The following is a 144179-nucleotide window of genomic DNA, read 5'->3' as shown; positions in this document are numbered from 1 at the left end:
AAGGTTTCAACGAACTCTGCCGCTCATAGCAAAAATCTGTGAAGAAATGATGCCTCCCCTAAAAGGGATTTGTAATTGTGTATAGTTGCCATAAAATGGTGACAATGTACTTAAAATGAAGATGATCATAAAGCATCAACACCATGCTTTCAGCATATACACAATCATGAGCCCATGTTACATAAACCACGGTATTAAGCAGTTAAATTATGCAACACAAACGGACCACCTTCACATGAGCCTCATCAATAGTATTAGCTAGCGTGCTAGTTTAAATAGCACAAACTGATATGGCATCACACATGGACAAACAAATATGCACACTAGTACTTTACACAAATGGTATTAAGACATTAAACGCAACTTTTGACATTTACTGTATTGACAATAATACATTTTAGGAAATATAGCCAAATTATAACAGCAAAGGAGACTACATGGGATATTGGTCACTGCATCAGGAGGGAAGCAAAAACATACTTTCCCTTTTGACAGTGCACTACAAAACCAACATAGCATGAAATCTCGAACACAGGCGAAATACCTCAATGAATTAAACCTAACAGCAATAGCGCCAAAGTAATACTTAAATTTTTTTGGCTTGAGCATATAAACAGAAAATGGGTTTTCTGCGAATAACATAGGATATGTTCCCCCCAAAACTTGCTAATGCAGAACCATTAATATGTAGGGTTCACTGTGTTATGTTTTTATACACTAAATTGCTATTTTCTTTCTTGCAAATGCATACAAAAACATTTTGAGGGTGATTTTTGTGTGGCTGGAACAGATTAATAGCATTTCAATTAATTTCAATGGGGAAAATTGATTTGTTACGCAAGTACACTGCGTTATGAGCTTGGTCATGGAAATAATTCTTTTTATTATTTTCTTCAAATGTATAAAAAAAAAAATTACTATACTAAGAAAAGTATAATACAGTAATTTACAAAACAGTGGTTAAAGAATAGAAATGATAAACGCAAACAGGTAATGAATTAGTCGCTTATACATACCTGATTATTTACGTTTGAAAAGAAGTAGGGCGATAAAGAACAGGAAGTGGTGGTGCGCAGGTGGAGGTACTGATGGAGTAAGATGATCCAGTAGCAGGAGGAGGAGAAGATTGATAAGGAGTCATCAAATAGATGGAGCAGAAGGAGGGGTGAAGATGAGATGGCGGCGGGAGAGGCTTTGTCTGATTGTAAATGTCAGCCGGGTGTTTTTTCACTTTTGATCAGAATAATGGCATTCGCATGCCGCACAAATCACATGGTGGCGGCGGAGATGTCCTCTTTCCCGGGTGCTGACATGGGAGCAAATGAAGAAAAGGGCAGGAAGGATGAGGTGCTGGCGCTAATGGAAAAACGTCAAGATGAACGTTGTTGTTGTGCTTTTATTCTCAGGGACGCCTCAACCTCCACCATAGACTTTCCATTACTTGTAATGACGTTCTTATGCGCAAATGCAGTCGCGCGCCTCACCTACAGATGGCGCTGTTGTCGCTGCCATCCAAATACAAGTGGAAATGGTATAAATGTGTGAAAACAGTGTAGTGTGCATTCCAGGCCTGTAGTTGGCACTGCTACTCTGTGTGTTATGTTTGTGTAATACGTGTGTGTGTGATGTGTGTTTTGATTTTTGTTTGTTGTGTGACTTGTTTGTATGTGTTGTGTGTTATCTATTGTGTCGGTGTTGTTTCTGTGTATGAGTATGTTCGTATGTGTTTGTGTTACATGTATGTATGATTTGTTACATGTGCATTATGTGTGTGTTTGTTCTGTGGATGTGTTTTTCTGAATCCCTATTAGTGTTGGTTGTGCATGTTTTGCATGTGTTTTGTATAATGTGTGTGTGTCTATTGTGTCTAATATTTGTGTTCTGTTTGTGTTGTGCGTGTGTTATGTTTGTATGTTACGTATTTGTTTTGCATTTGTGTTTTGTGTGTGTGTGTTTTATGCATTTGTGGGTGTGTTTGTGTATTGTGTGTGTGTGCATGTTACATATATATGTTTTTGTTGTGTGCGCTTAGTTGTGTGTTGTTTGTGTTTGTGTGGGTATGTTTCTTTATGTGTCTGTTAGGGTGTGTTGTTTGTTTTGTGCTTGTGTGTGTGTGTTTTATGCAATTGTGTGTAATGTCTGTGTGTATGTTTGTGTTCAGTATTTTGATGTGTTTGTGTGTTGGACGTGTGCTTTGTGTTTAGTTGTGTGGTGGTGGGGTTTAACGATTCATTCACTACAGCAATGTTTCGATTTTCTATTTCTGTGAACCAACTACATCAGTCTGCTTGGAAAGTTGACATCCCAGACCACATATATTGAGCTAAAATCGTTTTGAAAGGTAATCAGTCGATTGTATCTATCTAGCAAATAACACATTGGATTTAAGCATGGCATACTTTATATGAGTGTGTATGGGTGTGTGTTTTTAGTGGTGTGTCTGTTTTTTTAAAAACGTAAAGAGCTACTCAATTAAGTCTGCGGAAGTCTCTAGAAATGTGTTCAGTTACAAATAGCGCTTTTAAGGTAAAAAAAATACAAAAAATATATATCCGTATCATCTTTTGTAGACTACAATGTGCCACTTTTACTGCCGCCGTCATATGACGTTGAAATGTGTGTAGGGGGAAACTGGAGTTGCATTCCATTGAACTTCACCCTGGGGGAGGTGTGAAAGATGTCGCACAGATTTCTGCAAAATCAATCGCCTTTAATGAGGAAAAAGGATAGTTGAGAGACACTTTTTTTTTTTTTTTACATAACACTCTTTATTTCTTTTTAGCACATCTGATGTGAGGATTAGTGTGAATATTTAATTATAGGGTGCTAGGCTGTGAAAAGGTATTAAGTTGACGGGAATAAATTCAAAATGGATGAAAGACATTCTTTCGGCATTCCAAGGTTGTACATTTCAGTTTGTCAACAAGACGCGCTATTTGCATGCCTTTTTGTGAATGAATGTGAATGAAAATGAAAATGAATAATGTTTCTGTGTCTGTCCCTGTGTCTGTGTGCTCGTCTTTTCCTGCAGGACGTGGATGCATCAGACATCAAAGTCCAAGTATGCGTGTACGCCTTTGATCTCCTCTACCTCAATGGAGAGGTAATAATTACAATATGTTCAAAGAAATCACATAGGTATTCCTCAAACCAAACAACATTAACCACATGACTGAAGTACATCCTAAAGTAAGCTAAGGTAGCTAATCTGGCTTCTGACATTTTGACTCTTCGGCTCTGACTGTGCTGTCAAAGTGTCCTTGGGCAAGACACTGAACCGGCACAGTGTCCTTGGGCAAGACATTGAACCGGCACGGTGGATGACTGGTTAGCACATCTGCCTCACAGTTCTGGGGACCCGGGTTCAAATCCCAGCCCCGCCTGTGTGGAGTTTGCATGTTCTCCCCGTGCCTGGGTGGGTTTTCTCTGGGCCCCCTGGTTTCCTCCCACATCCCAAAAACATGCGTGGTAGGTGGATTGAAGACTCTAAATTGCCTGTAGGTGTGAATGTGAGTGCGAATGGTTGTTTGTTTCTATGTACCCTGCGATTGGCTGGCGACCGGTTCAGGGTGTACCCCGCCTCCTGGCCGAAGACAGCTGGGATAGGCTCCAGCATCCCGTGACCCTAGTGAGGATAAGTGGTAAAGAAAATGGATGGATGGATGGGGCCTGGCAGCGCCTTGCATGGCAGCAATCGCCCATTGCTGTATGAATGTGTGACCATCTGTAAAGCATGTTGGGCACCGTGATGGTGTAGTTAAAGTGCCATCTAAGTTTAATCCATTTACCATTTCAAAATAAGTGCTCATACCTGGTGAGCAGGTCACGACTGTTGGGACTTGAAAGCACAGTGACACTTTGTGCGTGTGTGTGTGAGTGTGAGGAGGTTACATGTGTGGTTATGTCTGTTATTTGTGTTGTTGGTTTGCACGTGCATTGTGTACGGTTTGTGTGTGTTTCTGTAGTTCAATGGGTGTGTGTGTTTTTGTGCATGGTTTTGTTTATTTGTGTCTTTTGTGAGCCCATCGCTCCTCCACAGTGTTGTTGTTGTCCCTGAATGACAATGACGATGCTGCTGGGGGCCGTAAGCAGATAATGATGCTCGTGCTCATTGTAATTCCAGCACTGTGTGTGTGTGTGTGTCAGCAAATAAGATTGTGTCACATGACCTGTGTGTTTGTGTTTGTGTGTGTGTGCACGTGCCTCCCTCCAAATAAGACACAATAGGCCAGCAGATTCCCTAAAGTTGCAGCCGGCAAAATGCAAATCAGCACAATTGTTTTCCCCAGGCCCCCCAACTGGACCGAAACAAATTAGCTAATTAAAACAATGACGCTTAATTTGTGCCATTACGTGGCCTAACACAGCTATAACTTGTCTGACGCTACATTATTTAGTCGGTGTTATTACGCTCTTTTCGCCATCGCCGCTGCTTTGTTTGCATCCGGCACGCTACAGTCGGCCCTCTATTTAAAACGTATGCCATTGAGTTTATTTGTTTATTCAACTTGCTTAACTTGTGTCTCTGGTCCCTTACAACCGGAGATAACATGTTTAGGTCTGTCGCTATCAAATCTTTTTAGAATCGATTATCGTTTAAAATATTTTGTTGACCACTTGAGTAGATTTATTTTTTATTTTTTTTAAACTACTAAATTGCATTTTATTCTCATTTATGAGAGCTGCACTTCTATCCTTAAGCTGCATATGTTGGTACTGAGTGTATGGTATAAACACTACAGAATTTGAGACAACAAAATCAGCTTTTGCTAAAAGCTTAGCATTCACAATTAGCATTAGTGCGCTAACGATGACCATTTTAGGTAAGAAAAAAAACCCACTAACTACCATTCAGTGCACTCATACATCATGTTATACAGTATGTACGTTACACATCTAATAGTGACTTAAAAATCACTTACATATGCTCTTTTGTCGTTTTTGGCAATGTTTTTCACTGGCCCAACAGTGCGTCCGTCTGCAACAAGTATCCGTGCAGTAAACATGGACAGTGGCCAAATTGTTCCAGGTGACGCAAATATGCTTTTATTAATACCTTTTATTGCCTTGAGGCAGAAATTTTCGTGTTGACCATTTGTGTGGTCAACTTAGTTGGGTTAGCCATATCCCCCCCTAAACATCAGTCCTAAACATGTTATGAAAAAGATACTAGCATTTCTCAGTTCATGGCCTCATCTTGAGCCCCTTCAACGCTGTGTCTTGAAAAATACTACTTTTCTTCCAAGCATAGGATACACTTTTACCAGTTTGTAATGATGTGTGTGTGTGTGTCCGCGTGTCTGTGTAGTCTCTGGTGCGACAGCCGCTTTGTCGGCGTCGGGCGCTACTGCGAGAGTCCTTTGCCGAAGTGGAGGGGGAGTTTTTATTCGCCCGATATATCGACTCGGACAACACGGACACCATTGCAGAATTCTTGGAGCAGTCTGTCCGAGGTGTGTATTTGTTTGTGTGTGTTTGTGTGATGTCTCAAAAACACTGACAACTGTGTGTGTGTGTGTTTGTTTGTGTATGTATGTATGTATGCTTGCGTGTGTATGTGCGTGCGTGCGTGCAGACTCATGCGAAGGCCTAATGGTGAAGACTCTGGAGAAGGATGCCACCTATGAAATCGCCAAGCGCTCCCATAACTGGCTCAAGGTGAGCACACCCTCCGTCCACAAGGCTTAACGGTCCAGAACGTGACGGGCTTTATATTGGACCTATAATAGCCAGCAATGATAAAAGGAGTCCTCCATTACTTTTATCCCTTTAAAAAGTGGAACCAAAGTTCTACTCAAGTTTCGCCAGTAATCCCAAAATTTAGCAGCCTTGTCTGCAATAACACTTGCAAATAAGCCTCAAGAAACTATATCTGAAAATGAACAGGCAGTCAGCCATTTTTCTTCAAAACAGCAATTTTCCGGTTATTTTTGCTGATTTTCAAGAATTCTGCGTGCGGGAATAATATGATCATAATTGAATTTTTACTAGGTTTAGGGGTGTAACAATACACCAAGGTCACAATTCGATACATATTACAATTTCTGACCCATGGTTTTCCTACACGATTCGATTTTTGAAAGAAAAAAAAAAAGAAATTATAGCAAAAAATTTACTATTTGTTCAGAATACTTAATTGTACTTCAAATAATAATAATACAAATAGTCACTGAGGTAAGAGTCTTCCAGGATGTGCTGCAAACCAGGAAGTGGATAACAAAATATGTAAAAACAAAGAAAATTTTCTCTAACAAAATAGCTCCTGTTTAAAAAGTACTCAGAACTGAACTACACTGTGGAGTTTAGGAAACTGTTTGAGCCTTAAACTGCAAAAATGTAAACATTGAGGTAACAAACTTCTTATCTGTCCTGCAATCCAGAATTTATAGGAAAAACAAAAAACTTCTCTTCTGTTTCACTCTCTGCCCAGGAGTCGTGACACGTGCTACACACCCAGCGCGCTCCGTGCAGCCTCACATGCGGTTATGCTTTTAGGATTGTCCGTAGTCACGAACGAACTCTTCCACAGCCGCTTCCATGTATTTCGGCTCACGTTCACAATGTTCGGAGGACGGGGTTCGCTATTCGCCAATTCTTCGTGATATAATGCGCGGTTACAGTCATGTACCTTTGTGTAGCACGGGATGTCCATTCAACCGCTGTGATTGCGTCGGATTCAGCAGCATTTAATTCTACTTGAGCCTTGTGGGAGAAATGCATCATTAACATGCATTACTAACATTAACTTCCATCCATCCATTTTCCGTGCCGCTTAACCCAGGATCGCGGGCGTACTGGCGCCTATCCTAGCTGACTCTGGGCGAGAGGGAGGGTACACCCTGAACTAGTTGCCAGCCCATCGCAGGGCACATATAGACAAACAACCATTCACTTTCACACCTACGGGCAATTTAGAGTCTTTAATTAACCTACCATCCATGTTTTTTGGGATATGGGAGGAAACCGGAGTGCCCGGAGAAAACCCATGCAGGGGGTGGGGGGTGGGGTGGGGTGGGGGGGGATGCAAACGCCACACAGGTGAGCCTGGATTTGAACCCGGGTCCTCAGAACTGTGAGGCAGATGTGCTAACCAGTCGTCCACCGTACTGCCTTACACTAACTTAAATATAATAATAATAATAATAATTATTATTATAAGATTGCACATATGTGTGTATCCACATATGCTGTATGTGGAGTGGAGGCACACCGTTAAAATGGCGTGTCCCAGTACTGCCATTTCAAAGCCGAAACAGGATCGTGTATTTGAAAACTGCAATTTCCGCTTTCGATACAAAATCGTTACCGCCCTAACTTAGATTAGTGAACAGCTTGGCAATAGTAAATTGAGAAACCTTTGAGGTTTTGCCAATGAATGTGGGCAAAAATGAGCAGCAAGTCATCCATTTTGCTTCGAAAACCATTTTCTTGGGATTTTTGCTAGTTTTCAGTGGTCTGTAATGAATTTTGCGTGGAAGAATGAGCCGATCATTACTGAATTCTAAATGGATATAGTAGACAGATGGGGCAACAGTAAGTTGTGACTTTTGAGATTTCATCATTAAACGTGGGCAAAAACAGATGAGCCACCGCTCAGCCCATCCCCCTCTACGGTGGAGGATGCTTTGATTCTTAAAGGAGACATGCATGTCTGACATGCTTTTGCCAAAATTCCCCCAAAATCACACAAATTTTTGAGCTAGCCTGTCCATGCAGTTTTCAATGAAAGGAATCCTACATTGCTTTTTTTCATCCTTGACCATTCGTTAATGTGTCATCACTCCGCAGTTAAAGAAGGATTACCTGGAGGGCGTTGGTGACACGGTGGACCTGTGCGTTATCGGCGCCTACCTGGGTAAAGGCAAGAGGACGGGGACGTACGGCGGCTTCCTGCTGGCCTGCTACGACGAAGACAATGAAGAGTTCCAGTCGGTCTGCAAGGTGTGGGACTAACGATTTGTTATTTTCTATAATGGTCCGTGTAATGGTAATTAGCTAAACCATTACAGGTACACAACTTTTACCTCCTTTTTCGGATATCTTATGAAGCCCGTTGAGGCAGCAAACTAGTTGGGCCTGCACTAATAGCGCCCTGGTAAGTATTTGAAATCTACGTTGCCTTTTTACATTCTTCAAGATTTAGCAACATCAAACTTGCAATTTTTTCTGCATCCCGTTTAGGCAGCAAACTATTTGGGGCCTGATTACACTTTTATAATATGGTAGCGCATCATCACCTCAAGTTTTTTTTTCTATTTAGCGAGTCAAGTCATTCTGCAGCTCATTTTGGCAGCACACGAGTTAGGCCAGAATTAATACCGCCATTGGCTGGTATAGCTTAATTTTTTGTTTTCAATCTACTATGCGTTTTTATATTCATAAAGACTGCAAATTCAAACTTTTGATTTCTTCTGCAGCCTGTTTTGGCAGGAAACTAGTTGGGCCTCAATTAATACCACCGACTCATGAAGTGCAAGTTTTGAAACTTTACGACTTTAGCGAAACATTACACTCCAAAAATGTTACAATTTCTTCTGTAGCCTGTTTAGGCAGAAACCTAATTTGACCTGAATATTATTAATACCACACTCATTGTTTCAAAATGTATCATGTCCTCAAAATCACCTTGTAAGACCTACATATCACATTGTCTGAATGATTTCATGATAAATTTTTAATTTATTTATTTCTTTTATTTTTTTACTGCATCCTGTCTTGGCGTAGCAATCACAAATTGATCATTGACAATTTGGTCGATTGCCTCTGTCAACTGTTGAATACATGCTGCTCTCAGCTTCACTTCTGTGGGTTTACTGTTTGTTTGGATTGCATCAGCTGCATGGTGTTTGTGTGTGTATTTTTTTTCTTTACATTTTGTTTTCTTTAGCTTTGTTTGTGAACTGTCACTTGTATATGTGTGTGCATGTGTTTGCGTGTGTTGTTGTAAAGTATTTAAACAAGGACCATGCAGTGTAAATTCCTGTCTCCAACGCTGGCAACAAAACACACACGCACACTACCTGCTTAACCAGTGATCTCTTCTACTTGTTCCAGTCTAAGTAACACTGCAGTGACCGAAATATAATTTGACGTTTTTATCAGAGCGTTAGAGTCGTGACATCTTCTCTGTGTCTCACCCAGATTGGGACTGGCTTCAAGGATGAAGATCTGGAGCAGCACCACAAATTCTTGAAGGTAAAGTGTAAGCATAGGCACACTGTTCAGTTCACATTGACTACATTAAGGGAACAAAATGCAAACTGTAGCAACAGATATAATGGCGGGAACTTCAAACTCTTTGCACTAAATTCGATTTAAGATGCTCAAATGAACAAGATAATGTAGGCAATAAAATAAGTGTTTATATATATATATATATATATATATATATATACACACACTTTAAGGTTTAAGATCATCCAGCAAATGTAAATATAAAACTCCCCAAGTGAACTTAAAATGCTGTTTTTAAATGATGGTTTCATTTATGATGGAAACAAAAATATTCAAAGTTACCTAGCCCTGTGTGAAAAAGTAATGCCCTCCTAAACCTAATAATTTGTTGGGCCATCCTCAGCAGCGACAACTGAAATCAAGCATTTTGTGTAACTGGCAATGAGTCTTTCACATCTCTATGGAGATGTTTTGACCCACTCCATTCTGCCTTGTTTGAATTCAGCAAAAATGGAGGGTTTTCAAGCATAAACTGCCTTTTTAAGGTCATTCCGCTCCATTTCAGTCGTGCAAAAAATATTGGCACCCCTAGGGTGCCCTTACTTCTAGCTATGACTGTATAAACAGACATGCTTTTGACATAGCGTCACATCAACCCAGTAGCCACTCTCTTTTTCTGTCGTACAGCTGCTACTTGGCTGCTCGTCGTTGTCACCGTCAGGTTCCGACCTCCTGATCGGCCCCAAACACGTACGCTTTGACGATGTCAAGTTCAGTTGGGTGCTCCTGTACGTCGAAATCCTCCTCCTCATATTCCAGCACGTTGCTCGCTATTGCGTATAGAGAGTAGCGCGCTGTGTTTGGCAATTGCAACGTCACTTCTGGTAGTCCTTGCGGTGGGTAGAGTAACCACACCCCGGTGTCTTGAGTGCTCAATACGCGTCATAAAAAACTCATTTTTAGCTAAACTATAGTTGACAACTTGCTGGAAGTGACCTATATTACATAACATACAGTATAGACAATGCAAATATGAATTTTAACTGACCCCATAACATCTGTGTCCTCTGACCTTTAATGTTCTTTTTGGTCAGCAGTGTTTTTTGCCTTGAAACTCTGCCATGGATACAGTTTTTGCCCAGTCTCTTCCTTATTTTTGTGTCATGAACACTGACCTTAACTGAGGCCTGCAGTTCTTTAGAAGTTGTCCTGAGTTCATTTGTGGCCTCCTGGATGATTCTCTTGGGGTAATCTTCGTAGGCCGACCACAACGAGGAAGGTTCACCACTGTTCCATGTTTTCTCCATGTTAAGATAATGGCTGTCCCTATGGTTCGATCCCTATGGATCCTAAAGCTTTAGAAATGGCTTTTGTAACCCTTCTCGACAGTTACTTTATTTCTCAACTTTTTGGGAATTTCTTTGGATTGCGTCATTTTGTTGCAGCTTTTTTTTTTTAGATCTTTTGTCCGACTTGAGTTTGTCGGGACCGATTCTGTTGATTTCTTGATTGAACAGGTCTGGATGTAATCACGCTAAAGTGTGATCAGTGAAAATTAACCAGAAATTGTGATTAGCCACAATGAATTCAAGATTTAACAAGGGGGGTAATTATTTTTTCACACAGGGCCAGGTAACTTTGAATATATATATATATATATATATTTTAGTTAATAAATAAAATAACCAATTAAAAACAGCATTTTATGTTCACTTGGGTTATATTTGTCTGATATTTACATTTGTTTTATGATCTTAAAGTGGGGATACTATGCAAAAATATAATAATTTGAGAAGCGTCCAATACTTTTTCGTGTGTGTGTTTTCTGTGGGTGTGTAAAATCCATTGACACTGTATTTCCAACTTTTCAGCTTTGTCACCATATTCAGACTTCCGAGTGACTCTTTTCCAAAAAGTGACTATCGACGTATAGTGTAGCTTTCTGTTATTGTTGAAGACATTTTGTGGACTCCGAGACTCACTCCCAGCTACAGTTGGAGCAGCAAGACTCTGTGTCACACATCTAAATTTCAGTTTAGTTGATTCAAACACAAATACCTCAGCAAACCTAGAGACTTTGTCTGGTGGTGTTACGGACTTTTTCAGACTCTGGAGACAGCTGCAGTCAGAGCAGCAAGCCTTGATTTTTACATTCCAGTAACTGTTGCCAACTTTCCGGATTTTTCGCCATATTCAAACGACTCTTTTTGAGAAAGAGACTATTGACATCTTGTTTTCTGGTGATATGGAAGACTTTTGTTGACTCTGAGACTCTCTTCCAGTTGAAGTTAGAGCAGCAAGTTATACATTTTTCTGATAGATGAGGTTTGATTGACCCTGCTCCACGTGGAAGGTGGCAGTGCTTAAAGTCCAATGAATTGATATTTTGCCAGACCGGACCAACCGCTGAAAAACGCATTGAAACAAACTCATATTTGTCGTTGAAGACTTCAAGGAAATAATGCCGTGTGAAAAACGCCGCTTCCAAAGTATTGACGTTACGCAATCACACTGATTTGGGGGGGAACAGTCCTCGCCCCCGTCCTCACCCGGCTCGATCAGATCCCAGCGTGCTGCTCCGTAATCAAGCGCTCTTTGTGAGTATGATGGATGGCGGATTAAAGAAGGCTGATGGGAGCCCGGCTGTGACTTGATTGGCCAACAGCTTGCAGCCAATACTGTAACTTATTTTTATTATTATTATTACATGTATTTATTTTTCATACAATAATGACGTAATTAAAAATACATAGTGTTTTACAGGGTGAGTGTTTTTTATTTTTTTATTTTTGACCTCTCTCTCAGCCTTTTTGGTGCAAAATCGTTTCGCCCTGGAAACATTGAATAGCCACTTCTACGATGATAAAGCCCTCAAAGCCTCAAGAGCCCATGCCAGAAAAGCAAACGGAAGTCAGCCATTTTACATAGAAGCAGAATTTATGACCGATTCCTCAGCAGCCCAATACTGTAAAATAATGTATTTTTGAACAGATCAATTTCATGATTAAAGATATATACATTGCTGTGAATAAGTATTTCTCAAATTCATTTTTTTTTGGCATAGTTTCCCCACTTTAATGTTTAAGATCATCAACCAAATGTAAATGATCAGACACAGATAACCCAAGTAAACATAAAATGCAGTTTTTAAATGATTTTATTTATTAAGGAAAAAGATATATTCAAAGCTACCTGGCTCTGTGTGAAATGATTACCTACAGAACTGTTCAGTCAAGAAATCACTGAAATACAAAATTAAGTCGGACAAAAGATCTCAAAAAGCCACGATCCAAAGAAGTTCCAGAAAAGTCGAGAAATAAAGTAATTGACATCTATCAGTCCGGAAAGAGTTACAAAGCCATTTCTATAGCTTTAGAATGCCAACGAACCACGGTGAGTGCCATTATCCACAAATGGAGAAAACATGGAACAGTGGAATCACTGAATGGTTCCCAAGACTTTTGGGAGAATATTGTATGGACTGATGAGACGAAAGTGGAACTTTTTTTGAAGGTGTGCGTCTCGTTACATTTCAGAAAAAGAGCAGCATAGCAACAGTCAATCATGGTGGTGGTAGTGTGATGGTCTTGGGCTGCTCGCTACTGTAGGACCTGGATGACTTGCTGTGATTGATGGAGCACTGAATTATGCGCTTTACCAGAAAATCCTGAAGGAGAAGGGTTAGGACATCAATCCAAAACACACTAGCAAGTCAACTTCTGAATGGCTTAAAAAACAAAACAAAAACAGAAAATGGTTTTGGAGTGGCTGAGTCGAAGTCGGACTTGAATCTGATTGAAATGCAGTGGCATGACCTTAAAAAGGCTGTTCATGCTCGAAAACACTCCAGTGTTGCTTTAATTAAAACAATTGGGCAAGGAAGAGTGGGCCAAAAGATCTCCACAGAGATGTGAAAGACTCATTGCTAATTAATGAAAATGCTTGATTTCAGTTGTTGCTGCTGAGGGTGGCCCACAGTTATTAGGTTTAGGGCGGCATTACTTTTTCACACACGACCAGGTAGCTTTGAATAGATAAATAAAATCACCTTTAAAAACAGCATTTTATGTTTACTAGGGATTTCTTTGTCTGATGTTTACATTTGTTTATGTTTAAAATTAAAGTGGAGAAACTATGCAAAAAAATACAAATTTGAGAAGTGGGCAAATACTTATTCACAGTGCTGTTTACATTTATATTTGTAAAAATAGATGTTTTAGAGTTTTTACATTTAGTCGGAAATGTATTTGTCTCATTTCATATATAACATTAAATGAAAATAAATATTTTAGCGAATCCACAATTGTCTCACTTTTAGTGCCCCTTGGAAATATATAAAAAAAGAAAGTACAAAATTTGCCTATAGTCACAAAAATGAATCTGCCATGATAACATGCACAAATAAAAAAACTCATGCCTGAAAATGAACAGAAAATGAGCCAGTTTGCATTAAAGTAGAAACTGTTTAAATGTTTCCTCAACAGCCCTATACGGTGTTTTTTTTGTTTTTTTAACAAATAAATCTCGTTTAAAAAAATAAATTCATATTTGTAAAACATTTTTGGTTTTCCTGTGAGGTCATCGATATTTGTGTCCATATTTAAAAGGTAAAATTTGAATAAAGACAAAATATTTTCAACAATCCACAAGGATCCCTGGGAATTTGGAAAAAGTTCCACCCATAGTCCAGCCATCCAATCCATCCATTTCCAAACCACTTCTCCTCACTCGGGTCGCGGGCGTGCTGGCGCCTACCCCAGCTATCTTTGGGTGAGAGGCAGGGTACACCCCGAACTGGACGCCAGCCAATCGTAGGGCACATATAAACAAACAACAATTTGCACTTGCATTCACACCTACGGGCAATTTAGAGCCTTCAATCAACCTACCATGCGTGTTTTTGGGATGTGGGAGGAAATTGTTGTGCCCGGAGAAAACCCACGCAGGCACGCGGAGAACATGCAAACTTCACACAGGCGAGGCTGGATTTGAACCCGGGTCCTCTCAACTGTGAGGCAGATGTGCTAACCAGTCGCCCATCTTGCCGCCCTCGCCCATCGTCATGAAATTTAATAGCCATGTCTGTGACGATAAAATGCGCACAAAAGCATCACCACTTGCGTGTTAGAGGACTCTGCACCATTTGCACAGTATTGTATCAGCATTACCACGTTACTGGTACACTACATTGCTCAATGATTCGCCGCACTTAAGTTTTTTTTTTTTATTATTATTTTTTTTAATCCTAAATGTATATTTTGTCAATGTTGCTTGTTTGCTGTAGTACGAGAGTGGCTCCATCTCCCAGCGACAAATTCCTTGTGTGTTTTAACGTACTTGGCCAATAAAGATGATTCTGAATCTGATCAGGAACCCATGCTCGAAATCCAACAGAAGTCCGCCATTTTGGCTCGAAGCGCAAAATCTTCAACATTTGTGTGTCCTTAGCCAGCCTCCTTTATTGTGTGTTTTCCCCCAGGAACACATCCTGCCCAAGCCCCGCCCCTACTACCACGTGGCCCAATCGGCCGAGCCCGACGTGTGGCTGGATGCCGTGCAGGTTTGGGAGGTGAAGTGTGCCGACCTGTCACTGTCGCCCGTGTACAAGGCCGCAATGGGAATGGTCAGTTCGCATGCTGTTCCTCACCATCATCATCCTCCCTCCACACTCCTCTTCCCTCACGCTCCTCCCTCCTTCCTATTCTCCCTCACGGTCCTCCTCTTTCTCATCTTCCTCCTCCTCTTTCCCATTCCTCATCTGCTCTTCCTTCTCCCTCCTCTTCCTCATTCCTGCCTGTCTCATCTTTCTTCCTGTTCTTCCTTAATGCCTCTCTTTCATCTTCCTCCCTCCCTCCTTCCTTCTCTACCTCATTTACTCTCCTTCCTCTCTCAACTTCATTCCTCTTCCCCGCCTTCTCTCATTTCTTTCCTTATTCCTCCCACCTTTCTCTTCATTTCCTCATCATTCCTTATTTTCCTTCCTCTCTTCCTCCTTCTGCCTCGTCCTCCTTTCCGCTCCTTCCTTGTCCTCGTTCCTCCTCCCTCTTCCTTTCTCCTCCCACATCTTCCTCATTGCTCTCTTCCTCTCTCCTCTTTCCTGCCTCTTCTTCCTCACGTCTTCCTTAGTTCTCCAACATGTTGTCTTCCTGGTCTACCTTTTCCTCCCTGCATTATCCTTCCTCACCTTTTCCGTCTTTCTCATTGCTCCCTCATCTTCCTCTTCCTCTTTCCTACCTCCTCTTCCGCATCCTCCCTCATTTTCATCCTTTTGGTACACTCCTCATTCTTCCTCCTTTCCTCCAACATCTTTATCCTCCCTCCTTCCTAATTTCCCCCCATTCCTCCTTTTCCTCCACCCTCGTCTTTCATTGTTATACTACCTCTTCATTCTCGCTCCTTTCTTCCTCCTTTCCTCATCATCATTCCTCCCCTTTCCCCTACCTCATTTTCTATTCTTTTCATTTCTTTTTCCTCCTCTACATCATTCATCCTCTTTCTTTGTCCTCCTCCTTTCTCTTCCTCCTTGTCCTCCACTTCCTGCTTTTCATTTTACTCCTCCCTCCTAGTTCCTCATTCTTCTTCCTCCTCTTCATTTCACTGCCCTTGATCTTATTCCCCCCTCTGTGTTTTTCAGGTGGATCCAGAGAAGGGAATCTCCCTGCGTTTTCCTCGCTTCCTTCGCATCCGTGATGACAAGAAGCCCGAAGACGCCACCAGCGGAGCTCAGGTGATTCGCACGACGGCCGGTCGTTTTTGATAATACGACAAACCTTCTTTGCAGCGTTTTGTTTGTGGCCTCCCCCAAAGATCTGACCTGTTAAGTTTCTTTCAACTTCAAGGTTGAATGCAAGTACAACGGCAAGGCTGCTTTACTACAGGCTGTATAACAGCAGCTTTACTGCTGCCTTCTGCCTAATAAAGTGTGCACCAGAAGCACAGTATAATGTACAGCACAACACAGCACCCTTGCATATATTCATTGATAAAGTGTGTACTAGACATACAGTATAATGTACAGCACACTTACACGGATTCATTAATAAAGTGTGTACCAGAAACACAGTAATGTATAGCGCACTCACATATACTCAGTGGACGTGTTAATCCTCCAGCCATCTGAGGGTAGCTGTCATAGAAGGGCACCTTCTACACCTCGCCGATATTAATGAGAAGTGATTATAAGAGAGAGATTTACTGTGGGAGGAAAACTACGTGAACCTTTTGAAATTTCTTAAATGTCTGCATAAATTAGTCGTAAAATGTGGTCTGATCTTCATCTAAATCACAAGAATAAACAGTCCGCTTAAACTAATACCACACGGATATTTGATTGTTTTCATATTTTTACTGAAAATATTGTAAACATTCACAGGACAGGGAGGAAAAAGTATCTCCCAAAGTATTTATTTTCATCAGGCCACCGTTAGACAAATTGTCTATAAATGGAGAAAGTTCACTACTGTTGTTCAGTAATCAGTACTGAGTGGCTATCTTCTAAAGACGACTGTAAGAGCCAAGCGCAGAATGCTCAGTGAAGTAAAAGAGAAGCCTCGAGTGTCAGCTGAAGACTTACAGAAATTTCTGGCACATGCCATCCATCTCTGTTGTCAAATCTAACGTACGTAAAACGTGAAACAAGAATTAGGTTTGTGGGAGAACACCGAGGAGGAAGCTGTTGCTGTCTTAAAATAAAACATCGCTGCAGGTTTGAAGTTTGCTGAAGAGCACTTGGATGTTCCAAAGCACTACTGGCAGAATATTCTGTGGACTGAGAAAACCAAAGTTAAATTGTTTGGGAGGAACACACCATGCCATGTGTGGAGGGAAAATGGCACAGCACACCAATATCAAAACCTTATCCCAACTGTGAAGCATGGTGGAGGGAGCATCATGGTAGGGATATGCTTTCTCCCTCAAGGCCTGGAGGGCTCGCTATCATCAATGGAAAAAATGAATTCACAAGTTTATCAAAATATTTTGCAGAAGAACTTGAGCCCATCTGTTGCAACCGTTGAAACTCAAACGAGGATGGATGTTGCGACAGGACAATGATCCATAACACAGAAACAATTCAACAACAGACTGACTGCAGAAGATGAAACTACAGTGGAATTCCTGACCTCAATTTGATTGAGGTGATGTGGCATGACCTCAAGAGACCTATTCAGACCAGACATCCCAGGAATCTTGTTGAACTCAAACAGTTTTATAAAGATCGATGGTCCAAAATTGCTGCTGAATGTTGTGCACGTCTGATCTGCAACTACAGGTAATGTTTGGTAGATGTTATTGCTGCAAAAGGCGGGTCAACCATTTATTAAATCCAAGGGTTACATTTTTCCTCTGTCCTGTGAATGTTTACATTATGCTCTGTTTAAAATATGAAAACATACTTACAGTTCTGTGAAATAGTATTGGTCCCCTTCTCAAATTTTTATATGTTTGCATAGTTTCGCCACTTTAATGTTTGCGATCATGAAAAACAAATGTAAAATCAGACAAAGATAACCCAAGTAAACATAAAAGACAGTTTTTAAAGGGTGATTTTATTTAGGAAAGGGAAAGAAACTATTCAAAGCTGCCTGGCCCTGTACGAACAAACAATGCCTCCCCATTTATTTATTTTTTTTTGTTTCATTTTCACCCAAGCCTGATTACTTCAAAACAAAATGAAGTCAGCCAAAAGATCTGAAACAGCTGCAAGAAAATGCCGCGATCCAATGAAATTCAAGAATAGATGTGAAATAAATTGGCATCGATCACATTTTTGGGTCCATTTTCACTGACTACACCCAAGCCTGATTACTTACAGACAAAATGAAGTCAGCCAAAAAATATGAAACAGCTGCAGCAAAATGCCACGATCCAAAGAAATTCAAGAAGAGATGAGAAATAAATTGACTTCTATCAGTCTGGAAAGGGCTACAAAGCCATTTCTAAAGCTTTAGGAGAAAAAACAGTGGTCAACCTTCCCAGGAGTGGCCGGCCTACAAAAGAGAATCGAGAACCCATTGAAACCGGGACTAACATTCCGGTTCTCCCGGAATCGTTAAAATTTCAAATGTTTGATTTCCCAGTTTTGATGCCTACAGTCTGCCGACCCCGAAGAAGAAAGTCTCGGAAACTAATGAAGAAGAACGCGGGCGAAGGCGTGTTTGTTCCCAATGGCGGCGGCGACCAAAAGTGTGTCTTAACGTTGTTAAAATAGATGAGCAATCGCCCCAGTGCAACACTTGGAATAAGATTATATTGTGCAAAGGAGGCCTCCACGATGTGTAGAAGTCTGACGTGCACTCTCCCGCTCCGAGCCTCAGCCTACACCACACGGAACTCAGTGAAGTCAATTGGGTGAGTGTGAAACAATAAAATATGTCCACACAAACATTGAGGAAGCTGACAAGTTAAACAGTGGGTTGCATTCTTGCACTGATGGTTTTTAGCATTTAGTCTTCAAACCAACATAAGAGCTGATGACAGACACAAAAATTCAATGTAAATATTTTACCATACTGGAAAGAAAGTAGAACCAGTCGGATGGATGACAAGCTTAACATTGTGCTAAAACTTCACCAAAGGTCAAACTAGCAACTTTACATCGCAATGAATTGGGACAAACGTCACCTAAATGTCTCACAGTATCACAAACACTAACCTTGTGCCTCATCGGTGGGTAGGTAAAGGAATCAACCAAAACATTTGGTTCCATTCATTACTCTTTTTCTTGCAGTCTCGTTTTACTTTTGTTTTCACCGGTGTCGTGTGAAGTTACCTATGCTGCTGGCTGCTAAGAGAATGGATGTCCATAATTTGGACACCCCTTATTTAAACCATGCAAGCTTTTATTGACTCAGCCTCCTAAAAGAATTGGAATTGAGAATTATTTGGAACCGGAATCGAAATGAGTAACCGGAATCGCTCCAATTCAAACGATGTCCAACCGTACTTTTGGGGGAATATTTTATGCACTGACAAGGCAAAAGTTGAACTTCTACAAAGGTGTGTTTCATTACGTCTGATGTAAATGTAAAACAGCATTTCAGAAAAAGTACATCATACCAACAGTCAAACATGGTGGTGGTAGTGTGATGGTGTGGGGCTGCTTGTTGCTTCAGGACCTGGACAACTTGCTGTGATTGATGGAACCATGAGTTCTGCTCTTCAACAGAAAATCCTGAAAGAGCATGGTCGGCCATCATGTTTACTTTGGTTATATTTGTCTATTTACATTTTGTTTGATGAGCTTAAACATTAAAGAGGGCAAACTATGCAAAAAAAAAGAATTTGAGAAGGGGGCAATAATTCTTTTCACGGCAGTGTTATTAATGCCACTTATCCTGCTTTTCAAGGCACAAACATCAATTGCAAACATTCATTCACTCCACAGCTACAGCTGCCCTGGGGCAGTCTGATGGAAGTGTGGCTGCCATTCTGCGACTACAGACCCTCTGACCACCAACAAACTTTCAGCCACATTCATTCATAAGCAATGTGGGTTAAGTGTCTTGACCAGGACACAACAAAGACATATGCTCGGGCAGGGATACGAACCATCGACCCTCTGGTTGCAGAGCGTACACTTGTCCTCTTTTCCACATCGCCACAAATGTATTAGTTTAAGCAGACTCTGATTTTTCATGTGATGATAAAGTTTATGACCAATTTATGCAAATTTAAGACATTCCGAAGGGTTCACCTGCTTTTTCTTCCCACTGTAGTGCGATAAAAGAATAATACTGTGATTTCAGACCATCTCTGAAGGCAACATAAGACTTGATCAGGATAGATAGACAATGTAACTAACCATTTAAATACATTTGGAACAATCATTCAGTTGTGGTCATAAATGTGATTTCAAACTGTCCCTGAAGGCAACAATAGAACTGATTAGGATGGATAGAGTGATGTATAGACGACGCATTTAATGACATTTTTGAAGAATCCCTCGGTTGTTTTGTGATAACAGCTATGATTTCACATTGTCCCTGAAGGCAACCCCAGACTCAATTAGCTTTTCTTTCAGTGCTTATGTGTTATGTCAGGAAGGATGTTATTGATTTTAAAGGATATTGGATTCAATCCCTCCTCTTTCTCCCTCAAGATTGCCGACCTGTACAAGAAGCAGCAGCAGATCCAGAATCAAGGAGACAAAGCCGACATGGAGGACTACTATTGACCTGAATATAGTATCAATAATAATCCCGTCATCAATAATAGATATCATTGATATCAGTGAATGTAAATACATGTATTTTTTCAACTTGAATGGAAATAAAGGCACCTTTTCCACATCCCTGCTGTCGTGTGTCTTCTTGCTGATGCTAGTCAATGTGTGTTAATTCGTGTGTGTGTGTCAGAGTATTGGTTTGAGAGAGAGCGTGAGTGTGTGTGTGTGTGTGTGTGTGAGTGAGACTGTGACTTACTACGTGTGTGTCTGTGAGTGGTGGCGAGTGCATTTGTGTTTGCAAGTCTGTGTTTCTGTGTGTATGTGTCACTCAGGATGTGTGAAGGTGTCAGAGAGTATTTGTGTGTGTGTGTATGCGTGTGAAAGGGTGTCTGTGTGTCATGTTCATGTGAGACTGTTTTAGCCTGTTTGTGTGTGTGTGTGTGTGTGTGTTGTAGTCTGTGTGCATGTGTTTGTAGTGCCTACATCAGGGATAAGAGCGACTGTGTGTTTTGTTCCGTGGATGTTACTCCATTTGTGTGTGTCAGTGTGCATGTGTCTGAATTTCCAAAACGTCCTCCTCCTCCTTATTGCCGCTGTTGCTTCTGAATGGAAATCAAGCAGCCAGCAGAGCAGAAAATATTGAAAATGCAAATATGTAATGAGGTGTTCTCAAAGCCTGTGTGTTGTTACACTACACTGTGCACTTTCCGTGACGGGTCTAGAGCATTCCAGGGTGCTCAAAATTGGTCTCTGGAAGTATTTCCTTACCTTTACTGAGACAAGGCACTGATTTTACATGAGAGAAGTCTTTCCATCCATCCATCCATCCATCCATTTTCTGTTCCGTTTTATCCTCACTAGGGTCGCGGGCGTTCCGGAGCCTATCGAAGCTATCTTCGGGCGAGAGGCGGTGTACACCCTGAACTGGTCACCAGTCAATCGCAGGGCACATACAAACAAAACAACCATCCGTGCGCACATTCACACCTAAGGGCAATTTAAAGTCTTCAATCAACCCACCATGCATGTTTTCGGGATGTGGGAGGAATGTGTGTATTATCAGATTTAAAGATGAAATAAGTCAGAAATTGGAGTTTGATTGTCCGTGTCTATATGTGCCCTGTGACTGACTGGCGACCAGTTCAGGGTGTAGTCCGCCTTTCGCCCGAAGTCCGCTGGGATAGGCTCCAGCGTCCCGCGACCCTAACCAGGATAAGCGGTGTTGAAAATGGATGGATGGATTGGAGTTTGATTTGTAAGTTACAACAAGCAAATGGCAGCAATTTAGTGGAATGGCCCACACAATAGTAATCAAATGGAGGGGCAATTGTGTATACATGATCATGAATGATGAGTCAATAACATCATTTTCACTGTCATAACTCCCCTCAGACGGAAACGGTCACTGCCATGTGGCCCCTGGTCTAGGGTGTTTGAGGTAGTTAGGATCCTCATGGTCCAGGTTTGTCTAGAGTGGGCCAAATTGGTCAGGGTGGTCTGAGTTGGTCGGGATGGTACTGCCAGGCTGGTCTAGAGTGGTTCAAAGTATTCTAGAGGGGTTCCTGGGTGGGCAAGAGTGGTCCTAAGTGGTCTACGGTGGTCCAGTTTGGGCCCCCTGACATCTGGATTTTGACCGGTTTTACTGTCGCTTCTCTTCTTTAGATTTTAGTTTTTCCTTCCCAGCATGTGGGGTCTAGACCAGGTGATGTTGATATTTGGAAACTTTGGGCCTTTGAGACTATTTTGTGATGAAGGGCTACATAAATAAACTTAACTTGAATTCAAGGTGTGTAAAGGCTCATTTGGATGAGTTAGAGAACCAGATGCTCAGATTGTACAGGTCAGCTCTGTTCTGGTTGACTTCCTGTAGGTGGATGTCGTCCCAACACTTTTGTCCATCATGGTGTCTCTGTCTTGCCCTCCCAATGGCCTCTTTGTCCACTCTGGCAACAAAGGCTTTGTTCTCCTCCACCTCCTCATCCATCTGTCTATCCCTCCTCATCACTGCTAACAAAGACTTTGTTCTCCTCCTCCTCATTCGTCCATCCCTCCTCATCCCTCCATCTTGGCGCTGACTGTGACATCGCTGCCATTCCAGGCCGTGAGGGAGAGAGCGGGAGGCACATATGCCGGCATTGTCCTAAGCCGAGGCCCTCGAAATATCAATAGTGTTTTTCTTCACGGCGTTGGCTACTAACCTTTAGGATCTCATCATGTCAGGGACTTTTTTTTTTTTTTTTTTTTTACTGTCGGGCCTGCTCTGCTTGCCAAAGCCAGGAAGCCTCCCTCACTTCAAACCGTTCTTAACACATAAAAAAGAAAAATAGCCCTAGACTGTCAATGTGAGCCCGCTGCCAGTTTGTAGTTGCCTGGCGCATATTCTAATAATCCTCCATCAAAAGGTTATAAGAAAAAGTAAAAATGTTGAAAGAGAGGATGTTCTCAGAGGGACGTGACCACAGAGTTGAGAGTGTCACAGAGTGTCATCAGTAGGTTACAACAGAGAGACTGGAAGAGTCACAGAAAGCCATGGAAGTGAGTGGCCTTGGAAATGTTTATGGCTCAAACTGCTTTTGTAAATTTTTATGTTCAGCTCCTTGTTAGACAACAGCAGGTTGTGTAGGATGACCAGGCTGCAATGGATGCCAGTTCAGGGTGTACCCCGCCTCCTGCCCGATGATAGCTGGGATAGGCTCCAGCACGCCCGCGACCCTAGTGAGGAGAAGCGGTTCAGAAAATGGATGGATATATATATATATATATATATATATATATACACAACCCCAATTCCAATGAAGCTGGGACGTTGTGTTAAACACAAATAAAAACAGAATACAATGATTTGCAAATCATGTTCGACCAATATTTAATTGAATACACTACAAAGATAAGATATTTAATGTTCAAACTGATAAACTTTATTGTTTTTAGCTGCAACACGTTCCAAAAAAGCTGGGACAGGTGGCAAAAAAGACTGAGAAAGTTGAGGAATGCTCATCAAACACCTGTTTGGAACATCCCACAAGTGAACAGGCTAATTGGGAACAGGTGGGTGACATGATTGGGTATAAAAGGAGCTTCCCTGAATTGGTCAGTCATTCACAAGCAAAGATGGGGCGAGGTTCACCTCTTTGTGAACAAGTGCGTGAGAAAATAGTCGAACAATTTAAGGACAATGTTCCTCAATGTACAATTACAAGGAATTTAGGGATGTCATCATCTACGGTCCATAATATCATCAAAAGGTTCAGAAAATCTGGAGAAATCACTGCATGTAAGCGGCAAGCCCGAAAACCAACATTGAATGCCCGTGACCTTCGATCCCCCAGGCGGCACTGCATCAAAAAACGACATCAATGTGTAAATGATATCACCACATGGGCTCAGGAACACTTCAGAAAACCAATGTCAGTAAATACAGTTTGGTGCTAGATCCGTAAGTGCAACTTGAAACTCTACTATGCAAAGCAAAAGCCATTTATCAACAACACCCAGAAACGCCACCGGCTTCTCTGGGCCAGAGCTCATCTTAGATGGACTGACACAAAGTGGAAAAGTGTTCTGTGGTCCGATGAGTCCACATTTCTAATTGTTTTTGGAAATTGTGGACGTCGTGTCCTCGGGGCCAAAGAGGAAAAGAACCATCCGGACTGTTATGGATGTAAAGTTCAAAAGCCAGCATCTGTGATGGTATGGGGCTCTGTTAGTGCCAATTAAATGGGTAACTTACACATCTTTGAAGGCACCATTAATGCTGAAAGGTACATACAGGTTTTGGAGAAACATATGCTGCCATCCAAGCGATGTCTTTTTCGTGGACGCCCCTGCTTATTTCAGCAAGACAATGCCAAACCACATTCTGCATGTGTTACAACAGCGTGGCTTCGTAGTAAATAGACTGGCCTGCCTGCAGTCCGGACCTGTCTCCCATTGAAAATGTGTGGCGCATTATGAAGCATAAAATACAACAACAGAGACCCCGGACTGTTGAACACCTGAAGCTGTACATCAAGCAAGAACGGGGAAGAATTCCACCGACAAAGCTTCAACAATTCGTGTCCTCAGTTCCCAAACATTTTTTGAATGTTGTTAAAAGAAAAGGTGATGTAACTCAGTGGTAAACATGACCCTGTCCCAGCTTTTTTGGAACGGGTTGCAGCCATAAAATTCTAAGCTAATGATTTTTTGTTAAAAACAATAGTTTATCAGTTTGAACATTAAATATCTTGTTTTTGTAGTGTATTCAATTAAATATAGGTGGAACATGATTTGCAAATCATTGTGTTCTGTTTTTATTTTTAACACAACGTCCCAACTTCATTGGAATTGGGGTTGTATATATATATATATATATATATATATATATATATATATATATAATACACACACATCGATATGACATCGGTACATCCTCTGCAGTTATAACAGCTTAAACTCTTCTGGGATGGTTTTCCGCAAGGTTAAGGAGTGTGTTTACGGGAATTTATGACCATTTTTCCAAAAGCACATTTGTGAGGTCACACACTGATGAACTTTCAATGAACTCACTCCTAAACCTCGTTGAAAGCCCTTCCACAAGAGTTGAAGCTTTTCCACCTGCAAAGGGTCAACCAACATCATATGGATTTAGAATGGGCTATCACTTAAATTCACATGTGAGATGTGAGTCAAGGCAGGTGAGTGAATACTTTTGGCAATATTGTGTGTGTGTGTATAGTATATATACCGCACTGCACAACCAAACCATCTGCCACCTCACTGGTAAAATAGCGGCAAAAAACGTGGCAGATTGGTCGAGGTCTGTTGGAGTATATACATCCATCCATTTTCCGAACCGCTTTTTCTCACTAGGGTCGCGGGCGTGCTGGAGCCTATCCCAGCTATCTTCGGGTGAAAGGCGGGGTACACCGTGAACCAGCCAATCGCAGGGCACATAGAAACAAACAACCATTCACACTCACATTCACACGGGCAATTTAGAGTCTTCAATTAACCTACCATGGATGTTTTTGAGATGTGGGAGGAAACCGGAGTACCCGGAGAAAACCCACACAGGCACTGGGAGAACAAGCAAACTGCACACAGGCGAGACCGGATTTGAACCCGGGTGCTCAGAACTGTGAGGCAGATGTGCTAACCAGTCGATCACCATGCCGCGTATGTGTGTGTGTCTGTGCATATATACACACACGGCGGACAACTGGTTAGCACATCTGCCTCACATCTGCCTGCGATTGGCTGGCGACCAGTTCAGGGTGAACCCCGCCTCTCGCCCGAAGATTGCTGGGATAGGCTCCAGTACGCCGACGACCCTAGTGAGGATAAGCAGAACGGTAGATGAATGAATATACACACACCCACAGTATATACCAAGTTTATAGGAAAAGAGTAGAACGCTTCGAATATTGTAACATGCACTCTTGTTGTGACTCAGCTGTTACCAATATGCAAAAATTACACTTTATAACAAGTTTATTTATTTATCATTCTCCTTTATTTATATTATGTATTTATACAATACAGTGCCATTTTTCTCTAAAAAAACCCAACAAAACAACAAAAACAATGTTTTGGGAGTTAGGGGCTGAAACAGATTTGTGGCAATTCAATTCATTTCAATGGAGAAATTTGATCAAATTGAGTTGCAAGCTTGGTCATAGATTGAAATTAAACTCCCAAGTCAAGATACCACTGTACATGTGTATATTTATGAAGTCAAAAGTGTTCTGAGGTGTTCTTGTTGTTCTGGGTAGCAGTGTTGGGAAGATGACTTTGGAAATTAAGTTAGTTATACTGTAATTACAGTACTGTAGTTACCCTGTTGAAAATAGGAGTGTAACTATTTCTGTTACGTTCTGAAAGTAATAGTTACATTTTATGACATTTTGACTACTTTTCATAATTTTGAATGATTGCATCAACAGGACCCTTTATTTTTTCCTCTAGAAAAAGTGGATTTAAACTATAGATCATTATTTTGGAGTTAATCACATATTTGTTCTTAAAGCTATATTCCACAACTTTTGATGCTTAAAAAAATCATTTTCACCCAAGCCACTGCTCAAGGAGATGACACAGTGCTGCGTAAGCCATTCAGCTCCTCTAACATCTTGCTGTTTTTTGTCAGTATCTTATTTTTTATATTTAGTGAATGCCCTATTCATTTCCCGCGCTGGCCCAGTTGGTGGTGCACTGAAAATGATGGCATGTAAATGATGGCATTAAAATGACGCATGTCCTTCAAAATGTAAAAAAATTTGTAGAATCGCATATAAAGGGCATAACATGCATTACCTACATCATATTGAAGCAACTGCTCTGTTCCTTTGTTCTAATGCAGAATTTGAGCTTCGGGGGATGCCAAAAGTTGCATACTATAGCTTTAACTCAAATAATACACTGATAAAAAAACATGATGAAATATAAATCCATAATAAAAACGTGGAGCATTATATGTGTACGGCATGTGAAAAAGATGATACGCCCTGCAAACGGAGGGTCGCCAATTCGTATCCCCACCCGAGCGTATGTCGACAAGACCTTTAACCCACATTTCCCATGAATGAAGGTGGTTGGATGTTTGGTGGTGGTCAGAGGGACTGTCGGCACAGAATGGCAGCCAGAATTCGGTCAGACTGCTCCAGGGCAGCTGTGGCTACACACGTAGCTTACCACCACTCAGTGTGACTGTGGAGTGAATGAATAATGTATGCAATTGTAAAGCATCTTTGAGTGTCTACAAAAGCGGTATATAAGTCTAATTTATTTTGTATTTATTATACCATGTTGACCTAACGACAAAGGCGCACAATTTAGACAATATTACTTCATATGACAAACCAGATCAGTGAATGTGCCATAAAAAAGTCAAACATTATAAGATGATACTGTTCAAAAGTCAGTGTTCTTTTATGTGTTCAAAAGTGTAACCATGAGTCTAACTTTTTCACTTCACTTTGAGGTCATATTTAGAAAAATATGTCATCTTTAAGACTACAGCAGAATGGCACACGTCCAGAGAGCCAATCACAAGCGATGGCTTCAGATGCAGGAAATGATCTGAAAAAAAAAACATCAGAACCTTTGCGGGTGTTTTTCAAAAGTAACTAAAATTGTAATCATGGAAATTTCCAAAAGCAAGTGTAATTTAACTACACATTTTCTCCCAGTAATGTAATGGATTAAAATTACATACATTTTGTAACTAAATTAGCTCATTACATGTAGTTAGTTACAGATCAACATTGCCGGTTAGGGTGGCCTAGGAGTCCATGTTGTTTAAGAGAGGTGGTCTAGGTTTGTCCTGGATCAAAGCTCATGTTCTATGATGTCAATGTCATGAAGGGAACAATGAGGGCTTGGTTCTGCATGTAATGCAGCTTCTGTAGCGCTGGCACAAAATTCTGCACAGTCCCCCTCAGACTACAACAGACCACCACCAATCTGCCACGTTTTTTTGCCGCTATTTTGACCAATGAGGTGGCAGATGGTCCGTTTGGTTGTGCGGTGACATCGGCGGACTCTATTAGGAGAGGTGGTGATTTGTCACCAGTGGACAAAATGTCTGCCGCCAGGACCCCCAGGACCCCCGAGCATGAAAGAGACGCCAGGATGAGCATGATGATCAAGACCCTGTCGTCTTCCTCGTCCTCCACCATCGTCACTCATATGTCCCTCAGGTGTTTACATCATGACTAATGACTGCCTCTAACTTTGCAGAGCCTTTTTTTCTGAACGCTACTCCTTCCAAACCGTCATTAGCAGCCATGGGAAAATTTCGTGCCTCCAATCGCTGCAAGATGTGCTGTTACTTTTCCAAGCAGTGCTCCACATGGTGGCACTGTTTTTAAACCTCAATAACACATTAGGACAGGCCACATCCTTTGTTAGAAATGGGAGAAATATCAGGTGAAGATGGTCTAGTGAGCCAGGCTAGGGTGGTCTACTAGACCATCTCAGACTTTCCTGGACGGCCCTACACCGTATTGCGTTAAACTAGACCACTTTGGATAACCTTAAACCAATGTAGACCGCACTACACTACGCCACTTTGGGTAACTAGAGCACCTTAGGCCCGCCGCACACCGAGCAATACAGCCAAACGCAACTAAACTGGACAATCGCAAGCAAATTACAGTCGACAACTCACACCCACACACTTGGCAATTGACCCTTGTACACATAACCTACTCGCTGCAACGGAAAAAACTGCAACCCGTGGTGATTTTATTGGGACACAGTGTTTTGATGTGACACATAATGTACGGCATTATTTTTTTTTATTGAACCACAACATGGCGTGATTGTCAGGGAAGAAGCGGATTGCCTTGGCTGTTGTAGCTACTGTATATTGTAATAATATAAAGAAAGGAAATGGGCGAGAACTAAAGAAGACTGGATATTTCTGAGGCTGTTGGATCTATTAGTACGTACATTAGTGTACGTGGTTTGGGACTTATGAACAAGATGTTCTAAGTACTCGTCCCTCTCCCTGTTGGCCTTCATTTGTCTCTGTTCCTGTTGTCCTGGCCTCAACTTTCTGGGCTGGTGGCGGCGACACGTTCCGGCGTGGGGGCACTCAATGCGTGCCTTTGTGCATCCCAGCAGGGTGAGTGAAAGCGCCATTGAGGTCCCGGGCCTGGGCCCCGTCCCCCCCGCGCTCCATTGTGCCAGCAGGAATCTGGCGGGAGGGACTCCAAAGACTTTACAGCCTTTGTTCTGACTTCAGAGCATACTGGACCGCCCTGACCCAGATCTAAATGCCGTAGCACCAAACTTAGCGCCCATACATATTCCAACACAACTCTTAAGTCAGTTGAGCCCCCCCCCCCCCCCCCCCCCCCCCAAGAACTACAGTTGGCTAACTGCATTTTGTTCATTTTCAAGTTAAGTTCAGAAATTAACTGAGAAAAAGCACATCTTTCAGATTAATTCTGCTCTAAATGAAGGTTTATTTTCAATTTTGACATATGGGGACAGTCCATTGTTGCACTCAGCACTTTTCCTGATTCATCAGTGCAAAACCAGGCCAACACCCCAGAAAGTGAGGTAGAGAGATTGATAGAGGATTCAAAAAGTAAGTAGTCCTTTAGCTTGCGTGCAAGTGCATCTGCATGTTAGCATGAGTGCAAGTTATTCATCATCTTCATGAAATATTGATAGATTTGTCGCACACATGGATTTTAGACCACTGTTGCACTTTCTAATCCCAGTTTTTCTCTTCTCTTATGGGCAACCCAGATGGTACTGACTGGGATCCAACCTATGAAAATTAAGATGATAACATACCTGAGCTGTGGATACAAGTGCAAGCAATATGATCTAATATGGTTCTGTTCTTAGTCAAGGGTTCTCCAATATTGATCTAGGGTGGGCTAGATGGGTCTTGAGTGGTCTAAAGTGGTCCAGTGTGGTTTTGAGTTGTTGAAGGTGGACTAGAATGGTCTAGAGTGCACTAAGGTGAGTCCAAGGTAGTATTGAGTTGTCCAGGCTGATCTAAAGTTGGTCCAGGTTGTCTAGAGTGGTCAAAGTTGGTCCACGGTTAGTCCAATGTGGTAAAGGGTGGTTGAGCGTTTGTCAAAATGGAGGCCAGGAGGGTCTACAGTGATCCAAGTTGGTGGAAGTTTGGTCTATATTGGTCCGAAGTAATCTAAGGTTTGTCAAAGGTAGCCTAGAGCCATGCAAGTTGAACTGGGGTGGTCCAAGGTGGTATAGAGTGATCCAGAGTGTTCTAAGGTTGGTCCAAGGTTGTCCATGTTGGTCTAGGGCGGTCTCAGTTTGGTCCATAGCAGTACTAAGTTGTCCAGGGTGGTTCAGGGAGGGTCCAGTGTGGTGAGTTTTTCTAAGGTGGTCTAGATTGGCCCAAGTTGGTCAAGGGCTGTGTAAGTTTGGTCCAAGGTGGTTCAGGGTGGCCAAAGGTGGTCCAGGATGGTCTAAGGTGGTCTATAGTGGTCCAATGAATGTCGCTAGAGTGTTGCTGAGTAGTTTAAGCTTTGTCCAAGGTGTCCTAGAGTTGTCCAAAATGATATAGGGTGGTCCAAGGGGGTTTAAAAATCGATACAGTCTTCTAAGGTTGGTTCAATGTGCTCTAAAGTAGTTCAAGGTGGTCAAAATGGTCCATGTTGGTGAAGTTTGTCCAAGGTTGTCCAGGGTGGTGTAGGTTTCTCTAAGCTTGGCTTGTGTACTTAAAAGAAATATTTCCTCAAAGTTGAGCCCTCTTAAAGTTAATATTACTTCCTGTCTTCCGCTTGAGGGGTTGACGTCAGCGTCTCCATCCCAGGAGGGTGGGGCTGTGTCAGGGATAGCCATCCTGCTTGGCCCCTCTGGAGGGGGAGGAGGGTCCGTGGGGCCAGCGGCCGAGCAAGGGGTGTGTCCCCCTATAAAGACTCTGCACACCGTCAGGCCTTCTGTTGCTGTGCCGTGCCTCTTGGCTCTATCATTCATCTTCTTCTTCTTCTTTGCACACTCGCCTGCAGAGTGGGACTCTTACGTCACCTAGACCGCTGTCTCTGTGTGTGTTTTTGTGTGTTTGTCACCGCTGTTGATTCCGCCTTGTCGGTGAGAAGTCCACACTCACCGAAGACCATCATGCTGATCTTTGTGGCGCTGGCGTCCCTCCTCTTCCTGGCCACAGGTAAATAGCAATATATTCATAGAATATCATACACCTTCATCAAGTTTTGAAAACCAAGTATGTGCATCCATAATTTTCAACATTGCATTTCCAATGTACCTCAATTTTTTCGATGTGGAAAAAGCATCCAAATTGTTTTTTGTTTTCATATGAAGAAAAAAAATGTTTTTTTTTGGACAGTGGCGAAATTGACCGTGTGTGTGGATATCTCCAAATCTAGTGAGTTATGTTATTATTATAGAGAAAAATTGGCCAGAAAATATTTTAGTTTTCTTCATAAAATTGGAGATACTGGTTTTTCATTGGACAGTGGAAATATTGAGCGTGTTTGTTTCTGTGTGTGTGTGTGTGTGTGTGTGTGTGCGTGCGTGCCTGCATGTGCGTGTTTCTGTGTGTGTGTGTATGTATTTCCAAATTCACTTTTCAGATTTCTGACTTTGCATGACAAAAACAACAAAGAATTTGTTTTAAACATTTGGAGATAAATGTTTTCCATCGGATAGAAAGTGGATGGATTGAAAGTCGTTTATTCAAATTTAGTGAGATGTTGTCTCGTAAAAATCTTTCTTTCATGTTTTGGCTGAAAAACAAATAATTTGGAGATACATGTTTTTATTGAACAGAGCTGATATGGCGTGTGTGTGCATGTATCACCAACATTATAGTTGTCGTTTATTTTAGTCAAAAAACAATGCAATGGATTCTTTTCTTGTTTCAAATGAATTCTTTTAGGTGTATTTTTTAATTAAAATTGTTTATTTTTTTATTGGACAGCGATTATATGTAGTGTGTGTGCATGTATCTCCAATTTTTCTGTTTTTAATTTTAATACAGTTACAATGCAATGTTTTCGTTTTGTTGAAAATAAATAAAAAACCCGTTTTTATTTGTTTTTTTTTACACATTTAGACGTGCTTTTTTTTGTTTTTATGTTGAAAAAAAACCTAACAAAATGTTTTATTTTATGTGTTTTGGGTAAAAAAAACCAACAACAAAAATGGAAATACAAGCTTTTAAATTGGACAGTGATGATATGAGGTTTGTGTGTGTAAATTGCACGTTGTGTAGTTATTTTACATTTTATTGGATGCCAATGATACCAAAATGTTAATTAGATATCAGTTTTCAACAGAAATTGACGTGTTTATGCTAAATTGATGACAGCAGAGTTAAACACTACAGTATGTCATATCAACAAGTGAAAACATAAAAATATATTGTTAATAGATTTCCTTTTTTATTATAAAATGTATGTTGTTAATTTGACAAGTTAGCTTTTCATCTGAAATATTTTTAGATTGTTAAAAAAATATATATTTTGAGAGAAAAGGGCTTTTTATAGTCTGGCTTTCCTTCTGAATGCAATGAATGAAAGCACATTTTAGTTTAATTTCTGAAAAAGTGTATAAAAATATTTTTAATACATTTTAAAATATTTGAAAATTACAAGTTAATTCAAGATGTCACCTTTTCATCATATATATTTATAGATTTGTAAATAATATTTCTAAAGAAAAGGCTAAGTAGTATTTGATGTTTCTCAAGATGAGCATTTTCCTTCAGAATGAATGAAGTATCGCTCACCAAAAATGTAAAAAATATTTGTAATAAATTTGAGAAATATATATAAATTATTATTATTATATTATTATTATTATATTATTATTATATATCCATTATTATTAAGTGTTTTTTGTAGTCAGTGTTTTCCTTCTGAATGAAAATGGACGAGGTGGCACGGCGGACTACTGGTTAGCACATCTGCCTCACATTTCTGAGGATCTGGGTTCAAATCCGGCCTGTGTGGAGTTTGCATGTTCTCCCCGTGCCTGCGGGGGTTTTCTCCAGGTACTCCGGTTTCCTCCCACATTCCAAAAACATGCATGGTAGGTTAATTGAAGACACTAAATTGCCCGTAGGTGTGAATGTGAGTGCAAATGGTTGTTTGTTTGTATGTGCCCTGCGATTGACTGGCGACCAGTTCAGGGTGTACCCTGCCTCTCGCCCGAAGATAGCTGGGATAGGCTCCAGCACACCCGTGACCCTTGTGAGGATAAGCGGTACGGAAAATGAATGAATGAAAATGAATGAAAGCACAAATTTTTTGCTTTTGAATTTTTTTAATATATTTTTTAAAGTACATTTTAAAAAATAGAATTAGCTAATTCAACATTTTTGCTTTTCATTTGAAATATTTCAAAATTTGTAAATATTGTTTCTTGTGAGGTAAAAGCCTATTTTGGAAGTTTTTAATGTTTTTCCAATACAAGCCTTTTCCTTCTGAATTAAAATAAATGAAAGTGCATTTTAGTTTCGCTTCTGAAAAAAAATTATAAAATATTTTTAATACATTTAAAAAGATATACAAAATACATTAAGTTAATTTGACAAGTTAGCTTTTCATTGGAAATATATTTTTAATGTTTTGAAAATTATTTTCTTGAAATCGAGAACGGCTTTTTTGGAGTCTTAAATGTTTTGCAAGACAAACATTGTCCTGAATGAAAACGAAAGAAAGAATATTTGCTTTGCCTCTGAAATTAAAAAAATATATATTTTAAATAAATAACAAAGATAGATAAATTATTATAAATAAATTCAACTTGCTAGCTTTTCATTGGATACATTTTTCGATGTTTGAATATTTTTGCTTAAGAAAAAAGTATTTTTTGTTTTGAAAGATGAGCCCTTTCCTTCTGAATAAAAGAATATTTTTAATAGCTTTGCCTCTGAAAACATTTATAAAAAATAATTTGAATAAATTAAAGAAAATGTATAAAATTTTAGAAATTTAATTTGACGTTATCTTTTTATCAGATATACTTTTAGATGTTTCAATATTTTTCATTGTGAGAGAAAAGTCCATTGTTTTGGGATGTTTTGTACAAATTTTTAAGAAGGCAGTTCCATACTATCTATTTTGATGTAATATATATATATATATATATATATATATATATATATATATATATATATATATATATATATATAGCTATTAATGCTTGAATAGCTATATCATGATATTAAGATTCTATGTTAAAATATCTTATGTGACTTCCATGACTCGTAGGCAAGCATTGATGACTCTGATTGGTCCTCAGCATCTCCTCCTTAACGACCACTAAGCAGCTTAGCGGGGGATTAATTGACTGTACTTTAATTAACTCCACTATCATCTTTCTTAATTGACACATCGCTCTAGTTCCTTTCGGCTGCTATTCGCCTTGCGACAATAGAACTTTAGGTGTTTTCCTTTTTCCGCTACATTATTAAGATGTTACTCTGTGAGGTCCGACTTTTTTGACAGCGTCATATTTTCCCGGCCGCTGAAATATTGATTTAGTGCCCGAAAGCCAATTAGCATCAATCATCATCCATGCGCTGCTAGTGACACATTCAATATTTTCTCACTACATTTTGCTTTGATTGGGATGATAATGTATACGCTCACTACATATATTTCCATCTTTTTAGCGTATTACTTCCTCCACTAGGGTCTGTAGTCTAAACACACAATGGTCATCTAAAGATGCTTTTTCACCTAAAGTTCCAGGAACTTTACATAAAGTTACACGAACTGTTACGTCGTAGTACATGTTTAGCTTCTGGAAAGTGCCTGGCCCTCTCAAAAGTACTACCCCCAAAACAAGGTCATCTTTTGTCCATGAAAAAATCTCCCAGGAAGTAAATTTAGACAATAGTTAAAATGATCTGAACAAAATATGATCATCTAAAGCCGCATTTTTACCAAAGGTTCCAGGAACTTCACCTGAACTTCCAGGAACTGTTAATTTGTGGTACTAGTATCTTATGGAAGGTTCCTGCACCTCTCCAAAGTACTACACCCGTAACAGGGTCTTCTTTGGTCCACGTAATAATCTCCCACCAACTAAATTTAGACAATAGTTAGGTGGTCTAAACACACAACTGTAATCTAAAGCCACATTTACACCTAAAGGTCTAGGAACTTTTAGTTTGTGGTACTAGTTGCTCCCCCAAGTAAGGTCTTTAATGTCTAAAAAAAAAAATCTCCCTGGAACTAAATTTAGACAATATTGTAGTTACTGTGGTCCAAACACACGACGGTCATCTAAGGCTCCATTTTCACCTGAAGTTCCAGGAACTTTTATTTCTTTGCAAATATAGTTCCTGGAACTAAAAGGTTTCTGTCCCATGTATGCACGCAGCAGTAGACGTCATAGAAAATGTAGCAAGTAGTTATCCAATCAGATTTGTTCAATGCTGTCGACCCCTGCCGAAATCCAGTTCATTTTTCAGGGTCGAACGACCCTGTTAGGCTAACCTTTTAGTTCCAGGTACCAAGTCCAAAGATTTCCTGGAAATTAAGGTGAAAATGCAGCTTTAGGCGATCAAGTGTGTTTGGACCACAGTCATTTCAGTATTGTCTCAATTTTGTTTCAAGGAGATTTTATTTTTTTTTTTTCATGGACAAAAAGAATAGGTAGTACTTCTTTTGAGAGATCCAATAACCTTTCAGGCGGGATCTGACTGGGTGACAAGTGGCCACAGGAACCTTTAGTTCAAGAAATACCACAAACAAATAATTCTACGGAATCTCTGTATTTGCTTGATGAAACAAAACATTTCTGGACTTGAAAATGTGGCTTTGAAGGGCCATTTTGTTTTTGGACTACAGGAACTGTTTTCTATATTTAGCATCAGGTGAAAATAAAGAATTTAGGTGAAAAAAAACTGTAATGTTTTGACCACGGTAACTATTGTCTGAATGTAGTTTATATTTTGGACTCCTGTAGGGTCTTCTTTTGGCTATAATAGTAAAACATTTATTTCTTGGCACTTGAAGTTCCTGTGAATCAATACCTGACTTGTCCACTAAAAACTTTCCCCCAGGAACTGGGAACTTTTGGAGGACTATTGTGTATTTTTAGAAAATGTGAACGATTGTCTAAGTTGAGTTCTAGGGACCTTGTTACTGGGGCATTAGCTTTTCGTGTGAGGGTCTACTGCCCTGAACATATCTGATTGGAACTTTTAAGTTTAGGAGCTGCAAGTAACAAGAACGTAAAGGTCCTTGTACTTTAGGTGGAAATGTGGTTTAGTTATTTTCGGCACTAAAACAACTTTAACCTGGACCTAGGGACTTTTGGAGGACCACTCTTTTTTGGACCGCATGAACTATAGTCTAAATTTAGTAGTGCTGTAATTTATCATGGGCAAACAAAGACCGTGCTGGAGGGTCAGTACATTGGAGAGATCCAGGAACATATCTGTCTGGAACCTTTTAATTCCAGAAACTGCAAGTACCAAAAACGTAGTTCCTTGGACATTAGTTCAAAATGTGGCCTTGGATATTTTAGCCCCTTTTGCAATCCAGGAAGTTTACCCTGGAACTGTAGTGACTTTTGGAGTTGTGGGTGTTTGGAACAGGAGCTAGTGTCTAAATGTAATTCCGGGATAATATACTGGGGCTAAAAGCAGACCCTGCTTGGGAGGGTAGTACTATGGAGAGGTCCGGAAACCTTCAGGGGACCTGGAACCTTTTAGTTTGAGGAACTTCAAATAGCTGGAAGTGACTTTTGCTATTTCCCGGTTGGCAGTGCCCGAGCCGTCCCAGTCCATCGTGATTTACACGGGCTGGGAGCGCCACGCCCTGGTGGGCACCGAGGTGCGGCTCTCCTGCTCCTTCTTCTCCTGGCGCTGGACCTCCGAGGACGTCACCTTCTCCTGGACCTACAGACCTGACGGGTCCAGGGACAGCCTTTCCGTAAGATGCACGCGCGCACACACGCCATTACATCATACCACACAAGTCACTAAACGATTACAATTACATTTGGATCCGCGGCACATTTGACACAAGGGAGACATTTTAAATATATAAATACAGTATAGTACAGTGGTGTTTGAGATGCGAGTTTAATTCATTCCGTGACCATGCTCTTATCTCAAACACTCGTATTTCAAAACATACAAAAACTGCCGTTATTGTATTTTATTTTTGTGTTATGTTAATTGTTAGCACGTGTGGCTGTGGTGATTTCCATCATATGCTTGAAGGAGGATGTGGTTGTTTCAAATTCACAATGTGTCATTATCTCCGTGTTCTAGATAGTTTTCAAGTAAACTCCAACTGGTAGTGGCAATGTACAGCTCGAAGCCTCTTTTTTTTTTTTTTTTTTTTTTTTTTTTTGGGAAGAATATTTACTAATTATATCAGCCAAAGTGCCGCTTGTTGTCAAGTTAGTGGAGCCACCTGCCGCCATACAGTTTGGGCTCGTAAGTCAATGCAAAAACAACAACTCGTAAGTCGGGTTGCTCGTGTCTCGAGGTGCCACTGTATATCGGTTTACAGTGTTAGCAAAAAAGATTCTTTTTTTTCTATTTTTTATCCAAGTCATCACCAATAATTAGTACAATATTTATTAGGAAGGCTATCCCACAACATGCCCTTAATTGACTATGGGGAAAGATGAATGATCAATTAATATTTTTTCTTTTTATATTTATTCTATGATCAAATTATATTTTAAACAAACCAATCAAATAAAAGTAATTTTATTTCTATTTAATCCCAAAATATGGTTGGTTAATTGAGGACTCTAAATTGCCCGTAGGTGTCAATGTGAGTGCGAATGGTTGTTTGTTTATGTGACCTGCGATTGGCTAAAATGAAAAACTCCGAAGTGAACTTTTTTCCTTATTGATTACATAATTTTAAGAACTGTATCAACAAAAAAAATACATATAAAATTTAACCTTAACGAGGACAAGTGCTGTAGAAAATGGATGAACGCTACCATATTTGGTAACAAAGTGGGGAAGGCAAAGGAAATCATATGATTTCTCCCAGCCAATCAGTGAAGAGCAGACGTGCTAATAAGGGATGACCGCTAATAGAACTTGAATGTCACTTATTTATTCATTCGCATCAAGACGTTTGCACGTTTGCATGCATTAGCTTGTAATCTTCGTCCAGCACCTTTTTCATTTCATCGTCCTCCTATCGTCCTCTCCGGTCTCTCCTCTAATCTCACTTTTCATCTCCCTCCATCCTGTCCTCTTCCTCCTCCTCCTCTTCTTCCTCTTCTCTCATTATCTCTTAAATTGTCCCGGTGTGGCCTCTTTCATGTTTCTCCTCCTTCGGCGGACATTTTAGCAGCTGCTTTGTATTTCCTTCCTGCTCTTCTACTACTGTAATATTTCAAAGAATCATTAAAGTACGTTTTAGTAGAAATTCTTTACTACAAAAATTGCATTTTGATTAGTAGGAAAACAAAATGTTTTAAGTTACTTCTTAAATTTATTTTTTTTTTTAAAGATTACCCAACACTTTACACTTCGATGAAAAAAAGCAGTCATAGCGAATGTATGATACTTTTATGATACTTTACTTGCGTTTGTTATTTTTCATAAACTAAGGAATGCAAACTTACCGCTTTATAATCAATACATACAGATAAAATACAAACATAAACAAAAAATACATCATTACATTTTTTTAAATTACATTTCTATTCCATTTTTAGTCTGAATTTAATGTAGTATTATTTCTAATTTGAAGGTTATTGATGATGAATGATAAAGAAGATATGTAGCGCTTACAGTGACTAAGAAAATACAAAAAATAAAAATTCAAACAAAAATAAATAATTAAAATTAAATGAATTGAAATTTTAAGGGTACTAATTATGAATTATAAACATGAACAAACATTTAAAATGAATAAATACAAAACTTGAATGAAAAGAAAACAAAATCTAAAGCTTTACATAGGTTTTAAAAAAAAAAGGACAAATATTTATTTAATTTAAAATGTTATAAATTTAATGCATGACTATATACAATTTCAACTGACTTCATTATGAATAATAAACATGGATGGTACTTAGAAATCTCAAAACAACCTATTAAATCATCATATTGAGCCAACAACAGGAAATGGCCACAAATGAGGGAGTGTGTGTGCGTGTGCATTTTCAGATCTTCCACTACACGGGCGGCATGGCCTACGTGGACAACAAGGGTCCCTTCAGGGACCGGCTGGAGTTCGTGGGGGACCCGAGCCGCCGTGACGGCTCTATTATGCTCAAGAACTTGGAGTTCAGCGACAACGGAACGTTCACCTGCGACGCCAAGAACCCGCCCGACATCGTCGGACGGCCCTCCTCCGTGCGCCTGCTCGTCTTTGAGAAAGGTGAGACCGCCGCTTTGTCGTCACGCTAGATAACGTCCACTTGTGTGTCGATAGCACAGGACGGACCCAGCAGGCTGCCGTTGCCATTCAGATGTAGATTCTGATAAAGGTGCACTTTTTTTTTCAACACATTTTTTCATTGTGATTTCTTATTTTGAGCCGTTAGAGGAGCCTCATTGCAACAATTTTGTGTATTTATAATCGGTACAAATAAACTATATTATCTTTAAACCATTATTCAGTTTTCTTTACATTAAAAAAATTTGCAATACTTTTTTCAAATTGCAAAATTTTGTATGTCGTTTTTACATTTTGTAGCATTTTTGGACAATTTGTAAATTTTGTAAAAAACATTTCAAACTGACTCAACTGTAAAAAACTTTGTACAGTTTTGTTCAATTTTGTGCAAAATTTCATGTGATTTGATACATAGAAAAACAGTTTTTGCTCATACATTTTAAAACTTTTTTTTTTTTTACAATTTTATTCATTATGCACAACTGTGTACAATTTTGTTTATTTTTCTTATCCAGTTTAATTCAATGAAAAATCTATTTTTCCTGTTTTGTTTTCAATTTTTTTTTACACTTTTACCGTTTTATTTTGCACAATTGTATATAATTACATTTTCTGCAAAAATACTGCACAATTTGTAAAACTTTTTTGTTGTTTTGTTTGTATATTTTGAACCTTGTTTTACACATTTTCAACAAATTTCTTTATTTTGTACAATTGTGTAAAGTTGTGTACACTTTTTCAGACTTCTGTACAATTGGTACAAAAAGTAAGTCACTTAAATTTGTAGAAACAAAGTGTTTTGTTGTTTTCTCACTTTTAGCGCTTGATGAAAGAATTTATCACTTTTGTAGAATTGTGCACTTTTCTTATTTTGAAGAATTTGCGGCTGTTTGACAGGAGCCTCGTCTCGCAACAATTTTGTAAAATATATAAAATTGTAAAAATTTGTTTTAGAATTGCAAAACAAAGTAAAAGGTACAAAAGAATTGCAAAAATAAAAATATATTCAGCTTAAAAAATGCAATTGTTTTTTCCAATTTTGACAATACGAAGATTGATTCGAACCCCGGAACTATGAGGCAGACGTGACGACCTCTACTACACCGAGCGGCCATCATTGATTGTTTCAGTGGCAGAGCAGTAATGCAGGATTTCTCTCATTGGGAGGCTTATCTTTACAATTGTTATCGTTTGCTTTAGCTGGCGACCTTCCTTCACTCTCCTCCACAACTTCAGCGCTCTCCCGTCACTTTTTCACCTTCACCTTTTTAGTGTCATTTTCATTTTTTTACCGTTACTTTTTTGTCATTGCATTGTTTTTACCGTTAGATATTTAGTGTTACATTTTTTTAAAAGTGTTATTTTATTTTATTTTTTTACGATAATGTTTTTACTTTATTTTATTATTATTTTTTTTTAACTTTCACTTTTTTTCTTGGCATTTACTTCTTGGGAATATTTTTACATTCACTTTTACTGTCACTCTTTTACCGACTGTTTTTCAACTATCATTTTTTATCATTACTTTTGACTTAAAATTTTTTTGGCACCTATTTATCATCACTTTTGTAGTCAGTTTTTACCATCACTTTTTAACTGCCAGTTTTTTTACCGTCAGTTTTTACTTTCACTTATTCATTGGCACTTTCCATGTCACATTTTTAACGTCTCAATTGTTAGTTTCAGTTTTTTCTCACCACTCATTTATCATCACTTTTTTGCTGTCACTTTTTTTTTTTTTTTTTTAGTGTCAATTTTTACTTTCGCTGATTTGTTGGCACTTATCGTCACTTTATTCACTGTCATGTTTTTGTCATCACTTTTTTTACAGTCATTTCTTTGTAGTCATTTTTTTTACCATATGATATTTACCGTAACTATTTTTACCATAACCTTTTTAGTCACTTTTCCCATCTTTTTTAACCTTCATTCATTTTGCTGTCACTTTTTTTTGTTTTTTTGCCAGAACCTTTTTTTCTCACCATTTCTTTTTATTTTCACGACAACTTTTGGCTTCCCTTTTTGTTCCCATCATCTTTTTTTTTTTGGTGTCCCTTTTTCAACATCACTTTGGTATCAAAGTGACCATCACTTTTTTTGACTGCCGCATTTTTAAAATTACTTTTTTTTTTTTTAACCGTCACTTATTTTTACCGTCTCTCTTAATCCTTCCGCCCTCCCCCTTCCTTGTGTCGCAGTGCCGATCCAGGCGGGCGTGATCACGGGTTCCATTGTGGGCGCGGTGCTGGGCCTGCTGCTGCTCATCGTGGTCATCTACTACCTGATGCGCTTCCTGGTAGCACGCCGCGTCTTCAGCCTCAGCGTCAGGTCAGTGCGGGGCCCCCAGGGATCGCTCCGGTTGCCCGGCGGCCGCCTCGGCCTGCGGCTGCGGCCGGAGCCCCTCCCGGGCACTGACACCTGCGTCGCCAAGTACTAGCCTAGCTCAGGTCTGGTCGGATCAACTGCCCATGTTATGGGACGTTTAGGTGGGATGGGCGAGAACCCTATTGGTTTTGGGTGACATGACACCATGAAAAGAACCCTATTGTTTTTGAGTGACATGCCACACAATGTGGCCGATTCAGATTGGTTATTTAAGTTACTAACATCCCTATAAAACCTGCAGATTTTGAGTGTTGTGATGTTATGACGAGAAGCCTGTTGGTTTTGAGTCTGGTGACAGTATGACAAGAACCCTATTGGTTTTGAGGGGCCTAAATTGGTAAAAGATAAAAAAAAAAAAAAAAAAATGTTTTTTTTCCTGATTTTCCACTGATGAGGTTGGGGTTGTTGTTGTAACGTCATGGCAACACTCCTGTTGGTTTTGAGTGTTGTGTCATGGTAAGAACCCTATTGGTTTTAGGGCCCCTAAATTAGTTAAAGATCAAGGGAATCCATGTTTTTTTTTTTTTGAACTCGATGTTTAACTGATTATCTCGCTTGTGTTTATTTAATTTAGTAACGTCATGACAAGAGACTAACTGATTTTGATTGCTGTGACAGTAAGACAGGAAACCTCTTGGTTTTGAGGAACCTAAATTGGTAAAAGATGAAAAAGAACTACTCGATATTTTTTTCGATTTAACCCCCGGAAGAGCTTTACGAGGGGTTGTTGACGTAACGTCACGGCAAGAAGCCCATTTGTTTTGAGTGTTTTGAGAATAGTCGGCAACCCCTTAGCGCCGCCTCTGGATGCGCGGGAAGTGATTTAGCCTGTTTCTTATCTTCATCTCCGTGTAATCCGGTGGCTAATCCAGCGCATGCAGTAGATTAGCGTGGCGACGCTAAGTAACGCCAGAAAGACATCTTGACTTCTATTTGTTTTGTTTTGTTTTGTCCTCCAGCAAACACGGCAAGAAAAAGAAGGAGGGATCACAGCAGAGACAGGCAAGTTGACACCACACATCGGTTTTTCTCACTCCTCTTCCCGCTCCTCGCCCAATCACACTCCAACATCACGCAAAACAAGCAAACAAGCAACTCTATTGATTTCAAGTATCGTAACATTATAAAAGCAATGGATTTTGAGTGTCGCAACACAAAAAGAGCCCTATTGTTTTTGAGTGTTCTGGCATTTTTGACTGTGCTGATGCTGAGAAACCCATTGATTTTAAGCGTCACGTCATTAGGAAAAGAACCCTATTGATTTTGAGCGCCGTGACATAAAAATCGAACTCTATTAGATTATGGACTTTCACACCACTACGAAAAGAACCCTATTGATTTTCAGTGTTGTGACATTATGAAAAGAATCCTGTTGCTTTTGAGGAGTCACAATTATTATGAAAAGACCCCGGTACTAAACTCAGGATTGCTTTCACAGCAAGAATCCTATCTATTTGGCATGATATCTGTATCGTGTGTATTTTGAGCAATATGTCGTCACACAAGGTCAGTCAGTGAAGGCCTCAAAATGCCAAGCAAAACCAAGCCACTCTTGTTATTACACTGCTGACCTACAGGGGGCGCCAAACTGCCTCTTACACTCATTGCCGTCATTCCAGACCCCCCACACCTCACCCCCCCAAACCTCCAACTCCACTGTCTTCTTCTTTTTTTGCTCTTCTTTTAACTGTCAGATGGTTGTCAGGTTACTCTCCAGTGCCACAGAGCGCTGTGTGTGTGTGTGTGTGTATGTGTGTGTGTGTGTGTGTGTGTGTGTGTGTGTGTGCAGGGCAATGTGGTCGTTGCTTGGTTGCCTTGACGACGCTGTCATGCATGCATCCTCCCTGTTTTTTTAAAGTTATTTATTCATATATGCGAATACAAAGACACAGACCGACAGCCACACACACACAATCGCACGCACACACACACACACACACACACACACACAGGGTTGCGGAATGATAATTGCGGCGAGCGCTCTGTATCGATTTGCGCTCCTCTTCCTCCCCCTTCTTCCCTCATCACCTTTGACTCCCCCGCAGGCCTGGAGGAGCATCTGCCCCTTCCTCCCCCCCTCCTTCTCCTCCTCTCCTTCAGGTCATGTGATGCACTCAGACAGGAAATCACTAGCACTCACTCTTCATCTTCCTCCTCTTCACCTCCCTCCCGCTGTCCTCCATTTTAGCCTCGAGGGCCAGAAGCTCTGGACCACCGCGGTTCCGGATGCGTCCGTATCCGCATCCTCCTCCTCTTCTTTTTATTCTTCCTCTTCTTCTTTGTCTTTGTCTTCATTACATAAAAAAATTATGTAAAACGAGACGCGAGAAAAAGAGAAATGGATTGGAACCAAAATGTTTATTCCTTTCCCTACCTACCGATGAGACACAAGGTTAATGTTTGTGATACTGTGTGATACAGTGTGTGATACTGTGTTTGTGAATTTTGGCTGATGATCAGAGTCCAATTAGAGGTGTTCAGCAGGGGGTTGATTAGAGACCACAGCCGTGCTCATCAAGCTGAGGCTTGTGTTTTAAATTCTCCTTGCCGCCAGCAGTCAACGCTTTTAAATTTCTCATACTGAGCAGGCTTCATAAAGGTTGCCTTTAAATGTTCCAATTCCACTTCAGTGCTGCTATTTTGGGGAGATTTTGTCGATTTATGTATAAGGTTGGGCATCGTTTGAATTTGAGCCATTCCCGTCCCGATTCCGTTTCCTCATTTCGATTCTGGTTCCAAATGATTCTTGATTCCGATTATTTTAGGGGTCTGGGTCAAAAAAAGTTGAAATAAAGGGTGTCCAAATTATGAACATCCATTTTTTTTTTAGCAGTCCACAGCATAAACTAAAATGAACATTTGCATCTTGGTTCTTTATAACCAGTATCAATATCAAACTTATGAACTAAAAGTCAATGTGTGTGGAACTAACCCATCCCATCCATTTTCTGAGCCGCTTCTCCTCACAAGGATCGCGGGAGTGCTGGAGCCTATCCCAGCTATCATCGGGCAGGAGGCGGGGTACACCCTGAACTGGTTGCCAGCCAATCGCAGGGCACACATAAACAAACAACCATTCACACTCACATTCATACCTAGGGGCAATTTAGAGACTTAAATTTACCTACCATGCATGTTTTTGGGATGTGGAAGGAAACCGGAGTGCCCGGAGAAAACCCACGCAGGCACGGGGAGAACATGCAAACTCCACACAGGCGGGGCCGGGGATTGAACCCCGGTCCTCAGAACTGTGAGGCAGACGCGCTAACCAGTCGTCCACCGTGCCACCTGGAACTAATTAATTATTGTTACAGCTAAAGGTTAAATATAGCATTGTTAAAATACTGCAGGAGCAGGAGCGAGCACGTAAGACTTCTACACATCGCAAAAGCCTCCTTTGCACAATATAATCTTATTCCAAGTATTGCACTGAGGCGACTAGTCATGAATTTTAACAAAGTTAAGACACACTTTTGCTCGCCGCCGCCGTTGGGCACAAGCATGTCTTTGCGCGAGTTCTCCTCCGTTGGTTTTCGCCGCTTCTTCGTTGGTTTTCGCCACTTTCTTCGTCGGGGTCGGCGGACTGTAAGCATCGAAACTGGGAACCGTCCATCCATCCATCCATTTTCTGAGCCGCTTCTCCTCACTAGGGTCGCGGGCGTGCTGGAGCCTATCCCAGCTGTCATCGGGCAGGAGGCAGGGTACACCCTGAACTGGTTGCCAGCCAATCGCAGGGCACATCGAAACAAACAACCATTCGCACTCACAGTCATGCCTACGGGCAATTTAGAGTCTCCAATTAATGCATGTTTTTGGGATGTGGGAGGAAACCGGAGTGCCCGGAGAAAACCCACGCAGGCACGGGGAGAACATGCAAACTCCACACAGGCGGGGACGGGGATTGAACCCCGCACCTCAGAACTGTGAGGCTGACGCTCTAACCAGTCGGCCACCGTGCCGCAACTGGGAACCGACATTCTTTTATTTGAACGATGCTGGGAGAACCCGAATGTTAGTCTTAGTTCCAATTGGTCCTTCGATTCCCGATGCCCAACCCTACTTATGCATATTTGTATAGCTGGAAATGCTCAAAATGCGACTAAACAATGATACAAATGTCAACATCAGGCAGCTATGTGGAATTAAACAAAATCTAGAAAACTAGTTGTTTATATTATATTTATATTTTGGGATCTTGAAAACATTATTTTAATATAAAATAATAGAAATAAAAATAATGAAATCAATTTTTTTTCAAGATCAAAATTTGTTGTAAGCAGGACTTTAATGAGAAAAAGAGCTAATCTTTTTAAGAATAATTTTTTTTTAATTCAGGTGGAAAAGTGCAACCTTATTGAATAAAATTGGATTTAGGGGGGAAAAATTGAAGTTTTCTTAAAATCTTGGAGGAATTAAGTCATATTTGTTTTCTATGTCAAAAGTCAAGTAAATAATGTTTGTAATTTATTGTCTATGTAAAAAGTCTGAATCCCACGACACGAACATTTTATTTTGTCAAGATTAAAAGCCATTTATTTTGGGGGGAAAAATTGTAATCTTATGGAAATTATTTGTATTTTCTTTAGATTAAAAAGTCATAATTTTATGAGAATTAAGTGACCTTTTCCCCTAAATATTAGGGGGAGAAAAGTCACAATATTAGAGGAAAACAAATATCGTAATCATACAGGAATAATGTAATATTTATAACTATAGCTATTACAAGAATAAAGCCATATATTTTTTTAGTCATCATTTTTAGTAAAATTAAATGAAATTTGTTTCGGAAAAAAAGGCAAATTAAAATAAGAATAATGTCTTTTTTTATTTAGATAAAAAGCTTTAATTTTACGAAAAGTTTATTCATTTTTTCAGGGAAAAGGCAGTACATTACAAGATTAAGGTGGTAAAATTTGACGAAAATGAAATGACATTTTTCTGGAATGAGGCCAACTATTACGAGAATAATGTTTATTTAATAAAATATTTTTAGCAAGAAAAAAAGCCAGAACAAAGTTTAGATTTTTTCCAAGGGGAAAAAAAAAAAAGGTAACGCTATGAGACATTTTCGCATTAAAATCTTTATAAAAATTAAAACAAAATGAAACAAGAAACATTATGGACTTTGTGTTGTCCACCACTCCGCTGTGTGCATACAGTATGTGTGTGTTTTTAATGAATTATCATAGGTTCTACAGGTGCGTGGAGCCCACCTGTCACTGTGTCCCATCCTAATGCATGGTTACCTCTTTTGCCCCCCCCCCCCCCCTCCAGCTCTGGACACCACCCCCCCTCACTCTCTCTCCCCGCCCTTAACAGGATCTTTCTCCGCCCCCCCCATGTCCTCTTTCTCACCTCTTTGAGTCACTTCTACTTTTTTTAAACGTTTCTTCTCTCCCCTTCACCACAGCGCCGCCCGTCCATCTAAAACCGCCACCCGCCCTCCCCCTGGCACTCCTTTCCTCCTCGAGTGACTCTCCACCCCTGTTCTCCCCCCGCCCCCCTCTCTCCCTGCTCACCCACAGGGCCCCGCGCCAGCGGCCGACCCTGCCAAGCTGAAGGCCTCGGAGAAGAAGAAGCAGGAGTCCCGCAAGGATCGCAAATAGGATACGGGGCGGGGCTGGGGCGCGCTCCTTGGACGGCTGCTCCGGCCCGGGCAGGAGGGGGGGACGGGTGGCGGAGGGGCGGCGGCAGTAGAGGACGCCGCCGGGCGGGTGCTAATGACCATCGACCTGGAGCTGACCCGCAAGAACGGCGAGGAGGGCCCGGCTGGTGGCCCCTCCAAAGCACCCAGCCTCCTTTCTCGGTTCGCCCGGCAGCTCGCCCTCAAATAAGCGGGGTTCTCGTGGGGGTGGGGTGGGGGGAATACCACCTGTAATAAACAAGTCTAATCGTATCCGCATCGAATGAGATTTATGGTCCTGAAGTCGTTGTTATCGAGTCCCAGCCTCGTTTTGATAACAACGCTGCCCCGTCGCTTGTGCGCAGGGGCGCCGTACTGTCCCCTGCCCCCCACCCTTCAAATGTTTCAACGTTCTCTTCTAACCACTATGTCCTCTCTCTTTCTCTCTCTTACTCCCTGACCCTTCTTCTTCTTCTCTTCTTAGATAAAGGTCTGACTCCTCCGTGACGCCTCCAGCTCTCTAGTCTGCCTGACGCACCCCCACTTGTCCTTTCCCCTCAGTCGTCATTACTTCCCATTATCTCTCCTCCTTTAAGACAGGCTATAGGAAGAATAGACGCCCCCACCCCCTGCACCCGCTCTTTCAGTGGTTGTGTCAAATAATTTCCTCACAGGAGTCCCTTTATGCACTCACCGGGTGACGCGTAAAAAAAGTGTTTAAGGCCTAACAACCCTCGTAATCGGCGCCGCAGGAGCTCTGCAGACGCCCCACGGGCCGGTCCGCAGCCTCCTGAATCTTCTTGCCTTTATGACTCAATCTGGCGGAAACCATGTGACGAGGACCAGGCCAGACCTTGGGGCAGCATCGAAAGAGATATGATTTTTCCTGTCCTTTTTAAGATGAAGTAGTCTTCATATCACGAGATTTTATTTTGGGAGCAAAGTTGGAAGCTGGCAAGTATAGAGTTGCATTTTTTTTCATTTAAAAACGTTTCAATAATAAGACAAAGTCATAATTTGGGGGGAAAAGGCATATTGCAAGCTGTATTTTTCAAGATAAAAGGCATATGTCAAAACATAGTTCATACAAATATTCTGAGAACAACTAATATTTTTTTCAAGAAAAAAATATTGGTAAAAAAGTTGTAATTTTATTGTATTTTTTTCAAAGTGAGAAGTCACATTTTTGGGGGAGAAATGCCAGTATAAAATTGTAATTATGGGGAAGAAAATACAAATATTCCAAGAACAAAAGTTTTATTTGTTTTCCAAAAAATGTTGGACATTTTGGGGGATTTTTGGGGATAAGGTCATATTTTTGGCACGATAAAAAGTCGTTCTTTTATTGGGGTGGCGATAATAAAGAATAAAGCATATTTTGTCATGGATTTTTTTTTCCAGAAAATGAAGTCATACTTCTCCAGATTATTATTATTATTTTATTTAAAAAAAAATAAAAACTCATAATTTTACAGTAACAAAGTTGCACGCTTTGAAGTTAAAAAGTAAAATACTATGAGAATAAAGATATATTTTCTATTTTTGGGGATAGGTAAAAATTAAATTTGACTTTTTCCCAATGAAAATGCAACAAAATTGCAACAAACACGTTGGACTTTGAGTTGGCGCTGTCTCGTCCCGGCCTGTTGGAAGACGGCGGTACTGAGCCCTCCTCTGGCCCCTGATGGACGTTAATGGCATCTATTTCTGGCCGCCTGTACTGTAACAGCTGCGCATTTCTTGGTGGAGTTAGTGGGTCGGTGTTGGGTGGTGGTGGGTATGATTTAGCGTCCGCCGTTTCGCCTGGCAGGTTGGCGACTGACTAGCACGGATGACGTCAAGGGGCTGTCGGGCGGGCGGTAGACGGGAGCTACTTAAGACGGGACCTTCCTCCTTTTTTCCAAACATCTCGCTGCCATCCCTCCATTCCTGTGTCCTCATCAAATCTTTAGCTTTTATCTCCTTCTGCTTCCTGTCGTCTGGCGGCCCCGCAGAATAGTATTCCACACAATCCACTACACACGTTAAGCCTCTCCTTATCGGACTTCCAGCTCCCTCCTCCCTTTGCCTCCCTTCGCTTGACCTACAAAAAACCCCACCCCCCTTAAATCTCCCGGGGACCCATGCGGTCCTCGCCATCCCGCTCTCCTTCCGCTGACCCTCCTACTGTCTTTTGTTCAAATGCCAAGACGCTCACCTCTGCACCCGACTGGCAAAGGAAGGTTCTATGTTGAGCCACATTTCCACCAGGAGGTCTAGTTGTTGTTGGCAGGTGAATCCTGATCTGGTTTGTGGTTTTTTTTCTTTTTCTTTTTTTTCCTTTTGGTGTGCTCGACGCTTGCATAAAATTTCCTATAGGACAAACAGCCTGAGTGAAAACTTTAGTGAGCTAGGCACAAACAAAAATATTCTTTAAGGACAAACAGCCTCTGTTTTAATCTTGTATGTTTTTGCAACACCTCAATAACTGAAAATTTTAATCAGATATATGCAAACATAAAATTTGGTAAAGGACAAAAAGCCTCTGTTGTAATGTATATTTTGTTTTTTAGCTACACCTCAATAACTGAAAATTTTAGCGAGCTAGACGCAGCGACAGGATTGGAGTGGACACTTGTTGCTAGGCAAAATATTGTCTTTTGTGGCCGCTTGGGGCAGGAGGCTGAACTGCCCAGCAACTAATAATAGGAAAAGGAGCGTTGGAAGCAAATTCAGGAGCATGTCAATAATTGACGACTGGTTGGTAGCAATTTTAGCAGCAACGTTTAGTGGCAAAATTAGTGGCAACAAGCACAACTGACTTGGTTGGATTATTTTTTTACTTTCGCTTGCTAGGCAGAAATCCTTTGCAACCCCAAGCAAAAATGTTCAACCCGTTGGGGCATAGGGCTGAGCTGCCCCACACGCAGAGACGGAGAGTTGACAGGAACCTTGGGAAAACCCCAACAACCGAAAACCTTAGCTACCTAGACGCAAAGACAAGATTGTTTAGATTCTTTCATGACTTTTGTCACCTTGTTGCTGGGCAGAATTATGCCGAGGCCAAATTTTTTGGGCAGAGTGCTCCGCTGCCCCACGCATTGTTTAAAAAGGTGAGGCAGTGTCCGGCAAGAACCTTAAGAACTTCGCAACAACTGAGAACGTGACAAGCGCAACCAACTTGATTGGTTGTTTTCTAGACTTTTTAACTTGTTGCTGTGCAAAATTCCCCCTAGGCTGTATTTGTTTGGGGCAGAGGGCTTTGCTGCCCCACACATAGAGAATACAATAGAGAGGGAGAGGTGGCAGGAACAGGAACTCAGACCAGGAATTGACATGGGTGACGTTTGTGTCGACCTTTGGTATCAAAACCAGTAGCGACCATTTGTTTTGCTACCCTTCACAACTTTTGACAGTGGAAACGCCAAGAATTGCGTGCCGTACTGGAACCGAACTATGCTACTTGGTGGAAACATGGTTCATGGTACAGTATATGCTATGCTAAGCTAAGCGTCAAACCAACAATGTTAGCCTACGTAGAGCGATAGAAAGTTTTCAGGATGGCTGCACATTCTTTGCCAGGTCTTGGTTGGTTGGTGGTCTTCAAAGGTGCTCCCCTGTCCCCCAAAATAAACCAAACCACGAGCCAAACGTGGCTCGGCAGACGTCGAGCTTGTGGATGGCCGAGACTTGAATGTTCCTTTTGAAAATTCCTAGCTATTTGGAATGTTCCTGCTTGTAGTAATCTTATTAAAACACTGTATGTTTTATGAATTGTATTAGAAGCAATCTAACATTCCCTCATTTGAATTGACTGTAGCCTCATGTTTTTTTTTTTTTTTTTTTTTTTTTTTTTACATTTATTTAATTTAACGATTGTCGTCGCTCTAATTGAATGTGTAATATGTTGTAAAAAGAACGTGAATAAAACATTTAAGCCCACAATGTTTGACAACTGTATTTTGGTAGCTTGTTGATGAAATGCTGCATCGACCAGCGATAATAAAGGAGACAGATCTGACCCTAAAACAGGGCGATTTCACCATGGCAGGATATATGCTGTAAAAATATGTCCATGATTCATGATCCTTGTGGTATTTTGACAAAAGCATGTCATAGACAGACACCTAAACTGTTTTAAATTGTGAAAGAAAATGCAAATATCTCCTGTGCTATCTGTGTGTGAGCAATTGGGCATAATTACACTTACGGTGGATGGGGGCGGGGGAACATTCATTTGAGAGAGGTGTTAATTTGGTCAAGTGGCACCTGGTGACTAATTAGGGCACATTGGCTATTAGAGCACTGTTTCTCAACCTTTATTGAGCCAAAGCACCAATTTAACATCAGAAAAGTCACCCGGCACACCATCAAACTAAAATACTGAAATCATTGCGAATTTGTCTCACTTTACTCACAAATTAAATGACAGTGTGAAAACTGGGCCCGTTTAATGGAACACAAAGCAGATGCACAAACAGTAAAACATGCCATATTCTATTGTATAAATGGCAACATGTGGATACACAGGTTTATTGTACCCTCTGGTATCTAATGGAAGCCTTTCACTACATGTCGCTGACATAGATGAACAAAGATATTTTTGTAATTAATAAATGATTTTGCCACTGCATATTCATTTACTATGAATAATGTATCTTTGATCACCTATTCAACATACAGTATACTGACAGGCAGAACAATTAAATACTCTTCTACTACAAATGGTACAATTAACCAGAGTATCAACTTGTTACCATTCATACAAGAGATTAATAGCAAAGTGTATAACTAAACAGGCCCAGATTTCACAAAAAGTAAATTTGTAAGTCAAGACTAGATCATCATTACAATGTTAGCACGCATATTTGCGGTTTGGCATTCGCGCAGATTTTCACCTATTTGCTGTTTATCACTGAGGTCAAAGTAGCAAAAGTATTGCTTTAAAAGTATTGCAATACAACTTGTGCTCTAGCGCCATCTTGCGGCATCTTGGTGCCAAGAAACTATGATGAAGTCAGTTGAAGAGCTTCATTTAGACAAAGGTAGTGCTTGCTGCCCTCTTGTGGGGTCTATAGGAAATTGTAAACCTTTTTAGGGAAAGCATTACTTACTCACGGATGTTTGCTATTCACGGGCAAATGGCAAATTAACTCCTGTATTTCAGTACAGAGATGCCTTGCGATAGGAATGACCCGCTTATGAGTTTTTCGAGATATAAGCCATGAGTCGGAGGTTTTTTTTGTTTTGACTTGCGAGCGGAAACTTGAGATACGGCGCTGCATGTTGGCAGTAAACTCAACTCACTTCACAATCAGCACTACTTTGGCAAATAGTGAACAAATTCTTCCAAAAAGAGGCTTCAAGATGTTCAATGCTACTCTCAGTTTAGGTTTACTTTCAAACTAAATAAAAAACTAGGAGATTTTTACGTGTATTTAAAACAAACACCTAGCTTAGCATTTAGTCCACTAGCTTGTTGCTAACACGTAATGGGACATGCACATATAAAACCCTCTAAACTGATATTTGAACAAACTATGCAGCAAAACACTTAAGACATTGAATACAACAGTACTTACAGTCATATATTCTTTTTCCTCTCCGAAGAGCTGAGATGGAAAAACACAAATCCGTCCCTGGATGCAAACCAATATTCTTCAACTCCGCTGCAATAAATGTTAACCATTGGTGCCAAAGCTATCACCAAAAACACCAATAACAACATTACCCTGGTTCCCGCCCCTCAAATCCGAAACCTCGGAGGAGTCTTCAACACCAACCTCACCTTAGACCCACATCAACAACAACCCCAAAACAGCTTTCCTTCACCTCAAGAACATTGTCCGTCTCCCCCCATCACTGTCCTTCACTGCAGCTGAGTCATGCTTTCATCGCATGCAGACTTGACTACTCTAAAAGCATCCACCACACTTCTCAATTAACTTCAGTATATCCAGAACTCAACTTTTTCTTTAGTGGTGTGCTGTGACATTTTTCTTAAGTGAAATATGTACCTTGGCTCAATAAATGTTAGAAAACTATATTTTAAAGGACCTGTCCATCCCTCCGACACGTACATCCCCCCCCCTCCCCCACCCCCCCATACAGTAGATTGTGCAGGCTTACCTAATGAAGTGATTCATCCGTCTGCAGCTCACGAGTGCAGAACAGAAGGCAAGAAGTCAAAAAGCATGCGTTGGCAGCAAGTGTGAAAATACGCCAGTCTGGCGGTGTCACAGGATCACCGGCAGCATCTGTCGTGTGGGCACGCTGGCGTATGCTCCCAATATGCTAACGCTAATATCAGCTGACGACGGTATTTTTTAACCTTGTGGTGACCAGACATGTCGGCTTTTTTCGACCCACATAAATGCGGCCCATTTTAAATTCAGTTTACTCAGTCTGCATGCATTACTCCTCTCACCATGACTTGGGTTTCTTAAGGCTAAATGTACACCATTATGAACGACACAATAATAAATATACTGCAAACCTCATAAAAATCATCTGTCGAAATTGACGCTAATAATTATAACAACACCCACTGATTGGCGTCTAATAACTCCATCCATCGATTTTCTTTACTGCTTTTCCTCACTAGGGTCACGGGCGTGCTGGAGCCTATCCCAGCTATCTTGAGGCGGGAGGCGGGGTACACCCTGAAACGGTCGCCAGCCAATCGCAGGGCATGTCTAATAACTGACAAATACAAAAAATGTAGTCCCAGAATTCAAATTATTTGTGTTTTATTACTCTGTTCCTACAAAATAAACATATTGGTCTATTCCAGTGTACATTGGTGTAGTGCAGGTGAGGGTGGACACAAGGGTGGCCCAAAAGGGGAAAAAGATGACAGAGTTTACATTCTAAATGTACTGCTGACACTGGAGCGGTGGGTGACAGCTTAGCACATCTGCCTCACAGTTCTGAAGACCTGGGTTCAAATGCAGCCTCCCCTGTGTGGAGTTTGCATGTTCTCCCCATGCCTGTGTGTGTTTTTTCCCCTTCCACAATCCCAAAACCATGCATGGTAGGCTAGTTGAAGACTCTAAATTGCCCATAGGTGTGCATGTGAGTGCGCATGGTCGTTTGTTTCTATTTGTCCGACGATTGGCTGGCGACCAGTTCAGGGTGTACCCTGCCTCTCACCCAGAGTCAGCTGGGATAGGTTCCAGCACGGCCGCGACCCTAGTGAGGAGAAGCGGTACGGAAAATGGATGGATGCTGTGATGACTTGTCATGAATAAGACATTGACATGGTCAGTAGTTAGTCATGCGTAAAATATTGATATTGGGATGTAGTTAGTCAATAAGGAAGGAAGTATTTTCAAATGACATAAACATTTTTGGTTAGGTTCTGGGTTTTAACTCATCACAATCATATTTTAAGGTCTTACACATTAATTCAGATTTACCAATTTGAGGATGGATCTACCTTCAGTATTAGAAAATATCATTATCGGTGATGCTTGGTATTGGATCACAAAAACACTTAAATCTCTCCGATTTAGCAATCTGATGACGTATCCACCTTGATTACTCAAAAAGTATTGGTATCGTTATCGGCAATACTGTCCCTGTTTTTAGTTGGTATTGCATCACAACGACACTCATGAAAATCCAAAATGGACTTATCCACTGTCATTTATAAAGAGTATCGGTATTATCATCAGTATCGATAATACTGTGCTTGTATTTACTAGGTATCAGCTTGCAAAAACACTTAAAGGTCACCAAAATTAGTGATTTAGCAACTTGATGACACATCTTCCTTCATGATTAAAAATGATCAGCATCGGGACTGGCGATTCTGTTCCTGTATTTGCTTTTGCATTTTTAAGCTCATGAACAATTATTCAGATTTATCAGTTTGATATTACTTCTACCACAGTGGTTCTCAAACTTTTTACACCAAGTACCACCTCACAAAATGCTCGACTCTCAAAGTAGATAGCTAAAATACAGTTGCATAGTAGGCCAGAATGTTCATCATAGATGAGGTGAAAGGTATATGTCATGAGCGGTGCCTCAGTCACCACGTGAGCTTACTCAATTCCTCTTGTCCTCTGAGACCTCTGTGTCTCTCCTTGTCCTCAGTGTTCCCTCCGTGTTCCTCGCATCCACGGCGTCAAGCCAGCCGCCTGCCACACGTTCCATGCCTCAACAACCCACCAGCATATCTCAAGGACCATCTCCATTCCCCTTTGTTCAATAAAACCTTTCACAACCTCTCAGCCTACGCCTGTTCTTGGGTCCCGTCTGGATCAACTCGTGACAGTATATAAAAAAAAACTCCACTTAAATAATGATTCAATTGAAATGTATTGGAGATAAGAAAATGTAAAAAAATAATAAATAAATAAATAAAAATGTACCAAACCGTTCAAAACGTTTATATAAAAATTTAATGTACTTACAAGTTAAAAATAACTGAACTGTACTTTAACAAATTACCTGTACTGGATTTTTTTTTGTTATATGAAGGTTTAAGCCAATATAACATTATGGACAATTTGACCTCTTAATTCAGTGATTGTTTCATGTACCACTAAAGGGGGGCCACTTACAAATAGTGTAACTGTTACCATACAGAACCACTGGTCTATCGTAATTATTCAAAAACAGCACAAAAAAATAATCATTATCAGTATTGCCTTCGCTAATAATGTTCCTGGTTTCCGTGGCATCAGATCACAATACTACATGGGTCATGAAAATTAATTTAGATTTAGCAATTTAATGCTTCCAACATCATTATAAAATGTATTGCTATAAGTGATACTGTCTCTGTATTTAGTCAGTATTGGATCGCAAAAACACTCAAAGTTCTAGAAATTAATTCAGATATCTCAATTGAATAATTATTCCACCAATATGAAAAAAATATTGGTAGCCGTATCAATACTGGTTTTACAAGGTATTGGATCGCAAAATTGCTTAAAAGGTCCTGAGAATTAATCCAGAATTTAGCCATTTGATATTATGCGTCTTACCTTCATTACTAAAAAAAAAAATAATACAAAATTCCTGATCTATCTAATTCATCCATCCATCCATCCATCCATTTTCAACACCGCTTATCCTGGTTAGGGTCGCAGGACGCTGGAGCCTATCCCAGCTGACTTCGGGCGAAAGGCGGACTACACCCTGAACTGGTCGCCAGTCAGTCGCAGGGCATATAGACACAGTCAACCATTCACACTCACATTCACTCCGTCACTGAGTAGGAACTGAACCCACGCTGCCAAAGTCAGGCGAGTGTACCACTACGCCATCAGTGAGTCTATCTAATTCAAATTCAGTAATTTGATGAGGCATCCACCATCATTATTAAGTTATCAGTATCTGCAATACTCTGCCTGTATTTACTTGGTATCGAATACCAAAGCACTTCATACACTTACTGTAATTCAGATTTCACAAATATCCTAATGCATTCGCAGCAATTATTCAAAATCATTGATATTGTCCACACTGATTTTTTATCTATCTGTTGTCGGATCTACAGTATATCAGTATCACATATTACTAGTAACTACTGTAGTAAAGTACTATAAAGTACTATACAGTACTACATTGTATTACAATGTTTACATTGGTTCCTGCTGCCTGTTTTCATGTGTTGACAGCTCAGTTTGATGATATGTTGTTGTGACGAGCGGGCATGTTTGTGTGTGTGTGTGTGTGTGTTGGGGGTCTTTTCAAGTTGGTGTAGGTAGCACCCCTCTCCCCTCCAGAGGGGAGCTGGGAATGAGTGAGCCTGATGGGTGGACTGGGTGGCTGCGTGGCTCCAGTTACCCCCGTGAGTTGGGGAAAAGGGGTGGGGGGAGAATGTGGTGTCAGGCCTTCAAAAAAGCCACACGTGGTGGGGGTGGTCTGAGTGCACGCCTTCACTTTTTAAGCCGCTGGCTCGTGGACGTCCGACATGGGCAAAGGGGTAAGTTCTTATCTTTCTTTCTTCAATGAAGTTGTTAAAATATCTGTCACATTATAGAAGTCATTTCAATAAATACAAAGTGACTTTATTAGGTAATGTAAGTTGAGTGTGGAAGGCGGACTGTCAAATTGGTAACATGTGGTGAACACATTTTGCTTCAAAACATGAGTACGCATGCGCGGCTGGTGTTGTTTTGGTTTGGTGAAACATTAAGACATTTGGCTTTAATAATGTATTGCAATATTAAAAAAACTAAACTATAGAAAGTACAAGACTTAATAGGCCAGTCATACTTTTCATCAAAAGCCCATAAGGATTTATACAAACATAGGCTATTAAGTTTCAAGAAGACTGAATGTTCTTTCTCTACTATATATCTTCAAATCCAGCAACTGTCAAACATCCATCCATCCATTTTCTGAGCCGCTTCTCTTCACTAGGGTCGCGGGCTGCTAGAGCCTATCCCAGCTATCATCGGGCAGGAGGCGGGGTACACCCTGAACTGGTTGCCAGCCAATCGCAGGGCACATATAAACAAACAACCATTCGCACTCACATTCACACCTACGGGCAATTTAGAGTTGTCAGTTAACCTACCATGCATGTTGTTGGGATGTGGGAGGAAACCGGAGTGCCCGGAGAAAACCAACACAGGCACGGGGAGAACATGCGAACTCCACACAGCCGGGGCCGGGATTTGAACCCCGGTCCTCAGAACTGTGAGGCAGACGCTCTAACCAGTCGTCCACCGTGCCGCCAGTGTTAAATAGGACCCTGGATTTTTTTTTTTCTTCCCAAACTCTGCTTTATATTTGCGTTGAAAACTGTTAAAGTTTCTGCAAGTTCATTTAAACCGTACTGTGATTGGTTAAAAATATTGAATGAAAAAATATTTGATTCAACAACAAAAATTTGAGGTGAGAAATACAAAAATATTCAATGAAAAGTATTTTAAAATTAATGTTTTCTATTTTTGTTCCCAAAAAAAGTACTCAAAAGATAAAAAATACCAAATATATTACACCAAAAAAATATACAAATATTTGGGGAAAATACAACAATATTTGACATAAAAATAGTTGCACATACATAGTTGTTTCCTTCATATTAAAAATATAACTATGCTTTATATTAGCGTTGAAATGTTTATCACTTAAAGTTTGCATGACTTTTAAATGTATATGTTTGCGTTAACATTCTGATGTTAACGTCATATTCAGTGGTCCTTCAGATTTAAATTTGCTTGTTAAAGCTGTTTGGTTGTAATTTTATAACTGTTAAATCAGGCAAAGGTTGCAACTCTTGTTGTATTTAACAAAATGTACCCACTTTAACTTAAGGATTTTATATATATATATATACTCTGTCATAAAATAATGGTTTCCCGTTTTGAAAATACACTTTTTTACAAATCAGTGGTGCTGCTGTGATGATTGACATGTGAGACTGTCCAGTGATTGCTCGACCAGGGCCTGAAAATGCTGGCCAATCAGGAAATGGTCAAACTTCAACTTCAAATGGCCTTTTTCAATAATTTCCCTTGTGGAGATTCAGGGCTACTTGTCGGGAGGGAAGATAAGACTTGAATAAGCCTTTATTCGTTCTACATCTGGGAAATTCCACAAGACCAAGAGTGCTCATTTGGGAAGTATTTGGTGTAAAAAAAAAAAAGACAAAGAAATGTCTTCATGCAGCATCTCCTCTCACATTGGATGATTGCTTAACTATTATGGGCACATAACTGTAACCTAAGAAAATTACCCTAAAATGGTTGCTTCAAGCCCAAATGGCAGACTTCCTGTTCGTTTTACGACATGACTTCTTGGGGCTTTTTGGTGGTTCTACCCATAACAAATATTTGAACCAAATTTCAGGTTGCTAAGTCAATTCGGCTTAAGGGGCTAAATTAAAAAAAAACCATTAATGAGCTAATAATAATACTAAGAATAATAATGAGACTAACTATAGTTAGATGTTTTATGATGACTCGCCAAAACTTGCTGCCCTGCAACATCTGTCAAGCATGTGGTACCAATTTGGTTGCAATCGGACCAAATATCGAGATGGAGCTGCCTTCGGAAGACCCTTAGAAATGACCTAAAAGACACTAAAAGGACTGCTTCAAACCAAAATCGCAGACTTTCTGTTGGTTTTATAGCATGGCTTCTTCATACGTTTTTGTGGGTCTTTCTGCGATAGGTGGCGAGGAATTCCTTTTAAAGGACCCTAAAATGGTCTTTTTGGGACAAAATAGCAGACTTCGTCTGTCTTTTCTGGCATGGGTTCTTGAGACTTTTGTGGGTCTACTCATGATAGACATGCCTACCAAATTTTAGGTTGACAAGTGAAACTGGCTGAATTAAAAAAAAAGTTGAAAATAAATTTAAAAAAACATTTCAATGGAGCGCTAACAAATACGAAAGCAAAATGTGTTGTTTTCCTGAAAGTAAATTAGCTAGAAAACAAAAAAAGCTTACCATTGCCTGTCTTTATCTTTATTCCCGACACACTTAACATCTCAGGATGAGATGGGAAAATATCGTTCCCGGCTTGATTTTTATTTGCGTAATGACGCAATTGTGTTTTTATTCGCTGCCATCGGGCCCTATTCCATTTAGCTTTATGGCAGGAAGGGGGGGTGTGGGGGGTAATCTTGGAGAAGAATTGTTCCACCAGACGCCATTTCGGGCTCGGCGCTCCCTCTTTGCCTCCGTTTGATTACTTTTCCCTCTGTGCCCATCTTCTCCTGGCCGCTGCAGTGCACTGGCGGAGACTGACAGTGGCAGGTGATTTCTGTGTTCCTCTGGTGATGATTATTAGAATGTGTGAGGAGCTTTTTCTCTCATTCACGAGCGATGTGGGAAAGTGTAAATATTCACAAGACACTGACTAAAAAATAGCTACAGTATTAACATAAAAATAAATGGAAATCTTCTTTCTATTCGGCATTATAATGATATTCTTCTTCTTTAGAAATTGCCTGTAGGTGTGAATGTGAGTGCATATGGTTGTTTGTTTAAATGTGCCCTGCGATTGGCTGGCACCCAGTTCAGGGTGTACCCTGCCTCCTGCCCGATGATAGCTGGGATAGGCTCCAGCACTCCCGCGACCCTTGTGAGGAGAAGCGGCTCAGAAAATGGATGGCTGGATGGATGTACTGAAGAGTATTCAATTGAATTTGATATAAAGTAGTTGACACTTACTTTGCACATGTTTATATCGCACCGTGATTGAATAAACATCTGATAATACTATACCAAAAATGACTAAAATATTAAACGAAAAAGGTAAACCACTCAAAAAATACTATATAATAAATAGTAACCCCTCTTGTGATGATGACGATAATGATGATGATGATGATGATGATGACAAAGATGATGATGATGACAACGACGATAATGATGATGTCGTCTTCGTCCTTGCAGTTTGGTGCAGAGAAGAAGAGGAGGAAGAAGAATCGTGATTTAGATGAGCTGAAGAAGGAGGTGGCCTTGGTAAGCTTCGTAACGCTCATTAATAGCATAAGTATTTAGCATTTGATCCATATAAAAGGTCAAATTTAGCTATCTATAAAATTGTAGATACCATTCTCATAAATCCCCTTGTGGCTGAGCTGGTTATGTATAACATTGGAGTGGAAATTTTGTAACAATAACACTTCTAGGGGCAGGTGTGGCTCAGTTGCTAGAGTGGTTCTTCTAGTAACCCAAGGGACGGTGGTTTGAATTCTGGGTCTGACTGTGGGCTGAAGACGTGCCCTTGGGCAAGACACTGAACCCCTGGCAGCAACTCGCATGGCAGCAGTCGCCCATTGCTGTGTGAACGTGTGAGCATCTGTAAACACTTTGGGCACCGTGATGTAGTTAAAGTGCTATATAAGTTACCGCCTTGTGTTTTTTGACAATGGTTTTGCTTTTGTTCTTTTCCCGTTAAATGTCCAAATGTTCCAAAACTGATAAGTGTCAGGCCCTTACAAAAGTAATAGTTTGGTCGACATAAACAATACTGTATATACAAGCCTTTTTCCACTGCACTTGGCAAGGCGTCTGAAAGTTAGTGGTGCGGTTTATGCAGATTGGAGTGCCGTGGGCATGAGGAGATCATTTAGAATGGATTCTGATTCACTAAGAGACGCACGGTAGTGCGATGAAAATTGGCCAGTAAGTACGTGTCATGAACGGTGATTTCGCGTATACGCTCAACTGTTGCGCAGAGTAAGAACACTTCTTTGCATTTATTAGTGTATGAGGCCCAATGTTTTTCCTACTTTTCTTGAGAAAAACACACACATTATCAAAAACGAGAAGTGTTAGAGCGAACAAAACATCACCTTTAAAAGAAAAAAAAAAGTATTTTTGTTTTTTCCTTTTTCCTAGAGAACCTTTCCGAAACATGAAGTTTCATCTTTGATCGGGTTTTAATCTGTTGAGCCCTGACATCGCCGCTAATACGCGTACTAATCAGATTAGCATTTAGCATTTTGCGCTGTAGATTAGTGTTGACTCACAGCATTCAGCCTGCTATCAGGATGACTCCCAATGGCTTCTGGCTGCCCCCCCCACACACACACGCACACGGACACACACACACACGCACACACACACACATTACAAAGACTCGTAAATACAAGCAAGTGGCCTGCCATCCTAGCAGCAGAGATCCCCCTTACTCAACCCCGTAAACCCCACCCACCAAGCGCCCTCTGGCTGGGCTGCTTTGTACTCGACGCTGAATAATTTGTGGGCCACCAGCAGCACACGGTGACTCTCGGAGCTTCTGTCAGAAATGCCAGCGTGAAATGTGGCCTCACTTTTTCTCGGTCGGCCATTTTATGATGCGTCGCTTGTCAGGCGGACCTTTTTGGTGGCGAGGATCCTGACAAGTGTTGTGTTCGGCTTTCGTCAGCCTGTCCTTGTCATTGCTAGCTTTTGGCTGTCTGTCAACATGATTTATGGTTGGCGTGTACAGTACAGTGGACCTTTGGAACGCTTCAATACTTCTATGACTGAATTTTCATGTAAAAAGTCAACCGCCTAATTCCTAGAATGGACAAGTGGCGTCATTTACATTCTTTGTTGTCAGTATTGAACAATCCATTAGTCGATAATTTGATCAGTAGGAATCCTGTCGATTGTGTGGAGTCGATTGTTGGTAGCATGTGTTATTATGGCTTTTACAGTACTGAAATATTTACCGAAAAAATACAGTGATGCCTTGAGATATGAGGGACCTGATTTACGGGTTTTTCCAAATACAACTCGACAACCTTTTGCTTTGAGTTGTGAGCACAAATTTTAGCTCCAAGCACTCTATGGTGGCCAGTAAACTCAACTCAGCTCACTTTTCAACAAGCAGCAGTTTGGCAGATAGTGAATAGTTCTTCAAGCTGTTTATTGCCACTCCAAGTTGGAGTTTACCGTCAAACGAAACATAAAAAAAAGAACATTACAATTTGTGTATTGAAAACAACCACATAGCTTTGTCTTAGGAAAGTCAGCTTAATGTTAACAAGCAATGCAAAACACAAGAAAGGCTAATGAATAGCATCAGTGTTATAACTCTTTAAGCAACAGATATTTGGAGACAAACTTTGGAGCAACACATGTAGACAGATTATATACAGTAACAGTAGTCACAGGCATATATCCTTTATCCTCTGTGAAGAATGACTACTGCTGAGGAGTTGTGACGTCGCCTACATTTCCGCGTATATCTGCATGTCTGTATTGTACTGCCAGTATAATCTAAATATAAAATGATATTAACATAGAAAATAATAATACAGTTTAAAATATATATATATATATATCCATCCATCCATCCATTTTCTGAGCCGCTTCTCCTCACTAGGGTCGCGGGCGTGCTGGAGCCTATCCCAGCTATCATCGAGCAGGAGGCGGGGTAGACCCTGAACTGGTTGCCAGCCAATCCCAGGGCACATACAAACAAACAACCTTTCACACCTACAGGCAATGTAGAGTCTCCAATTTGGGATGTGGGAGGAAACCGGAGTACCCGGAGAAAACCCACGCAGGCACGGGGAGAACATGCAAACTCCACACTCCATATATATATATATATATATATATATATATATATATATATATATATATATATATATATATATATTAGTCAGGACCGTTAGTCAAATTGCCATCCTGAAACTATATACCCTTCACACCATATCACTCAAATGTTAAAAAAGTAAAGGTACATTCCTCAGTGTGCACCAAAATTAATCTTGGCAAAAGTAAATAAATGTGAAGTAGTAGTAGATAATTAAAAGTAAATTAGTCACTTAAATTGTAAAATTATTGATGAAATTTACACATAAAAAATTGAATGGTAGAATATAATTTCTATTAATGCAACCTGTTCAATAATTATGTATTTCATGACTGATTTATTTATATTCTATGACCTTCTTAATTAAGTATTAGTAAGTCATTATTAATTATTCAAAGGCATTTTTAATAATTTAAGGGAGTTTTTATTTATGCAATCGAAATTTTGATTATTTAATGGCATTTTGAATTATTTAATCACTATTTCACAGGGCTGCTGTGCCATATAAACACCACTAAAAGCGCTATGGAAAGTGTACGTGTGACACAACAGATTAATTTGCCAATCAAAGAGGCGGTAGTGGGTGGGATCAATGAACTGATTGGTCGAACTATGACCTTAATTTTTTGCAGGATGACCACAAAATCTCAGCGGATGACCTGTGCAAGCGATATGGACTGGACCTTACGAAGGTACACACACACACACACGCACACACACGCGCACACACACACACACACACAAACCCACACTTGTATGTTCCATGCTCCAGAGTGTTCCCATTCACCTTGGTTATCTTTTCTCCCTCAATCACACACACTTTTTTATTTATTTATTTATTTATTTTTTTTTGCGGATGAGATTGTCGTAAAAAACGTCGGGGAGCTTCCAGACAGACAATTGATGTGTTGACACACTAAAACGCAAGCCAAGCAGTCGATGAGTTCTCACGAGGATTGTCTGCAAATCAAAGTATGACACACTCACACACACACACACACACACACACACACACACACACACATACACACACACACACATACACACACACGCACACAATGTGACCGAGGCAAATCTATATTTCCCGCCTGATTTTATTAGGCGAAAAAAATCAGGACAAAATGTTCAATAAAGTTACATGTAGCAGTTTTACAGTGCGGGGGAAGCGTCGCCTGCTTAATGACACTTTGGATGTTAAACGGGCCAAGCAGGAGTACTCCACTACACAGTGGTGCAAAGTAATAAAGTACAGATACTTTGTTACTGTACTCATGTAGATTTTTCAGGTGGTATATCTCTACAGTGGTACATTGATTTCCCAATGCCCCAGTACATGAGTTTGTTGAGTTACAAGCCGTCACAATTCTTTTTTTGCTTTGTGTGGCAAGGCAAAATCTGAGACACAAAAAAATTTAATATACATGTACGCCGGTGCTTGAGTGAAGCAAAAACAAAATGGAGCAAATAAAGGTACTGTAATGCCCTCTCATGTGGGGAAGGAGAGCCACAGTCGCCGATGTACAAAATGAGAACACTCACAAGGGGCCACAGTCGGGTGGAACTTACATCCTAATGCTGAAATGCAGTTCCTGATGTCACTCACTAGGCCACACCCCTTAAAGGAACACATCTAATACTACAGTTGAGACTCAGCTTGTCTCAATGTACAGTAATTACACTTCATAAAACTAGGTTATTTCTTTGCATTCTCATTTATTATGTTTTATTATGTTTTTATGCGGTTCATTGCAATTTTTCTTTATTAAAAAAATATATATAATTTGCGGGGACATTGCCCTGCTGCGAATTGTGAAAATCTGTATTTGACACCCCAATAAAAGGTTTGTACTCTTTGCATATAGATGCCACAATATGGCAGCAAAGGACTACTTTGGTCCAAATGAAGTTCCTCAACTCACTTAAACAGTTCCTTGGCACCAAGATGCCACCAGATGGTGCCAAAGTAATAATTTTGTAGTTTTGGCCTGAGAACAAAAACAGGGAACAGGGGAGTTTTTCTAGCAAATAATGGAGGATAGATTCAAAAAAAATCATCTATGAATCGGTGAATGCGCGAATGCAGAATTGCGAAAATGGGGCGGATTCACAAGTTTATTTTTTCAGTTGTTATCATAAGCTACTGCAGCATTTTTTGTTACACAGTTCACAGAGTTAGCAAAACAATGAAAATGCATTAGTTTGCTAGCATAAAAGTTAGGCCAATGCACTTGGTTTAAGAAAAAAAATGACACGTAACATGATTTTTTTTCTCTTCTTTCCCATTTAAGTTAATTAAAGAGGTAAACTATTTTATGTGAGTTTTTTTCATTGTGCCAAGTTTTGAAAATAAATAAATTTTTACTTTTGTGCTTAAGTACATTTCAGAGTCTGTACTTTTTTACTTTAAGTACAGGTGTTGATTATTATTATTATTGCGTGTGAACACTTTTGCCACCTCTGCCACTCTGATAGTCTTCTTCTTTCTCCTCTTTCTCGCAGGGCCTCACCAATGCTAAAGCCACTGAGGTTCTGGCCAGGGATGGGCCAAACGCCCTGACACCGCCGCCCACCACGCCCGAGTGGGTCAAGTTCTGCCGCCAGCTGTTCGGCGGCTTCTCCATCCTGCTGTGGATCGGCGCCGTTCTCTGCTTCCTGGCCTACAGCATCCAGGTGGCCTACGAGGACGAGCCGCCCAATGACAACGTGAGACCCTGCGGGCACAACACGTACACTGCGTGCCCCTCGTTACTACCTGATGCCATCCAATAGAAAATTATTGATGTTTGACAAAGACACAGACCAGATATCTGACCGCATACTGTATATCTCCGTTTGGGCCAGAAGAACAAATTTTATGCTCACACTTGTCAGGATTGATTCAGTTAAACAAACTCTGATGCGGTTCATTTGTTTCATTTCAATGTGAATCCTATCATCCGAACCCTGGTGTGCACCAACGAAACAGACAAGGGTGGTTTCGTTCCTCTTGCAAGTGAAATCTGGTGCAGTTTGGTTCAAGCGTGAACACAATTTGTCTGAACCCCCTTCTTCTCACGACATATCTCCGTCTGGACCAGAGAACCAAATTTCGTGTTCACACTTGTCTGGTTTGTTTTGATTAAAAGGAACTCTGGTGTGCTTTATTTGGTCAAGTGTGAACACTATCCTCCAAACCCAGGTACGCTGACTTGGGTGGTTTAGGTCCTCTAGATGATGAACTGCCCTCTCGTTGCGGCATATCTCCATCCAAATTTTGTGTTCACATTTGTCAGGTGTGGTTCGGTTAAAACTAACTAAAAAAGGAACTGGTGCTGTTCATTTGGTCAAGAGTGAAAAAAAGCGAACACATTTGGTCTGAGTCCTCTAGCGAGTGAACTTGGGTGCAGTTTGGTTCACTTCTGCTCAATTGTGAACAAGATATGGAACAAAAACATGGACCAGACATCTGAACCACCCTCTAGTTGCAGCATATTTTCATCTGGACCAGGTAACCGAATTCTGTGTTCACATTTGTCCGGTTTGGCTTTGCCTGCTCAAGCCTTAAATCGATATGGACCAAAGACATGGACCAGACATCTTAACCACCCTCTTGTCACGGTTTATCTCCATCTGGACCATATAATTAAATTCTGTGTTCACACTTGTCCGGTTTGGTTTGATTAAAAGGACCTTTGGTGTGGTGAACGCCATCATCGGAACCTTGGTATGCACCAAATAAGTGAATGTCAGATGTCAGAACTTCCACCTTGTTGTGTTGCAAATTCTACTTTTACAGGACTCAGGTGTGGTTCGGTTAAAACAAACTCTGAAACAGTTCATTTGGTCAAGTTTGAACACAAGTGGACTGCTGTGGTCTTGGTCCTCTAGCAAGTGAACGCTGCTGGTGCGGTTCGGTTCACTTCTGCTCAAGTCTTAACGTGATACAGACCAAAACCAGAATGGATCAGACCTCCCTGAACCTCCCTCTTGTCGACAGTCCTGTACAAAAGGAATGCATCTAAAACACAACCAGGTTCGAATAGCGCATCAGCAAACGTATAATGGATGCCTCCCCCAGGGATAGAAGACATGCATCCCTCACTTCGCTGCGTTAGCCCGCTTAAATACTCCAGCAAATGGAGCCGAGTGGCCATCCATAGTGCGTTTTATGGCCGCCGGTCATTACGCAACCATTATTCAGCGTTTAGCGGCATTGCATAATGGAGCGGGTCGCGAGGGGGGGGCGAGGCGAATCGGATGCAGGCGTGCGCGGCGCCGATAACGTTAATCTCCCCCGCGATTGCCATCTCGCCATATTCGGCGGGCGACTTGTGTTCTGCCGCACGCAGCTCCATCACTTTCTGCGCATTCATAATGCACGGGTCGGCTCCTCCGCCATCAGATGAACAGCCCACGCCTCATCTGAGCACGTATTAGCGCTAATAAGACGTGTGGCGTATTTACACGCAGCTGACAGATGCTTTGATAATGTTTCAACATTTCAACACTACAATGTTTTTACGGGTTCATTTTCCAATAAGAATGGTTAGAGTTGAGAGAAGCTTGTAAGTTCTACTGGTAAGACACAGCCAGAAAGCCTTTGGGATCTGCAGGTGGCACTAATGTCTGCTGTCCTAAATACAAAAAAAATCCCAAAATAAACTTTGTAGACTTTTTTGTTGAGTAACTTTTAATTTATGTCGGTAAGACACAAAAGACGCAGGACAAATCTGAACCTTTTGCCTTTGCAAAATCATAACAAACAAACCTGCGATTTTTATATACAGCGGCTGAAATAAGTATTTAACACATCACCATTTTCTCATTAAATATGTTTCCAAAGGTGCTATTAACAACCCAAGTAATCCATACGAACAAAGAAAGTAGAATAAATAAGATCAAAAATTAAGTTGTGTGTAATACTGTGAAATGACACAGGGAAAAAGTATTGAACATGCCAACTAGTATTTATTTAATACTTTGTACAAAAGCCTTTGTTTGCAATGACAGCTTCAAGACGCCTCCTGTATGAAGAAACCAGTCGCATGTATTGCGCTGGTGTGATTTTGGCCCATTCCTCCACACAAGCAGTCTTCAAATCTTGAAGGTTCCGTGGGCTTCTTTTATGGACCTTGAGTTTCAGTTCTTTCCATAGATTTTCAATTGTATTCAAGTCAGGTGATTGGCTGAGGCAGCTTTATTTTTTCTTCTTTGAAACCAATTGAGAGTTTCCTTGGCAGTATGTTTTGGATCATTATCTTGCTGAAATGTCCACCTTTTTTCTTCCAGCAATGGGATCTTGCGTGGTGAGCGTGCATACAGGCCATGGCGGCGGAGTACATTACTCACTGCTTTCCTTGTGACGACAGTACCTGCTAATTCCAGGTCTTTTGGAAGCTCTCCACAGGTGGTCCTTGGCTTTTGGACAACTCTTCTGATTATTCTTTGCACTCCTCTGTCAAAAATCTTCAGAGGAACACCTGATCGAGGCAAATTAATGGTGGTATGATTGGTTTTCCACTTACGTATTATGGCCCCAACAGTGCTCACTGAAACATTCAGAAGATTAGATATGCGCCTGTAACCAATGCCATCGTTATGTTTTCCAACAATTACGTTGCGATGGTCTTGAGACAGCTCTCTGCTCTTACCCATTTTGAGATGTGTCTTGACTCACACGTTGGCAATGAGACCTTTTTGTAGGCAATCAATTAAGACTGAACCAGCATATATTCATTTGCACTGACAAGGGCTGGATTGCTGTTTGATGATTGATAGATTTTAGGTGTTGTCTTGATTTTCCGTGCCTTTTTGCACCTCCCTTTCTTCATGTGTTCAATACTTTTTCCCTGTGTAATTTCACATTTTTACACACAATTTAATTTCTGAGCTTATTTGTTCTACTTCCATTGTATGAATGGATTACTTGGGGTTTTCCCAACATCTGGTGAAATGTTCAGGTCAATAGCATTTTCGGAAGTACAAGTATATTTAGTGAGAAAAATGGTCACGTGTTAAATATTTATTTCAGCCGCTGTGTGTGTGTGTGTGTGTGTGTGTGTGTATATATATATATATATATTACATATACAGTGGGTACGGAAAGTATTCAGACCCCCTTAAAGTTTTCACGCTTTGTTATATTGCAGCCATTTGCTAAAATCATTTAAGTAAATAATTTTCCTCATTAAATGTACACACAGCACCCAATATTGACAGAAAAAAACTGAATTGTTGAAATTTTTGCAGATTTATTAAAAAAAGAAAAACGGAAATATCACACAGCCATAAATATTTTGACCCTTTGCTCAGTATTTAGTAGAAGCACCCTTTTGATCTAATATAGCCATGAATCTTTTTGGGAATGATGCAACAAGGTTTTCACACCTGGATTTGGGGATCCTCTGCCATTCCTCCTTGCAGATCCTCTCCAGTTCTGTCAGGTTGGATGGTGATGCTCAATTGGGTCTAAGTCAGGGCTCTGGCTGGGCCATTCAAGAACTGTCACGAAGTTGTTCTGAAGCTACTCCTTCGTTATTTTAGCTGTGTGCTTAAGGTCATTGTCTTGTTGGAAGGTGAACCTTCGGCCTAGTCTGAGGTCCTGAGGACTCTGGAGAAGGTTTTCAACCAGGATATCCCTGTGCCTTGGCCACATTCATCTTTCCTGCGATTGCAACCAGTCGTCCTGTCCCTGCAGCTGAAAAACACCCCCACAGCATGATGCTGCCAAAACCGTGGTTCACTGTTGGGACTGTATTGGACAGGTGATGAGCAGTGCCTGGTTTTCTCTACACATACCGCTTAGAATTAAGGCCAATAAGTTCTATCTTGGTCTCATCAGACCAGAGAATCTTATTTATCCCCATCTTGGAGTCCTTCAGGTGTTTTTTTAGCAAACTCCATGTGGGCTTTCATGTGTCTTGCACTGAGGAGAGGCTTCTGTCGGGCCACTCTGCCATAAAGCCCCGACTGGTAGAGGGCTGCAGTAATGGTTGACTTTCTAGAACTTTCTTCCATTTCCCGAATGCATCTCTGGAGCTCAGCCACAGTGATCTTTGGGTTCTTCTTTACCTCTCTCACCAAGGCTCTTCTCCCTCGATTGCTCAGTTTGGCCAGGCGGCCAGCACTAGGAAGGGTTCTGGTCATCTCAAACGTCTTCCATTTAAGGATTATGGAGGCCACTGTGCTCTTAGGAACCTTAAGTGCAGCAGAAATGTTTTTGTAACCTTGGCCAGATCTGTGCCTTGCTACAATTCTGTCTCTGAGCTCTTCAGGCAAGACCTTTGACCATGATTCTCATTTGCTCTGACATGCACTGTGACCTGTAAGGTCTTATATAGACAGGGGTGTGGCTTTCCTAATCAAGTCCAATCTGTATAATCAAACACAGCTGGACTCCAATGAAGGCGTAGAACCATCTCAAGGATGATCAGAAGAAATGGACAGCACCCGAGTTAAATATATGAGTGTCACAGCAAAGGGTCTGAATACTTATAGTTGTGTGATATTTCAGTTTTTCTTTTTTAATAAATCTGCAAAAATTGCAACAATTCCATTTTCCGTTTTTTTTAATGTCAATATGGGGTGCTGTGTGTACATTAATGAGGAAACAAAAATAAATGATTTTAGCAAATGGCTGCAATATAACAAAGAGTCAAAAGTTTAAGGGGGTCTGAATACTTTCTGCACCCCCTGTATGTCTATAGATTGACAGATAAATTTGCTAGCATCATAAAGTTACTAAAAACTTTGAATAAGGAGTGAAAGGAAAACGAGAGACAAATTAAGAAGGGAATCTTTGCAGTTAACGGTATTTAAAAAACTTAAACTCAATGAAGGCCGCACGGTGGCCAACTAGTTAGGACATCTGCATCAAAACCATGCGTGGCAGGTTTATTGAAGACTCTAAATTGCCCATTGGTGTGTACCCCGCCTCTCGTGCAAAGATAGCTGGGATAGGCTCAAGCACGCCCGCTACCCTAGTAAGGTTAAGCGGTACGGAAAATGGATGGATGGATGGAAACTCAGTGAAATTTGGTTCAGTAATTTTTGAGTTATGTTTGTAAGACACAAACATATGCAGATAAAATCGTAACTTACAATAATTTAACCTAAAAAGTTTATGTTCCGAAAGCAAGTAGACAATACATTTTGACAATGATAAAAATTTACAAATGTAACATCCTATGGAAATTGATGGCGTAGCTTTTGAGTTATGTTGGTAAGACAAACATACACAGCCAAATTTGTACTGTATAAAAACACATAACGGCATAACCTGAAAACACGGAAAATGCGAGCACAAACCATGACTGTACCTAATGTATTGTTCTTCCTTTTTTTTTTTATGGAATATTGCCGGTTGGCAAACCAGGTTAATGGTGCATTAGCGCCACCAACTGGTATTGTCCTTCCACTGCAAAAGAAACGCAATGGGAAACGATGGTTGACGAATATTGCTGCTGCCATCTAACAGTGGGGGTCTGAAGCGCACTCGTATCTCAAATTTTTGCTTTTAACTCAAGACATCAAAATCAGCCAAGCGATGGAAAAACCCATAAGTTAAGGTGCTGTATTCATAATGCTAGGTTTTTGTGGACTTGAAAAATACGTTTTTTGGCACATTTTCCAAAATTCTATTAAAGATGCCCCTGACCTTCTCAAAGGCCTGGAATAATGCTGTGTTCCATAAAACTGGGGAATTTAACATTTCCAAATTACTTATCTTATGAACAGTATTATTAGTAGTATATTAAAACAGTATTGTTATCTAATTTATCGAACGTAACATTTTGCTCTCTGAGAAGTTGCATTACATTGATTTACCCCCAATTGTGGCTTGTCTGACATTTCAGATTTTTATCGAATGCAGCATGACACTCCCCATGAGTGAGATGAAGTAAACGAGACATTCAGGGGACGCATCACCAAGAAGCTGAAGTGACAAGCCGTATTCCATGGAAACAAATGTCTTTCTCGCTCCGATGGGTTTTTACACGTCCGCTGAGTGTGTCGTCGCTGTTCAATAAACACAAAAAATGAAAGAAGCATACTTTTCGAGAGGGATTTGATGTTCCAGGACATTGGCTTCATGAAGGCAGCAGCTGGCAGGAGTGTTGTGAAGATGTTCACCATAAATATGAGAAACACTTCATGTTGAGACACATGAAAAAGTATCTCCGGGTGGCCGATGTCTCTCTTCTTTGACTCAGACTCAAGACCTTGAACGCAGCGTCCAAAACGACTGGAATAGAACATGACGACTCCATCCATCCATTTTCTGAGCCGCTTCTCCTCACTAGGGTCGTGGGCATGCTGGAGCCTATCCCAGCTGTCATCGGGCAGGAGGCGGGGGACACCCTGAACTGGTTGCCAGCCAATCACAGGGCACATACAAACAAACAACCATTCGCACTCACATTCACACCTACAGGCAATTGCATGTTTTTTGGGATGTGGGAGGAAAACCGGAGTGCCCGGCGAAAACCCGCGCAGGCACAGGGAGAACATGCAAACTCCACACAGACGCAGCCGGGGATTGAAACCCACTCGTCAGAACTGTGAGGTAGACGCTTTAACCAGTCAGCCACCGTGCTGCACATGAGGACTCTCTTGCTTTTAAATCATTTTTCATCAGAGATTGGATTGAAGCAAGCATTCACATATCCCTGCAATCCCCAAATATATAACGTACGTAAATATGTGAGCAGTATGATTGGACGCTTAGCAACATGTGCTTTGATTTATGGCCATGCCGTGACATCACTACGGTACAGTCGGCTACCGTGCCGCAAATGTAATCATTAAATCAACAAAATAAAATATTTATTTTGTTGATTTAATGATATTTTTCTTTCTTTCTTTCTTTCTTTCTTATTTAACCTTTAAAAATGTAAAAAATATATATATATTGTAAAATATATATTTTCATCCATCAATCCATTTTCTTCACCACTTATCCTCAGTAGGGTTGCGGGCTGCTGGCGCCTATCCCAGCTATCTTCGGTCGAGAGGCGGGGTACACCCTGAACCGGTTGTATATATTTTCGCTTTATTCTAATTTTAAATAGTTTATTTTTATTTTGTTATGTTTCTAGTTTATATTATTAACAAGGTATAGTTTAAGCCATTTAAATAAATTATTTTATTTGTAATTATTCTTTAAATTTTATTTAAGTTAGTTTTATTTCATTATTTTGTAAAAATATATATTCTTAACGTTTTTCTAATTATTATGTAATTTTGTTTTATTTTGTTATGTTTCTAGTTTTTTATTAAAAATGTAATAAAATGTTTTAATTGTACTGCAATGTCATTTAAATAATTTCTTCGTAATTATTATGGTATTTTTTCCTAAAATTTAATTGAACTAATTTATTAATTTATCAGCCAATCGAGATCTAGCATTATGTGAGGCGGTATGACGGCTGGCGCACTGCACAAGACAGATCCGCCCCCTAAAACAAGCCAATACCATCATGGCAAGAAATATGCTGTAAAAATATGTCTATAATTCTTTATCCTCGGAGTATTTTGACCAAAGATACCTGGAAACAATGTGAAAAGAAATCAAATGACGATTTTAAGTTCAGTTTTAAAAGCGTGTTACTGTTACTCCATAGCTGTACCTGGGCGTCGTCCTGGCCTCCGTGGTCATCATTACGGGCTGTTTCTCGTACTACCAAGAGGCCAAGAGCTCGCGGATCATGGACTCCTTCAAGAAGATGGTGCCTCAGGTGAGTGGCGGGGAATTAAATGGAGGGAAAAGTCCTTCGTCAGACTAATTTCTTTTCCCCGTCTTTCCCAGCAAGCTATGGTGATCCGCGAGGGAGGAAAAGTGCAGATTGACGCCGAGCTGGTGGTGCAGGGAGATCTGGTGGAGATCAAAGCCGGGGATCGCATCCCGGCCGACCTGCGAGTCATCGCTGCCAGCGGATGTAAGGTAAGGAGGAGAGGCAGGGAGGAGCCTGGAATTACGGCTGCTCTTTTTACTCTCGATTCCAAGATGATAAAACACAGGGATAGAGCTTGACAAGAAAGACAGTATGCATGATTTATATTGTATATCCATTAACAATAAAGTATTTTGTGTTGTTGTTTTTTTCCCAACAATATAAAAAATATATACAGTATATAATATCCTTCCATCCATCCATCCATCCATTTACTGAGCCGCTTATCCTCACAAGGGTCGCGGGACTGCTGGAGCCTATCCCAGCTATCTTCGGGCAGGAGGGGCCGTACACCCTGAACTGGTTGCCAGCCAATCGCAGGGCACACATAAACAAACAGCCATTTGCACTCACATTCACACCTAAGGGCAATTTAGAGTCTTCACTTAACCTACCATACATGTTTTTGGGATGTGGGAGGAAACCGGAGTGCCTGGAGAAAACCCATGCAGGCACGGGGAGAACATGCAAACTCCACACAGGCGGGGCCAGGGATTGAACCCCGGTCCTCAGAACTGTGAGGCAGACGCTCTAACCAGTCGTCCACCGTGCCGCCCAGTATTTAATAGTAATGGAAAAATTGGAAAAAAAAGCGACTTACCTAATTTTGTATTTGATTCATCGTATTTTTGTTTTGTTTAATTCTGTCATTAGAAGGATGCCATAAATACTTTTAATTGTTTTTAACATCAACACTAAAATCCATCCATCCATCCATTTTCAACACCGCTTATGCTGGTTAGGGTCACGGGGCACTGGAGCCTATCCCAGCCGCCTACAACCTGAACTGGTTGTCAGTCAGTCTCAGGGCACATATAGACACGGACAACCATTCGCACTCACATTCACACGGTCACTGAGTGGGAACTGAACCCACGCTGCCCGCACCAAAATCAGGTGAGTGTACCTCTACACTATCAGTGACCCAATACTCAAATGTATGACAAATATTTAATTAAAAACATTTTTTTTCTTTGGTCTTTTTTATTATTTTTTTTTGTTTCACTATGAGGTTAAAATGGATCTTTCAGAAACACATTATGAAGTCAACAAAATAATTTTTAAATCGACAACACCTCCTTCCCTCAGGTAGGCGCTATCGAATAAGGCAAACTCAAACCAGCAGCGATTCCAATAGCTTCTTCCCTCTTTCCATTAACTTCTTAAACAGTTGACTGAGCAATCCATTGTGACATGTTGCCAATTTTTACATTATTACTGTACTCCTTACAGTAGCTTCGTCACTCTGCGTTATTTGCATAACTGTTGTTGGTTACTACTGGTCCCTTACGTGCTTGAGGACTCTGCAATATTTGCACAGTTGTCATTGTATTACACTATTGCACGACTAGTCACTTTAAATTCATCCATTTTCTGAGCCGCTTCTCCTCACTAGGGTTGCGGGCATGCTGGAGCCTATCCCAGCTATCATCGGGGAGGAGGCAGGGTACACCCTGAACCCTGAACAAACAACCATTCGCACTCACATTCACACCTACGGGCAATTTAGAGTTGTCAATTAACCTAGCATGCATGTTTTTTGGGATGTGGGAGGAAACCGGAGTGCCCGGAGAAAACCCACGCAGGCACGGGGGTGAACATGCAAACTCCACACAGGCGGAACCCCGGTCCTCAGAACTGCGAGGCAGACGCTCTAACCAGTCGGCAACCGTGCCGCCTCACTTTAAATTGTCACTTTAAATTGCTTGATGACTCTCAGGACTTTGCATCATTTGCCCAATTGTCATTGTTTCAGCATTACCACATTACTGGTACCGTTTCATTGCTCAATGTTTCTCTGTACTTATGTTTTTATGTTTATTTTGTCATAGTGACTGTTTTTTGTCATACTAAAGTGGCTCCAACTACCGAAAGAAATTTCTTGTGTCTTTTAACATACTTGGCCAATAAAGGTGATTATTATTCTGATTAAAATATATAAAATGTATTCGATTTGCTAAATTTTTTTGTTGTTTTTTAGGTTAAATTATGAAGGATTACAGCAAAAACAATTATAATAATGTTCTTTTATTTATGTACTTGTGTTTTGACCTGACAAATGTATTACCATATGTCACCGCATTTCCTTCCAAAGGTGGACAACTCGTCGCTGACCGGTGAGTCAGAGCCCCAGACTCGCTCTCCTGACTTCACGCACGACAACCCCCTGGAGACCCGCAACATCTGCTTCTTCTCCACCAACTGCGTCGAGGGTCAGTAGGCCACATCTGGACAAGGCTAGCTCTTAGCGACACTTGTTTGACTTTACTCTACAGCAGGGCTTCTTTCTCAGATCGAGACACAGATTAGATGTCTGAGTCCTGGAACTCAAAGTAATCCAAGACTAATTTCTACCTAAAGTTCCAAGAGAGGAGAAGTGGCAGTAAAGCAGGCCAAAATTCAAATGTCAGGGGGTGAGGCAGAGCAAGAGACTAGTTGCATACTTGGTGTGGTTTAACCATATGCAAGAATGTAGAAATAAGTCTTGTTGAGATTTAAACATTACAACAGAGGTAGCCACTCAAATTTCAGCAGGCTGTTCTTCAATCCCTGGAAGAATTAGTTCCGGGGTGCAAAAGAGCCTACAATAACTAAAGCTGCACTTCCACCTGAAGTTCGAGGACCTTTAAGTTCTTGGTATTTATAGTTCCTTTAACTGAAAGGTTCCAATCGATCGCAGTCCCCACCCAAAAGGTTCCTGGACCTCTTAAAAGTGTTACCCCCCTCGAGGAGGCTCTTTCTTTACTCCTGTAAAAATAGTCCCAGCGTGTAAAACACTAAAGAAAGAATTGCATTTCTGTCTAAAGTTCCAGGACAATTCCAATGAAGTTGTGTTAAACAAATAAAAACAGAATACAATAATTTGCAAATCATCCATCCATCCTTCCATTTTCTGAGCTGCTTCTCCTCACTAGGGTCGCGGGCGTGCTGGAGCCTATCCCAGCTGTCATCGGGCAGGAGGCGGGGTACACCCTGAACTGGTTGCCAGCCAATCGCAGGGCACATACAAACAAACAACCAGTCGCACGCACAGTCACACCTACGGGCAATTTAGAGTCTCCAATTAATGCATGTTTTTGGGATGTGGGAGGAAACCGGAGTGCCCGGAGAAAACCCACGCAGGCACGGGGAGAACATGCAAACTCCACACAGGCGGGACCAGGGATTGAACCCGGGTCCTCAGAACTGTGAGGCTGACGCTCTAACCAGTCGTCCACCGTGCCATTTGCAAATCATGTTCAACCTATATTTAATTGAATACACTAGAAAGACAATATATTTAATGTTCAAACTGATAAACTTGATTGTTTTTAGCCAATAATCATTAACTTAGAATTTTATGGCTGCAACACGTTCCAAAAAAGCTGGGACAGGGGGCAAAAAAGACTGAGAAAGTTGAGGAATGCTCATCAAACACCTGTTTGCAACATCCCACAGGGGAACAGGCTAATTGGGAAGAGGTGGGTGCCATGATTGGGTATAAAAGGAGCTTCCCTGAATTGGTCAGTCATTCACAAGCAAAGATGGGGCGAGGTTCACCTCTTTGTGAACAAGTGTGTGATAAAATAGGTGAGCAGTTTAAGGACAATGTTCCTCAACGTACAATTGCAAGGAATTTAGGGATTTCATCATCAACGGTCCATAATATCATCAAAAGGTTAAGAGAATCTGGAGAAATCCCTGCATGTAAGCAGCAAGGCCGAAAACCAACATTGAATGCCCGTGACCTTCGATCCCTCAGGCGGCACTGCATCAAAAACCGACATTAATGTCTAAAGGATATCACCACATGGGCTCAGGAACACTTCAGAAAACCAATGTCAGTAAATACAGTTCGGCGCTACATCCGTAAGTGCAACTTGAAACTCTACTATGCAAAGCAAAAGCCATTTATCAACAACACCCAGAAACGCCGCTGGCCTCTCTGGGCCCGAGCTCATCTAAGATGGACTGATGCAAAGTGGAAAAGTGTTTTGTGGTCCGACGAGTCCACATTTCAAATTGTTTTTCTAAATTGTGGACGTCGTGTCCTGCGGGCCAAAGAGGAAAAGAACCATCTGGATTGTTATGGATGCAAAGTTCAAAAGCCAGCATCTGTGATGGTATGGGGCTGTGTTAGTGCCAATGACATGGTTAACTTACACATCTGTGAAGGCACCATTAATGCTGAAAGGTATATACAGGTTTTGGAGAAACATATGCTGCCATCAAAGAAACGTCTTTTTTATGGACGCCCCTGCTTATTTCAGCAAGACAATGCCAAACCACCTTCTGCATGTGTTGCAACAGCGTGGCTTCGTAGCAAAAGGTACTAGACTGGCCTGCCTGCAGTCCAGACCTGTCTCCCATTGAAAATGTGTGGCGCATTATGAAGCGTAAAATACGACAACGGAGACCCCAGACTGTTGAACAGCTGAAGCTGTACATCAAGCAAGAATGGGAAATAATTCCACCTACAAAGCTTCAACAATTCATGTCCTCAGTTCCCAAACATTTATTGAATGTTGTTAAAAGAAAAGGTGATGTAACACATTGGTAGTCATGACCCTGTCCCAGCTTTTTTGGAACGTGTTGCAGCCATAAAATTCTAAATTAATGATTATTTGCTAAAAACAATCAAGTTTATCAGTTTGAACATTAAATATCTTGTCTTTGTAGTGTATTCAATTAAATATAGGTTTAACATGATTTGCAAATCATTGTTTTCTGTTTTTATTTATGTTTAACACAACGTCCCAACTTCATTGAAATTGGGGTTGTAGTTCCAGTCACATATGGTTAGTGCCTCAGGTTCCCGGACCACTCTTACGTCCTAGCTCACTTGCAGTGTCTTCTTTCAACCCCGATAAATTACCCTGGAACTAAATGTAGACAATTGTTCCCAAACCAAATGGTATTTCAAAATATCCAGAGGACTTGGCAGCATTACTATTGCTAGTGACATTATCTTAGCTCTATGCTCCTAGTCTGGTCTGGAACTAGTCTATCCCTCACCCCAGGCACAGTCCGCGGCGTGGTGATTGCCACCGGGGATCGCACGGTTATGGGCCGCATTGCCACGCTGGCGTCGGAGCTGGAGGTGGGGCGCACGCCCATCAACATCGAGATCGAGCACTTCATCCACATCATCACGGGCGTGGCCGTCTTCCTGGGAGTCAGCTTCTTCGTGCTGTCCTTCATCCTGGGCTACACCTGGCTGGAGGCTGTCATCTTCCTCATCGGCATCATTGTGGCCAACGTGCCCGAAGGCCTCCTGGCCACCGTCACTGTGAGTATACTGTATAATGTACCTGTCTGACATGGTTTGAAGTGGACATTTTATGGTAATTTTGCACAATTCCATGGGTCCTTTCAAGACACATTTACATTTACAAATTTGAACCACGTAACTTAATCACACCACAGAAGCCAGTTTTACTTAAAAACATGAAATTTAATTGCACTATCTATCATAGGTAGACCAACAAAAAAGAACTCATACCTGAAACGACCCAGGAAGTCTACCATTTTGGTTTGAAGCAGCCATTTTAGGCTAACTTCAAAAGGTACACCTCCTAATAGAGGAAAACTAAACTCAACAAGGTCAGCGCTGAACCAACCGTCTTGACAATTCAGCCTTTGAAGCCAGTTTTCCCTTATCAACATGAAATTCAAAGCAATTTCTATCATGAGTAGAAGAGAAGCCATTTTGGGAAAGACATAGGTCACAAATCTGCCAATTTGGTATGATGCAGCCATTCCAGGGGTCCTTGAGCAAACCGATCTTCATGTTTTTATTTTCTTCATTAGTATTTTGGTAAAGTCGCACATTGATTTTGTTATTTATTCAGAACAGTTTGGGAAAATGAGCCACATGCTGCTTCACCAAGTCTAAAGACATGATTATGTGATCGCATGTGGCAGGCTGCTCTGGTGAATTTCTATTACGTGTGCAGATGCGCTTTGATGCATTACACCAGCATATGGAGTGTGTGTGTAGGCCTTATACAGTATGTCCAAGATGGTCCACAGATAGACCTTGCCTCTTCTTCCTCCCAGGTGTGCCTGACCCTGACAGCCAAGCGCATGGCCAAGAAGAACTGCCTGGTGAAGAACCTGGAGGCCGTGGAGACTCTGGGCTCCACCTCTACCATCTGCTCGGACAAGACGGGCACACTGACGCAGAATCGCATGACTGTCGCCCACATGTGGTTCGACAACCAGATCCATGAGGCCGACACCACCGAGGACCAGAGCGGTAGGTAGGAGGGACGTGAGGGTAGGGAGGGAGGGGGAGCTTGTAACCACCTGCCGAAATTCATCTGTTCAGCGTTCACTCACAGAGAGAGTGAGACTGCTGCAGTGCACGCCGCCGTGCCGATTAATTGAACTGCAGCAGCAGGGAAGAGGGATGTGTGGAACAGGCGGTGTGGGTACGCCGCCTTCCCAGAGTTCCTAAGTAACATTGTGTGTTTGATGCATAACAATGAGCCGGCTAACCTGGCTAGAGCCACGGATGATAACTAGTTTAGAATTTTGGTAACAGCATTTTGGTAACAACAGTAGATTTTCGTGCCCTCTCGACAGCTTCGAATAACAATGCGGACTGTGAGCATTTGATCATTGGAAAAATTACCCAACTACATATATGTTAGCATGGCAACTATTATCATGTTAGCATTTGATCAGTCTTCATTTAAAATGGTGGCATTCACGAAGTAAAATCCTTATCATCTGTCCTACGTACCTTTGTACGGAGTTCGCTATCTTGCTATATTTTGGCATGCAAACTGTTAGTATGTGATCAATTCTAATTTGAAACAGAGTCTGACTCAAGGCCATGATAAACCCTTTTGCTATTTCTTGGCATACCCATTGATATCCTGTTAGCATTTGATCAATTCTCTTTCAAAATATTACAGGGCCGCACGTAAAATCCATAAGAATCTGTCTTAGCAACTTTAGTACAAAAGTACTATCTTGATATATGTTAGCATACTGTTAGCATTTGAGCAATTCTCATTGGAAACAGTATCTGACTCAAAGGCATAGTGTAAAAGCCTTATTTTGCTATATGATAGGATCCTAGATATTAGCATGCTAGCATTTTGTTAAAAAAAGTAGATTGTTGTGCCATTTTGAGGGTTTCAAATGACGATGCAGACAGTTAGCTAGTTAGAATTTTATCAGTTCTCAAAATTTAAGATGTAAAAATCCCTGCTTTTTGTAAACAGGTTGCTCTCGCTACATGTTTGCATACTGAATGTTTCCATGATAGCGTTTGATCAGTTCTCATTCGAAACAGTACCTGACAATAGGGCACAATGCAAAAAGCATTATCAATCTGCCTGAGTGCATTTTGTACTCAGGTTACAATCTTGCAATATGTTATCATTCCAGCTGTTAGCATGTTAGCATTTAATCAGTTAAAATAAAATAACAATGAGCTGGCTAACCTGGTTAGAGCCACGAGTAGTAACTAGGTTAGCATTTTGGTAACAACATTAGATTGTCGTACCGGCTGCCTTAACACTTTATGTACTGAAGTTGCTATCCTGCTACTGTGTATGTTAGTATATGAACTGTTACCAAGTTAGCATTTGATCAATTGTCATTGAAAATAGTATCTGACTCAAGGCCACAATGGAACATCCTCATAGATCGGCTTTAGTTCTTTTTATTCTCAGGTTTCTATCTTGCTACATGTTAGGATAGCGACTGTTAGCAGGACAGTATTTCATGAATTGTAACTTGAAAAAGTAGCAGTATTTACTTTCATGTAAAAAAGGCCACAGGCCTCATTGTTATGAAAACATCGGCACTTTTGCCAGTCCACCTGTATTTGCTCACATTCTGCCTGTGAATTCAGCAATCTGGAGTGAAATGAAAACTGAATGCAGGGGGGCTCCCACGCTGAAGTAAAGGTAATTTTTCCACAAAGATTACTTTATATATATATATATATATATATATATATATATATATATATATATATATATATATATATATATATATATATATATATCAGATAAATTATCAGACAAATGTTTAAATGTATGTCATTCTTCAAATTGGGGGAATTGAAATATCTCAGCGAAAAAAAGTTATTCTTGTTACTGACCTGTAGCAGTATTCTTGTGCTATTGTGTGGAATCTGGGAGCTAAGCTGCAAGCGTATATATTGCATTAATCCACCATAACAACAAATGAATGAATAAAATGTCTTACACAGCTCCCACGACTATTCTTCTTGTAGGTTCGTGTTTTGACAAGAGTTCTACGACTTGGGTGGCTTTGTCCCATGTGGCAGCCCTGTGCAACCGGGCCGACTTCAGAGCAGGACAGGAGCAAGTCGCTATCTTGAAGGTTTCAAAACAAATACATACAAATACAACAACTTAGCAAAAGTTTCAACTCAATCACACTTTCAGTTTTAGCTGGAACCTTTTAGGTGGAACATGTTCCCATTTGTTCATTGATTAACTATTAGCATGTTCGAATTTCATCAAATCTAATTTTGACTAGAATCTGACTTCAGGGAACAAGATCAAATCTTTTCTGATCTGCGCTACTCAGGTTGCTATTTTGCTGTATGTTAGCATACCAACTGTTAGCATGTTAGCATTTTTTAACCCGACTAATAGTCATCCTCAGTCATAATCAGTCTGCCTTAACGCTTTTTGAACTCCGGATGATATCATGGTATTTGTCAGCCTACCAATTGTTAGCAAGCGCCCCGTGGCTATACCATCGGGTCAACTCAAGCAAAAGCGCAGACATTCTCCTCTCTCATTCATAGCAATTGCTGCGTGAAGGTGCAAAACAACACGCGCCAAGACTCTCCTCTCCTCCAATTAACGTTACGGCCATAAACGCCCAAAACAGACTGCAACGGGTCCATGTGACCTAAAATTAACATTGTGAGTTCGGTATTGTTAGCATTCTATCCATTAACATACTGACTGTTAGCATGCGAGCTGTTGCTTTTTGTTTGGGACCAGAATCAAAATGACTATACAGGGGCAAGGAAGCCCAATTTCAAGAAATCTGTCACAAATGGAAAGAAAAGTAATGACAAGTATTCCGCTCAGATGTTGTCCACCATTTCAAATTTTTGTCCCCTCTTTTTTTCCCTCACGACTCTCTCGAAGCGCCACAGGTGTCGGGAGCAATTAAAAGTGCATAAAGAGCATTGGTGCTTTCACACTCCAATGCAGAGTGTCAGCAGAGAGCAGACAACCCATCACAGAACTCTATTATTAGGATCTAAATAGCACTTTAATGGAGCCGTCGTCAGAGTGGACTTTAATTGCTTTACATAAAGCTGTAAAAATTTACCTTTTCAATAACATGTCATTAGATTTTATAAGTACATAAGAGGCTATGTGGACAATGTATGAATATAAATTAATCATGTTGCGGAGTAAAGGAAAGTGAAACCCCCTGAAGTGTTTATGGCAATGGCCTGCTTTGTTCTTTCAATTCAGCCCGCCAAGCATTTACGGTAATAAGAGTCCAGTAATATTTGTTGCATTGATTTAGCTGACTTTTCATAAAATTGATTACTAAGAAATATTTTTTTTAATTATTATTATTATTAAATAACTAGTTAATTGCTAATAGAAAATATATTTAAAAAATTACATATACTGTAGATTTATGATTTTTTATTTATTGTATTAAAATAACTGATCAATCTAAATGATGCAAATTACAAAAATAGTAAAATAACTTTTTCATGAAGTTGATTAATAAAAATGTGTTTTTAAAAATTATAAAAATCACTTATTTACTTGGTCACTGATGGTGTAGTGGTACACTCGCCTGACTTTGGTGCGGGCAGCGTGGGTTCAGTTCCCACTCAGTGACGGTGTGAATGTGAGTGCGAATGGTTGTCCGTGTCTATATGTGCCCTGCGACTGACTGGCGACCAGTTCAGGGTGTAGTCCGCCTTTCGCCCGAAGTCAGCTGGGATAGGCTCCAGCGTCCCGTGACCCTAACCAGGATAAGCGGTGTTGAAAATGGATGGATGGACTTATTTACTTGACAAAGTGGTGTATTTATTAATGCTAAACTAGAAAAATACAAATATTATTTACACATTTTTCATTAAAAATACTAACAAATTACTAGGCAAGATGTAGCGACCAACTATTAGTATGTAAACATTTGATCACTTCTGATAAAAAAATTATCCTTTTGACCCCCTTTGATGTGTTTATTAATTCATTTAAAAACAAGGACAAACGTTACCGTAAGTGCGTTCTTGTTGTGCCCAGCGTTCATGAATGAATAAACAGCCTAGGAAAGAACTGGGTGGTCGTGGTTCGAACCCCCGCCGATCCCAACGTGCCCCCCGCCGCTGCCGCCTTCGCTGTGTTGAACATAATTTCCATATGAGATGCTATCGTGTTTAAGTATTCATGACAGGTGAGGAAATTACTCACCAAAAACACAAGCATAGTTTGTCAGTGACGGCCATCTCGGATAGTACTGTTAGCATGTTATCATTTGATCAATTCTCATTTAAAATGGTCTCTGACTTCAAGGCATGATGTAAAATTTGTATCGTGCTGCTGCAGCACTTTCTTGATATGTGTTAGCCTACCAGCCGTGACTGTTGTGCTTTTTGTATGATGGTTGCTATCTTTCTCTTAGCATGTTAGCAAGTCTCATTTAAAATAGTAGGTAACTAAAGGACACAATGTAAAAGCCCTATTTATCTGGAGTTAGACTCTGTTTGCTATCATGAAGTTAGCATTTTAGCATGTTATCAAGTTTCCTTTAAATTAGTGAACAACTAAAGGGCATGGTGTAAAATCATTGGCATCATACCAGAACACTTTTTGCACTCCGGGTTTGTCATCTTGCTATTAGTAGCCCAACTCTTAGCGTGTTAGCATTTGAACAATTCTCCTTCAAAATGGTAAATGACTGAAGGTGTTGACGTAAAATACTTATCGAGCTACAGCAGCACTACTTATTTTGCGATACGTTATCATACCCACTTCAGCATTCTAGCATTTGATCCTTTCTCATTTAAAATTGTACCTAGTGGCATGGTGTAAAATCCTCAATCCGCTACCATAACACTTAATGTACTCGGGTTTCTATCTTGCTATGTATGTTTGCCTACCAATTGGTAGCATGTTAGCATTTGATCACTTCTAATTACATTTTCCTCACATGATGCTGCCCATCCAAGAGGATTTTTTTTTTCATGCAGTCCTGCATCGACATGGCGAAGGCAGACTACAACCATTAAAAAAAAAGTATGGTTCTCAAAAAAGTCCTATAATTAGGAAAAACAGTTGTATATTTCCGAAAAGGTTATCCATCCATCCATTTTCTGAGCCGCTTATCCTCACTAGGGTCGCGGGCGTGCTGGAGCCCATCCCAGCTGTCATCGGGCAGGAGGCGGGGTACACCCTGAACTGGTTGCCAGCCAATCACAGGGCACATACAAACAGACAACCATTCGCACTCACAGTCACACCTACGGGCAATTTAGAGTCTCCAATTAATGTCGAAAAGGTTATGTTTTCCAAAAAAATTCATATTTCCAAATATTTAGAAAAAAAGTTGTCTTTCAGAAAATGTTGTTTTAAAAGTCATTTGTATTTTTAAAAATTCATATTTTCCCCCAAAAGTTATATAGTTCTGAAAACAAAAAAGGTCATACATTTTCCCCCAAGAAGTCATATAGTCATGAGAAAAGTCATAAATTTGAATAAAACTTTTAAAAATGTTCTTTTCGCATTGTTGGAAAAAGTCATATATTAAAAAAAAAAAAAAAAAAAAACACACATTATGTTTCTGAAAAAATATGTATCTGAAGTGGTACGCTGGGCGACTGTTCACACATCTGTCTCACAGTTCTGAGGACCCGGGTTCAAATCCGGCCTGGCCTGTGTGGAGTTTGCATGTTCTCCACGTGCCTGCTTGGATTTTGCTCGGGTACTCCGGTTTCCTCCCACATCCCAAAAACATGCGTGGTAGGTTAATTGACAACTCTAAATTGCCCGTAGGTGTGAATGTGAGTGCGAATGGTTGTTTGTTTATATGTACCCTGCGATTGGCTGGCGACCAGTTCAGGGTGTACCCCACCTCTCCCCCGAAGATAGTTGGGATATGCTCCAGCACATCTGGGACCCTAGTAAGGATAAGCGGTACAGAAAATGAACGAATGAATGAATGTACAACCCCAATTCCAATGAAGTTGGGACGTTGTGTTAAACATAAATAAAAACAGAATACAATGATTTTCAAATCATGTTTGACCTATATTTAATTTAATACACGACAAAGACAAGATATTTAATGTTGAAACTGATCAACTATTGTTTTTAGCAAATAATCATTAACTTAGAATTTTATGGCTGCAACACGTTCCAAAAAAGCTGGGACAGGGTCATGTTTACCACTGTTTTACATCACCATTTCTTTTAACAACATTCAATAAACATTTAGGAACTGAGGACACTAATTGTTGAAGCTTTGATGGTGGAATTATTTCCCATTCTTGCTTAATGTACAGCTTCAGCTGTTCAACGGGGTCTCCGTTGTCGTATTTTACACTTCATAATGTGCCACACATTGACAATGGGAGACAGGTCTGGACTGCAGGAAGAGCAGTCTAGTACCCGCACTCTTTTACTACAAAGCCACGCTGTTGTAACACGCGCAGAATGTGGTTTGGCATTGTCTTGCTGAAATAAGCAGGGGCGTCCATGAAAAAGACGTTGCTTGGGTAGCAGCATATGTTTCTCCAAAACCTGTACGTACCTTTCAGCGTTAATGGTGCCGTCACAGATGTATAAGTTACCCATGCCATTGGCACTAACACAGCCCCATACCATCACAGATGCTGGCTTTTGAACTTTGCGTCCAAAACAGTCTGGATGGTTCTTTTCCTCTTTGGCCCGTAGGTCAAGACGGCCACAATTTCCAAAAACAATTTGAAATGTGGACTCGTCGGACCACAGAACACTTTGCATCAGTCCATCTTAGATGAGCTCGGGCCCAGAGAAGCTGGCAGCGTTTCTGGGTGTTGTTGATAAATGGCTTTGTATAGTAGAGTTTCAAGTTGCACTTACGGCTGTAGCACCGAACTGTATTTACTGACATTGGTTTTCTGAAGTGTTCTTGAGCCCATGTGGTGATATCCTTTACACATTGATGCTGGTTTTTGATGCAGTGCCGCCTGAGGGATCGAAGGTCACGGGCATTCAATGTTGGTTTTCGGCCTTGCCGCTTACATGCAGTGATTTCTCCAGATTCTCTGAACCTTTTGATGATATTATGGACCCCAGATGATCCATCCATCCATCCATTTTCTGAGCCGCTTCTCCATACTAGACGTGCTGGAGCCAATCCCAGCCATCATCGGGCAGAAGGTACACCCTGAACTGGTTGCCAGCCAATCGCAGGGCACATACAAACAAACAACCATTCACACTCTCATTCACACCTACACCTACGGGCAATTTAGAGTTGTCAATTAACCTAACCATAGATGATGAAATCCCTAAATTCCTTCCAATTGTACATTGAGGAACATTGTCCTTATAAACTGTTCAACTATTTTCTCACGCACTTGTTCACAAAGAGGTGAACCTCACCCCATCTTTGCTTGTGAATGACTGAGCAATCCAGAGAAGCTCCTTTTATACCCAATCATGGCACCCACCTGTTCCCAATTAGCCTGTTCACCTGTGGGATGTTCCAAACAGGTGTTTGATGAGCATTCCTCAACTTTCTCAGTCTTTTTTGCCGCCTGTCCCAGCTTTTTTGGAACGTGTTGCAGCCATAAAATTCTAAGTTAATGATTCTTTCCTCAAAACAATAAAGTTTATCAGTTTGAACATTAAATATCTTGTCTTTGTAGTGTATTCAATTAAATATAGGTTGAACATGATTTGCAAATCATTGTTTTCTGTTTTTATTTATGTTTAACACAATGTCCCAACTTTGGAATTGGGTTGTATCTGAAAAAGTCACATATTTCCCCCAAAAGTTAAATAGCTCTGAAAAAGTAATTTATCTGAAACGTTGTGTAGTTCTGAAAAAAAGTTAATTTTTTTTGAGGCACAAAATCATACATTTTCAAAAAGTTGTATATGTTAAAAAAAGTTGCATATTTCTGTATAAATTCAATCCCAAAAAGTTTTTCCGAAAAATTTCCGAAAAAGTTGTATTTAAAAAATGTATTCCCACACCAAAATAAAAAAAAAACTGCAATGTAAAATCCTTACCACTTACACTTTGTTGTTATATGTGAGCATACCCAGTTATAACATGTTAGCATTTGATAAAATCCCATTTAAACTAGTAACTGACTATAGGGTATGCTGTAATATCCTAATCGAGCTACCAAACACTTTTTGTACTCAGGTTGCTAATATGCTACCGTGTATGTTAGCATACTCTTGCTATATATTAGCAGACTAACTAGAAGCATCTTAGCATTAGATGAATTCCCATTTAAAATAGTGCCAGACTGAAGGGCATGTTCCCAGATTACCATTACTGGTACACTCATATTCTTAACTTGCTAGCTGTTCGCATACTAGCTGTTAGCTACATTTGATAACATGGTTGATTATTTTGTACATTTTGATTGTTGTTGATCATGTCATCCTTGCACATTCTTTATTTATGTTACCAAAAAGTGCAAGGACAACAACATTTGTGGCCCGACTACAATTATCGGTGATGCAGATGTTGCTCAGCTCTACTTTGCATTATTAATGAGAAGCATAATGCGAGTGAACAATGCTCTCCAGGGCGCAACTTTAATCAATTAAAGAACACCCGTAGGCAAACACTTCCGCTGCACCATGACAAAGACAACTCTCCTTTCTCGTTGAATCGCTTATGTGTATGTGTGCGAATGTGTTTCTTGCAGCGGGAGACGGCGGGCGACGCATCTGAGTCGGCCCTGCTAAAGTGCATCGAGTTGTGTTGTGGTGATGTTCGAAAGATGCGAGACCGGAATGCCAAAGTGGCAGAGATCCCCTTCAACTCCACCAACAAATACCAGGTACTGCATGACATCATTAAAAACAAGTACCTTACCAGGAACGTGACATCTTTAAAAACACCACCAAGTACTAGGTACAATGTGTCCATGTGTAAAGTGCTCTGAGACAACTTCTGCTGTGATTTGGTGCTATATAAATAATATGACATTGACAACAAACACCAGGTCCTACATGACATCTTTAAACTCTCCATCAAGTACTAGGTACAATATGATATTGAAAACAAGTACCAGGATGACATCTCAACCCTTGATGGGGCACTCATTGAAATACTTAGAAATTAAAAAATTCAAACTAAGTTTGTTGTTAGGGGATATAACAAACCTTTATTTCTGCTGGAACATTTAAAAAAAAATTCAGTACCATTAAGAAAATCAACCTTAGCGAAGTTACTATATTTGGTTCCTTGCCCTTCAGTGGTAAGAAAAAAATCGAACAAGTATATCTACAAAAAATACAAGAAAAACACATCTTAGGTAAAAGAACATTACAACAGAAGTACTTGTGCAGTACAACATATGCAGTATCACTTTTAACACCATTAGGCCATTTTTTCATGGTACCCAAATGAAGCAGTTACGCTCACTGTTCATGCAAAGGTGGACCTTGTAGACTCTGCAGGCCACATTTGATCTGGGAATGTGGCCTTTGTTGCTTCTGTACTTGCAGGTCTGACGCTTGGCATGTACAGAAGCACGGAAGATTGCCAGATCAAAACATAGAGCTTCATTTGGTGCGTGCCTGCATTACACCCAAACTGGTGGTCAGGCTTTCAACTGATGAAGATGAGCTTCTTCTGGAGCTAGATGTGGCAGGCATCTGACCGCTGGCACTCTTGAACACTTGGATTCTGAAATCATTCAGCAGCCTGCCTTTCACCCCAAGATCCTTACAGTACACAAGCCTTTGTGATAAAGACATCAATTACATACGCAAACCGATGCAGGTACCACCTTTTGGACTCCATGGGGTGCAGTACGGGTGTACCAGCATGTCATTCTTATCAATGCCCCCATGTTGGCATTATAACTCTTTTATTTCTTTTTTTAAACCCTGTCCTGTTCAGCTGCATGGTTATGCAGAATCGTGGATCTGTAATGGCCTTTGTGCTGGAACAATGTACCAGCATGTCATTCTTATCAATGCCCTCCATGTTGGCATTATAACGACTGATGACAGCTGGACAGGTCGCAAGCTCCTTCTTCTTGGTCTCACTGAAGTACCTGAGGACTTCGGCTCTACCCCTATGTCTGTTGACAGCAGGGTGACCACTTTGTTATCCTTCCATCTGACGACCAGTATACCATCATCACTTGTAACAGTCACATGTACCACGAGGGAAAGCCTTTTTCTCCATCTCCTTGATGGACTTGAGTGGAGGATTTTTTATTCTGCTGTCCCTGTCGCTGAAATTGGCTATAGATTACACACAATATAACAGTCATTAAAATGTCACAAACTGACGAAAATCACCCATATACACTAAAATTTTATGCGTATTAATTGTTCACTGCATTAGGCACATGTTCAAAAATGGACAAACGCAGTTAGCTCAAGTTTTTCAGTTAACCGAGCGTATGATCAAATATGGTACCAGAAAAAATATTTCATGCCGGAATTGCACTCATTTCCTCCACAAACAACACATACAGTCTGCTCAAAAATGGTGCCAGTATTTTTGAGCATGACTGTATTATCTATTATATATATTTGTCTAAAAAAATCCTCTCACTATTCTGGCATTTACCAAATAGAAATAATTTTGGTAATCCTAATTTAACTAAAACAGGAAACGTTTAGTCTGATTTTTATGTCAGACAGTTAAGAAAAAAAAGCATAATGTATCTTTTTATGGCACCCTGCCAATATTTCACCAATAAAATGTGTGAGTTTCATCAACTTGCCATGGTTCGTTTTGTTGTTTTTGTTTTATCCAAATATATGTGGAGAGCTGAGCCGCATTAGTATTTTGTCTTTTTGCAGAAAAAAGAGGAAGTTGAAATCACACCAGGTATCTTCTGATTGGTCAAATGCCACAAAGGCTAGCTCTGAGGGATAGAGTGATCTCTTTTGATTGGCTGAGTGAGGAGCACATGCATTTTGACCTTACTTCGGTACAGCACGGTGGATATTTGTAGTGTGTGCGGTAATTACTAAATAGTCACTTGCCCGATAAAGTAAGAAACTCCACTAACAAGTCCATCCATCCATTGTCTACACCACTTATCCTGTTCAGGCTTGCAGGGTGCTGTAGGCTATCCCAGCTGACTTCAGACAAAAGGCAGACTATACCCTGAACTGCTTACCAGTCAATCGGAGGGCACATACAAAGACAGATAACCATTACACCATCACTGAGTGGGAACTGATCCCACACTGCCTACACCAAAGTCAGGTGAAGGTACCACTACACCATCAGTGACTACACCAGGGGTGTGGCTAGGTCTTAACATTTGCCCCCCCCCCTAAAATAGGCCTAGCTACGCAACTGGGCTCCACTAACAAGTATTAGGTACAATATGACATTGACAACAAGAACCAGGTCCTACTTGACATCTTTGAAAACTCTATCACAAAGTACTAGGTCCAATATGACGTTGAGACTAAGTCACATGTACAACATGACATCGATAGAAACTCCACCAAAAGTAATAGGTACAATATGACATTGACAAGTACCAGGTGGACATCTTTAGAAACTCCACCGACATGTACAATGCACACCATGATATCCTTAAAAACTCCACGTATCCTGGGGTCCTGTTTACGAGTGAGGGAAGAATAGAACGGGAGATCGACAGGCGGATCAGTGCAGCATCTGCAGTGATGAGGACTTTGCATCGGTCCGTTGTGGTGAAGAATGAGCTAAGCCGAAAGGCAAAGCTCTCAATTTACCGTTCAAGCTACATTCCTACCCTCACCTATAGTCACAAGCTGTGGGTCGTGACCGAAAGAACAAGATCCTGGATACAAGCGGCCGAAATTAGTTTCCTCCACAGAGTGGCCGGGCTCTCCCTTAGAGATAGGGCGAGAAGCTCGGTCATCTGGGAGGGGCTTACAATAGTGCCGCTGAGAGGAGCCAGATGAGGTGGCTCGGGCATCTGATTAGGATGCCTCCTGGACACCTCCCTGGTGAGGTGTTCCGGGCACGTCCCACCGGGAGGAGATCCCAGGGACGACCCAAGACATGCTGGAGAGACTACGTCTCCCGGCTGGCCTGGGAACGCCTCGGGATCCCGCCGGAAGAGATGAATGAAGTGACTGGGAGAGGGAAGTCTGGGCCTCCTTGCTAAAGCTACTGCCCCGTGACCCAACCTCGGATAAGTGGAAGAAAATGGATGGATGGATGGAAGTGGCAGGCACACAACATGGCGTCTTTAAAGACTCCACCAACAGGTACAAGATACAACACGAGATCTTTAAAGGTTGTGTAGTTTGCCAAACAAACTTTTCTAGTATTTGTCATGTAATACTGTCTCTACAGTGCCTCAGTAAGCATGTGAAATATGAACTAACATCGTCCACGCATTCCTGAGTTCCAGACTTTTTTCTGCCGAGAGGCCTGAAACCAGGTCCTTCGAATTTCTCGAGCTTATCTACGTCATTAGCTAAGATCTCCTCCTTCCCTTTCCGTTTCCGAGCCAGTGCTGTCAACATAACAAACACGTATGCTCTCACAAGTGGGTCTTCTACACGGAGGCAACCAATCAGAGGAAAGGGGGCGGGCTTAGACAAATATGGACAAAGCGGATACAAAACTGAGTCAAATAGAAGTAGCTGTCAAAGGGGCCTTTTCTGGACACTCGTATGACAAACCCAAGGTGTTTTTTTAAAAGGAAATTAACACTTTTATACTGAGTCCACATTAGAGAGGCAATATGGAGATCTAAATAGCCGAAATATGGGGACTTTAAATAACTAAAAAAAAAAAAAAAAAAACGTACAAGGTACAATATTACATTTTTAAAAACTGCCCAGCAAGTACCCGGAACCAAAAGGCCTTACTTGTTTTGTACTCTTCATTACTCTTCCACAGTAGTGTAATTGTAAAGCTGCTAATTTAAAATGTGATGGCACTGTTGCGTAAGAGGACCTCCAGGCACGAGCAATCGATCTAAGCGGATCAGCCGCTCGATCCCGCCCAATTGCTTTGATGAACTTTAATGGATGTAATTATTTCATGGCGCTCTTTCCCTCCCACCGCTGGTCTTAAAGTAAAGTGCATGTCACTGTAAATATTTGATATTTAAATCATTTATTTCATTGATGTTTATTTCATTTTGTCGCACGCCGCCGCAGCATCACGGGACGACAACAATAATTTATTGATGCTTTCTCACTGGATCTCGCCACTCTCTCTACCCCAATCCTCTCTTGAAGCTCTCCATCCATAAAGCAGGGGACAATCCTTCCGGTCATATTCTGGTCATGAAGGGAGCGCCGGAGAGAATCCTAGACAGGTTGGTGCATCAATAAAGGATCAATGGCACACTCACATAGACACAATGTAGAAAAAGACTTGAAAGCTGCCCTCGGCTTTATTTTCCGTAATGGGGAAATGCTTACAGAAGGTGATGTCATAGTCATCTGCCTGTTGAGACCAAACTAGACGATCAAAGGTTGATGTTTTGAGTCATGTCATAAAAGTGTATAAAGACAAGTTGTGAAATAAAAGTGCAATACAGTAAAACTACTCAGTCTTACTTAGACGCTATTGAAAATTTGTGTATAATTAGCATATTTACATGAAGGCCTGGGCGATATGGTCTTAAAATTAAAATCACACAAATCCGATTCTCAATTTGTGTAGATTTTATTTCTATTTAAGTGATTATTCTGTAATTTTATTTTTTATTTTAGATGGGGGGGCGGCACGGTGAACGACTGGTTAGAGCGTCAGCCTCACAGTTCTGAGGCCACCGTGCCGCCCCCCCAATTAAACTACCTACCACGCATGTACTCCGTGGTACATGCGTGGTAGGTAGTTTAATTGACAACTCTAAATTGCCCTTAGGTGTGAATGTGAGTGTGGATGGTTGTTTGTTTGTATGTGCCCTGCGATTGGCTGGCAACCAGTTCAGGGTGTACCCCGCCTCCTGCCCGATGATAGCTGGGATAGGCTACAGTACGCCCGCGACCCTAGTGAGGAGAAGTGGCTCAGAAAATGGATGGATGGATGGATATTTTAGATGGTGGACACACATACACAAACACACACAGACACACACAAAACATTTGAGAACTGTTTATCCATTCTCTGTACAGTTTAACCTCATGCGGGTTGCGGGTATGCTGGCGCATATCCCAGTTTACTTTGGGCAAAAAGTACATCTTTGGTACATCCTGAACTGGTTGCCGGCCAGTCGCAGGGCACATATTGACAAATAGCCATTCATACTCTCATTCACGCCTATGGACAATTTAGAGACCCGGAGAAAACCTACAAAGGCAAAGGGAGAACATGCATATTTCACACAGGAAGAAGGCCGGAGCCCAGATTCAAACCCACAACCTCAGAACTATGAGGTGGCTTTGAGAACTGGTTCCTAGTCATTCAATTCCTAGAAATAGGAATGCTTGCCTGATGATTCCGCTTACCTTTTCCTCTGTCGCAAATGAGTGATGTGACACTCAAGACTTGTATTTTGGCATTGACCTTTTCCAACATGGCGCTACTGTACGATCTAACCTTCTATAGTTTATATTATTTTAATGCGTAGGGTATTGTTTTAGCTTTTTTGCTACACTAATGTCGCGTCCAAGATGGTAACACAACAACAGTTGCCTTTCTATTACGTCATTCTTGTGCCACACTCTCCAGGCATGACCAGTCAACCCACGCTTAATCCAACTGTTACATTGTTGTAATTGTTTTTCTAGATAAAATGTGTTTCATAAATAAATGGAGGAAAGATCAGAAAAAATCGCCATTGAGTTCATGTGATTTTAAGGAAAAATACTGTATCTGGATATATATAATTTTCATGATATAAAATTTATTTTGTCCATATCGCACAGCACTATGCAGAATCATCTTTTGTATTAACATATGTACTTTATACTAATAATGACATCAATGCTGTCATATATCATTTGCATTATTTCATTCCCTCACCCAATGAGAATCGATAAGCAGTATCGATAATGGAATCGGAATTCCCATCCCTAAATGACATCCCTAAAAACATGTACCAGTTACAATAAAGGTTCTTTAAAAACATATTTAATAAGTGACAGGTACAACATGATACAGTATATTTAAAAGTTCCAAAAAGTACACTGTACAACTTGACAACTTAAAATCTTTAAAAACTGTACACGCTTATATAAAAAGCAAATGACAATGGAAACAAGTTTTTGTTATTTTCCCTTCTGGGCATTTGCTTTAATTCTTTCTTTTTCCAAACAAGCTTTGAAATATTTTCCTCCAGCATTAACTTGCATCCATCTACACAGAGAGTGCGCGAGTAATCGATTTTATCCAATATTTTAAGCTCATTAGTCAGGGTAGTTTTTTTAATGAAAAAAATAAATAAAAAATCACTCACAAAAACATTAAAAAGTCCAAAGAGAAAATACGCTTGAGAAAGTCATCCTTAACCACTTTAGTTATCCATCCATCCATTTTCTGAGCCGCTCATCCTCAACAAGGGTCGTGGAAGTGCTGGAGCCTATCCCAGCTATCATCAGGCAGGAGGCGGGGTACACCCTGAACTGGTCGCCAGCCAATCGCAGGGCACATACAAACAAACAACCATTCGCACTCACATTCACACCTAGGGGCAATTTAGAGTCTTCAATTAACCTACCATGCATGTTTTTGGGATGTGGGAGGAAACCGGAGTGCCCGGAGAAAACCCACACAGGCATGGGGAGAACATGCAAACTCCACACAGGGGGGGCCGGTGATTGAACCCCAGTCCTCAGAACTGTGAGGCAGACCCTCTAACCAGTCGACCACTGTGCCGCTCACTTTAGTTAACCATTGTGAAATAAACGTAAAATAAAGTAAAACTGCTCTTCAAAAGAAGATGCTTGATACTGTCACCAATGCATTTCCTGTTATACGGTTATCATCACGTTTCCTCATCACAAAATAAAAAACAATTTACTGTAAATACCCAAAGAAAAAGCAAAACACTTCTATGCTATGCTCACCAAGCGTATGTCCCACCAATTTGCTGAGAGTTTGAACTGTTTGAAGTGTCGGCTGTATTTTTCACATTCTCATTAGCAAATGGGTGTTGTTGTTTTTGTCTTTATTTTTCTCTAGGTGCAGCACTATCATGATCCATGGCCAGGAGCAGACCATGGACGACAACTGGCGGGACGACTTCCAGAATGCCTACATGGAGCTGGGCGGGCTGGGAGAGCGAGTGCTTGGTAGGTAGCATTTTTGTTACCCACTGGGGAGTAGATAGCCCGCGCGTGCGGGGTGGGGAGGGCATCCATTATCTTTTATCATCTCCTCGGATAAGAGGCTAGTTGATCCAAATGTCCCTCGTGAGAAGTCCACTGTGTTTATCGCTGCACTCTATCCAAATGAGAATGCTTGCTGCTCTGGCTCAGGCGCAGCCAAACGCTGAGGAGACACAAAATGTTGGAGACACTTTTATAGCAGCTGCACATATTCATCACCACCAATGTAAATCTATTATATGGCAGACGACTTCATTGATTAGTAGCGGAGGAAATCACACTTTGAATGCAAAATATTGCAATAATTTCAAAATGTAGACCCCGCCAAAGTACCACTTTTTTCTCTATATATTATAGCATTACATTAAAAAAAAAATTTTTTTTTAAACAAACACCTCTTTAAATTACATTCTACCTGATGTTTTTTTCTTTCTTTTTTTTGATAACATCTGATAATATTTTCATTTGAAAATTTGTATTTTGTTAATTTTATTGATGGTGTAAAATACCAAATAAATTCTATATTTAAATCTTTATTCCAAGACAATTATAGAGCTCAAACAATCCATCAACATTCATCAATTTATTTTTTATTAATTTGAATGTAATTGTTTGAATATATAATTACAATTCATCAAATTGTATTTTTTCTAGTTGACATATTTTTGTTTATTTAAAAATCTTTTCAAATCTTTTTATTTCAGAGAATGGGAAAATACAAAAAACTACTTGGTTTAAAATAAAGATTTCAATATCTAATTAAGGGTGTTTTGAGGACTGGGGTCATGCAAACTCCACACAGGTGGAGTTTGCATGTTCTCCCCGTGTCTGCCTGGGTTTTCTCCGGGTACTCCAGTTTCCTCCCACCTCCCAAAATCATGCATGGTAGGTTGATTGAAGACTCTAAATTGCCCCTAAGTGCAAATGGTTGTTTTTTTATATGTGCCCTGCAATTGGCTGGCGACCAGTTCAGGGTGTACCCCGCCTCTCCCCCGAAGATAGCTGGGATAGGCTCCAGCACACCCATGACCCTAGTGAGGATAAGCGGTACAGAAAGTGGATGGAATATCTAATTCAATAATTGCATTACATTTTATTTAGTTTTGTCTTAATTTTCAATTTATTTTATATTTTTCATTTTAGATGAATGAGATTAATAATAGATAAAAATATCCCTAGGCTAAACAAATAAATATAGAATTTGAATCATATATTCATGTATTATTATATTATCAATTATTAAGGGTACCAGTGGAGACAGGCTTGAGCAGAGACACATGGACTGTTGGGTGGATTTTAAGGGATTGAGGGAGCTTCAACTGAACAGATGTGGGATTGATAATTTTAGTGATAGGAAAGGGACCAATGAAGCCTGGCGTGAGCTTGCGTGATTCAGTCTGGAGAGGTCGCGGGAGGAGAGCCAAACCAACTGACCTACCTTGTATTCAGGCGCAGGGGAACGACGCAGATCCGACAACCGCTTGTTTCTTTCTGCTGCCCCACCCAAGGCAACCCTGACGTCTTTCCAAATGGATTATATACGTCGTAGATGCTCCCTCACTGAAGGAACCGCCACAGTATGCTCTTGTTCCTTAACAAGGGGTGGTTGGTAGCCATAACAAGCAAAAAGAGACATACCTGTGGCGGAGCTGGTGAGGGAGTTGTGGGCATATTCCACCCACGGGAGAAAGGTGCTCCAGGAGGCGGGCTTACGTGCAGCCACGAAGCGTAGGGCAGACTCTAGACTTTGATTTGCCCGCACCGTCTGGCCATTGCGGATGGTAACCAGAAGACATACTGGCTGCTGCGCCCACCACGTTACAAAACTCCTTCCATACCTGGGAGGAGAACTGAGGACCTCGGTCCAAGGCGATATCAACGGGGATGCCGTGGAGCTTAAATACATGCAGAACTCGAAGGTTAGCATTCTCAAGGGCAGAGGGCAACTTGGGAAGGGGTATGTAATGGGCACACTTGGAAAAACGGTCAATGACGGTGAGAATGATGGTGTTACCTACAGAAGGGGGTAGACCATTAACGAAGTCCAAGGCGATGTGTGACCAAGGGCGGCTCGGGATCGGTATGGAGCGCAGCAAACCAGCTGGGGACAGATGTGATGTTTTCCCTTGGGCACAGATGGCGCAGGCAAAAACGAACTTCCGGGTGTCTTTAACCAGGCTGGGCCAAGTGTTGTTGGATGAACTGGATGGTGCGGGTGATTCCGGGATGACAGGTGTGCTTGGAGTTGTGGGCCCACTGGAGGATGTCAGAGCGTCCGGAATTGGGCACGAACAGACAGTCAGGAGGTCCAGTCTTGGGATACGGTTGGTTCTTCTGAGCTTCTTTAAGCACTTGTTCGATCTCCCGAGTGGCTACCCCAATGAAGCAAGAGGAAGGAAGGATGGCGATGTGTGACCAAGGGCGGCTCGGGATCTGTAAGGGGGCGCCGCAAACCAGCTGGGGACAGATATGACATTTTCCCTTGGGCACAGATGGCGCAGGCAAAAACGAACTTCCGGGTGTCTTTAACCAGGCTGGGCCAAGTGTTGTTGGATGAACTGGATGGTGCGGGTGATTCCAGGATGACAGGTGAGCTTGGAGTTGTGGGCCCACTGGAGGATGTCAGAGCGTCCGGAATTGGGCGCAAACAGACAGTCAGGAGGTCCAGTCTTGGGATACGGTTGGTTCTTCTGAGCTTCTTTAAGCACTTGTTCGATCTCCCAAGTGGCCGCCCCAATGAAGCAAGAGGAAGGAAGGATGGGTTCCGGTTCGACTGGGCTGGAACGGGGTGCATAAATGCGGGAGAGAGCGTCAGGCTTGCCGTTGCGGGAACCAGGACAGAAGGAGAGACTGAAGTTGAACCGGCTGAGAAATAAGGCCCAACGAGCTTGTTTAGGGTTCAAACATTTGGCGGAACGGAGATAAGCGAGATTCTTGTGGTCAGTCCATATAACAAAAGGAGAAACTGTCCCTTCCTCCACTCCTCCAGGGCACAGACAATGGCCAGCAGCTCACGATTCCTCACGTCGTAATTCCTTTCGGATGGGGAAAGGCGACGGTAAAAGAAGGCACAAGGATGCAACTTTTGGGATTTGGTGTCCCGCTGGGAGAGGACGGCTCCTGCCCCGATGTCAGAAGCGTCGACTTCCACAACAAACTGCCGGGAAGGGTCGGGTGTCTAAGGATGGGGGCACTGGTGAATTGCTCCTTAAGGCGTTCAAATGCTTGTGAGTCGGCAGGGTCCAGTGGAATGGGGAGCTGGTGGAGGTGAGGCTGGTGAGAGGAACCGCCACTTTGCTGTAATCGCTGATGAAGCGGCGGTAGAAATTGGCGAAAGCGGCGGTAGAAATTGGCGAAACCTAGGACACGTTGAAGCTCTTTGCGGGTGGAGGGGATGGGCCAGTTGGTGACTACTTGGATCTTTGCCGGGTCGGGTTGTAACTGTCCTCCGGCAATGCTGTATCCTAAGAAGTGTACGGAGGAGAGAGGGAATTCACATTTTTCCGGTTTCAAAAAGAGTTTGTTCTCGAGTAGCAATTTAGAGTCTTCAATTAACCTACCATGCATGTTTTTGGCATGTGGGAGGATACCGGAGTAGCTGGAGAAAACCCACGCAGGCACGGGGAGAACATCCAAACTCCACACAGGTGAGGCCGGATTTGAACCCTGATCCTCACAACTGTGAGGCAGATGTGCTAATTTTACCTAAACAATCTTGGTGGGCGACACCAAGATTGTTTAGGTAAAATTTTTTACTTAACTTTTATGTGCAATACATTTCAATTGAATCATTTAAGTACAGTCCCCCGCCCCTCCATATTTAAGTGCAGTTCAATCTGTGCATATTAAAATTTCGGAATAAAACTCCACTGTATCTTAATGTTGATTATGATGCTGGTACTTGGAGTGCTTAGTATTTTGTTTTGGTGGTAGTCTGCGTAAAAAGTTTGATAGCCACTGCTTTAGATGACTGAAAATACTACTTGTGGTATAAATCACTTTTTGGGCATTCATCATTGAGTTCCAATCCGACCAATGGTCTGGTGTCTCTTTTTGTCTGTCTCACAGGCTTCTGCCACCTAAACCTGCCGGCATCTCAGTTCCCCCGAGGGTTCACCTTCGACTGCGACGATGTGAACTTCCCCACTGAGCAGCTCTGCTTCCTGGGTCTCATCTCCATGATTGATCCGCCGCGCGCTGCCGTGCCCGACGCTGTGGGTAAATGCCGCTCGGCTGGCATCAAGGTAATTGTTTTTGTCTTCCGTCGAGAGGAAAGCCGTTTCCTGCGGCTTCATTTAAATACTGATGAGAAGCGTGATAACTCTTGAAAGTCTCCTCAGCGACTCAGGGCCTGCCACATTTATATATACTATAATATACATATAGACACTAATTTTATGACATTTTTGCGGGGATACATGCAGAATGCAAATAAACGTGGGTGGATGACAGATATTGCATTTAAAGCTCAAGCATGGCACATTCAAGAGTTTCCGTGCAGGTTGACAGCTTTCTGTGATCTTGGTGAAAATGAAAGTGAAGCGTGTCACAAGGTTTCCTCTGCAAGCGTTCTGCTCCGGCAACACTTTGTAGGCCCCAGTCGGCACGTTATCATGACTGACGTGACCTGTCGTTGTCTGTGTGAGCGACTACTTTTGTACGAAGCAGACTAAATACAGTGGTGCATTGAGATATGACTGCTTTGACTTAAGAGTTTTCAAGATACGAGCCGTCGCTTGGCTTTTTTATCCTGAGTAACGATCACAAATTTGAGATACAGTGAGTTTCAGACCCCCGCCGTTAGAAGGGGGCAGCAAACTTGATAACATCTGGCCACCATCAATTCACATTGGTTTCCTTGCAGTAGAAGGACAAGATCAGTTGGTAGCACTGATGCGCCATTAAACTGGTTTGCCAACCGACAATAGACCCCGCAGAAGAAAAACAAAGGACAATCATTATGTTGTATTGTAGGATTTGGAGCTGTAGACAATTACCATATGATCGGTTTACCACTTCTGTTTTGTGGATGACACCCAGCTCTTCCTTTTAAACAAACCCATCTCCACTTCTTCCACCCTCATCCCCCCGTGCCTGAAATAAAATCCTGATTTTCCTTTCATTTTAAAACTCAACAATGACAAAACTGAAATCGTGGTCCTCATCGGCTCCAAATCCATCCTTGCTAAACATCCCAGCTTCACCCTCACCATTGACAACACCTCTGTTTCCCCCTCCCCTAAGGTTAAGATTCTGGGTATCATCCTGGACAGCACTTCGTCATTCCAAACCAACATTAAATAACATTATCCAGTCTGCCTACATCCATCAGCAATATTAACCACCTCCGCCTATCCCTCAACCCGAAATGTGCTGCCATCTTGGTCCAAATGCTGGTTACATCCCGTCTGGATTATTGCAATTCCCTCCTCTTTAACTTCCCCATATATTCACCCATGAACTCAAAACACGTCCAGAACCCAGCCACCCGCATCATCACCAGAACACCGTCTACCAATCATATCTCATTCTCCAACAACTCCACTTGCTCCCAATTAAACACTGCATCGCCTATAAAATTTTTCTCTATACATTCAAGGTCATTCATAACCTCGCTATTTCATACAGTAGATCTCTGATCTCCTCCACATCAACAATCCTACCCGAACTCTTAGATCTGTTTCCGCCATCAGCCTCATCGTTCTCCCTCCCTCCTGACATCAGGAACATGGACTTTTTAACCAATTTTAAAACTCGCTTGGAAACTCTCCCTTTTAGACAAACCTTTTCACTGCGATTATTGTTCCCATTGTTATTCTGATGCAATGTTATACATTTGTTCACTGTAAATTTTAATTGTATATTAACTGTGTTTTGATGTTCCTGTACGGTAACCTTGAGTGGCTTGAGATGCGCCATTAAATAATGTTATTATTATTATTATGTACAGTTATGTTTTGTGCTTGCATTTTCTGTGTTTGCAGGTTATTTGGAGTATGTTTTTTTTTTCATACTGTACAATCTACTTTTATACAGTACCCTCATCCCTCTGTGCCTGTCTCTAGGAAATCAAATCTGTGTGTCATATACTGCCTGCAATTCCATTATTGTAGCCGGGAGGACGCTTTGTGCTCTCTCTCTCTCACCCCTCCCTTCTCTGTTTTCAGCACCTGTCTCCAATCAGCCTTATCACCACCGGTATATAAACCTGCCTGTTCCGAAATATTGCAGTTACTTTCAGTGGTACCACTGCCCATTTGCCTCCCGTAAGTCAGCCTATTCCTCGTTCCCTTTTTGACTCCTGTGTCTCCTTGTTCCAGTGTGTTTTCCCCCCGTGTTCCTGATCCACGTAATTCCTGCCGCCAGGCCAGCCGCCTGTCCTCACCACTGCCTGCCACCTGTCCACACCGCGCCTGCCAACCCACCTCGGACCACCGCCATTACCTTTCATCAATAAACTATTCATCCTTTCACTTCTGCCTACGACTGCTCTCGGATCCAGCCACTCTCTATTCGTGTCACTGTGTTTTCCTTCAATTTTCTCAAACTCAACAGTGACAAAAATACTTTTTTACTTTTGGGGGGCTGGAACGTATTGATGGCAGTTCCATTCATTTCAATGCTAAGAGAAGATTTGAGATACAACTGTTTTGAGATACGTGCGTGGTCACGGAATCAATTAAAGTCGAACTATGTAAAGTGTTCGATCACCCCTTTCAGAGCAAAGAAGCCACCCGTCGTCTCCTCACGCTCACGCAGGGCGCTAATTCTGCAGCGGAATATTCCGTAGAGTTCCGGATATTGGTGGGTGAATGTGGGTAGGATGACGCGGCACTTCGGAGGATTTTTTCCAATGGCCTTTCCGAGCAGCTCGAGGATGAGCTAGCAGTCCGCTACGAGCCCTCCTCTCTCGAGGATCTTATCGGCCTTTCCATCCACCTGGATAACAGACTGCGAGAGCGTACTCGAGAGGGGGGAGGTTCGCTCACGCAAAAACCCTCCCACTCTGAGTGCTGCGCCATCAGCTTCACACCCACCTCCCGCACAGTCTTCTGTCACTCCATTGTCATAGCCATTGAAGAGCCCATGCAAGTTGCTAAAACACGGTTAGATCCACAGGAGCGTCAGCGTCGTATCACCCAGCGGCTGTGTATCTACTGCGGTCTAACCGGTCACTTTATTTCCTCATGTCCCCTCCGCCCAAAAGACCAGGCCCACCGCAACCTGAGAGTGTCGTGGTGAGCCAAACCTCCATCCCCTCAAGCTCTCCTTCTCGCATGACCGTTCCCGCTTGCGTTATAGTTTCGGCTCTTAACAACCCCATCACTGCCCTGATTGATTCCGGTGCCGATGACAATTTCATTCATGAAGCCATAATTCACCAGCTCCAAATTCCTCTCCAACTGCTTCCGTCTCCGAAGAAGGTCATAGCCCTGGATGACCGTATCATCTCCGCTGTTACCCACCAAACTGTGTCATTCACCTTGCTTATTTCAGGAAATCACCGCGAAAACATTTCCCTTTTTGTTATCCCTTCTCCTGATACCCCACGAGTCCTTGGAATTCCCTGGCTTAAAAGACATAACCCCACCATAGACTGGACACACTTAGCCATCACCAGATGGAGCCCTCACTGCCACTCACAGTGCCTGCTTTCAGCTATACCTCCTTCTGGTACACCACCACCCTCTTCCATGCTCGTTGACCTCTCCGGAGTCTCTGGAGAATATCATGATCTCTCGCTGGTATTCCGTAAAGACCTGGCCATTTCTCTACCCACCGCCCGTATGACTGTGCTATTAATCTGCTGCCAGGGGCCCCTCTTCCCTCCAGCCATCTCTACAACCTTTCCTGACCTGAGAAGAGGGCTATGGAGGACTATAACCATGACTCTCTGGCTTACGGTCCCATTCGACCTCATTCACCAGTTGGGGCTGGCTTCTTTTTTGTTGCAAAGAAAGACACCACTCTCTGCCCTTGTATTGACTTCCGTGCTCTCAATGATATCACCGTAAAGAATAAATCTCCGCTTCCCCTCATCGATCCCTCATTTGAACCCCTCTGTGACGCCCAGGTATTCACCAAATTGGATCCACGGAACGCCTACCACCTCCTCCGTATCCGAGAGGGGGACGATTGGAAGACTGCCTTCAATACCCCTCTCAGACACTTCGAGTATCTGGTCATGCCATTCGGTTTAACCAATGCCCCTGCAGTTTTCCAGACATTTAATACTGACGTCCTCCGTGACATGCTCAACCGGTTCGTATTTGTATACCTTGATGACATCCTCATTTTCTCCCGGTCCCCCTAAGAACACCGCCTCCATGTACGCCAAGTCATTCAGCGTCTCCTTGAAAACCGGCTATATGTTAAACCTGTAAAGTGTGAATTCCACCTCTCCTCCGTACACTTCCTGGGCTACGTCATCTCCAAAGGTCAACTACAACCCGACCCTGCCAAGATCCAAGCAGTCGTTAACTGGCCCACTCCCACCACTCGCAAAGAACTACAACGTTTCCTTGGTTTCGCCAATTTCTACCGTGGGTTTATCCTTGATTACAGCAAGGTCGCTATTCCCCTCACTAGCCTCACATCCGCCAGCTCCCTCTTTCGTTGGACCCCGGCAGCATCCCAAGCATTCAACCGACTCAAGACCCTGTTTACCAGTGCCCCCATTCTTCACCACCCCGATCCCTCCCTCCAGTTCGTGGTCGAGGTTGATGCCTCGGACACGGGGGTAGGGGCTGTCCTCTCGCAGCGGGACCCCACGACCCAGAAACTGCACCCCTGTGCCTTTTTTTCCCGTCGTCTGTCCCCTGCCGAGAGAAACTACGATGTCGGCAACCGAGAGCTACTGGCCATTATATGAGCCTTGGAAGAGTGGAGGCACTGGTTTGAGGGGACTGAACAACCATTTATCATTTGGACCGACCACAAGAATCTCGCTTACCTCCGTTCCGCCAAACCCCTTAATCCCCGACAAGCTCGCTGGGCTTTCTTCTTGAGCAGGTTTAATTTCAATCTCCCCTTCCGTCCTGGCTCCAAAAACGACAAACCCGATGCCCTGTCTCGACTTTACTCACCCCCCACCAGCCCTGACAAACGGGAACCCATTCTTCCTTCCTCGTGCTTCGTTGGTGCTGCCACTTGGCAAACTCACCTGGATCCCAAGACTGGGCCTCCAAACCACCTGTTCGTACCAGATTCTGCACACTCTGACGTTCTTCAGTGGGCTCATACCTCCACACTCACGTCATCCTGGCATCACCCGCACCATTCAGTTCATCCGGGAGCATTTCTGGTGGACCAGCCTTGTTCAAGACACCAGGGAGTTCGTCCAAGCCTGCTCCATCTGTGCCCGAGGGAAGTCTTCACACCTGCCCCCAGCTGGGCTGCTGCGTCTATTGCCTATCCCTAGCCGCCCTTGGTCCCATATTGGTCTGGACTTTGTTACCGGTCTACCTCCTTCTGAAGGTAACTCTGTCATTCTCACCATTGTCGATCGTTTTTCCAAATCTGTCCATTACATACCTCTCCCCAAACTACCCTCCGCCTTTGAAACTACTGACCTCCTTGTCCAGCATGTCTTAGACTCCACGGTATTCCCATCGATATTGTCTCTGACAGAAGTCCTCAGTTCTCATCCCTGGTGTGGAAGGAATTCTGTAAAGCGGTGGGCGCAGCAGCCAGCTTGTCATCGGGATATCATCCGCAGACCAACGGCCAGACGGAGCGGGCAAACCAATCCCTGGAATCAGTCCTCTGTTGTGTTGCCACACGCAACCCCTCCTCCCGGAGCTCATTCCTCCCATGGATTGAGTACGCCCACAACTCCCTCACCAGTTCCGCTACCAGTATGTCCCCATTCATGGCTTGCTATGGTTACCAACTGCCATTGTTCAAGGAGCAGGAGCGGGCAGTGGCAGTCCCCGCAGTCAAGGATCATCTCCAGCGGATCCAGGCTGCATGGAATGACGTCCTTGCGGCATTGACCCGGTCAGCCACACGCAACAAACAGCTCATGGACCGTCATCGCTCCCCAACGCCCGAATACAAGGTGGGCCAATCTGTCTGACTTTCTTCTCATGACCTCCCACTTCAGACTGAATCCCGTAAACTCACTCCCCGTTTCATTGGTCCTTTCCCGATTACCAAAATCATCAATCCCACTTCTGTCCAGTTGAAGCTTCCACTGTCCTTGAAAATTAACCCAACCTTCCACGTCTCGTTGCTTAAGCCTGTCTCCGGCCGAACCCCCTCCAGCCACCCGGATTATTGACGACCATCCTGCGTTCACGGTGTTGAGCATCCTCGACGTGAGGCCTAGGGGGAGGGGGTTCCAGTACCTCGTCGACTGGGAAGGTTATGGGCCGGAGGAGCGGTCGTGGATTTCCCGGAAACTAATACTCGATCATACCCTTTTGGACGACTTATACGCGGCTCACCTGGGGAAGCCTGGCAGGATGCCTGGAGGCATCCGTTGAGAGGGGGGTACTGTCATATACGGCCTGTAGTTCCATTATTGTAGCTTTGGGTTCTCTCTCTCTCTTCCCTCCCTTCTCTGTTTTCAGCACCTGTCTCCAATCAGCCTTATCACCACTGGTATATAAACCTGCCTGTTCCAGGAAATCCTCGCCGAAGTATTGCAGTTACTTTCAGTGGTACCACGACCCATTTACCTCCCGTAAGTCACCCTATTCCTCATTCCCTTTTTGACTCCTGTGTCTCCTTGTTCCAGTGTCCCCGTGTTCGTGATCTACATAATTCCTGCCGCCAGGCCAGCCGCCTGTCCTCACCACTGCCTGCCACCTGTCCACACCGCACCTGCCAACCCACCTCGGACCACCGCCATTACCTTTCATCAATCAACTATTCATCCTTTCACATCTGCCTCCGACTGCTCTTGGATCCAGCCACACTCTATTCGTGTCACTGTGTTTTCCTTCAATTTTCTCAAACTCAACAGTGACAAAAATACTTTTTTACTTTTGGGGGGCTGGAATGGATTGATGGCAGTTCCATTCATTTCAATGCTAAGAGAAGATTTGAGATACAACTGTTTTGAGATACATGCGTGGTCACGGAATCAATTAAAGTCGTATCACAAGGCACCACTGTAGTTCTTCCATCAGTGATCAGGGAAATGAATAATTGGCTATTTTTTTATGTAATATATAGTTTTGTATTTCATAATAATAATAATAATAATAAGATACTAAAATATCACTTTTAAGAACACCCAGTAACAATTTATTTCGTTATAATTTTAGTTTTTTTTTCTTAGGCTTTTTGCAGCTTTTTAATACGAACTTGTTTTAAATGTATTTATTAATTTATTGCATTTTTATGTATATTTCTTAAATTTGTTTATAATTCATAAAATATTAATGTAATATTGTATTATAATAATATTAAACATTTTGTTTGTTTATTAATTTGTCATTTAAAAAAAATATTTTGATTTTGGCTTTTTTTTGTTGTATACTACAATATAATACATAATAAACGTGAACCAATTGGTGAAGTTATATAAAATAAATGTCAACTCTAAAATAATTTTTAAAAACTATTTATATTTTGGTTGTTAATTTTGTAATATTTGAGTTGTTTTAGTTTTAAAAAGTTTTAGACAATTTCTACTTTTATATAAAATGTAATATTCTAGTTTACATATATTTTTAGAATGTTTATTGTGGCGGCACGGTGGGCGACTGGTTAGAGCGTCAGCCTCACAGTTCTGAGGAGTGGGGTTCAATCCCCGGTCCCGCCTGTGTGGAGTTTGCATGTTCTCCCCGTGCCTGCGTGGGTTTTCTCCGGGCACTCCAGTTTCCTCCCACATCCCAAAAACATGCATGAATTGGAGACTCTAAATTGCCCGTAGGTGCTAATGTGAGTGCAAATGGTTGTTTGTTTGTATGTGCCCTGCGATTGGCTGGCAACCAGTTCAGGGTGTACCCCGCCTCCTGCCCGATGATAGCTGGGATAGGCTCCAGCACGCCCGCGACCCTAGTGAGGAGAAGCGGCTCAGAAAATGGATGGATGGATGTTTATTGTATAGTTACAAGTTTTAAGTTTTTCAAATCAAAACAAATTTTGATTTCACTTTATTTCTCTCCTGCTGCCCGTTTTGGCGGCAAGTAGTCAGGTATGAATTATCTTTCATTTATAATTACTTAAACCCACCAGTGCACTCCTTTGCTGTAAGATGAAACTGATTCTAAAATTCTTAATGATAAAAAACGACAGTACATAACATGTATCATACCCATTGCTGCTGCTGCTGCTGCGGGAGCCCTTTTATTTATTACAGCGTAGCTTTGGCCCGACATCACGGTCATTTTTCACCAAAGTAGCTGTCGCACTAACAGCTCCAATTCTTGTTCATTCAGCTGACCGATGGGCCCTGAAGGCATCGTGTTGCATTAGTAGCAGTTGTATGAAATGGAAGGAAGCTTAATAATGTTGTGACAATGATGTGTGGACAGGTGATCATGGTCACTGGCGACCACCCAATCACAGCCAAGGCCATTGCCAAAGGGGTGGGGATCATCTCAGAGGGCAATGAGACAGTGGAAGACATCGCCGAGCGCCTCAACATCCCACTCAGCCAGGTTAACCCCAGGTATGCGTTTGTGTATGTGTCCAGGACTTCATGGACTCACTCCCTACAAAATGGCATGCCATTCATCTATTCCAGCAGGTCAACCCCCCTCCCCCAACCACTTCTCTCTCTCTCACACACACACACACACACACACTCACACTATTATTTGTTCAGTTGTAACAAAAAAATAAATAAATAAATAAAAATAAATTACCGTATTTTCACAATATTAAAAGGCGCAGTCTCAGTTACGGGGTCTATTTCTGTATTTAACATACATAAGGTGCACCGTATTATTGGGCGCAGGCATGGTAATACATATGCTAGCTTAAAACATACGGTAGCATGCAAGCACGCTAAAACAATGTTTTTAAAAAGGCAGCGGGAGCAAACCTGACTCCGGTTGTACTTTATTGACGTATTTAACAATGTACTCACGTTATTTTTTTATCAATCCTCATCCACAAATCCATCAAAGTCCTCATCTTCTGTATCAAAAATGAACAGCTGGGCAAGTTCTCCATCAAACACGGCTCTCGTCATTGTCGGAGTCAGTCTCGTTGCCGTGCGGCTCCTCAGAAATGATGCTGGCTTTTTACGAAAGCTCGAACAACAGTGCAAGCAGACACGTTAGCCCAAGCATCCACAATCCATTCACAAATTGTGGCGTAACTCGCCTGGGCGCTGCCCCCTAGTCTTAGTAAAGTTGTGATCGCCATCTGTCATCCATCGCTCCCACGCCGCTCGCAACTTCACTTTGAACGCCCTGTTTACACCGATGTCCAGCGGTTGGAGTTCCTTCGTCAAGCCTCCCGGAATGATGGCAAGCTCCGAGTTTTTGCACTCAGTCGAATGGTGACTGTAGAGACACTTCTCCCGGCTGTGCTTTGTTCATTAATCCATTGCTCGAGTTGGTCTTCCAACTCGGGCCAGCTCGTCTTGTTTCCACAGAAGCTTGTTTTCCTGCTTCCTCCACTTGCGAACCATTGATTCGTTGATCTTGAATTCTCTCGCGAGTCCCACGGCTCATCAAAGTCCCACAACAACATTTACAGATATTGGAACTCGGTGCATACATAAGGCACGCCGCATTATAAGGCACCCCGTCCATTTTGGAGAAAATTTAAGACTTTTAAATGTGCCTTATGGTCGTGAAAATACGCTATGTTTCTTGAGTTTAAAGTGGGCGGCATGGCGGCCGACTGGTTAGCAGTTCTGAGGGCGAAGGTTCAAATCCGGCCTACGGCCTTCCTGTGTGACGTTTGCATGTTATTCCCGTGCCTGTGTTGGTTTTCTCTACATTGCCCGTAGGTGTGAGTGTGAATGGTTGTTTGTCTATTTGTGCCCTGCGATTCTGGCGACCAGTTCAGCTTGTGCCTCACCTCTTGCCCAAAGTCATCTGGGATAGGCTCCAGCAGACCCTAGTGTGGATAAGCAGTATAGAGTATGGATGGATGGATGGAAGTTCCAAGTGCAATTCTTGTAGGCTGAAATGCCAACATTTTTAGGCAGACACAGATGACAGTGCATGACTTAGCTGTTCTTTTTCGTAGTTCATCCATTCATTTTCTGTACCGCTTATAGTCATTTGGGTGGAGTCTATTTGTAAGGTAAATTTTGATTTCTGTCAAGCCTCATGCAAATTAGTCGCTTTGGAAACTTTACTTCTGTGTGGGGCCACGGAGACTGGGTGCTGCCTGGCTCCGTTTGATTGGTGAAATTGATTCAGGTGACAGGAAGTCTAGATGACAAACCAAACAATATCACGCAAGAAATAATACCTGCAGATAAAAATACAAATAGTAAGTGGAATGTAGCTCAATGTAATGAAGTAAAAGTAGTGTTTTTTCTTCACAAAAAAACTCAATTAAAGTAAAGAGTATGTAGCATTAAAAGGACTCTGACAAGTTTAATTTATGCAAAAGTTACCTAATTGTCATGGAGTAAATGTAGCTCGTTACTACCCACCTCTGTGCTTTTGTGTTGCGATTTAGAATTTTTTTTAAATTGATTTTCATCTTTTCATCCATCCATCCATTTTCCGTACCGCTTATCCTAACTAGGGTCACGGGCGTGCTGGAGCCTATCCCAGCTATCTTCGGGCGAGAGGCGTGGTTCATTGAATCTTTTTTTTAATCATCCTTTCTTTGCCCCTGTAAAGCATAATGGATGAGCCTTGACTTTGAATGGTGCTAAACTAAACAAAATTAACTTGCCTTGCTTTATGTGTGTGTGCCGGACACGTAAGAACACGGCACTCTCTGCCTTGTTTCCCGCCCAGGGATGCCAAGGCCTGTGTGGTCCATGGTTCCGACCTCAAGCACATGAGCTCCGAGTACCTGGATGACCTACTGAGGAACCACACCGAGATCGTGTTCGCGCGCACCTCACCGCAGCAGAAACTTATCATAGTAGAGGGATGCCAGAGACAGGTGGGGAAGGGTGTGTGTGTGTGTGTTTGTCTGCCTGTGTGCGTGTGCATGTGTGTGTGTGTGTGTGTGTGTGTAAGTGATCTTGTCATTGTGTATTTAAGGGAACTGCATTTTAGGTAAGGATCCACATACTGTAGAACAACACAAGATATTCATAAGGATTGGACTGTGTGTGTGTGTGTGTGTGTGTGTGTGTGTGTGTGTGTGTGTCTCTGTCTACGTGTTAAGGAAACCGAATTTTTTCGTCTTTGGAAAATGTGGCTGCATACCAATGTGTCCATTGAATGTAAGTGTGTGTCTGTGTGTGTGTACGGGTGTGTGTGTGTTTGTATGTGATGAATGTACTTAAATGTCGAAACTGGGCATTGTGACTGAAAACAGGTGTGTGTGTGTGTGTGTGTGTGTGTGTGTGTAGTATTGGCATTGATGAATAGCTGGTTGAACATAATTGTGTGTACTTGTGATATTTTAATCTATGGTTGTGGCGCACTTGAGGTCAGGTTCCAATTCCCCTCTGGACTTCCTCTCACTGTGCCCACTGACTGATTAAGACTCAATTCCATTCCTCATTTAATCTCCCCTGAGACGCTCTTGAAAAGACGTTATTAAGAGGAGAGTGCAGGGGCTTAAATCACACCACTTATCTCACTGTTCTTGACACTTTTTACCCCGTCTGGGGGTGCACAGGGGGCCATTGTGGCAGTGACGGGGGATGGCGTCAATGACTCGCCGGCCCTGAAGAAGGCCGACATCGGTGTCGCCATGGGGATCGCTGGCTCAGACGTGTCCAAGCAGGCGGCCGACATGATTCTGCTGGATGACAACTTTGCCTCCATTGTCACCGGCGTGGAGGAGGGTGAGTGATGGACAAGGACAGGAAGCAACTCATGGGAGAGAATTTTATGAAAATACTTAACGAAAAAAATAACTATAAGTTTCACAGATCAACACCAAATTTGGTGTGTAGGTCCGGCATGACAGGATGCACGAAAAGGTGTCAAGAACCCACGTGTAACATTTGACAGGAAGTCAGCCCTTTTGGTTTGAAGCAGTCATTATGCACCCTGTCATCCCCCCTGGAAAGTAAAAAAAAAAAAAAAAGCCGTGGGCAGGAGTTTCTCAGATCGAAACTAAATTTGGTGGACATGGCTATCATAACAGGACCCATGCCGCAAATTGAACAAGAAGTTGGCCATTGTGATTTGAAGCAGTCATTTATTACTCGGTCAAACTCCTTGGAAAATTTGAAATTCAGCTCCCCAACCAGTATCTTCACTTGACACAAAATTGGGTGGACATGTCTATCATAACAGGACGCACGTCTCAAAGACCCATGCCCTAAATTGAACAGGAAGTGGGCCATTGTGCTTTGAAGCAGCTATTTCATCGCACCCACCAGAAAACAAAACAAAAAAATGGGCCCCTGACAGCAGTTTCACCGATTTACACGAAATTAGGTGGACATGACTATTATTACAGGACTCTTAAAAAGTCTGTAGGATCCATGCATAAAATTGAACAGAAAGTCAGCCATTTTGGTTTGAAGCAGCCATTTCACACCTAGTCGCACTCCCTGGTAGGTTAGAAAAAAATAGCCCCAACGCTAGTTTCACCGATTGACACAAATCCTGGTGGACACTTCGGTCTTAACAGCACGCACAAAACATCGCAAGGACACATGCCTCGAATTGAACAGGATGTTGGGCAATGCGATTCAAAGCAGACATTTTTGGCGAACTTCGGGGCTGGAACTTTGCCGATCTCATAGGGAATTCAACCAATTGTGCCCAAATATGAAACAAACGTACCACACCAGGGAGTCACCACATGAGTAGCCAGCGGGTCTGGTCTAAAAATAGCCCACCAGTGATGGGGCTTTGTGATTTCTTAGGAATGAGATTTTGAAAATGTAAACACTCGTAGAAATTTACAGAAATAAAGTGTGACATAGTGATAGTTATCTTTTTCCTACCTTGTTAAATCACTGTTGATAATTACTGTAAGAAATCATTAACATGGTCAGTGTCTTTACATATATTAATATCATTAATTATTAATTACATGGTAATTTGAGCAAAGTTGTTATTTCAGACGTGTGTATCAAACTGGTCCCTGGCCCTTCGCATTAATCATTACCCAAGAAGTAGCTCTCAGTTTCAAAAAGGTTGACCGCTGTACTAGACAGATGGGCGATGCTAAATTGCGAATAATTTTAGCCTCCACCATTGGATGTGGGTGTAGCCTTTGACACCAGTTTCACCGATCAACATAAAATTTTGTGTGGGTTGTAAATGTTGTAGTTGTAGCTTTTAAAACTTTGCATTGTAAACATACTGTCTTGAATGAGCCAGCACATTGAGGTTTTCGTCAAGTCACAATAGCATAACGATTCTCCAGTATATAAAAAAAAGATCCCAGATGGCATGGGGATGTCTTGCAAGAGCACATAGCTTGCATATTTATGATCAGGCCTCGCACACAGAGGGGACTTTATGCAAACAACAATATAACGAGCTTTGAAAGGAGAAAGGGGCCTGAGACTTTCCACAGGAGACTGGTGTTTAATCTAAAGTGGCGTTGGTGGCAGCTAATAAAGTCACTCACTCTGGAGGCAGACGTTGTGCATTTTCAATTTACTTCACGTCTCTAACACCGGGAAAAGAGAAAATCTAGACTTTATTATGAGGAATGTTATCCCACTCTGATGTCTTTATCACTGCAGGGCGGCTCATTTTTGACAACCTGAAGAAGTCCATCGCTTACACACTGACCAGCAACATCCCAGAGATCTCACCCTTCCTGCTCTTCATCATTGCCAGCGTTCCCCTTCCGCTGGGAACAGTCACCATCCTCTGCATCGACTTGGGCACGGACATGGTAAGTGCCGGGAGCTCAGAGTACACCATTAGAATAATAATGAAACATACAAGTAGGGAAGAACAGGCCCTCGTACCCCCTTTTTCATGGCGAATCCTCGAAAGGATCATTAACTTCGACACCATGCTCTGACAACATTAGATGACAAAAGCAAAAAAGCGTCACACTTTCACGTCTAGGATACCTGCTTCCAATTTGGGCGAATTCCCTAGTAGGTGTTTTTCAAAGTATGAGCCCCATAACTTGCCCAATATAGCTACTTCGAAACAAAATGGCCAACTTCCAGTTTAATTCTGGGCATTTTTTTTGTGTGTCTTTTATGTCCACCCAATTTTGTGTCAATCTATAAACAGCCAACTTGGTGTTCTATTCCTGGCATGAGTCCTTGAGAGTTTTATATGCGTCATGTTACTGTATGATAGGCATGTCCACTGAATTTGGCGTCTGATGTTTTTTTTCCAACTTGGTGCGAAATGGCGGCTTCAAACCAAAAAGGCTGTTTCCCTGTACAGTTCCAGGCATGGACCTTTGAGACTTTTTGTGTGTGTCCAGTTATGATACACATGTCCACCAAATTCGTGTTGAATGGTGAAACTGGTGTCCGGGGCTGTTTTCTTTTCCAGCTTTCCAGAGGGTGTGACTGAGTGCGTAGAGGTTGCTTCATATCAGAATGGCCAACTTCTTGTTCAATTCTGGGCATGGGTCCTCAATGTTATTTTTGTGCGTTCTGTCATGATACATCACTCAATTTAGTGCTGATTGGTGAAACTATTATGGGGTCTAACTTTTTCAAAATTTCCAGGATGCACAACTAGATAAATTTCCGGGCATGGTGTAAAGGACCACTAAAATAAATACATTTGTCATGTACTGCCCTGCAGGCCCATTTTTGGTGCCTTGATGGCGCGTTGCTGCCTGCCAACGCACCCAGGACCACCTCAATTACCTTCCTAAATAAACTGTTCATCACTATCTATCTGCCTGCGCCTGCTCTTGGGTCCAGCTCCTCTCCATACGTGACAACATTTTCACCAAGAAAATGTTGAGACCCCCCAAAAAGCGATTAATTCGCTGGAAGACATAACAAACAGCCACCCACTGAACGACCAATTTGTATTGCCATTGTAATGATTGACTGTTACAGGAAGATGAGCCGAAGACAGGCGGTACAGTTTAGACTGACGTAGGAAGACAGGACTTAATTAGAAACCCAAGTCACAGCAAGAGCAGTAATACATGCTGACATATCCAGGGAAAAGACAACATACTGTATATGCCTGCAATCTGTTTGTCACACGTAAAATGTTTGCTTTTGCAGTATGAAACAGTTTAACGTCGAGGAGCCAGAATCAAATGTAAACTAATGAACACCAGCAAGGTCTTTATGATTCCCTCCCTCCCGTGTCTCTTTTCTTTGCCGGTGACGGCTCACGGCTTGCAGACAAGCGGCGTGCCGATAGTCTCTGGCGACGCTGACACGGGAAGCACAATGGAGGGGGAGTGAAATGTTTTAAATGTGAACGCCGAGTGTCAAGCACACGCTTTGTTCCCCCTGCCGCTAATGGACGTTGGCACAGGGCTTGCCGCTAATCTGTCCTGATGACAGACAGCATTTTGTTTGTATTTATTTTTTACCTTCAGGCAGCTCATATTCCAATCAGTACAATGAGACAACAGTTAGCATCGCTTCAGTGAAGTCCCACTAGATCCAGTGTATCTGCACTACCCGGCTAAATTTAACATTTAATGTGGGTCATAATGATAGTACTTGGAGAGCTAAGCGTTTTTTTTAGATAGTACTTGGTCTAAAATAATTGCGTACCACTGTACGAGACAATGAGTGACAAACTAAGTTCCGTCATTGGCCACATCGTAGTTATGGTTTCTCTCAGATGGCCGTTATGACTGTGAAAACCATATGAATGTCATCTGTCATATCATTCAAGAAAAAAGATTGTACCTCTATATTGTAGCCAACAAATAGAATTTGAAATCAGAAGTCATGGAAAATGTGGACAAGTAAATATGTAAGTGGACTGAACAACTATATTTCATTCTATATTAAGGAGGGATTCAGTATAAAAAAAAAAAAATGCTTCTGTTATGCATGATGTCAAAGTTTGGTATTCATTTTGAGGATTAACCAAGGAAAACGTGGTCGATTTTGGGGGGAAAGCTGCTTTTCTCTTGGGAGCATGACATTGGGTAGACATGTTTAGCATAACAGGATGCACAAACAAGTCTCAAATACCCATGCCTGGGATTGAAGAGAAAGTTGGCCATTTTGGTTTGAAGCAGCCATTCAGCACTCAGTCGAACCCCCTTGAATGTTACAAAAAAATTAACCCTGACAGCAGTTTCACCGATGAACAGAAAATTTGGTGGACATGTATTTAATAACAGGATGCACGGAAAAGTCTCAAGGAACCATGCTCGGAAGTGAACAGGAAATCTACCATTTTGGTTTGAAGCAGTCAGTTAAACTCACTAGAATGTTAGAAAAAAATTAACCCCATACACCAGTTTCACCAATCAACACACAGTTTGGTGGACATATCTATGTTATTATATAAAAAGTAACTAATTACAATTCAGAGATAATATAATTGTATCGTAACTCAGTACTTTGAAATGCCAGTAACTAGCATAATTACATTATGAAAGTAACTCAGCTGTCATATAATCAAATGGTAGCTTGTCAAAGGTGACCTTGTTGTTTCTCACAGCAGGACATTTTGTTCTTGTTGATTAATATTTGTTTGGCTGTCCTGAGATCAAAGTCGCGTCATGACAGGAGTGAAGTTTGAGAAGCAGCTAAATTGTGTTTTGCATTAAAAAGAAAACAAGAAAATAAAAAAATAACACCTTGCCTTCAAAGTAACACGTCAGCGTGTTGGTGAGAAGCGCTGGCGTTGCAAAACAGCTGGACGTCGGCTTTGAAGAGTTGGAGGCGCTAAAGATATTCCACGAATTGCAAGAAGTAAGGCGAGCAAGTTATATTTGGTAACTTGCATCTTATCGGACAAGGAAATGCAGAGGGTTGAACTGCCATCCCTTCACTTTGAGAGCAGGAGAACCCAACTGAGAAAGAGAAATGGATGCCAATCAGCATGAATTTTTTTACGTCACATAATGTCATCAAATAATAACAATAAAAACTGTAATAGCTTAGATTTACTTTATATAGGGACCCGAGGACACTTTACAGTTGCTCATGGAGGTAATTAAAATCTATATATGAGTGAGTGTGTGTCTGTATTCATATTAAATGTAAGCTTTGGTGAAGAGATGGTCCTTAAGGAGTTTATTGAAAACTCAGGGAATAATTTGAAACAGCAGGTTTTTGTTGAGAGAGTGTTCCAGAGGTGGGGGGCTGTCCAGTGTTAGCCTTATTCTGACTTGAGCTGTTTTCAGTATGTCAATACAAAAATGTCAAATTAGTTGCGCCACAAAAACCAAAAAGAAAAAAAAGAAAAACAGCGACTAGTTCCTTTGGTGTTCGTCTTATGTGATGCTCGTTTCGATTTCCAATTTAGCATAACATATCAGTTAAAATGTGTCAAATACGTTTTGCAGAAAAAAGATGCAAAAAGCCAAAGAATAACCAAAAACAGAAACAATATCAATCAATGCAGAAATCTGACGTTACTTCAAACGCTTCTTTGCCTGAAAACTATTGGTTGAATTCCGACTTTTGCGGTTCCAACATCCTGGTTAAACGAAAAGTTCATCCAAAAATGATACGAAAGGCCAAAGAAATGTCAAAACAGAGTTGATATTTGTCCCAGGTAATGGTAGTTGAAACACTGGCAATCTGTGTTAATTGAAAGGCATTGTTTCCCCAAACATATTGGTAGAATTTGGACTTTAGCAGTCCCAACATGACGGCTAAAAGGTACCAAGTAAGTTTTGCTAAAATATATGCAAAATGCCAGAGAATAAGCAAAAGCAGACAGAGTAAATCATTTGAGTTTGTCTTATGTGACGGCAGATGAAATGCTGATATTTTGCCGGACACCGAAGATGTATTTTCTTCCCAAAATTGTTTGAGGAATTCTTACTTTTGCGGTTCCAACGTCTCAGTTAAAAAGTGACAAGTGAATTTCGCAGAAAAATATGCAATAAGCCAAGGAAAGGACTGATTGGACTGTACTCGTTTTTTTAAATGCTAAGTTAATTATTTGAGCTATTAGTCATTTATTGAAAAAAAAATAATAAATCTCCCAAAAATGATCTGTAATCTCTCTGCCATTACAATATAAAACCATGCATTCTGTTTCTTTCAGAATAAAAGTAGTGATATTTGACATTTTGACTCTATTCCACCATTGTCTCAGAGGCAGACTAACGAAATTCTTGTATTCTTGCCAGTTATCTTATGGAGTGTAGTGTCCTGCACTCAAACAAGGAAAAAAAATCTGGCAAACGTGAACATTTTCTGACATCGAGGTCGGGGTGGCGCCAGTCTCTGCGTTCTCCTCTGGGTGGCCGGTTTTGGGGCACGTCGGTTGGGCTGTGGGACCGCCCTGGATTCCTTAGTGTAGACGTTTATTGTGCATGCGGGACTGTGTCAATTCACTTGTCCGCAGACACACACCCAGCGGACTCAGCTGCTTGGTGTGGGGCCACTCCATAATTGCAATAAACAATGCTTATGGCCTGGCAAACCTCTTGGGATGTCACCTCACTTGCACTCTGTTACTACAGCTGTTTAGAATTTACATAGCCACTCCCACCATACTCCGGCTGTCCTGTCCTATCCTTCATTTTCCTGTTCCTCCCTCACAGACAACACTACTGTCCCATACAAAACTCGACTCCAACGTGACATTGTAGTATGCATATAATGCTTGGTTTTGTTTACTTTTCTTACAGATAGTGTCCTGTCTTTTCTTGTTTATATTTATCTGTGTCCTCTCCTTTTTCTTTTCTGTCACTCCCCTTTTAAACCTCAATCTGTCCAACTGAAATTTGCATTAACTATCCATCAGTCCAAAGAACCACACACACAATATAAAAAACCCCACTGTTGCACAGAAAACTGTTCTGGCATAAAAAGGGTACAGATTTGCCATTCTGTTTGATCTAGCAGCCCAACAGGACAGGTTTATAAGAGAAAGAAAAAGAGATCGACCAATAGATTAGCCACTCTTCGCTACCCAGGATGCATTGTGCCATGCAATGCTGAACTTTTTGTCTGTAATAAGGACGTTGATCATTATCGTTTAACTGCGTTTATGTTACCCTTCTTCTTCTTCTTCTTTTCCTTTCGGCTTGTCCCGTTAGGGGTCGCCACAGCGTGTCATCCTTAGTTGGTTACCCTAGTTGGTTGAATGTGTGTCTTGATAAATTATCGGGTTAAATTGATCTTGCACGTTAATTAACATGAAATCATAACACTGTCTTGTGTGTGATATAGTAACATCCTGGTCAGTTCTGTTGATTATTAAGCAGAGTTTAGCATTAATTAGCATCTCACCTGACTCGGCAAGCATGCGCTTCTTGTAATGATGTGATATTTTCTTCTTCTCCATCTTGAAGGAGCTGGCGCTTCCTTCATTGACTCACCAGTTGAGTTGAAAATCCTTCTTATTTAACCTGCAAGATGCTTGAAGAGCAGGGGTGGGCAAGCTTTTGTGCTCAAGGACCATATCTGACTTTTTTAAAAAATGGACAGCTCATTAATAATAATAATAATAATAATAATAATGCCCTGCGATTGGCTGGCAACCAGGGTGTACCCCCGCCTCCTGATGATAGCTGGGATAGGCTCCAGCACGCGCGCGACCCTAGTGAGGAGAAGTGGCTCAGAAAATGGATGGATGGATGGATTATAATAATAATAATAAAAATAATAATAATGCTGTCCACCTCTGTTTAAAAGATGGATAACTCCTCTCCCTGTTTCCTCCCTTTCAGGTTCCTGCCATCTCATTGGCCTATGAGATGGCAGAGAGCGACATCATGAAGCGCCAGCCCAGGAACCCAAAAACGGACAAGCTGGTCAACGAGCGACTAATCAGCATGGCCTACGGGCAGATAGGTGCATATGAATGGCAGCTGTCAATCAATCACCATCATAACATAAACACAATAATTTCAGCAGTGCTTTGATAAGGTTTGAAATTTTCTATTGTCATTGATGAGGTCTAATAAAATGTATGCAGGAGCATAAAGCTAAATCAACCACTCCAATACAATGTTAAAACATCCAATACTGGCAACGAACCAGTCGGGAAACTAGCAGCCAGTACAAGATGCTAACGTAAAAGTCTACATATTTACGCTAAACAATGATACTCTTAATTCACAACACTCCGTCACAGAAGAGCAACATAAAAGCTTGTTTGTTCACAAAATGTGCCAAGCATATGGAAGCTAACTGGTTAATAAGCTGGCAGCTAGCTGAAAGAAGCTTTGCTCCAAACAGTTTCAACTCTAATTCACGACAAGAGTCACACAAGATCCACAATAAAGCGTTTTTTTTTTTCACAAAAAGTCAGAGACAAAATTCTACCAGGTGACAAGCATATGTTAGCTAGCTTGGCACAGTGGCGGCTAGTTGCGAGACGCTAACGCAGCTGTCTACACCTTCACTCCAAACAGATTCTACTCTAATTCACAACTTTAGTCACAGTAGATACACATTAAAGCTTTTTTGGTCACTAAGTCTTGGCAGAAGATCTAGAATGAAATTTCCATGGTCAAAGAACAGCCTACACACAACACCCAAGAATGACAACATGAAAAAATTACTGTAAAAATTGGGTCCAAAAAAAGGAATGGGTGAAACTGTCCAAGGTGAGGTGTTCCAAGCTTATTATTAAACATTATACATTGTGGCAAGTATTCAGTCAAAGTATTTTGGATTTCTTTGTCTTTTATTTGTAATACATTTGGGAAAAAAACCTAAAAATATTGGGATGGTAAAGTGGCCCTTTTTGAGAACTGGTTCCGAGTATTTTGATTCCACTGTCTAAAGTTGAAATATTAAACTCATTAGTATTATTTCATTCCCCCAATGAGAATCGATATGTTAGTCAATATTTAATTGGATCCGTATCGCTAATCGAATCAGAATGGCTAAATTCTTATTAATCCCCATTAATTTCCTTTTTGGGTGTTGCGTGTACAATTTTGAGTAAAAAAATAAATCAATCAATTTTGGAGTAAAGTTGTAACATAACAAAATATGTAGAAAGTGAAGCCCTGTGAAACATGAAAAACTCAGTCACCCTATGTCAAAGTGACGCTGGATCAATGCCACACCATCAATAAAATACTCAACGATCAAACATGAGGAAATTGATCTTCTCGTTTGACATTTACAGCAAATTGAGCGTAGTGAATGCGACTGTATCCCACTTAATCTTGGTCATGTGTACCCCCAGTTGCAGCCTCCCTTTCCCCTCCATGGATGTCTTTTATCTCTTTCCTGGCTTGATATACAGTGGATGGTGCAGGACGAGAGACAAAATCAAAGGCTGGCGACATTTCACAGGCTTTTTTTAAATGGGTCAAAAGATGACAGGGCGCCACTGGATAGCGTACAGCTTGCCGCCAACATTGAGAAGGTGCAGGGTGACGCTACGCGAACGACACCGCCAAACAATATCCTCTCCGAGCGCCATTAAAGTCTGTCGACGTAAAAACACTGAAGATTAATAAAAGTGGACTCTCCGGGAGGCTTTTAAACAACAAGTTCCGTCACGTTAGCCCGACTTGAAATTAAAACTGGTTATTGACTTTTTGTTGCTACCTCCGGCCGTCCTAAGATCACCTCTGATAATTTATTACAATGATCGGTGATGGATTCCCAAATAGGAGAGAATTTTAAAAAAGCCTTGGGGAAAAAAGAATAGTCAGCAGCATTCTATGTGATGACTTTATGTGGATCAATGAATACTATGAATTTGTGAATAAACCAGCAAGAATATACTCTAATACTGTGCATCTGAAGATGTAAGAAGAAAGGCATTAGTTGGTATTAGTTCAAGCAGACTCTGTTTGTTTGGTCTTGTGATTTAGATGAAGATCAAAATACATTTTATGACCAGTTTATGCAAAAATCTAAGAAAAATTCCAAACAGTTCACATACTTTTTGCTTCCACTGTAGTTCTCAATGAAACCAGTAAGAGTGTACTACAAAATTTGAACATGAACAAAAAGGCAGCAAGAATAGTCAGCAGCATTGCATGGAACAAAAATGTATGGCTCAATAGATACTATTCATACTGTATATGCAGTTGTGAACAAAACCAGCAAGACTATATTATACAATATATGCAGATGATAATGTGAGCAAAAAGGCCGCAAGAATAGTCAGCAGCATTGTATGGGTCAACAATATTGATCAATAACTACACTCTGCAGTTCTAAATGAATATTGTACTAGAGGGGAACAAAACGCAGCAAGAATAGTCAGCAGCATTGTATGTGGTAAGTATAACTGAATCAATAAATACCATACATTTAAATTACATTAAAATTAAACCAGCAAAAGTATACAGCACTACATTGTCTGATGCAAATAATGTGATAATAATAATGTGAGCAAAAAGGCAGCAAGAATAGTCAGCAGCGTTCTATATATGGTTCAAGAAATACTCTATGTATACTGTCGAGTCACTCTGCTGACAAATGAAGTTCCATTTTCGACACTTTGTGAGGATTCTAAATGGGTTAAGTGGAATCAGTTGATTACATTCTGTTCATTTAAATTATTCCCCCGCTTTTCATCAGAGCGATGCCGCTGGAATCGTTCTCTCTATCGCTCTCTTTTTTCTGGAATCTCTCTCTATCGCTCTCTTTTTTTTTTTTTTTAATGAACAGAATTTCTGTTTAGCGGTCCCTCGCTCACTGGCTGATGCTGGCGCCCACTCCAGCGCCGGCGGTTTCCCCCTCAAATCATTTTGGTTAATTGTGTCTACCAAATGAAAATGCATCATTGCACACTTTGATTTGGCTGACAAGCGGAGGATACGCTCTGTTCATTTGGTATACCTGAACAATCCAACGCTAAAATCTCCTTTTACATTGACAATAATGCTCAGTTTGGATATTTTATGACTTTGGTCTACAACTGCATTGCCTCAGAGTTGTTATGCTTTTACTGCCTACAAGGGTCAAATTAATAGAAACAGTTGTACGCCACTGCAAACTACGCCATAAACATATTGTTACATACATATACATACAAGTACATAATAATAATAATAAAAATAATAATAGGCGGCATGGTGGACGGCTTGTTAGCACATCTGCCTCAACAGTTCTGAGGACCTGAGTTCAAAGGCTGGCAACCAGTTCAGGGTGTACCCCGCCTCTAGCCCAAAGATAGCTGGGACAGCCTCCAGCACACTCGCGACCCGAGTGAGAATAAGTGGTACGGAAATTGGATGGATGGATGGATGGATCATCATATGATGATGATGATTGAATAATTGTACAATTATGAAACTGTTGTACAATTCTTATAATTGTACAATTATAAAACTAATTATTTTTGGACGATTTCTTTTTTAAAATGAAAAAATAAAAATTATATCCAGTATACAAAGATTTTTGTAAAAAGAAAAAGTAAATTGCACATTTCAAATTATAAGTCTGTTTAATTTTGTATAATTTTAGCATTTTTGATTATTGGAATGTTTTGATTATGCATTTGTATACAGTATATTGTTAATATTTCTAATTGTTTCATTTTAGTTTTAAAAAATTTAAAATGTTTTTTTATACAAAATATATAATCTCATAGATAAATAAAAAACAAACAGCAAAATACATTTTTATTTTTAAAATCATAACAAATATCTAGATAATTTTTTTTACATTTGGACAGTGTATATACATTATATACTACATTTTTGTATTTAAGTAATACAATTAAAAAACTACTTTTTTATTAAACGCAAATAAAATAAAATCATGATTAATTATCTTTATCTCTGAGGTTGAAGTCAACGAGGTGGTCAAAAAGCTCCTTGTTGACAAGGCCCTGGAGGGGTGTTCCTGAAGGGTCTGCATGTTATACGGCTGTCCTGGTTGACACGCCTGTGCAACATCGCATGGGCATCAGGGACAGTGCCTGTGGATTGGCAGGCCAGGGTTATGGTCCCCTTTTTTAAGAAGGGGAACATTAGACCAGCTCTACACCCTCGGCAGGGTCCTCGAGGGTGCATGGGAGTTTGCCCATGTGCTTTGTGTCCCTCGGGGAGTCCTGTGGAGGGTGCCCTCTGGTGTCAGAGTTTGGTCCGCATTGCCGTCAGTAAGTCGAATATGTTTCCAGTGAGGTTTGGCCTCCGCCAAGGCTGCCCTTTGTCACCGATACTGTTTATTATCTTCATGGACGGAGTTTCTAGACGGCGCCGAGGCGTTGAGGAGGTCTGGTTTGGCGACGTCAGTATTATGTCCCGGCTTTTTGCAGATGATGTGGTTTTGATGGCTGCATCAAGCCGTGATCTTCAGCTCTCACTGGAGCGGTTCGCAGCCAAGTGTGCAGCGGCTGGGGTGAAAATCAGCACCTCCAAATCTGAGACCATGGTCTTCATTTGGAAAAGGGTGGAGTACCATCTTCAGGTCGGGGATGAGATCCTGTCCCAAGTGGAGGAGTTCAAGTATCTTGAGGTCTTGTTCACATGTGAGGGAAGAATGCAGCGGGAGATCAACAGGCGGATCGGTGCAGTAGCTGCAGTAATGCGGACTCTGTATCGGTCTGTCGTGATAAAAAGAGGAGCTGAGCTGAAAGGTAAAGCTCTTAATTTACCAGTCGATCTACATTCCTACCCCCATTCCTACGAGCTGTGGGTTGTGACCAAAAGAACAAGATCACGGACACAAGCGGCCGAAATATTTCCCTCTGCAGGGTGTCGGGGCTCTCCCTTAGCGATAGGGTGAGAATCTCGGGCTCAGAGTCGAACCGCTGCTAGAGACGCACCAGATGAGGTGGCTCGGCCATCTGGTTCGGACGCCCCCCAGACGCCTCCCTGGTGTGTCCCGGGGACGACCCAGGACACGCTGGAGAGACCATGTCTCCCCGCTGGCCTGGGAATGCCTCGGGATCCCCTCAGAAGAACTGGACGAAGTGGCTTGGGAGAGGGAAGTTGAGGCTTCCCTGCTTCAGCTGCTGCCCCGGTGACCCGACCTCGGATAAGCGGCAGTAAATGGATGGATGGATGTACATTATATATACATTATATACTTATTTTTTGTATTTAAGTAATATAATAAAATACTTTATTATTAAAGTGAAATAAATAAAAATCGGTGGAATAGTGGACGACTGCTTAGCACATCTGCTTCACAGTTCTGAGGACCAGGGTTCAAATCCCGGTCCCGCCAGTCTGGAGTTTGTTCTCCCCGTGCCTGCGTGGGTTTTCTCCGGTTTCCTCCCACATCCCAAAAACATGCATGGTAGGTTAATTGAAGACTCTAACTTGTCCGTAGGTGTGAATGTAAGTGTGAATGGTTGGTTGTTTCTATGTGCCCTGCCCTGGAGACCAGTTCAGGGTGTACCCCGCCTCCCGCCCGAAGATAGCTGGGATAGGCTCCAGCACACCTGCGACCCTAATGAGGATAAGCGGTTAAGGAAATGGATGGATGGATGGATAAAATAAAATCATGATAAATTAATACTCCAAAAACAACAACAACAATGATGTCTGTTTACGTGTCGGCAGGTATGATCCAGGCTCTCGGCGGCTTTTTCACCTACTTTGTCATCTTAGCCGAGAACGGCTTCCTGCCAAGCACCCTGCTCGGGATCCGAATCAACTGGGACGACCGCATGGTCAACGACATAGTGGACTTTTACGGGCAGCAGTGGGTGAGGACCCCTCACACACACACACACGCACACACACACACACACACATGCAACACCCACACACACGCACAAAGTATATACAGTATATACAACAACGTTCACGACACTCTCTGCCCCCCTGCAGACATACGAGCAAAGGAAGATCGTGGAGTTTACGTGCCACACGTCTTTCTTCACCAGCATCGTGGTGGTGCAGTGGGCCGACCTTATCATCTGCAAGACCAGGAGGAACTCGCTATTCCAGCAGGGCATGAAGTGAGCTCAAAAGTCATACTAAAGTCTGTTAATTTAGTTTCAAATGATACTTCCACCGATCGACGCGTAATTAGGTGGACATGTCTGTCATAACAGGACGTTTTAAAAAGTCTCAGGTAACTATAGCCAGTTTTCAACACAAGTTGGCAATTTTGGTTTAAAGCAGTCATTTCGCACTCAGTCGTACTCCCTGGAAAGTTAGAAAAAAAATTGCCTCAGACACCAGTTTCACAAATCACACAAAATATGGAATTGAACAGGAAGTTGGCTATTTTGTTTGGAAGCCCCGACATCAGTCTCACTAATCAACATGAAATTGGGTGGAGATGTCTACACAAAAAAGTCTCAAGCACTCGTGTCTGTAAGTGAACAAGATGACGACCATTTAGGTTGGAATCAGGTATTTCTCACTCAGTGGCACCCCCCTGGAGGTTACAACCCCAATTCCAATGAAGTTGGGACGTTGTGTTAAACATAAATAAAAACAAAATACAATGATTTGCAAATCATGTTCAACCTATACTTAATTGAATACACTACAAAGACAAGATATTTAATGTTCAAACTGATGAACTTGATTGTTTTTAGCAAATAATCATGAACATAGAATTTTATGGCTGCAACACGTTCCAAAAAAGCTGGGACAGGGTCATGTTTACCACTGTGTTATATCACCTTTTCTTTTAACAACATTCAATAAAGGTTTGGGAACTGAGGACACTAATTGTTGAAGCTCTGTAGGTGGAATTCTTTCCCATTCTTGCTTGATGTACAGCTTCAGCTGTTCAACAGTCTGGGGTCTCCGTTGTCGTATTTTTTACGCTTCATAATGCTCCACACATTTTCAATAGGAGACAGGTCTGGACTGCAGGCAGGCCAGTCTAGTACCCGCACTCTTTTACTACGAAGCCACGCTGTTGTAACACGTTAATGCAGAATGTGGTTTGGCATTGTCTTGCTGAAATAAGCAGGGGCGTCCATGAAAAAGAAGTTGCTTGGATGGCAGCATATGTTTCTCCAAAACCTGTATATTCCTTTTAGCATTCATGGTGCCTTCACAGATGTGTAAGTTACCCATGCCATTGGCACTAACACAGCCCCATACCATCACAGATGCTGCCTTTTGAACTTTGCGTCCATAACAGTCCGGATGGTTCTTTTCCTCTTTGGCCCGGAGGACACGACGTCCACAATTTCTAAAAACAATTTGAAATGTGGACTCGTCGGACCACATAACACTTTTCCACTTTGGCTCAGTCCATCTTAGGTGAGCTCTGGCCCAGAGAAGCCGGCGGCGTTTCTGGGTGTTGTTGATAAATGGCTTTTGCTTTGCATAGTAGAGTTTCAAGTTGCACTTACTGATGGAGCACCGAACTGTATTTACTGACATTGGTTTTCTGAAGTGTTCCTGAGCCCATGTGGTGATGTCCTTTACACATTGATGTCTGTTTTTGTTGCAGTGCCGCCTGAGGCATCGAAGGTCACGGGCATTCAATATTGGTTTTCATCCTTGCCGCTTACATGCAGTGATTTCTCCAGATTCTCTGAACCTTTTGATGATGTTATGGACCGTAGATGATCAATCCATCCATCCATTTTCTGAGCCGCTTCTCCTCACTAGGGTCGCGGGCGTGCTGGAGTCTATCCCAATTATCATCGGGCAGGAGGCGGGGTACACCCTCAACTGGTTGCCAGCCAATCGCAGGGCACATACAAACAAACAACCATTCGCACTCACAGTCACACCTACGGGCAATTTAGAGTCTCCAATTAATGCATGTTTTTGGGATGTGGGAGGAAACCGGAGTGCCCGGAGAAACCCCACGCAGGCACGGGGAGAACATGCAAACTCCACACAGGTGGGGCCGGGGGTTGAACCAGGGTCCTCAGAACTGTGAGGCTGACGCTCTAACCAATCGTCCACCGTGCCGCCACCGTAGATGATGAAATCCCCAAATTCCTTGCTATTGTACATTGAGGAACAACCTCAACCTTAAACTGTTCGACTATTTTCTCACACACTTCTTCACAAAGAGGTTAACCTCGTCCTATCTTTGCTTGTGAATGACTGAGCAATTCAGGGAAGCTCCTTTTATACCCAATCATGGCACCCACCTGTTCCCAATTAGCCTGTTCACCTGTGGGATGTTTGTGTTTGATGACCATCCCTCAACTTTCTTAGTCTTTTTTGCCACCTGTCCCAGCTTTTTTGGAACGTGTTGCAGCCATAAAATTTTAAGTTAATGATTATTTGCTAAAAACAATAAAATTTATCAGTTTGGACATTAAATATCTTGTCTTTTTAGTGTATTCAATTAAATATTGGTTGAACATGATTTGCAAATCATTGTATTATGTTTTAATTTATGTTTAATACAATGTCCCAACTTCATTGGAACTGGGGTTGTGGAAAAATTAGCCCCGACACCAGTTTCACTGATTGACACAAATTTTTGTGGACGTGTCGATCATAACAGGATGCACAAAATAGTCTCAAAGACCCATGCCTAAAATACAACAGGAAGTCAGTAATTTTGTTTTGAAGCAGTCATTTCACATGGAGTTCACTGGAAAGTTTGAAACAAAATTAGCCCCTGAACCCAGTGTCTCGTGTCAACATGAAATTTGGTGGGCATGTCTATCATAACAAGACACTGAAAGGGTCTCAAGGACCCATGGCTGAAATTGAACAGGAAGTCAGCCATTTTGGTTTGAAGCAGCCATTTTAGGCCTATTCTCAGGTTCAACAACCCAGTCAGGATGTTGTACAGGGGTACGTAGCTTTAAGAAATTCAAAAGCCACTTCGACATTTTGACCAAAGTTCAAGCCTTGACAGCGATCTGCACTCTTGTTGGATTCGAATAAATTTATTGACGTTGTGTTGTCTTTTCTTGTCCACAGGAACAGAATCCTGATCTTCGGCCTATTCATTGAGACGGCCCTGGCCGCGTTCCTCTCCTACTGCCCCGGAATGGACGTGGCCCTGCGCATGTACCCGCTCAAGTAGGCTACCAGTTTGAATATCCATCCAACCAACCAGGAATTTACCTTTGACAGCCATCATTCTGTCATTGATGACTGTAAATGAAGCAGTCTTCCTCGTTATCCTCTTCCCCAGGATCGGCTGGTGGTTCTGCGCCTTCCCGTACAGTCTTCTGATCTTTGTCTACGACGAAATTCGTAAATTAATTCTGCGGAGGAACCCTGGAGGTAAGCGTGGTTATTAGAGAGAGTGAGCGAGATTAAACGCTTTCCTGACCTCTTTGTCTTGTTCATAAACCAGCGGAAGAGTAAATTGCTTTGGACTCGTGTGTCGAGAGCCGCGAGTGCCAATTTTCCCACGAGAGCGACTTCACAGCGGCTCTGGTCCTGGGTCACCAATGTGATTTTTATCAGAATCGTCTCGGAAAATAAACATACTGGCGTAGCAAGATATATTAGCAAGCTATCAGAAGGCCCTCTTGAAATTGCTTCATTTTTGTTTTTGATTATTTATTTGGTAGGCATGTCTGTCAGGAGAAGAGCTTCAAAAAAGTCTCAAAAATCCATGCTTAAAACCACACAGAAAGTCTGTCATTTTGTTTTGAAGCAGCAATTTTAGGGTAATTTCAGGGGGTCCTTCAAAGACAAACTTGTCTTAGAGGATCAAATAATTTAGTAGCAATGTTTATCATAAGTAGACCCACAAAAAAGTCTCAAGAAGTCATGCCCAAAAACATGTTGGTTTAAAGCAGCCATTTGAGAGTCGTTTTGGCCATTTGTTGCCATCCTTCTATGACAAACTTCCAGGAGGTTTTGTTTGATTGCTACTTTGACACTCCAAAAACAGTTTCACATAAAAACATGAAATTTAATAGCAGTGTCAATCATGAGTAGACCCACAAAAAATTCTCAAGAAGCAATGCCCCAAAAACACAGGACGTCTGCCATTTTGGTTTGAAGCGGCCAAATTAGTGTAGTTTTGGTCATTCCTTGAGGTCCCTCAAAAATGAACTTGTCTTAGAGGAACACAAATTTTAATGGCAATGTCTATCATGTGAATACCTACAATAAAGTCTCAAAAACGTATGCCCTAAAAGACACAGGAAGTCTACCATTTTGAAGTGGTAATTTTAGGGCCATGATTGATAGTTTCAGGCATCCTTTGAAAACAAAGTTGTCCTTAAGATTTTTGTCTGATTGCTACTATGATACTCAAAAACCAGTGTCACATAAGAACATCCATCCATCCATTTTCTGAGCCGCTTCTCCTCACTAGGGTCGCGGGTGTGCTGGAGCCTATCCCAGCTGTCATCGGGCAGGAGGCGGGGTACACCCTGAACTGGTTGCCAGCCAATCGCAGGGCACATACAAACAAACAACCAACCATTTGCACTAACATTCACACCTACGGGCAATTTAGAGTCTCCAATCAATGCATGTTTTTGGGATGTAGGAGGCAACTGGAGTGCCCGGAGAAAACCCACGCAGGCATGGGGAGAACATGCAAACTCCACACAGGCGGGACCGGGGGTTGAACCCAGGTCCTCAGAACTGTGAGGCTGACGCTCTAACCAGCCGGCCACCGTGCCGCCTCACATAAGAACATGAAAGTTAATTGCAATGTTTATCATAAGTAGACCCACAAAAAAGTCTCAAGGAGCCATGCACGAAGACACCAGGACTCTGCCATTTCAGTTCGAAGAGGCCATTTAAGGTCATTTTTGGCCATTTCCAGGGTCCTTTAAAGACAAAATCCTCCTAAAGATTTTGTCTGACTGCCAATAAATTTGAACCTCATTATAGACACAGGGATGATGCTAAATTGCAAAGAATGTTAGTTTTCATCATTAGGTGTGGGTAGAGTGTGACAGAAAAGTTTGATGACTCGCCATAAAACAACCCCCAAGTCCCCCTTACGATTTTTTTTTTTTTCACTAAGCAACATCTAATTTGGTATGCCTGGCTATTGTGTTAAACTCACAAAAAAAACTCAGTAAGCCAAGAAGACACAGAAAGTCTGCCTTTTTGTTTCGAAGTAGCCATTTTAGGATAATTGATGCCATCTCAGTTGTCCTTCACAAACAAACTTTTCCTTTATTTTATTGTCTGATTGCAATTTAATTGGAATTTCATATACTAGATGGGTGACGGTACAGTGAAAACAATTAGTTTTCGTTATTGCATGTGGACAAGCATATTGGCGAAGTTCGATGAAGTTCGGTACGGAACACGAAACTGTGACTCCACTCCACATCGGTCCAACATGGACTTAATTTTTAATCAAGTTGGAATTCTCAAGCTAACACGGCAAGTGCTGTTGTCTGGAATCTAAAGCACAATACAAATAGTAAGTCAGTTTAAATGCTGCAGCGGCCACAGCATTGCATGCTGAGAGGATTATTCAGCACTCAGACACGTTAGTTCTTGGCGTAGGGCTGGCTGAGGGTCTCCTCATGAATAAAATATAGGCTTCATAATAAATCTCGAGTGACAATAATAGAGGTAATATTAATACAAAATGAAAATGCTGGCGATCCAACTTGCAAGGGAAAAAAATGGAAATGATACAATTTGCAGCACTACAAAAATAATAAGACTAAAAGGACGAGATGGCTGATGCCATTGCTGACAAGTAATTTTCAGACCATAAATAATCATCTACGAGGCCCTTTTGAGTCATGGTTAACTGCACTCAATGCAAAATAGATCAAAACTGGTTTATTGTCATAAAATGACAACTTTGTAATTTTAGTATTACAACTTTACTCTCTTAAAATTACAACTTTTTCCTCAAAAATTGTTTATAGAATTATGTGTTTAACCTCAAGAGACTCCTGTAGTTAACTAGCTAACAGGTGTTTTGGGGTTATGTTCTCACCACCCTTAGGGGCGTTTTCATCCTAATGAAAATGTACTGTAAAAAAATTCACTGGCTCTGTGACACATCTAGTCCTGCCATTCTTCGACTTCTTCTCTGAAGACAATGCATTATTGTATATTAAGTCTCAGTGAGTGACCATTGGTTGGTCACTAGTTTTTGCTATGAGAAATTTTGAGTGCTCTATATAGGGCACTAAATTTGATCACTAAGCATTCAGACAGCACTACAAAAATGGCATAACCACTATATAGTGCACTATATAGTAGCTAGTGATTGATTTCGGACACAACCCATACTTCTCCAGTGCAAACATTTATGTAAGTTTAAAAAAAAAAGTAAAAGTTTTAAAATATAAGAATTTTACAACGAAAGATAAATAATTATGAAAGAAGATTTTACTAGATGGTAGAATTTTAAGATGGTTTTGGACATTTTCAGGGGTCCTTCTAATACGAACTTCTCTGAGAGAATTTGTTTCGGTTTGAAGCGCCCATTTTAGGCTAATTTTTTCTTTTTAGTTTGATGACTTGCCATAAGACACAAAACTCTTTAATATCTCAGCTCCACAAAGAGAACTAAACCCTGCATTGATGTGATCTAATTGTTATTGTGGTATAAAAAAAAAAAAAACAATACTAAAATCCTTCAATGAGTTGACCGACGCTTGCCTGCTGGCCGTGTTTACGTACTAATCGGGCCCAGCCGCAGGAAACAGATTAGTCTTGTCAACAGCACGAGGAGCAAAATAACGAGAGAGGAAATTAAGCGGTGCCCGATGAAGAGTTACGAAGACGGTCGACAATGGATCAAAATTTGCGGAGCCGATGACGGCACGGGGTCACAATAGCAATTGATGGTGACAGTTAATCTTCTCTGTTAATGCGCGTGTCACGGCCGGCTGATCGGCGCGTCTGGAGAGTTACAAGTTGATTCATTTGCAGAAACAAAAAGCGGCATCCATGAATACCAAAGAGGATATGAAAGCTTTGTTTTTTTTTTGCTTTTGTTTTGACACACCGCCACTTCCTCTGTTTCTTTTCTTGCAGGCTGGGTGGAGCAGGAGACATACTATTAACATTCACAAGACATCAGCGTCAAAGCCAAAGAGTGCGCGTGTGTGTTTGTCTGTCTGTAGCAATATTTGCATGGATCAGATGACAAATAGGATTAGTCTGAAATGATCAGATGCTAATAATCGCCACTAAAAATAGGCTTTTGATTATGTTTGTACAAAAAATGGGAATTCACTTGGATACAGTGTGATGCATCAATGTATCATGGTCTGTTTGGCTTGGGATTCGTCACCAAATAAAACATTATACAAAAAATAACCTGTCTCATTCTTGTTAAGTATGAATATTCATACATTAGGCATTTAGGATGCTTAGTCCTTCCTTCAATCCTTCCTTCCTTCCTACCAGCCATCTTACTTTCCAACATTCCTTCCTTCCAACATTTGTTCCATCCTTCTTTCCTTCCTTCCTTCCTTCCTTCCTTCCTTCCTTCCTTCCTTCCTTCCTTCCTTCCTTCCTTCCTTCCTTCCTTCCTTCCTTCCTTCCTTCCTTTCTTCTTTCCTTCCTCCCTTCCTTCCTTCCTTCCTTCATACTTCTTTACTCCTTTCCTTAATTCCTCCCTTTCATGCCACTCCTTTTCCTTCCTTCCTCCCCTCCTTCCTTCTTGCCTTTCTTACCATCCATCATATCTTCCTACCTTCCTTCCTTCCCTCCTTCCTTCCGTCTTTCCTTCCTTCATCATTCATACTTATTTCTGTATTTCCTTAATTTCTTTCTTTCATACCACCCCTTTTTCCTCCATTCCTCTCTCCCTCCATTCCTTTCTTCCTTCCTTCCTTCGTTTCTTCCATCCATCCTCTATACCAGCCATCCTTCCCTCCATTCTTCCTCCTCCATCCCTCCATTCTTTCTCCTCCACCCCTTCTTATCATTCCTTTCATACTATCCTTTTTTCCTTCCTTCTGTCCACCCTTCCTTAATCCTTCTTTTCTCCTTTCATTTTTCCTTCCTTCCACTGCCTTCCTCCCTTCCTTCTTACCTTCCTTCTGTCCTTCCTTCTCCCCTGTACTCTTCTTTCCATCCTTCCTACATCTCTCCCTCCCACCTGCCATCCCTCCCTCCATCCCTCCTTTTCTCCCATTCTTCCTTGCTTCCATTATCCTTCCGCCTTATATCCTTGCTTCCAATCCATGTTTTCTTCCTCCTTTCCTTTCACTTAAGTGGGAGAGGGACAATGAAGGAAAGCAGTCTGTGTAAAACACTTTTTTAGGGCCACACTGAAGAGAAAATTAATATTTCTACTGTTGGAATAAACTTTGTATTTTTTTTTTCTTTAAAAAAAGTTTGGGGGGAATTTCTTTAAAACATGTTTAATTGTATGAAGCTTTATTTTGTAATCATCTATCATCGGGCAGGAGGCGGGGTACACCCTAAACTGGTTGTCAGCCAATCTGAATAAAACATGTACAATAATATTTAAAATTAAAACTGTTATTGTTTGTTATAAGTGGTTTAAAAAAACTCTAAAAAAAAAATACAATATCCTCTAATATTTGTTATTATAATTTTTATTCTTTTATTTTTTATACTTTTTGTACTGTGAAATGGAAAACACATGAACACTGTGAAATGTAAAACATCCATCCATCCATCAATCTATTTTCTGAGCCGCTTCTCCTCACTAGGGTCGCGGGCGTGCCGTAGCCTATTCCAGCTATCATCGGGCAGGAGGCGGGGTACACCCTGAACTGGTTGTCAGCCAATCGCAGGGCACATACAAACAAACAACCATCCGCACTCACACCTACGGGCAATTTAGAGTTGTCAATTAACCTACCATGCATGTTTTTGGGATGAGGGAGGAAACCGGAGTGGCCGGAGAAAACCCACGCAGGCACGGGGAGAACATGCAAACGCCACACAGGCTGGAACCCCGGTCCTCAGAAATGTGAGGCAGACGCTCTAACCATTATTATTATTATTATTATTATTATTATTATTATTATTATTATTATTATCCATCCATCCATCCATTTTCTGAGCCGCTTCTCCTCACTAGGGTCGCGGGCGTGCTGGAGCCTATCCCAGCTGTCATCGGGCAGGAGACGGGGTACACCCTGAACTGGTTGCCAGCCAATCGCAGGGCACATAGAAACTAACAACCATTCGCACTCACAGTCATGCCTACGGGCAATTTAGAGTCTCCAATAAATGCATGTTTTTGGGATGTGGGAGGAAACCGGAGTGCCCGGAGAAAACCCATGCAGGCACGGGGAGAACATGCAAACTCCACACAGGCGGGGACGGGGATTGAACCCCGCACCTCAGAACTGTGAGGCTGACGCTCTAACCAGTCGGCCACCGTGCCGCCTATTATTATTATTATTATTATTATTATTATTATTATTATTATTATTATTATTATTATTATTATTATTATTATTATTATTATTATTATTATTATTATTATCCATCCATCCATTTTCTGAGCCGCTTCTCCTCACTAGGGTCGCGAGCGTGCTGGAGCCTATCCCAGCTATCATCGGGCAGGAGGCGGGGTACACCCTGAACTGGTTGCCAGCCAATCGCAGGGCACATACAAACAGACAACCATTCGCACTCACATTCACACCTACGGGCAATTTAGAATCTCTAATTCATGCATGTCTTTGGGATGTGGGAGGAAACCGGAGTGCCCGGAGAAAACCCACGCAGGCACGGGGAGAATATGCAAACGGGATTGAACCCCGGACATCAGAACTGTGAGGCTGACGCTCTAACCAGTCTTCCACCGTGTCGCTTATTATTATTATTATTATTATTATTATTATTATTATTATTATTATTATTATTATTATTATTATTATTATTATAATTATTATTATTATTATTATGTTCCTGTTTTGTACTGTAACATAATAAAAATAAAAAAGCCCGAAAACTTTTTGATCATTTGTTCGGAACCACAACCATGAGCACACGAATGACGTCGCATACACAAGATTTTACGACACTTCCGCTCAGCGTACGTCAAACATGGCGCAGCTACTAAGGTCAGTATGTTTGTGTTATACAATTGTGTGCCTTGCGGGGATTCATTATGGTTTTATGTCGGGATTACAGTGACTAATAGACACATTCCAGCACAGTTTCGTTATACGGGAGTAGGAACTTTGTAGCGTGTTCGACCTATTTATATCGTGGAGGAATTACCGCGACACACACTAACAACGTTAGCACGTTACCAAAGTGCGGATTATAGCTCGTAGAAATCAAAACAAGATTTGTTTTTTTTTTTAGTCAGTTGTTGAATGCAGTTGTGTCAATTTGGGTTTGGTGTTATTACGTTAAGAATCACATTTTTGTTTATTACGGTGTGGTTTGTCCTTGAGTGAACCACATGTGAAGACGCCCACTTTATGACATTCTTAACATTTAATTAAAAAAAACACACAAATAAAACAGTACTTAAGTGTAGGTCAATATATGCTAATTGTAGGTATGTTGTTAAAAAAATTGCTTTAAAAAAAGACACCTGTATATCAAAATAGATAATATCGTTGTATAGAGGATACATACAAGCCCGAGTTTGTAAGAACCGAAAAAGGATTAAGCATTTCATGCTACTTTTTAAGCATGGAAAGTAGGAAGGAGGACACAAGTATAATATGAAAGGAAGGAAGGGAGTAGAAGGGGCTTACCTCCACTTTTAGGGTCACAACGAGGTCAACACACACACACAAAACCACACCCAGACTTGAAAACCTAATTTGAAACCTTAACCGTGTTCAAAAACTTAAACTTGGCTTGAACCTATTGATTCAACCCCGAACTACAATCAGAATCATCTTTATTAGCCAAGTATGTCCAAAAACACACAAGGAATTTGTCTCCGGTAGTTGGAGCCGCTCAAGTACGACAAGTACGGTTCTCTGAGGCGGGCTCTCCTATCTCTGGGGTCGTGTGGACATCGGGGACAGTGCCTCTGGATTGGCAGACTGGGGTGGTGGTCCCCCTTTTTAAAAAAGGGGACCGGAGGGTGTGTTCCAACTACAGGGGGATCACACTCCTCAGCCTCCCTGGTAAGGTCTATTCAGGGGTGCTGGAGAGGAGTGTGGTTTTCGTCCTGGCCGTGGAACAGTGGACCAGCTCTACAACCTTGTGTTTTGTGGACTTGGAGAAGGCGTTCGACCGTGTCCCTCGGGGGTCTTGTGGGGGGTGCTTCGGGAGTATGGGGTACCGAACCCCCGATACGGGCTGTTTGGTCCCTGTACGACCGGAGTCAGAGTTTGGACTCTCCCAAGGCTGCCCTTTGTCACCGATTCTGTTCATAACTTTTATGGACAGAATTTCTAGGCGCAGCCGAGGCATAGAGGTGGTCCGGTTTGATGGCCTCAGTATTGCATCTCTGCTTTTTGCAGATGATGTGGTTCTGTTGGCTTCATCAAGCCAAGATCTCCAACTCTCACTGGAGCAGTTCGCAGCCGAGTGTGAAGCGGCTGGGATGAGAATCAGCACCTCCAAATCTGAGACCATGGTCCTCAGTCGGAAAAGGGTGGCATGCCCTCTCCAGGTCGGGGATGAGATCCTACCCCAAGTCGAGGAGTTCAAGTATCTTGGGATCTTGTTCACGAGTGAGGGAAGAACGGAACAGGAGATCGACAGGCGGATCGGTGCAGTGATGCAGACTTTGTATCGATCCATTGTGGTAAAGAAGGAGCTAAGCCGAAAGGCGAAGCTCTCAATTTACCGGTCGAACTACATTCCTCCCCTCACCTATGGTCACGAGCTGTGGGTCGTGACCGAAAGAAATGAAATGAGTTTCCTCCCAGACGCCTCCCTGGTGAGGTGTTCCGGGCACGTCCCACCGGGAGGAGACCCCGGGGACGACCCAGGTCACGCTGGAGAGACTACATCCTTCGGCTGGCCTGGGAACGCCTCGGGATCCCCCCGGAAGAGCTGGAGGAAGTGGCTGGGGAGAGGGAAGTCTGGGTGTCCCTGCTAAAGCTACTGCCCCCGCGACCCGACCTCGGATAAGCGGTAGAAAATGGATGGATGGATGGGCTTTATCTTGTCAACTCAAATGCGACCGGATACACTCGTTACCGTGGCGACGACAACAAGAGTGGATCGCTCCGACTGTATTATAAGGGGAAAAATAAATGGGGAAAAACGTGTGTTGGTGGTCACCGGTGCTCAGGACAGGAGAGGACATTCGTTTCAGGCTTGCTTGAGGTATGTTCACGTACTTTTAATACGATACGGCTCGCAAGGAGGCAACACAAACGTTATGTAGCCTAGTAAGCTAGTGCTAGCGCTAACAGTTGTACGTATACATGCCGCCATTCTGTCAAATCATGCTGTAAAGTTTCGGTGTGGGTGAAGTAATTTAATTACAGTAAAGTAATTACAGTAAGTTAGCACCCATTATTTCTGTAACATTGTAATGTTAGTTTGACCTGACATTAGAATACACGATCTGACTAGAGCAGTGATTTCCAACCTTTATGGAGCCAAGGGACATATTTTACAATTGAAAAAGATACATTATTTATTGTAAGTATAATTTTTTTTGAGCAATTAAGTACACAAATATATACAGTAAATGAACAGGTCATTTAAATTGACACATTGCTCCATCTTGTGATTGGATCGGTGATCGGTTATCGTTTTTTAAAACTCGCTGATCGGCCCCAAAAATCCTGATCGTGTAAAGCCTATTATTTAGATGTTGAAATTAGATATTTAGAAAACTGTTCTTTTTTGGACTCCTAAAAAGTTGTTGATAGACAGAAATTACAACATTTTGATCATTTTTCACCAAATAAGATGCCATGTGAGGGCTTTCCATTAGCTCGCATTTTAGGCTCATTTTGACCATTTCCCAGGGTCCTTAAAGCAATACTCAAAACAGGTTTCACCTCCATCCATCCATCCATTTTCTACCGCTTATCTGAGGTTGGGTTGCGCGGGCAGTAGCTTTAACAGGGACGCCCAGACTTGCCTCTCCCCAGCCACTTCATCCAGCTCTTCCCGAGGCGTTCGCAGGCCAGCCGAAAGACGTAGTCTCTCCAACGTGTCCTGGGTCGTCCCCGGGGTCTCCTCCCGGTCGGACGTGCCCGGAACACCTCACAAGGGAGGCGTCCGGGAGGCATCCGAATCAGATGCCCCAGCCACCTCATCTGGCTCCTCTCGATGTGGAGGAGCAGCACCTCTACTCTGAGATCCTCCCGGATGACCGAGCTTAGCTCACCCTATCTCTAAGGGATAACCTGGACACCATGCGGAGGAAACTCATTTCGGCCGCTTGTATGTTTCAGAAGGAGTTTCAACTCCCACCTCCGACAGAACTTTGCTCATGTTCCGGGGGAGGCGATGGACATGGAGTCCGAGTGGACCATGTTCCGTGCCTCCATTGCTTGTTCTTTCGGTCAAGACCCACAGCTCGTGACCATAGGTGAGTGTAGGAACATAGACCGACCGGTAAATTGAGAGCTTCGCCTGAGCTACTTCTTTACCACAACGGACCGATACAAAGTCCGCATCACTGCAGACGCTGCACCGATCCGGCAATTGATCTCCCATTTCATTCTTCCCTCACTCGTGAACAAGACGCCAAGATACTTGAACTCCTCCACTTGGGGTAGCATCTCATCCCTGACCTGGAGAGGGCACGCCACCCTTTTCCAACTGAGGACCATGGTCTCAGATTTGGAAGTGCTGATTCTCATCCCAGCCGCTTCACACTCGGCTGCGAACTGCTCCAGTGAGAGTTGAAGATCACGGCTTGATGAAGCCAACAGAACCACATCATCTGCAAAAAGCAGAGATGCAATACTGAGCCGAACAGCCCGTATCAGGGGGTTCGGTCCCCATACTCCCGAAGCACCCCCCACAGGACTCCCCGAGAGACACGGTCAAACGCCTTCTCCAAGTCCATAAAACAGACTGGTTGGGCGAACTCCCATGCACCCTCGAGGACCCTGCCGAGGGTGTAGAGCTGGTCCCCCAGCAGAATGATGGAGTCCCCAATGGGAGTGCTCTCCAGCACCCCCTCCAAGGACTCCAAAAAGCGTGGGTACCTTGAACTGCTGTTGCAGTTGCTATGCTGTGCATAGGCACAAACAACAGTTTGGCGGAGGCGGAGGGAGGCTACCCTCTCGTCCACCGGGGTGAACCCCAACGTACGGGCGCCGAGCTGGGGGGCAATAAGTATACCCACACCTGCTCCGCACCTCTCACCGTGGGCAAATCCAGAGTGGAAGAAAGTCCAACCCATCTCTAGAGGACTGGTACCAGAGCCCAAACTGTGTGTGGAGGCGAGTCCGACTATATCTCGTCGGAACTTATCGACCTCACACACCAGCTCGGTCTCCTTCCCTGCCAGAGAGGTGAGATTCCATGTCCCTAGAGCCAGCTTCTGTAGGCGGGGATCAGATCGCCAAGGTCCCTGCATTCGGCCACCGCCCGGCTCGCACTGCACCCGAACCCTATGGCCCTTCCCACAGGTGGTGAGCCCATGGGAAGGGGGACCCACGTTACCCTTTCAAGCTGTGCCCGGCCGAGCCCCAAGGGTGCAGGCCCGGCCACCAGGCGCTCGGCTTCGAGCCCCACCTCCAGGTCTGGCTCCAAAATGGGGCCCCGGTGACCCGCGTCCGGGCAAGGGAAAACTGAGTCCATAGATTGTCGTCATCATAAGGAGTCTTTGAACCGTGCTTTGTCTGGTCCCTCACTTAGGACTTGTTTGTCATGGGTGACCCTGCCAGGGGCATAAAGCCCCAGACAACTTAGCTCCTAGGATCATTGGGAGACACAAACCCCTCCACCACAATAAGGTGACGGCTTCCAGGAGGGCAAGTTTCACCTATGAACACAAAATGTAATAGCAATGTCTATCATGAGTAGAGCCACAAAAAAGACTCAAGAAGCCATGCCCAAAAAGACACAGGAAGTCTGCCATTTTGGCTTGAAGCTGCCATTTTAGGGTCATTTTGTTCATTGTAAAGTGTAGTTGTAACACTTCTCTCTCGTCTGCAGGACATTGACCCGTCAGGGATTGTGTGTCTCCAGGCCACAGTGCAGCGTCCTCCACTTAAGGCAGTACGTATGATTAAAAATCCAAATAAAATATCACGTTAAACTGTATAAATGTCTTAAAATGAAAATCTATTCTGGCTTCAGTGCTGCTCCAATGGGAACGACCGCCAAGGAAGAGATGAACAAGTTTTGGGCCAAAAATACGAGATTGAACCGACCCATGTCTCCTCACATCACTATTTACAAGTATGTGTTTGTGATACGTTGTAGTCTTTGTTTGTATTTGTTTTGATACTTAATTTAAAAGTAAAGCCATTTTTTTGTTGACTTTTCGTCAACGGCAGTGGTGAATATTTCAGAAAACTAGAGAGTCAACGATTGCAGTTTTTCTCAATTGCTAAAACACATTTATTGAAACCTCAACTCATTTTCTCAACAGCTTAAACTCAAATAAAAAAATTCAAGCTAAATTCACAAAACCCCTGACCAATCAGAGGAAAGGGGGCGATCTTAGCCAAACCAAGCAGATATCTGGGTCAAACAGAAGTAGCTGTCGAGAGGCCTTTTCTGGACACTAGTATGTCAAAACCAAGCTGTTTTTTTTCATTGAAATTGACACTTTTATACTCTATGGTGGTCTAAATAGCAAAAATATGGGACCTTTAAGTTTCTACCAAGAGAGTGTCCAATTCAATAAGGGCGTTCAGGATACTGAGCATTTGGTCCAGACATTAGGGTTTTGTGTTTTAGCAATTGAGAAACACTGGAATCGCTTTGTCAAAAACTAGTCGATTATCAACTTAATTGATTATTTTGATAATTGATTAATCGTTTAGAGACCTTGTTTAACTTAAAATTGTCCAAATCTTCAGAATTTCAGCTTCTCTACAGTAAATATTCTCAGATTTTCTGTAGTCCTGCATGAAAACAGACTGATTGTCTTTGTGTTTGATCAAAATAAGACATTTCCAAACCTCTGCTTTTACATTGGAAAACAATCATCCACATTTTTGTCTATTTTCTGACATGTTATGGACAAAACTGTCATGATCTGTGTTTTGATGATGTCGGTTACATTTAATTTTGTTTCATGTTATGTCTTGTTTTCTTGTGACCCATGTTAATGCCAATGGGAAAATGCAATTGCGTCCTCCACTTTTTGTCTTGCCTTGAACACCTCAAAAACCCTATCTTTACACAAACCAGTAACTGAATCACAATCAATTTGTTTGCACATTTTTTTGCACTCTCAATTTGAAATAAGGTCCTGTTTTTTAGTTAAGGGATGGGAATTTAAAATTGTTGTTTTAATCCAGGTCATCGATTGATCAAAAAAATAATCGACAGGTTAATTGATCATGAAAATATTCGTTAGTTACAGCCCTACAGTAAACACTTGTTTTTATTGTTTGTAGCATCCAAATTGTTTGGTCTTCATCCCGTACAGTCAGGAGTTTTTCAAATCAATCATTAAATTTCCCATAAATGAAATAATAATTAAGTGAAATATAATAATTGACTAAAATAATTAGGGTTACTGTTGTGCCACATGAGGCCTATTAAAACAGATAGATATAATTTAATAGAAAGGGAAACTTTATTTAACAATTCATTAATTTCATGACTGATAATTGGTTTGTTTGGGTGCAAATATTAGGTTTAAAATTGTTACATAGGTAATTTACATGTTAATCTGTTACTCAATGGAATTTGAATGTATTAAGGACATTTGTTTGTCTCCCTTCACAAAATGCGTGTTTTGACTTAACTAGTGTACCAAATCCAACTATTCTCTGGGGGGGGATGCAACCTTTTCCTTTGAAAAAAAATACTTCTTTCCAAAACAATGACTTTTTGCTAATTATAGAATAACATTTCCTTTTTTTTTTTTTATACTGAAGATGCAGTGCTTTTAAAAATCACCATATCAGAATAATCGATTACCAGTGCGTTAAGTGTTATTTTAATTTTATTTTTTGGGTGGTTTTGTTCCAGATGGTCTGTCCCCATGATGATGTCCATCACACACAGAGGAACCGGAGTGGGCCTCAGTGGAGGTAGCACATCTTATTTGTTTTACTCTTTTCTCACTTCCTCGCTTAAATGACGTCTATACTCCTCCCGAATTGACTCAAAATGTAAATCCCTGGAGCGTCTCGCTTCTGCCTTGGCTATTGATTGCCGCAGCAAGTGCGGACATAACACAATGTGTTGGATATGTTTGCATGCGAAACCAAGTCGCCGATTAAAACGGTGCGTAGTCGCGCGTCAATGGCAGCAGTAGCCGCATCAGCGTCGCTCTCTGCCCGAGCTGGATTCCATTTTATTTGCATGCTGATGGATTCTCGAAAAGGTCACTGAGCTCATCTGCCAATCGCTGGCACAAATACACTCGGCGTGCGCTCGTCTCGCCATCAAAGCGCAAACACACACCAGAACACTCTTTGAAGAAAGCACTGAAGACATCTGCTTCTTTAACAACAACAACGTCATAATGTCATCTATTGATTGTGTGACACATTTTCTTCCCAAATACCAAGCAAAGTCCTTATCTTTGGAGCAAAAACTTGGCAGTACAGCTGTAATCATGCTTAAAAAAAAAAAAAAAAAAAAAAAACACTACCTAAAAATTACTACTTATTTCTACAGACTAAATGCTTTTAATCGCATAAAGCACATTTAGTTAAGGTTTTTTTTGTTTTTTTACTCATGTTTGCGGACTTATTTTTAGTAAC

General features: G+C 41.7%; 5 protein-coding genes across 15 annotated transcripts in view; all 5 read left to right on the top strand.

Moving 5' to 3' along the window:
* The window catches only part of lig1 (ligase I, DNA, ATP-dependent), a 63925-nt gene extending 43463 nt beyond the window's left edge, over positions 1-20462 (top strand). For all 5 annotated transcript variants that reach the window (XM_061797796.1, XM_061797795.1, XM_061797794.1 and 2 more), the window contains 8 exons: positions 3032-3103; positions 5309-5453; positions 5576-5658; positions 7789-7941; positions 9142-9195; positions 14654-14797; positions 15809-15901; positions 20273-20462. In XM_061797796.1, the coding sequence (XP_061653780.1) occupies positions 3032-3103; positions 5309-5453; positions 5576-5658; positions 7789-7941; positions 9142-9195; positions 14654-14797; positions 15809-15901; positions 20273-20347 (819 nt within the window). In that variant the 3' untranslated portion in view covers positions 20348-20462. The remainder of the gene's footprint in view (positions 1-3031; positions 3104-5308; positions 5454-5575; positions 5659-7788; positions 7942-9141; positions 9196-14653; positions 14798-15808; positions 15902-20272) is intronic.
* A 10262-nt stretch (positions 20463-30724) lies between these two features.
* mpz (myelin protein zero) lies at positions 30725-51097 on the top strand. Of its 3 annotated transcripts, none has more exons than XM_061797838.1 (6): positions 30725-30971; positions 36551-36717; positions 38934-39147; positions 41364-41493; positions 42510-42552; positions 47658-51097. In XM_061797838.1, exons 1-6 carry the CDS (start codon positions 30926-30928, stop codon positions 47667-47669), a joined length of 612 nt encoding a protein of 203 aa, XP_061653822.1. In that variant the 5' UTR covers positions 30725-30925; the 3' UTR covers positions 47670-51097. The 3 variants fall into 3 exon arrangements, with proteins under 3 accessions (XP_061653822.1, XP_061653820.1, XP_061653821.1); XM_061797836.1 differs by having other exon boundaries at positions 47076-51097; XM_061797837.1 differs by having other exon boundaries at positions 46825-51097.
* Positions 51098-57003: 5906 nt separating this feature from the next.
* atp1a2a (ATPase Na+/K+ transporting subunit alpha 2a) lies at positions 57004-133725 on the top strand. 4 transcript variants are annotated; one of them, XM_061796816.1, is made up of 24 exons: positions 57004-57092; positions 60521-60589; positions 63794-63853; positions 65661-65864; positions 73763-73876; positions 73948-74082; positions 76188-76305; positions 79093-79361; positions 80132-80330; positions 82329-82438; positions 88980-89114; positions 93496-93575; positions 96389-96498; positions 100603-100778; positions 109023-109159; positions 111423-111573; positions 112261-112429; positions 114296-114450; positions 120370-120493; positions 126130-126275; positions 126400-126530; positions 129433-129534; positions 129650-129741; positions 133441-133725. In XM_061796816.1, the coding sequence occupies exons 1-24, from the start codon at positions 57081-57083 to the stop codon at positions 133467-133469; spliced, it is 3027 nt and encodes a 1008-aa protein (XP_061652800.1). In that variant the 5' UTR covers positions 57004-57080; the 3' UTR covers positions 133470-133725. The 4 variants fall into 4 exon arrangements, with proteins under 4 accessions (XP_061652800.1, XP_061652799.1, XP_061652801.1 ...); XM_061796815.1 differs by lacking the exon at positions 57004-57092 and having other exon boundaries at positions 60479-60589; XM_061796817.1 differs by lacking the exons at positions 57004-57092; positions 60521-60589; positions 63794-63853 and adding an exon at positions 64020-64133.
* Positions 103008-107840, top strand: LOC133488666 (uncharacterized). Of its 2 annotated transcripts, XM_061796819.1 has the most exons (3): positions 103008-106594; positions 106775-107198; positions 107276-107840. In XM_061796819.1, exon 1 carries the CDS (start codon positions 105597-105599, stop codon positions 106527-106529), a length of 933 nt encoding a protein of 310 aa, XP_061652803.1. In that variant the 5' UTR covers positions 103008-105596; the 3' UTR covers positions 106530-106594; positions 106775-107198; positions 107276-107840. The 2 variants fall into 2 exon arrangements, with proteins under 2 accessions (XP_061652803.1, XP_061652804.1); XM_061796820.1 differs by having other exon boundaries at positions 103008-107198.
* A 2651-nt stretch (positions 133726-136376) lies between the features above and the next one.
* The window catches only part of sdhc (succinate dehydrogenase complex, subunit C, integral membrane protein), a 12292-nt gene continuing 4489 nt past the window's right edge, over positions 136377-144179 (top strand). The window contains exons 1-4 of the mRNA XM_061798288.1: positions 136377-136460; positions 141445-141507; positions 141589-141690; positions 143440-143501. Coding sequence (XP_061654272.1) covers positions 136444-136460; positions 141445-141507; positions 141589-141690; positions 143440-143501 — 244 coding nt within the window. The 5' untranslated portion in view covers positions 136377-136443. The remainder of the gene's footprint in view (positions 136461-141444; positions 141508-141588; positions 141691-143439; positions 143502-144179) is intronic.

The sequence above is a fragment of the Phyllopteryx taeniolatus genome, chromosome 14 (genome assembly GCF_024500385.1).
Source record: "Phyllopteryx taeniolatus isolate TA_2022b chromosome 14, UOR_Ptae_1.2, whole genome shotgun sequence".
Classification (NCBI taxonomy): domain Eukaryota; kingdom Metazoa; phylum Chordata; class Actinopteri; order Syngnathiformes; family Syngnathidae; genus Phyllopteryx; species Phyllopteryx taeniolatus.
Note: the sequence above shows the minus strand (reverse complement) of the source record. Positions and strands in the feature narration are given on the sequence as shown.

Excerpts from the sequence above, each read along its gene's own strand:
- LOC133488666 (XM_061796819.1), top strand. The coding sequence starts at position 105,597 with ATGCCCTGTCTCGACTTTACTCACCCCCCACCAGCCCTGACAAACGGG.
- mpz (XM_061797836.1), top strand. The coding sequence starts at position 30,926 with ATGCTGATCTTTGTGGCGCTGGCGTCCCTCCTCTTCCTGGCCACAG. Across the intron at positions 30,972-36,550 it reads CCTCCTCTTCCTGGCCACAG|TGCCCGAGCCGTCCCAGTCC; the intron begins GTAAATAGCAAT and ends CCCGGTTGGCAG. Across the intron at positions 36,718-38,933 it reads GGTCCAGGGACAGCCTTTCC|ATCTTCCACTACACGGGCGG; the intron begins GTAAGATGCACG and ends GTGCATTTTCAG.
- atp1a2a (XM_061796815.1), top strand. The coding sequence starts at position 60,479 with ATGACAACGACGATAATGATGATGTCGTCTTCGTCCTTGCAGTTTGGT. Across the intron at positions 126,531-129,432 it reads CTATTCCAGCAGGGCATGAA|GAACAGAATCCTGATCTTCG; the intron begins GTGAGCTCAAAA and ends TCTTGTCCACAG. Across the intron at positions 129,742-133,440 it reads TCTGCGGAGGAACCCTGGAG|GCTGGGTGGAGCAGGAGACA; the intron begins GTAAGCGTGGTT and ends CTTTTCTTGCAG.